The sequence below is a fragment of the Oryctolagus cuniculus genome, chromosome 4, assembly GCF_964237555.1.
Source record: "Oryctolagus cuniculus chromosome 4, mOryCun1.1, whole genome shotgun sequence".
Taxonomy (NCBI): domain Eukaryota; kingdom Metazoa; phylum Chordata; class Mammalia; order Lagomorpha; family Leporidae; genus Oryctolagus; species Oryctolagus cuniculus.
The window spans coordinates 129,586,357-129,730,535 of NC_091435.1; the positions used below are offsets into that span (position 1 = coordinate 129,586,357).

At 39.3% G+C, this 144,179-nt stretch overlaps 2 pseudogenes; one reads left to right on the forward strand and one right to left on the reverse strand.

Annotated features, from left to right (window-relative positions):
- Positions 1 to 7,886: 7,886 nt before the first annotated feature.
- LOC100340676 (pepsin F pseudogene) lies at positions 7,887 to 35,975 on the reverse strand (annotated as a pseudogene).
- A 3,831-nt stretch (positions 35,976 to 39,806) lies between these two features.
- On the forward strand, positions 39,807 to 41,775 carry LOC100340418 (Y-box-binding protein 1 pseudogene; annotated as a pseudogene).
- The last annotated feature ends 102,404 nt before the right edge of the window (positions 41,776 to 144,179 follow it).

Genomic DNA, 144,179 nt, shown 5'->3' on the forward strand with positions numbered 1-144,179 from the left:
TTGGCCCATCTCTTAAGTGGGCTGTTGGTTTTGTTTTTGTGGAGTTTCTTGATCTCTTTGTAGATTCTGGTTATTAACCCTTTATCTGTTGCATAGTTTGCAAATATTTTTTCCCATTCTGTCGGTTGTCTCTTCACTCTCCTGACTGTTTCATTGCAGTACAGAAACTTCTCAATTTGATGCAATCCCAATAGTTAATTTTGGCTTTGACTGCCTGTGCCTCCCGGGTCTTTTCCAGAAATTCTTTGCCTGTGCCAATATCTTGAAGGGTTTCTCCAATGTTCTCTAGTAACTTGATGGTGTCAGGTCGTAGATTTAGGTCTTTAATCCATGTTGAGTGGATTTTTGTGTAAGGTGTAAGGTAGGGGTCTTGCTTCATGATTCTGCACGAGGAAATCCAATTTTCCCAGCACCATTTATTGAATAGACTGTCCTTGCTCCAGAAATTAGTTTTAGATCCTTGATCAAATATAAGTTGGCTGTAGATGTTTGGGTTGATTTCTGGTGTTTCAATTCTGTTCCATTGGTCTATCCATCTGTTTCTGTACCAGTACCATGCTGTTTTGATTACAACTGCCCTGTAGTATGTCCTGAAATCTGGTATTGTGATGCCTCCAGCTTTGTTTTTGTTGTACAAGATTGCTTTAGCTATTCGAGGTCTCTTGTGCCTCCATATAAATTTCAGCACCATTTTTTTCCAGATCTGAGAAGAATGTCTTTGGTATCTTGATTGGTATTGCATTGAATTTATAAATTGCTTTTGGGAGAATGGACATTTTGATGATATTGATTCTTCCAATCCATGAGCATGGAAGATTTTTAAAACTTATTCTTATACTCTATTATGTATACCCCTGTGGATCTGATTATGGGCTACATTTTATTTAGAATTTTACTGTGTTGTGTCTTACCATCTCATGTGCAGGATAGTTCCCATCTCTGTGCCCAACACCAGAAAAAATTTGAAACTTAGGGTCATGTTTTCTTTGTCTTTATTTTCATATTGACATTCACTTCTCGGCCTTTTGGCTAAGATCAAGTGTATTTTCATATTGACAAATTTTCAATAAGTTTAACACAATTATAGGGACTGAGAATAAATTGAATATGGGTGTTAGTGACTGTTAGTGTGGGTTTCATTGCAGCTCATATTTATCCCTGAGGTTTGGCCCCTTAGAATTCCAAGTCAAATTTTGGAGGTGCCCATCAGGGCTGAACCTCCTTGGCAGAAAATGATCTTTGGTTTTTGTCTTTCTCCTCCCATGAGTAACATGGAAGATATTCTAACTCTACCAGTCTTTCAGAATGAAGTCTTGTGGGACGAAATCTATGAAAATAAATAAATAATACAAGTTCTAGGTTGCTACTGGTTTACTTCTTTATCTGGATAGTCCCTTTGAAATTTTTCTCAACAAAAATTGATGCTTTCAACTAAGTATTTTAAATATTGTTAAATATTATGTATAATTTTGATAATTATTTACAGCAGAAGTGTAGGATTTTCTATTTAGTTTACTATTAGTAGAAGCAAAATCATCACCTATTTAGTTAGAGAAGCAAATTACTGTACACAAATTCTCACTGCTTCAGTGAAATCCACCAACATGTCATAAAAATAGAAAGTTGTAACTTTCACACATATGAAATAAATCATCTAAAAATGGGGCCTAATATATGTTGAGTCCCAATTTATTTGAGATAGACATTCTACTGACTCTGTACTATTAAATCATTTTACCATTTATTTGTTATGCCCACACTGTCCTGTATTTCATGTATTAATGACAATTATTTTGTTCTTTCAATTCTTTTCTATGTATCATATGTCTATCTTGATCCACTGGTAGGCAATTTTAATTAATATACCTTTATTTTATTTTAGCTCTGGAAATTTTCCTAACCTTATTCTTAAATGTATAGCATTATTTTGCCCAAACTTAACAATCTGTCTCCCAGCTAAATTCAAAACAAGATTCTTAAGTTTTAGGACCACTGTTGTTACTCATCATGTTAAGCCTCTGCTTGGCATGCCATTATCCTTATTCAGCTTTCTACTAATGAACCTTGGAAAGCAACAGAAGATGGTTCAAGTACTTGGGTCTCTGCCACCTGTATGGAATATCAACATGAAGTTCTTGGCTCCTGGCTTTGACCTGGCCCAGCCCTGACTGTTGTGAACCAATGAATGGAAGATCTTTTTCCCTTTTTCCCTCTCTCTTTCTGTCCCTTTGCCTTTATTATAAAATTTGTTTAGATGTTTCCTGAAATTTTCTGAAATTATAAATTATGTTGTGTTTTATTGACAACTCTATGATATTGTCTCCCAATCAATGAAAATGGCCTAATTCTCCAAACAAAATTTGATGTATTTCTGTAAGATATGATTTTTCCTGTAGAGTTTTATGTTTATTTCTGAATGCTAATTTATATTTCTTGTTTTCTTGTAGCTATTAAAATCATAGTTTTATCTTTATTACTACTAAATTAACATTATTGTAGTATGACTTCAAATGATTCTTTTGAATTTTTTATTTTTTATTTATTCATGAGGTAGAGTGAGACATACAGACAGAGAGGAAGAGAAAGGGGGAGATATTGCAATTCCATCTATTGACTCACTCTAATGTCTGCACTGGAGTGTGGCCAGGTCAAAGCTGAGAACTGAAACCAGGTCCTCCATGTGAGACACATGGACCCAACTACCTGGGCAGCACCTGCTTCTCCTCCAGGATCTTTCCTGGTAGGAAGGTGGAATTGGGAGCCAGAGCTGGGAATTTAACCCAGACACTCTGATATAGGATGTCAGAATCTCACCTGGTATCTTAACCCCTAGGCCAAACACTGACCTTGATTCATTTGAAACTTTATACAAATTTATATATCTTTTTTAAAAAATAGTAGAATAAGTAAAATAAATAGAATAAGTAAAAAGCAGTAAAAGAATGCTTTAGTTTGGTAGGACAACTTTAGCAAATTACCATAATCTGGGTTGCTTAGCAAAAATGTGTTGTCTCACTTTTCTGGAGGATAGAAGTCAGAAATCAAGGGGTTAGATGAATTGGTTCAGAGGGCAGTGAGGGGAGGACCTATTCTAGCTCTCTCTCTTCACGTTCACATGGTTTCCTCCCTTTGTCTTCAAATTGTCTTGTCTTTATATTCCTGTGTCCAAATTCATTCACCCTTTTCAAAAGGACACCAGTCACAGTGGATTAGGACACACTTAATGAATTTAGTTTAACTTGATTACCTTTATAAAGAGCCTATCTCCAAATAAGATCACATTCTGAGATACTGGAGATTACTAATACATGAATGTCCTCCAACAGCTTCTCCTTGCTGTCCTTGTGGTATGTAAACCAAGGAAGCTGCTTTTTGGGGTCCCTAGAGTGCAGGGCAAGTGGTATAACAAGACTCCATTACCCCAGGCAGATTTCTTGAGCCTTAGGAGACCACCCCCCCATTTCAAAATGAATCCTGGACTTCTGTTGTCCCTTTGTGTGTGTGTTGTGCAACAGTCCCAATTCACATAACCTATTGTGTGCATCAATGTTATGTCTCACCAGACTCAACCAAGCCAGTAGCCAGTACACAGTGAACCTATTTCATAAAATTGGTATAGTAATCAGGGTCCAGTCTGATAAAACCACAAGAGTGGTGAAATCTTCCAGTGCCTGGCCCCAAACAGGGGCTAAACATGCAAATTGATCTTTTTTGGGGAAAGAGATTTGAGAAGTGGGACGTGTGCTCACCTCCTCAGTGATATAAAGGAGCTGGCTCTAGAGAAAGAAATGTGGAATCAAGGGAGCCCAGAACATGATGACCTTACTCACGGCCACTCATGTGACAGTTTCTGTCTGGAGACAAAGACGAATCTCAGAACCCAGATATATAAATGCAGAGGCATCTGAGAGGGCTCCAACACACACAATGCAGGCCTTAGCAGGAATGGAGACTTATTATCTAAAGCACAAATACGGGGAAAGGCCAGAGAGGTATTCTGTAGCCTGATTCATGGGTCAAAAAGGCTTTGGGGACATGGAGACTAACAGTGGAGCCTCACATGCTAAATTAAAAGGCTGCTTGAGCACCAAATAAGAGAAATAGATCAGATATAGTCAAGAAAAATGAATGACCCTAGTAGCACCCACCAATGGAATGGAGGCTCAATAGCTGGTAGGCCTCTGGGGACTGAAAATGGTATGTGCTCCACCTGGCTGGTTTTTGCTCCTTCAGCCAAGGTGACCACTGAAACCACCAACTTTGAGCAGTCACCTTTGAAGCAGAAGGATCTGAAAGCCGTCAGTAAACCCGGGTCCAGACACGGCTTTTAAAACCTTTAGTCCGCTATCCTGATGAAATAACGCATGTCCAAAATCTCCATGCATGTTGATTATACTCATAGGAGTATACCAGCATTTCTGATTTTTTGACATTTAAGTTGTTTGAGACTGGTACTAGATAGACCCTATTTGAATGGCAACTCCATACTTGCTATCATACCTGGTAGAGACAGTATCTTATGCCTAGAGTGCTCATGTGACACTGTGACTTGATGTGACCATTCTCAGACCATTGCTTACAAACCCTGCCAATACAATTGGACAGGCTGAGTAGACATCAATTATCTAGTGCAAGGGAGTACATCCAAGATCTGGCTTATCTGGGGCTGCAATGAGCAACCGATAAGCTTACCCAAGAGACTAAGCTCTATTAAGGGCATCTTGTGGCTACCTGAAGCCCAAGGTTTGAAGACGTATCTATGGATGATATGATGGAATTTAGGGACCACTCTGTGAAACAACAAGCAAATGGGGTTAAGTGGGCAGAAATTGCTATCCAGTCAGTGAATGTTTTGGATAAAACTAAGCATGAACATTCTGCCCAATGAATCAAAGTACATGCAGTGTTGATGGCCATTCAGGCTACACCTACTATCATATTTTATTACATTTTCATAAGCTCATAGGCTGCTGCCAAAAAGCTATCTGGTAAGGAAAATAGTGACAAAGTAAATAGCCTTTTAAAGGATATCTTGTGGGATAGCAGTCAATTTCTTCTTGCAAGAAACAAATATTTGTCACTCATGTATATGGTAGGACTACGAAGACACCCTGTAGAAGAACTTTTCTCACATTTTTGGATACCTTGTTTACTGACACTGAAAGACATCCTTCACTGACCAAGCAACATAACAATGGCCACACTCTCATGGAATATGATGGACTTTCCATGTATCCTGTCATCCACAGCCAGTGGAGCCATAAAACAATGAAATATTCAATTCACACAGAAGCTGAAGAAAGGACAATAAGACAACATGCTATTTGTATGACAGAGAGTGAGCTCATAAAAATATATCATCAACAAAGTTTGGCTGGCAAACCCCAATGCCTCACGTCCCACTGAACACTTGGATCACCAAACAATAAACAGGAGGAGTGCTATGTGTACTCTAAGGTCACATCTTATTCTAAAGACTCAAATATGGGATGAACAACAGTATGCCTGGAAACTGGTGGGCATGTGAATCCTGTATATAAGATGTGCTGGAGGTATACCTAAATCTCGGTGTTGTACCTTCCGTGGGACCTTTGGTAACATATGCAAGAAACCTGTTCCTGCCACTGCAGATACTATTTTCTTTACTGCTGCTACCATGGCAACCTGGAGCACATCTGTCCACTTCTTTAAGAAGGTTGTTTTGGATAAAAAATATTGTAGATCTTTTACCTCAACTTGTAGGGGTGTGTGCAATTTCCAAAACCTCCTGCTGTATCTAGGTAAATACTTCAGATACTGTAGAAACACAAGTATAGAATATTTGAAAGCAAATCCTTTGGCTGCAGACCATGGAGTCATTTTACCAATCCTTCTTTGAATTATTTAGCAATTTCTTACTGGGATTACTGGGATCCTAGGCTAGACGGTTGCTCCTGGAAAGATTGGTCATGCTGCTTGTAGTAGTGGCCCTTCCGAACCTAGTGAAACATATTTTGGCTAGGGGATGTTTCACTGAGATTGTGTCAGTCAAAGTGTTACATCAGTCTAACAAGACAAACCTCTACCTTCAGAACTGGAGAGGCGTATGGTGTGTAAAATAGACTAGCTTTTCTAAGGGGGCATCTGGGTTGTGTGCTGGACAGCCAGACTGGCTGCTTGGGACCAACCCAGTTCTCTCCACTTTCTTTTTTGCAGTTATCATCAATAATGGTATAATGTGTTGCAAATGCAACATTTATCCTGTGATAAAAGGCAGGGGCCAGAGTATCCCAGACTCTGTACTTCTACTCTCTAGAAATAGGATGCTTTTTAATGAGTTAGCCCAGTGTATTCTCTCACTTCTGAGGTTCATAACCTAGGATGAACTATCTTTCAAGGGGCCTTCAGTAGTGATGCCAGTGACACATGTGAAAAGGAGACTCCATCCACCCCAGGTAGCTTTCTGGAGCTCTGGGAGACCAGCTCACAATGAAGCCTAGTCTTCTGTTGCCCTTGCTGCCTAAATGTAGTAATAAACCTGCTTCTTGGATTTTGTGCTAAGTTCTGTCTCACCAGCCTCAGACATGGCAAAAAATTCATTTTGAACTGGCTCCCCAGTAGCAGAAATCAAATATTTCAGTGTAAATCTAATAAAACATGTTCAGAGGTCCTTATAAAGTTCACAAAAAATATATATTATGAAAAAACTATGTAGGAATTAATTTTAGTTTCACTGAAATAAATTTTTCTTTTAATGCCATTTTTATGAACATTTTGAAGAGCACATATATGCATATACAAGTAGACTTCAAAATATTCATGGAAAGTGGAATTAAGAATAAAATATAAACTTTATATCTGAAAATAATTTCCATCAACTTTGAAACAGTTCTGTAAACTACATCAGCTTTCCATAAATTTTTTGAGCTTTATTTATTTATTTGAAAAGTTAGTTAGAGAGGAATGACAGAGAGAGAGACAAATCTCCCATCTGCTGGTTCTCTTTTCAAGTGACTGGAATGATGGGGGATAAGTCAAGCCAAAGTCAGGGGCCAGGAACTTCATCTAGGTCTTCCATATGGGTGACCTTGGGAGCACTTGGGCAGTCTTCTGCTGCTTTCCCAGGCACATTAGCAGGATCTGGATCAGAAGTGGAGCAGTTGGGCATCAAAAACTGACACTCATATGGGATGCTGGCTTCACAAGCAGCTCCTTAACCACTGGACTAGCACCGGCCTCTACTTTTTTTTTTCTTTTTAATTTAGAGATAAAAAGAAGTCAAGAATCAAATAGGGACTATAAGGAGATAGATGCCTATTAAGTTTCCATTGAAACTCTCATAAGGCTGTATTTCACCAATGAACAGGATCGTTGTGGTGGAGAAAGACTCTCTGGTGAAACTTTCCCAGGCAGTTTTTCCTGAAATAATACTAATCTTCTCAAAACATTCTCATAATACGCAGATATTATCATTCTTTAGCCCTCTAGAAAGTCAGTAAACAAAATGCCTTGAGCAAACCAAAGCACATTGCCATGACCTTTTCTTTCACAATCTGCTTTGACTGGACCATTTCCATCTCTTAATAGTCATTGCTTTGATAGTGCTCTATCTTTAAGATCATACTGAAAAGGTTATGGTTCATCTTCTGTTGCTATTGAAAAAATAAATACTTTTGGATCTTGATCCCACTTGTTAAAAATGTCCATTGAGGGGCAGGCGCTGTGGCACAGTGGGTTAAAGCCCTGTCCTGAAGTGCCAGCATGCCATATGGGCACCGGTTCTAGTCCCAGCTGCTCCCCTTCTGGTCTAGCTCCCTACTGTGGCCTGGGATAGTAGCAGAAGATGGCCCAAGTCCTGACTTTTTTTTTTTTTTTTTTTGAAAATGAGATCCTTTATTCTTGCCTGGGGAGTAGGGCTTGGCAGAGGTGCCAGACACAGCTGGGGGCAGCCCCCTGGGCAGGAGCCCCCACCCACTGGCTGGCATCTGGGTTTGGGGTGGGCCTCACTGTCTGTTGGCAGAGTCCGGCATTCACACTGTAGGGGCCAGGCCGATCCTGTTTTTGGCCCCGTCGAACATGGAGAAGTAGAGCTGCAGGAAGACGTCTCCCAGCACCCACACCTCATAGGGCTCAGACTCATGGGTGGTGCTCTCATCAAAGTTGCGAGGCATGAGTAGCAGCCGAGCTCTTGCGGATGTGGGCACTGGCTGGCATGGGATAGTCATGCCATCGATGGTGAAGATGTCAGGCAGGGTGCTGATGGCATCATGGTCGATGACATACTCGCCGGAATGGGGGTGCTGGGCGTTGATGATCTTCTGAATGTTGAGGACAGGGTTCCACGAGCCAATCAGCAAAGAGGTCCCCATGTCGATGATGCCCTGGCAGCTGCCGTCACAAGCAATGGCCTCCCCATTCATGGAGATTCTGTCCATGGCCAGCTGCCAGTAGAGAGGTTTGGACATGAACACCCAGTGAAGGTCCCCGCTGTAGTAGGAGGGGTCCACACCGCCGAGCATCATCATGCTGCCTTTCTCTTCCTTGCTGTTCAAGTAGAAGGCAAAGAGGTTCTGAGGAATGAGGGCCTGCACCCACAGGTTGTCTAAGACAGCAGTGATGCCCTCAAAGCTAAGGCTAAGGTAGCTCAGACCCAAGACACCATAGAAGACTGCATACTCCATGAACTTGCCAGGCTCCTGCAGGCTCAGGCCAAAGGCCTGGGCTAGTCCACAAGGCCCGCAATCTGAACGGTGTGGTAGGCAAGAAATCCTAACATCCTCCCAGAGCCATAGACGATGTTAATGGGCCGGCCCGAGACCAGGAAGGTGGAGGACAGCACAGGGTTGAAGGTGCTGTGTTTACTGTAGGCCGGGCTACTGCAGTAGATGGAGGGCACCCACAAGTCAGCAACTTGGGCCAGGCACAAGAAGAAGCCCCTGGCTCCTGGCTTCAGATTGGCAAAGCTCCAGCCGTTGCTGCCATCTGGGGAGTGAACTAGCAGATGGAAGACCTCTCTGTCTCTACCTCTCTCTGTGACTGTCTTTCAAATAAACAATATAAATCTTTAAAAAAATTTCCATTGAAAACTCCTGTCTCATCTACTGCTAATCTGAACTTAGCAGTTATAAAACTCATCCAGTAGAAAGCTTGCTGACACTATGTAAACTGAAGTAACTAGGATGTCTATGCTGTTGACTGTTGTTTCTGCTGTTAATCATTGGCTCTCTTTGATTAGGCCAACCACAGATAAACATTTTCCTTACAAATTGATGTGGTCCAGTGTCTGCCACTGTGAACTTTATCTTTGACATTGTCTTGTCCCTTCTTAAAAGGAGCCATCTACTTACGAACTATTGATTTCTTTGGGATGTTATTCCCATAAACTTTATGTAAAGCATCAATGATTTCACCATTCTTCCCCCTAACCTTCATCACTAATTAGATGTTTGATCTTGCTTCAATTCTGGCAAAATTCATGTTGTCTGATGGAGACTTTGTCAAGTTGATGTCCTATCCTTCTCAGCGCCTCATAGCAGATCCTGTTCAAGTGTGTTACAACAAGCTGTTGGTACAAGTTTATTTGGGTAAAAAGTTTGAAATCCATGCATAGATTTTTCATAATATATATTTTCCATCAATATTTTGAAGAGCTCTCATATATGTTGCTATACTTTATACTGAAAATAGTTTTCTCTCTGCTTATACTTATTTTGTTCCATTAGAATAATGGAAAAACACAAATAAGCAAATAAGTACCAAACTTTTAATCTATAGTTTCACAGAGGGTTTCAAACATGAAACCAGATACCACAAAATGTATTCATTTTATTTATTTACAAAATATTTAATTAATTAGTTAATTAACTGATCTGAAAGGCAGAGAGAACGTCAGGGAATTTCCATCCACTAGTTGACTCCTTAAATGACCACAACAGCTAGGTCTGAGCCAGGCTGATGCCTGGAGCCCAGAACTTCAACTGGGTCTCACATGGATGACAGGGTCCCAAGTACTTGTATCATCTTCTGCTGCCTTCCCAGGCACATTAGTAGGAAGCTGGACCAAAAACAGAGAAATTAGAACTTGAACCAGCTATCTGATATGAGATACCAGAATCGCAAGCACTGACTTAACCCACTGTACCACCATGTAAGTCCCTCTACTCATTTTAAAATAATATATACCAAAATAGCACATTGTTACAGAGTTTCAACATATTATTCACAATAATTCTAAAACATGTGCAGGAATCATAATTTACCTAACAGTAATAGGTCCACATAAAAAAATGGCAATCGCTAGATCTTGTTCCATTTCTCTCACATATATTTGCAAAGGAAATACAAGAAGTCAAAGATATTGGAAGATTTTGAAGCCTGCACATTTTCCAAAATGCTCAAAAAAAAAAACATGAAGAACAAACAGAAAACTTTCTTCATAATAAAAGAAAGAAAGGCAAAATATCACAATTTTCTGTTAGTAGAAAAGAAAAGAAATACCACATTTGAGATCATTGTTTTTCACTTTGACGCCATCAGCCTTGCAACAACAAAATCATCTTGAAGAACAAGCTTCTAGGACAAGGCTTCAGAAAAGATGACAGACTACTTTTCTTCTATTTCTTCCTTTTAAATATGACTACTGTCTGTCATGGAGACTAGTTGGAGGCCTCAGGTTTGGATGAATGGCATTACAGTGAGTTTCCTGGTATCTGTTTTGTCTCCTCTATGTCACAGGAGGGGTTGCAAACCAGAAATGCAAAACTATCTTTCTCCTCCTCCACACCAGGCAGCAACAACTGGCATCTTCTCAGCTGGTCCTGGCAGTACTAGCAGGCTTATTGTTTCCCAATCCTCTACCCAGGAGGACAAATTCCAAGACCAGGAGGCACCTTGCCCTTCATTTACCAGAAGAAAGGGAACAAGGACTGGCACCCTCCATCCATCATTGCAACTATGGCAGCAGTCCAGATGTTACAGGCTGGGCAGATCTTACAGGGCAACTGCCTGCTGAAACAGAAAAGTTAGGAATGGAACTGGCAATAAAGATGCCAGTTCCAATGCCCTTGTCCCATATCGGAGGCTCTGGTTTTGAATCACAGTTCTTCTCCTGATTCCTGCTTTCTGATAATGTATACCGGGGGAGCAGTGGGTGATGGCACAATGGTTGTATTCCTGCCACATCTATGGCAGACCTGATTGAGGAAAAATAAGTAAAGGAATTAAATAAAGAAATGGGTTGTATCAAAGGTAATTCCCAAAAGAAGTTCATTTAACTTATTGCATAAAATATTGTGTTATTGATGTTTTTGGAGAAATCTCAAGGATTTTCTGTTTCAGTATGCAAATAATCATTTAAAAACCATCATTATATTTGCTTCTCCTTTTATGCCTGATATAATTTTTTGACAGGCAGTGTTAGTGAGAGATATATTGATCTTCTAGCTCTAATCAACATGCATGATCTAGATTAGATCTTCTAATCTTCTAGCTCATATTTTTTTAATTCTACTTAAGATATTTTTTTTCTGTAATGTGATGTCTACTTCTATCTGTCATTATAATTATTATTCATCTTGAATGCTTTTTCCAAAATAAGAAATTTAACATGATATTTCTGAAATAGGTATTTGGTAAAGATACATCAAAATGCTAAAGCCAAAATAGAAACTTAAATAAGTCTAAGTAATGTAGATGACAGTAACTTGAACTCTTAAAACATTCTGAAACCTAAATGTATTCCTTAGTCACTCGTCTGAAAGTATTGCTAAGAGACCTCAGAAACATGCCATCTAGGCACACCTGCCTAAAGGAACATTTGCCTCTCTGTTGAGTGGACAGGCTGGAAGGGCAGAGCCAAACCTCTGACCCAGCGATTGTGGGAGCCTTGTGTGCTGAGACTGTGGGGACTCGGTGGCTACATGAGAGTGTGCAGGTGTAGCTGGATCTCTGGGTGTGCTTCCATATGCTCAGAGCACGTTGGTTGCCTCTGGAGGGTCATTGCAGCTGGAACAGTGCTCAGGGTGAGAGCTGCAAAGATCATTTGTGTGGTTTACATGGTGGCACTGATGAGTGTTGAACCTACTTTGGGCTAATTCCAGTCATTACTCAACTTGGAGGAGAGGAGGTTAGCAGGTGATCACATCAACAAAGGTGACCATCCCCACCCCCTTCTGTTAACAAGAGCTCTACAATGCCAGACTTGGGGGTTTCCATGAATATTCACCCCACCATGGAGCACTGATAAAATACAACATCCTTCATGATGAAAATCTTAAGCAAATTGGTTATAGATGGAACATTCCACAACATAATCAAGGCAATTTATGACAAAACCAGGGCCAGAATCCTATTGAATGGAGTAAACTAGAAGCATTTCCCCTTAGATTCCAAATGAGACAAAGATGCCCACTCTCACCATTGCTATTTAATATAATCCTTGAAGTTTTAGCCAGATACATTAGGCAAGAAAATGAAATCAAAGAGATACAAATTAGAAAGGAGGACATCAAACTATCTCTATTTGCAGATGACATGATTCCATACATAGGGGATTGAAAAGATTCCACTAAGAGACTATTGGAAATTAAAAAGATTGTGGTAAATTGGCAGGATATAAAATCAACACAGAAAAATCAATGGCCTTTGTATACACAGACAATGCCATGGCTGAGAAAAAACTTTTAAGATCAATCCCATTCACAAGCGCTCCAAAAAGAATTAAATGCCTTGGAATAAATTTAACCAAGGATGTCAAATATCTCTGCAATGAAAATTACAAAACATTAAAGATAGAAATTGAAGAAGACAAAAAATGAAAATTTTCCAGTTCATGGATTGGAAGTATCAATATCATCAAAATGTACATAATACCAAAAGCAATTTACAGATTCAATTCAAACCCAATCAAAATACCAATGACATTCTTATATCTAGAAAAACTGATGCTAAATTCTTATGGAAACACAAGAGAACCTAAATAGCTAAAGCAATCTTATACAAAAACAAAGCTGGAGGCATCACAACACCAGATTTCATGACATACTACAGGGTAGTTATCAAAACTGTACAGTAGCGGCACAAAAACACATGTGTAGCCCAAAGGAACAGAATAGAAACTCCAGAAATCAATCCAAGCATCTACAACCAACTTATATTTGACAAACAAGCTAAAATGATCCTTGGAGCAAGGGTAATCTCTTTACAAATGGTGCTGGGAAAACTGGATCTCCACATACAGAAGTATGAAGCAAGTCCCCTACCTTACACAAAAATCCACTCAAAATGGATCAAAGACCTAAATCTATGACCCAATACCACCAAATTACCAAAGAACATTGGGGAAACTGCAAGACAGTAGTATAGGCAGACTTCTTGGAAAAGACTCCAGAAGCACTGGCAATCAAAACCAAAATTGACAAATAGGATTCATCAAGCTGAGAAGCTTATGTATTGCAAAAGAAACACTCAGCAAAATGAAGAAACAACCAACAGAATGGGAGACAATATTTGCAAGCTACGCAATTGTTTAAGGATTAATATCCAGAATCTATAAAGAGCTCAAGAAATTCAACAACAACAAAACAAACAATCTCGTTAAGAAGTGGGCAAAGGACTTGAATAGGCATTTTTCAAGAAAGGAAATTCAGATTACCAACAGACACTTGAAAAAATGCTCAGGATCTTTAGCCATCAGGGAAATGGAAAATTTCATTTTGTTGCCCATCCAAAACTGTGGAGCTACTTCATTGTGAATTATAAGAAATGCAGCAGAAGGAGCTATCATGAAAAATAATTTATTTGCAGCAAATAAGGAAACCACAGGAAATGATTTCAAGTTGTAAAGAAGCAAGGAAAATGGATATCTCTAATTTTAGGGGAAAATAATATGTCAGGGGGAGTTCTTGCCATCACAAGTGGGGTGCATGTCAGAAACACGCTACAACATAGATTGTATATTATGGAAACAAGGTTTAATTTCCTCCTGGAGTGGAGATATTAGTATTAAAATGAAGCAATGTGTGAACTTTGAATGCACTGTCACATCTGAATCGGCATTACATTTACAGTAGGGTTTAGAAAAGACCAGGCATCTCTTCCTTTTATGTGACTGAAAACCAGAAAGACAACTTTGGAGAATAGCAGATGCTTTTAGGCTCTTTAAAATAAAAATGAGGCAAAATAAAGATTTGTGAACTGCTCCAGGCATTTGTTGTTGACAAATCCCTCCTCTAGTTTTACCCTGCTCCTCATTCTTGAGGGGCAGAGAATAAAGTTCCATCTTCTGTATTTATACTTCCTGCTGAGTGTAAGCACCATCCTAGGAACCAATAGAGGAGCCAATATTTTTCCAGGTAATCTAAGATAGGTTCATGGGTCAAGATATTGCCCTAAATTGATGTTGATGTCATTTTATAGTGATCACAACATTTACTACTGCTCCTTTGGATTCATTTCATCTTAGGCCACCACTTCACTTGATGAACTCTGCTGGCCTGAGATTTGACTTCGAGTTTATTGATGATAATACAGTTGATAAAAAGGGTAATAATGCTAAGAAAGATGATATAGTAAAGGATGCTCCACAATAATGAGAACATGGCCAGTTGGATTGGCAAATGACTCCCATTCTCTCCTTAGGCCCTGTCCTCACTTCATCAACCATGCAATAACTTGACCTTGAATTTTAAAAGTATAAATATTTTTGAGTTTTCACAGCATTATATATTAAAAATGATAATGCTGCCATAACTCTGGGTGTTCACTCTGTGCACATTATGGTGATCATTTCATGCACACTATCTTGTTCAACTTTCACAGCCACCAGTGTTAAGCCATCTAATGCCTTTGTATTATATTTAAAATAAAAGCCATGCAGTTTGAGCTATAAAAAATAGATATTGCCCCTGAACTACTTCTATCCTTGTATAACAACCATCTGAAACTTCATAGCCTAGATGGGTTTTGTCACAAACTGTACCAGACAATTCAATATGCATGGCCCAAAGACCAACAGAAGAAGGAAAGTAATCAGGGGTCCAAGAATGGAAGAAACCAAGTCATACTGGGTAGGGTTTATTTGATTCCATTCAAGTTTGTTCTGTGAGATTTGTCCAGCTCTTTTCTATTAGTCAGGTGTCTCTATAGAGCTGATTGTACATTGTTTCATTGTCCCTTTTGATCTACAAAGAAAGGTTTGTAATACAGACAGTGGATATAGGCATAACCATCAAGAGGTACTTTTATCCCTTAGGAGCTGTGGGCATAACAGTAAAAAAATCAACGTGCCAATTTTTTCCCAGTAAAGTCACCCAGATTTAAGTTGCTCTGGCCAGATACCAGTAGGGAATACAGGAGGCCTAGTGTGTACATTGTTTCTTTGGCAACAAACACACTGTTCAGTTATTTTTTCATGTTTTGTTTGGTTTTGTTTTAATGCATGAGGTGCTTAGGACCTTGGTCAACATAAATACATTGGCCGGCGCTATGGCTCATTAGGCTAATCCTCCACCTGTGGCACCGGCACCCTAGGTTCTAGTCCCGGTTGGGGTGCCGGGTACTAGTCCTGGTTGTTCCTCTTCCAGCTCAGCTCTCTGCTGTGGCCCGGGAGGGCAGTGGAGGATGGCCCAAGTGCTTGGGCCTCTGCACCCACATGGGAGACCAGGAAGAAGTACCTGGCTCCTGGCTTCTGATCGGTGCAGCGCCGGCCGTGGTGGCTATTAGGGGAGTGAACCAATGGAAGGAAGACCTTTCTCCCTGTCTCTCTCTCACTCTCTCACTGTCTAACTCTGCCTGTCAAAAAAAAAAAAAAAAAAAAAAAAAACACCATAAATATATGTGTAATGGGTAGAATCATGAACACTCTTAAGGAGTGTCCATACTGTTTGGGGAATAAAATTCCCATTTTTGGTTAATCATTTAACTCTTAACCACTGGAGAACACTTATAACCCTTAGTAGTGGCAAGGTAAGGGTGAGGGTATGCTGGTGTAAACTTACAGGTGGCTGCACTCATTATATTGGGGGGAGGGGCAGGTTATGCTGGTAGGGAGGAAAATATTGGCAATAGAGGAAACTCTCCTGACACAGCAGTCACCTTGCAGCTGTGTCTGAGAGGTTAGTTCCTCTTGTCGTCTCTGATTCTCCTCTTTGATGACCTCTACATGCACCACAGCTAGTTCCTTGGGGGAAGTGCTTCACTTCCGGCCATTTAAGAATCTCTGGCTCATGTTTAATATATTTACTGTTGCTGTTTAAAGTCTTTTTTTTAATGGCTTCATGTGTGTACATAGCAGAAAAAGCATACCTAAAATCAGTGCACAGTTTAATATTTTTCCTTTTTGCATTTCTAACCCTCTGCTTAATGCAATTATTTTTGTCTTTTGATCTGAGGTAGCCAATGCTAGTCTATGGCTTCTGTGAATGCAGGACCACTACTGCATAGCCTGTGTTCTTCTGTCTGAATATAAACACAAACCATATTTCTTTTTCTGTATTGGGTAATGATTTAATCTGGGGCATTATCTAGCTAGAGTAAACTTATTCAATCACTTCTGGGTAAGCAAAGGTAATGGGACAAATGGGTTCAGGGAGTAGGGTAGCTGGCTTTAAGATAAGACAGGAGTTTAAGGAGATCTGAGGGCAGTCTAGCAACATAGCTTAGTGTTGTAGTATTTTCTTCGGGGACAACCAAATATGTCTTTTAATTCTTAGAAGAGTATAGACCTGCTGGAGAGGGATTCACAGTGTCATGTTGGCTAACTCTCAGCTTCTTTGCTTCCTAGACTGAGATAAAAGGTAGTTACAGTCCTCAAACACAGGGAGTCATCCTTTTGCCATAGTCTTCAACTTCTCTGAGAAGTAGGCTATCATTCTTTTTAAAGGCCCTAACGTCTAGATCAATATCCCCTACAATTATTCTCTGTCTTTCATGAACACAAAGGTCCACTGATTTAGTTAAAGTCTGACAAATCTAGGAAAGATGCTTCCATAAGCAAACTTTTAAGCTTATTGAAAATTTGGTCACTTCGCTCGTCCATGTCCATTTAAGAGATCCAGTTCTGGACCCTAAAGTCTATTATAGAGTGGTTTAGTGTTCAGTCCATAACTAGGGATCCCGATGTGGTAAAAGCCAGCCATCCCCAAGAATCCTCTCCCTTGAGGAAGACTGTGCTGTTCTTGTGCAATAATGAAAACCAAGTATTTTAGAGTTTTCCAGGTATTTGTGCCTCACTTTAGATACTTTATGCCCCTTGTTGGCTAGGAAGCTTAACATTGGCTACAGTTTCTTATCAGGGACTTTTTTTTAAAGACCTTCTATCTCCAAACTCTTATTTTTTTTAAATTTTTTTTAAACTTTTATTTAATGCATATAAATTTCCAAAGTACGACTTATGGATTACAATGGCTTCCCCCCCATACCGTCCCTCCCACCCACAACCCTCCCCTTTCCCACTCCCTCTCCCCTTCCATTCACATCAAGATTCATTTTCGATTATCTTAATATACAGAAGATCAGCTTAGTATACATTAAGTATGGATTTCAACAGTTTGCTCCCACACAGAAACATAAAGTGAAAAATAATAGATGATTTTTTTTAAATGATGATGAAATCAGAGCAGACCTATTGTCATGTTTAATCCCAGTGAGAGTCAAGTTGGGAATTGATAATTTCTTTTTTTTTTTTTTTTACAGAGGATCAGTTTAGTATGCATTAAGTAAGGATTTCAACAGTTTGCACCCCCATAGAAACACAAAGTGAAATATATTGTTTGAGTACTCGTTATAGCATTAAATCTCAATGTACAGCACATTAAGGATAGAGATCCTACATGAGGAGTAAGTGCACAGTGACTCCTGTTGTTGACTTTACCAATTGACACTCCTGTCTATGGCATCAGTAATCTCCCTATGCTCCAGTCATGAGTTTCCAAGGCTATGGAAGCCCTCTGAGTTCTCCGACTCTTATCTTGTTTAGACAAGGTCATAGTCAAAGTGGAGGTTCTCTCCTCCCTTCAGAGAAAGGTACCTCCTTCTTTGATGACCTGTTCTTTCCACTGGGATCTCACTCGCAGAGATCTTTTGCCAGAGTGTCTTGGCTTTCCATGCCTGAAATACTCTCATGAGCTTTTCAGCCAGCTCCGAATGCCTTTAGGGCTGATTCTGAGGCCAGAGTGCTATTTAGGACATCTGCCATTCTATGAGTCTGCTGAGTATCTCACTTCCCATGTTGGATCACTCTCCCCTTTATTTACTCCATCAGTTAGCGTTAGCAGGTACTAGACTTGTCTATGTGCTCCCTTTGACTCCCAGTCCCTCCACCATGACCAACTGTGAACTGAAACTGATCACCTGGAACAGTGAGATGGCATTGGTACATGCCACCTCGATGGGATTGAATTGGAATCCCCTGGTATGCTTCCAACTCCACCACTTGGGGCAAGTCAGCCTGAGCATGTCCCAAATTATACATCTCTTCCCTCTCCCATTCCCACCACCATGTTCAACAGGGATCACATTTCAGTTAATTTTCAACACTTAAGAATAACTGTGCATCAATTACAGATCTAAACCAGTCATATTAAGTAGAACAGATAAAAAAACTACTAAGAGGGATAATGTATTAAGTTGTTCATTAACAGTCAGGGCTATGCTGATCAAGCCACCGTTTCCCATAGTGTCCACCTCACTCCAACAGGTTTCCCTCTTGGTGTTCAGTCAGTCGTCACCAATCAGGGAGAACATATGGTATTTGTCCCTTTGGGACTGGCTTATTTCACTCAGCATGATGTGTTTGAGATTCCTCCATTTTGTTGCAAATGACTGGATTTCATTGTTTCTTACTGCGGTATAGTATTCTAAAGAGTACATATCCCATAATTTCTTTATCCAGTCTATCGTTGATGGGCATTTAGGTTGGTTCCAGGTCTTAGCTATTGTGAATTGAGCTGCAATAAACATTAGGCTGCAGACCTCTTTTTTGTTTGCCAATTTAAATTCCTTTGGGTAAATTCCAAGGAGTGGGATGGCTGGGTCGAACGGTAGGGTTATCTTCAGGTTTCTGAGGAATCTCCAGACTGACTTCCATAGTGGCTTCACCAGTTTGCATTCCCACCAACAGTGGGTTAGTGTCCCTTTTTCCCCACATCCTCGCCAGCATCTGTTGTTGGTAGATTTCTGTATGTGAGCCATTCTAACCGGGGTGAGGTGAAACCTCATTGTGGTTTTGATTTGCATTTCCCTGATTGCTAATGACCTTGAACATTTTTTCATGTGCCTGTTGGCCATTTGGATTTCCTCTTTTGAAAAATGTCTATTGAGGTCCTTGGCCCATCTCTTAAGTGGGTTGTTGGTTTTGTTTTTGTGGAGTTTCTTGATCTCTTTGTAGATTCTGGTTATTAACCCTTTATCTGTTGCATAGTTTGCAAATATTTTTTCCCATTCTGTCAGTTGTCTTTTCACTCTCCTGACTGTTTCTTTTGCAGTACAGAAACTTCTCAATTTGATGCAATCCCAATAGTTGATTTTGGCTTTGACTGCCTGTGCCTCCCGGGTCTTTTCCAGAAATTCTTTGCCTGTGCCAATATCTTGAAGGGTTTCTCCAATGTTCTCTAGTAACTTGATGGTGTCAGGTCGTAGATTTAGGTCTTTAATCCATGTTGAGTGGATTTTTGTGTAAGGTGTAAGGTAGGGGTCTTGCTTCATGATTCTGCACGTGGAAATCCAATTTTCCCAGCACCATTTATTGAATAGACTGTCCTTGCTCCAGGAATTGGTTTTAGATCCTTGATCAAATATAAGTTGGCTGTAGATGTTTGGGTTGATTTCTGGTGTTTCAATTCTGTTCCATTGGTCTATCCATCTGTTTCTGTACCAGTACCATGCTGTTGTAATTACAACTGCCCTGTAGTATGTCCTGAAATCTGGTATTGTGATGCCTCCGGCTTTGTTTTTGTTGTACAAGATTGCTTTAGCTATTTGAGGTCTCTTGTGCCTCCATATAAATTTCAGCACCATTTTTTCCAGATCTGAGAAGAAGGTCTTCGGTATCTTGATTGGTATTGCATTGAATCTGTAAATTGCTTTTGGGAGAATGGACATTTTGATGATATTGATTCTTCCAATCCATGAGCATGGAAGATTTTTCCATTTCTTGGTATCCTCTTCTATTTCTTTCTTTAAGGTTTTGTAATTTTCATCGTAGAGATCTTTAACGTCTTTGGTTAAGTTTATTCCAAGGTATTTGATTGTTTTTGTAGCTATTGTGAATGGGATTGATCTTAGAAGTTCTTCCTCAGCCATGGCATTGTCTGTGTATACAAAGGCTGTTGATTTTTGTGCATTGATTTTATACCCTGCTACTTTGCCAAACTCTTCTATGAATTCCAATAGTCTCTTAGTAGAGTTCTTTGGGTCCCCTAAATACAGAATCATGTCATCTGCAAAGAGGGATAGTTTGAGTTCTTCCTTCCCAATTTGTATCCCTTTAATTTCTTTTTCTTTCCTAATAGCTCTGGCTAGAACCTCCAGAACTATATTGAATAGCAGTGGTGAGAGTGGGCATCCCTGTCTGGTACCAGATCTCAGTGGAAATGCTTCCAACTTTTCCCCATTCAATAGGATGTTGGCTGTGGGTTTTTCATAGATTGCTTTGATTGTATTGAGGAATGTTCCTTCCAAACCCAGTTTGCTTAGAGTTTTCATCATGAACGGGTGTTGTATTTTATCAAATGCTTTCTCGGCATCTATTGAGATAATCATATGGTTTTTCTTCTGCAGTCTGTTAATGTGGTGTATCACATTGATTGTCTTGCGCACATTAAACCATCCCTGCATACCAGGGATAAATCCCACTTGGTCTGGGTGGATGATCTTTCTGATGTGTTGTTGCATTCTATTGGCCAGAATTTTATTGAGGATTTTTGCGTCTATGTTCATCAGGGATATTGGTCTGTAATTCTCTTTCAGTGCTGCATCTTTCTCTGGCTTAGGAATTAAGGTGATGCTGGCTTCATAGAAAGAATTTGGGAGGACTCCCTCTTCTTTGATTGTTCTGAATAGTTTGAGAAGAATTGGAGTTAGTTCTTCTTAAAACGTCTGGTAGAATTCAGCAGTGAATCCATCTGGTCCTGGGCTTTTCTTTGTTGGGAGGGCCTTTATTACTGTTTCAATTTCTGTCTCAGTTATGGGTCTGTTTAGGTTTTCGATGTCTTCCTGGTTCAATTTAGGCAGGTTGCATGTGTCCAGGAATCTATCCATTTCTGATAGGTTTCCCTGTTTGCTGGCATACAAGTCCTTGTAGTAATTTCTGATGATTCTTTTTATTTCTGTGGTGTCTGTTGTTACATTTCCTTTTTCATCTCTGATTTTATTGATTTGGGTCTTTTCTCTTCTTTTTTTAGTTAGTTGGGCCAATGGGGTGTCAATTTTGTTTATTTTTTCAAAAAACCAGCTCTTCGTTTGGCTGATTTTTTGTAATGTTTTTCTTGATTCAATCCTGTTGATTTCTTCTCTGATTTTAATTATTTCTCTTCTCCTACTAGAATTGGGTCTGATTTGCTGTAGGTTTTCTAGATCCTTGAGGTGAATTTAGAGCTCATCTATTTGGTGCCTTTCCAATTTCTTGATGTAGGCACCTATTGATATAAACTTTCCTCTTAACACTGCTTTTGCTGCGTCCCATAAGTTTTGGTATGTTGTGCTGTTATCCTCATTTACTTCCAGAAAGTTTTTGATTTCTCTTTTGATTTCTTCTATGACCCATTGTTCATTCAGGAGCATGTTGTTCAATCTCCATGTGTTTTTGTATGCTCTAGGGATTCCTGAGTTGCTAATTTCCAACTTTATTCCTTTATGGTCTGAGAAGCTGCATGGTATGATTCTAATCATTAGTCACTTTGAACGTGAATGGCCTGAACTGTCCAGTTAAAAGACACCGATTGGCTGATTGGGTTAAGGAACAAAACCCATCTATTTGCTGTTTACAAGAAACACATCTTTCCAACAAAGATCCATACAGACTGAAAGTGAAAGGCTGGAAAAAGATATACCATGCCAACAGAAATGAAAAAAGAGCGGGCGTAGCCATCTTAATATCGGACAACATAAACTTTACCACAAAAACTGTTAAGAGAGACAAAGAGGGACACTATATCATGATTAAGGGATCAATTCAACAGGAAGATATAACAATTATCAATGTATATGCACCTAACTACAGGGCACCAGTTTATCTAAAAGATTTATTAACGGACTTAAAGGGAGACTTAGACCCCAATACAGTAGTACTGGGGGACTTCAATACTCCACTCTCAGAAATAGACAGATCATCCGGTCAGAAGATCAACAAGGATACAGTAGATTTAAACGACACTATAGCCCAAATGGATCTAACAGATATATACAGAACTTTCAATCCTACAGCTAAAGATTTTACATTCTTCTCAGCAGTACATGGAACCTTCTCTAGGATTGACCACATACTAGGCCATAAAGCAAGTCTCAGCAAATTCAAAAGAATTAATTTTTTTATTTATTTGACAGGTAGAGTTATAGACTGTGAGAGACAGAGGCAGAGAGAAAGGTCTTCCTTCCATTGGTTTACTCCCGAAATGGCCACTATGACCGGCGCTGCGCCGATCTGAAGCCGGGAGCCAGGTGCTTCCTCCTGGTCTTCCATGTGGGTGCAGGGGCCCAAGTACTTGGGTCATCCTCCACTGCCCTCCTGGGGCAAAGCAGAGAGCTGGACTGGAAGAGGAACAACCAGAATTAGAACCCGGTGCCCATATGGGATGCTGGCGCTGCAGGCGGAGGATCAACCAAGTGAGCCATGGCACCGGCCCCATATCAGGGACTTTTTTAGTAGGGCTGGGTATGAGGATGTCATCCACATCTTATAATACAATGCTCTGTTTCAGTCTTAATTTTCTTAAAACTTTATTCAGAATTTCCCTGAAAATAGTGTGTGGAGTGGTGTTCTTTAATGCTTTGGGTAAGATAATCAAGCAATACTATTGCTTTTGGTTGAGTATGGGTCCTCTAATTCAAAAGAAAATATATCCTAGGATTCAGAATCCAAGAGTATGCAGAGCAAACAATGCATCTTTTAAATACCACACTGTATAAAATTTGTTCTCCCAGGAGATATTAACTAATAGGATGGAAGGATTAGGTACTACAGGATGTATGTCTCAGACTGGGTTGCTGAAAGCCATAAGATTTTGTACAAACGTGCATTTTCCTATTCTTTGCTTTTTGACAGGTGGCATGGTAATATTACACAGGGATCTGCATGGCTTGATCAATCCCTGGTCTAAGTGCCTATTTATTAAAGGAACGATTCCTCGCATGGCTTCAAGGGTTGCTGCTTTACCTGTGGTCAAAATTCTGTTTCAATTTTGCTTTTACCTGCATGGCATGGCTATTTATCCTACTTGGCCACATGCCCACATTTCTTGGTTAACTTGGTTTCCAACACCTGGATGAATCTCTTCTTTCTTAGGCACTGGTATATTTTGCAATAATTCCTTGGATTCAAACCTTCAACTTCTAGGGACTTGGAGCTCTCTCAGTTTTTTTCCTAGTTTACTGAGATTCCAAACTTAGATAATATGACTCTCCTTAGAAGGGGAACAGGGCATTCTGGTATACACAGAAAGCACCATTTCAGCATTTTTGACCCTGTGTTACAGACCAAAGTTTAGAAACCTCTTAGTCTATCCTTATTTTTTTTTTGAGATACTGCTTTTATATTACATTCTCTATAAGAAAGATCTCCCTTTACAGTGTTTAGCCCAAGTGTATGGGTCCAATATCCAGCAGCAGCTAAGGTTACCTGGGGATCCTCAGAGGAGACAAGAATCTGGTAGCCTGGTGCCACCAAGGAAGCCTCATACCCATCACATATTATCTTTAGTTGAAGAGAGCTATCTTGACTTTATCTTGCCTGATTCCATTTGTCGAGTGGGGGATAATCTGGGCAGTCTCCTTTCGAAGGACCTTCTGGTGTACAACAAAAGCATTGATTAACCCCCACTTTTACTGGAGGTCTGGGGGCCCTTGGTGGGGGCTGGGGTCACTCACCTTAGTCTTCTTGTTCCTCTGGTTACCTCAAGCTGACTAGAGTGCCACAGGTAACAGGTGGCTTATCTCTATATTTTTGGCATTTAATTATGATTTTTTATTTACTTATTTATTTTAAAGTCAGAGAATGAGAAAGAGAGAGAGAGAAATAGAGAACTTCATCTTCTGATTCACTCTCCCAAATGGTCAAAAGAGAAAGATCTGGCCAAAACTGGGAACTAGGAACTCCATCTGGGTCTCCTATATGGTTGGCAGGAACCTTAGAACTTGGGCCAATATCCACTGCCTTCTCAAGCACATTAGCAGGAAGCTGGACCAGAAGTAGAGCACCTAAGACTCAAAATGTCACTCCAACATGGGATACTGGCACTCCAAGCAGTGGCTTAACCATCTCCATCTATCCTTTTGTCTTTTCCCCCCTTCCTCTTCCATATCTTAGCTGTTAGTCTAAAGAAAGCCTGCACTAACAAAGAAGAGTTAGTGTCAGGGCCTACTGACAATTTTTGAAACTTTCTATGAATTCCTGGGGCACTTTAAGCTATGAAATAAGTATTACGAATCACTATATGGCCCTGGGTCTTGGAGTTTCAATCAGTATATCTCCTAAGAGAGTCTCACAATCTTTGGAAGAAGGCAGAGGGATTTCTATCAAGTCCCTTTAGATCTTTCTTAAATTAGACCAATTAATAGATAGCTAACTCATTAGTTGCATAGCTCTCAAGAGGATACTCCCAAAATATCCTGACTTTTCATGGTAACTTAGGTCACTGAGAACCCACTTTAGATTCTGTCCCCAGCATTGCTCACTCAGTTGTGTGTTTCATTCTGGATCATACTGATAACCCTATAGCTGTAAACAGAACTACTGCCTTCTTCAGCAGTAGGTAGGGTGTTGGCAAGTTTTGGAAATCTGCTCAAGTGAAGTTCTGAGTGGGAAAAATTCCCTTGAGAGCAAGTTGATAACTGTCTCCAGGTTTGCTCTCAGTCTTCCAGTGTGTGCCTTCCATTAGCATAAGTCAGAAGTGAAATAGGAAACATGTACATTTATGAGCACACATTCTCCATCACGTACTTGGCCTAAAGGATAAATCATGGTGCTGGCACTGTGCCTGCAGTGCCAGCATCCCCTGTGGGTGCCGGTTAGAGTCCTGGCTGCTCCACTTCTGATTCAGCTCTCAGCTGTGGCCTGGGAAAGCAGTAGAATATGGTCCAAGTCCTGTATCCATGTGGAGGACCCAGAGGAGGCTCCTGGCTCCTGGCTTCTGATCTGCCCAGCTCCAGCCTTAGCTGCCATTTGGGTAATGAATCAGTGGGTGGAAGACCATTCTCTTTCTGCCTCTCCTTCTCTCTGTGTGTAACTCTGACTTTCAAATAAATAAATAAAGCTTTAAAAAAAAAAGTATGAGTCCTAGGTTTATGGCAGGTTATTAGTCTAGCCAAGCTATGTTTTGTTTAAAAAAATTCTAACTGTGTTGTGGTGTTGAAAATTCATGTTCCTTCCCTTTTTTGTGACTCCACAAGGACTGTACAACCTTCCTCTTCACGTTTCATTTCCTCTGTGACTGAACAATCCTAAAAGAGAGAGAGAGCTAGGGACAGGCTCCAAATTACTCTTACTGGGCCTGGCAAGATTTTCTTGAACTCCTTTCAGCAGAATGAGGATAAGGTCAGAGGCCAAATCCACTCATGGGTTGGGCAGAGGCCAAGAAGAGAGTTCCTCATGTCAGAAACTCAAGTCCTGGATTTACAGAGTGAAAGAGATGAGATTGAACAAGGAGACTGGGGGGTGTGCTGAAAGAGAGGAGCAGCAGACTGAAGTAAACCTCTGAAAAAAAATGCATGGGAATGTGAATCCCATAAGGAAGGTCCAGGGTCCCATCAAAGGGCAATAGTAGAAAAGGCAAAGAAGCAAGGACAGTTAGGTGCCAGAAAGCCAGTCTGACAGTAAGGGCTCTGAAGTGGAAGTTGGGCATCTTTGACAAGATTTGTAACCATCTAGTTACTCTGGGGGGACTCAAATGTCATGCAACTTTTATTTACAAACTGACTGCAGAGGGGACTCAAACACATCTCTCTCTCTCTCTCTCTCTCTCTCTCTCTCTCTCCTTCTCTCTCTGTATCTCTGCCTTTCAAATAAATACATAAAAATCTTTTAAAAAAGCAGTTAGAACTAACAGAAATTAGGGATAAAGAACACTGGGAAAATTAATAATAAAGAAGAATATAAATGGAGAACATTCCAAACAAATAGGAATACACACGTAAACCAAACTGTAACATATTGAACCATGGATGCTCTTTTAGAGGAAACTAAGATAATGATAAAGCTTCAGGAATCATGGTTCAAGCACTGTAAATTAAAAATTTATGGCAGAATGGGGCCAGCGCTGTAGTACAGTGGGTTCATGCCCTGGCCTGAAGTGCCAGCATCCCATATGGGTGCCATTTCAAGACCTGGCTGATCCACTTCTGATACAGCTCTCTGCATTGGCCTGGGAAAGTAGTAGAAGATGGCCCAAGTCCTTGGGCCCCTGCACCTGTGTGGGAGACCCAGAAGAAGCTCCTGGCTCCTGGCTTTGGATCAGTGCAGCTCCAACTATTGCAGCCATCTGGGGAGTGAACCAGTGGATGGAAGACCTCTCTCTCTCTCTCTCTGCCTCTCCTCTCTTTGTGTAACTCTGACTTTCAAATAAATAAATAAATCTTTCAAAAAAAAGACCTATGGGGATATTTTTAAAAGCATGATATACTATGGTTACAGTTTGCTTCATCTTGCAATTTAAAGGAGGAGGAAAGACTGTGCAATAATGACTGTAATGACAATAATTTAATCAAATAACAATGGATTGGTTAATATATGATGAGCATTGATATGCAAACCATCATCTAAATTGATGCTAATACCGACTACTCTGAAAGACTTTGTCTATAGCAGGAGAGATAATTGAGAATATTGAACACTTCTAAAAGGAACAGGTCTGAGTTGAGCAATTAGCAGGAAATTCACAAAAGCAGCTTGAAGGCTCCAGCATTAGGGAGGCAGAAAGAAGAGTACAGTCATGGAAGTCACCCACAGCATCTGACCTACTTTGTGCTTTTGTCCTGGGCTCAGTCGTGGTGCCTTTGAAGATCTTTGTTGCTTATCATGACACATGCCCTTAGGTTACCCAAAGGAAAAAAAAAAAACTTGGATGCACAAAATGCAGAAGTAATAATGCTGAGCCTAACTTTCCCCATTCCCCATACATATGACCATTTTTCCCAGTATCGGGAATTGAAACAGGTTTGTTCTATGGCTGAATTTCACCAGCATTTTCTTTTTTGTAATATTTATTGTATTTATTTGAAAGACAGAGTGGCACAAAGAAGGGGCAGGAAAGAGAGAGCAAGAGATATATCTGCTGGTTCACTTCCCAAATATCTATGGTGGCCATGGCTGGGCCAGGATGAAGCCAGAAGCCAGGAACTCCAACTGGGTCTCCCAAGTGGATAGCTGAGGCCCAAGTACCTGGACCACCCTCAACTGCTTTCTCAGGCTTATTAGCAGGGAACTTGATCAGACAGTACACAGAAGGCAGCTTAGCACACTGCGCATGATGATGGCCACTCAGCACCATTTTCATTCACTCATTGAGAGGGAAAAATATTGCTGTACCATCCAAGGGAGATCTTGGGCTTTGTGGGAGTGGTGAGCTCTCTACGACCATTTTTTTCCTTTTTTGATATTATGAAACAATATAAAAACAGTGCAGGGAGGAGTGCAGACATTCTTTACACAGAGTCTGTTTGTAACACTCATTGAAGTGGAGGCCTGAGTGCCCTTCCCATATCTCAACCAGTCAATACTCCCTGTGAATGCACTGGCCCTGCCCCAGTCGACTCTATCTCAAGCATTTCATAGTAAGCAACACGTCAGTCCTTGTCCTCTGAGATGAAGTCTGGACACCTAAGTACATCATGGAATGCCCCCTGTTCGTCTCCAAGTGTCAGGATTTCTACTGCTGTAGCTTTTTTCTCATTCACTCTTAGACTTCTCTCTTTCAAGTGCCATAGCCAAGAAAGTCACTATCTAGGAGAGCACTGACCTGAGGGCAGTGGGACATAGTTTTGTGTATGTGTGTCAGGTTAAACACAATAAGGAAATGAAACAGAAGATACTCATTGCTCACAGGTTCCAGAGAGATTAGATGTGCTAACAGGAGGCTGATGGGAAGTCTGGAGGTGGCAGGGAGCTCCCCCAGCAGGTGCAGTGGAGGTAAGGATTAGAGAAAAAGAATCTAGGAGACTGAATTTTTAATAAGGTCTATGGGCATTCACCCTTGGCTTTCCCAGAGTTTGGAGTGGCTAACTGAAAGAAGACATGCACAAAGGGGGAACTTACTTACAGGATTCTCATGCTGACCATTAGGTTTTATCGTGGTCATTGGCTATGGGGTGTATAGGGTTTGGGGTCAGTGAGATGCAGGTCAAGCCAGTTATATTACAAACAACCACACAAGTAGGGGATGTTTCAACTAGGCCAAAGGTTATGGGGCACATCTCAGTTTCCAAAAATTATATCAGGCTTAAAAATGAATGCTGAGGCAACAACTATGCTAAAAAAAATATGTACTTATCTGCTGTTACTCAATAGCACCAAACAACGGCATGCTCCCTGCTTCTTGCCACACTTCCCTGCCTGCAATGTGCTGCTTCTCATCTTCTTTACATCATGCCTTTGTGGAGTGCCTAACCAGCTTTTATTTTTCTGTGTAATGGTTGCTTATTTTTTTAATAACAGGTAAGATTAATTATTTCCTTCTTTTTGCAACCACACAAACTGGCATAAACTTCTATCATTGTAAATAACATTTTATCATATTTATTTACACATAAGGCACACATTTTAGCCTCATTGACTCAGACAAGCTAGAAACCAAAGTCTTCATTTTGTTTGAATCAAGATAAATAGTCCCTGGCACTACCCTTTTAAGGGATTTAATATACTCATCATCATCAGAGTTGTTAAACCACTCTTATTCTTGCTGAAATGTTAGTTTATTCACATCATCATAGTTGATCCAAGTACACTAATGCTGCTGCTTTTTTTTACACATTTCAGATAAAACTATATGGATAAAGTTTCTTAGTATGAGTGGGAACCAAGGGTCTAATACTGAGTTCCAGTGGAAGCATCACATGTTCATGGAGAGTCTCATTTGTCTCGGAGATCACCACCACCTGAGCTCCTCTCTACTCAAAGGCACATTTCATTTAAGCTTTTGTTTGGGGCTTCACGAAAAAAGAGAATGCTGTCTTTTATATCCAGTACAGAATTTTCTGAGATAACATAAATAAATAAAGATAATAGAGATGGATGAGGTCAGATAGATGACAAACAGATAGATAGATGATAAAAGGGCCCTGCAACCTGGTTGGAAAAGTGCAAAAGGAAAAGAACATAAAAGTCACATACAGTTAATATCCTAATAAATTGATCCCCAGTCTCTGTGACAGCACAACTGAGTTTTTCTTCATCACTTTATCTCAGAGGCCAGAACACTCCCTGGATTGGCAGGTCCTTCTTAGATATTGGGTAAGTACATTAAAATTATGATCTCCAGGCTCAAATGTAGGCCCCTTGAAGACAGCAGCCATGTATGCTAATGTATCATGAGGGCTTAGTTCATGCATGTTAATTGGATGAAGGAGATGCCCACATAAGCCCCTTGAAGACAGCAGCTATCTATATATGCTAATGTCATAAGGGTGTGTGTGTGTGTATGTGTGCATGACCATATTTTCTGGATAAAAGAACATTTATGGAACATGTAAGTGTATGTACAAAAACAACATCCTATTGTTAACAATAAGTTTGTCTATATAGTACCTAAAAATAGTTTCTACATTTGCACAAGAGAAAAAAACTACAAACAAAAGGAGACAGAATGGACTGTAAAAACTTCCTGGTTCTTGTTCAATCATATAATGTCTCAGACAAACTATTTGCCCTCCATGTATATTCATTCTTTATCTACAAAATGAGAATATCCATAAGCTTCATCCAATCACATAAGTAAAGATCCAACTAGGTATAATGTATATGAAAGAGCATCTAGAAACCATGTAAAACCATGTAAATGTAAAACTAGTATTTTAAGCTCACTGTCAAAGTAACATTCACTTGACCCATAAGAAGTACTTTGTGGGAGTATGATTTCAAAGGCCCTGTATTATCACTATGAAGAATTTGGTATTATTTAATGATGCAAAGTTAAGAGAAATAGGCTGAAAAAGAAAATCCATGGGCTCAATCCAAACACTACATGAAGGCAGTTGCAAAGCTGGAGAAGAGAGGGCAGGGATTTGTTTTAATGTTTCCCTTCTTGAAAATCAGAACTTTACATAGACCTATTAAAGGAGGAATATAAGGAAGAGAGATGTGAACAGATACTATGTAACTGGAAATAGACAGATTTGAATTAATGTTTCCAAGAGGGTAATGCCATTACCACAAAAACGAGGTTGAACTACTCACCATTCAAAAGCTGATATTTGAGATACTAATGCAAAAAAAAAAAATAGGTTTACTCAAGAGGATAGAAACCTGGGGAGATAGAAGACATAATTTTTACCAAGATCATTTCAAATTCTCAGGAAAGCTTTTAAAAGAAAAAAGAAAGGGGACATGGAGGTGAAGTCATGAGTAGGGGAATCAAAGATAGGGCCAGCTGCGTGTTGGCCTCTGGCCAGGTGTTAAGGTGCTGGTTGGTGTCACAGGGATTCTTCAAGCCTACAGTCACAAATTCAGTCCTCTGATCATGCTTTTTGGGGAAGGCCAGTTTACTATGTAACTTGAGTTGGATTTCTCAAGGCCTCTTTCTGGAATTCTCAAGTAAGCATTATTTATCAGTTAGGTTAAACACACTCTGGTTGCAAAAACTACAGTTAACTCTTGTTCAGCAAAATGGAGTCACTTGAGCTACTGTTACAAATTCCCCACTGTGAATCCTTCATCCCATTTCTATGAACTATGGGGTACAGATTTCATTCTGCTTACTTCCTGCTGAATGCAATCAAAGAGAAGAGGATCTGGGAATGAAAGGCACTGCCATGGTGACGTGATTGATTAGTTCCTTTTATAGGAGAGAGATGTTCAAACACATTTATTTGGCTGCTAGTTTAGATGTTTGTCTGTAAAATTTTTTGCAGACACAGTAGAATAGCCTTAAATCCTAAATAAGTTCCAATTACTTACTAGGAGTGTTAATCTTATTTTTACTAACACTTGTTTTTACCCAGAATGAGGTATACTGATATAAGTGCAGGAGAAAGAACTGGCCACTATATAGACATCATCTTCGTTTACTATAATGTAGTCTAAGGCTTCACTGTTATCTAAACACAAATATTGAGTCAATATCCCCAATCTTAACCATTTTCTTCCATGTACAAAGAGGTCAGAGGACCATTTTAGCCCTCCACTGTGGATGCTATGTACAGATTCCAGCTTTGGATGTGAAAATACCAAGCTTTGTATCTAGTAATTATCTCTCTTTTGAAATGTCAGCCCTCTGTAAGGTTTGTAACTCTGAAAGAGTTCTTTGAGAAAGTTACTATCATGCAATCATGTATATGAACTCTTCCTTCATAATCCCTTAGCTTTATCTGTTTTTGTTTAGGGCTGACATTAGTGACTCCATCTTAATTATGGTATGGTAACTTTCATATTCCTCTGTTGTAATCAAGACTTTTTGCTGAAGACATCACTGATAAATGATCATCTTGGAATGATGATGATCAACCTGTTCTGGTTATTGTCCTGATCTAGTTCTACTTCTGGCCAGATATGAGTAATAACTAGGAGTCAGTGTCAAAAACTCCTTTGGCCATAGTTGAGTAACAAAAAGATTTTAGAAGAAATGGTTCTTAGGCATTTCCACCTGGAGTCCATGGTTAAATTTAATTTTGTCTTACAGGCAAGAGTCATCTCAAAGGACTAGGTCAGCATTATTTTGCTGGAAGTTTTACTTCTGTAGAACTCTGAGAGACAAAAGGCTTAAAACTCAAAAAGTAGAAAATAAAACCAACAAGAATATAATAAACCAAGTTTGCATCTTGAAAACAATTAACACAGGTATTATCTAACAGCAGGAATTTTATAGTTTGAGATTTGACTATCTGTATAAATGAAGACATTTACCATTTAGTAATCTCAGATTTAGAAAATTCTCAATGTTAGGAATCCCAGTTTTAAATGTTTTTCAACTACAGTATTTAATCTATTGAATTTTATGGCTTACTAAGAAGTAACAATTTCATTTATTTACTGTAAGATGGGGAACCTTCACACCAGGAATTCAGTGATTATGTTTAGATATGCCCTGTTTCTGATCCAGCGTCCTGCTAATACATAGCCTGGGAGGCAGCAGAAGATAACCCAAGTGCTTTAGTCTCTGCCTTTTGCTCAGCATAATGGAGTCAATTGAGTTACTATTTCAATGAGACAATAATTGGTTCATCTTTTAACAACTTTGTGATTTTAAAAATAACAACTATATGTCATTTCAGTGAGGAATTCTTTAGAAAGATTTTGTTGTTTTTATTTCTCTGAATATCCACACTATGCTCACTATCCTCGCTATCTTAGTAGTATTCAATGTATTAAAAGTATCAGCTAATTTACAAAAAAAAATCATTGCAGACATAAAAATTGGTGAAGTCTAAGTGAAATCAGTGATATTTATAGAAGATATGAAAACTTCAATATGCTCATGGAAAAATGTCTTCAAAAATAAGTCTATTTTGGTTTAAAAATGTTTTTAAATTCACGTATATTGCCTTTTTTTTTTTTTTTTGATGGGCAGAGTGGACAGTGAGAGAGAGAGACAGAGAGAAAGGGCTTCCTTTGCTGTTGGTTCACCCTCCAAAGGCCGCCGCGGCCAGCGCGCTGTGGTCGGCACACCGTGCTGATCCGAAGCCAGGAGCCAGGTGCTTCTCCTGGTCTCCCATGGGGTGCAGGGCCCAAGCACTTGGGCCATCCTCCACTGGCCTGGAAGAGGAGCAACCAGGACAGAATCCAGCACCCCAACCGGGACTAGAACCCAGTGTGCCGGCGCCGCAGGCAGAGGATTACCAATTGAGCCGCGGCGCCGGCGTATATTGCTTTAATAATAAGCATTTTTCATGAATGTTTTTGAAGAACCCTTGTGTGTATATATTTCATCTTTTTGCACCAAAATAACCTTATCTTTTAATTTCATTTTCCAAAGTCTTCTTAAAGTACCCTGTGTAACTAGAAACTTCTAAGATTTAACACTGAAACCAACAAACAATAAAACAATCCAAGAAAGAATTATTTTTGCTATAAATGCAAATAACTAGGCTTAAGATATTTTAAGGTTTGAAGAAGTACAATACAAAGAGGAGCCAGAAGATGCACTCAAAGCCAGAACAGGTTTATTTAGATATAGCCCTGAGAGGGGCTCCCTACCACAGTGCTCATGGCAGGGAGGAGCTCCAACAGGCTGAGGTTTATCTAGTTAGGGCAGTCAGGGGTCCTGAGCCAGTTTGCCAGAGCTTTTCAGACTCATGGCTGTGGGCTAATGGCTGAGATGTGTTGTGAGGAGGAATGCAGGGGATTGGAAGTTTCTCAGCAGAGCAGGAATGGGGACTCACTCTCAATCATGCCAACAAGGAACCGGACAGTGGTGGGAATCTGCCTTTCATTCTTGCTCCATCAAATGCAGCAGTAGAGGATAACCCATTTACCATGGTATCAAAGAAAATTAAATATATACAAATAAAATTAACAAGAAATATGGAAAATCATTATGAAGAAACTTTAGAACACCTTGGAACATATCAAAGTGGGCCTGAACAAAAGGAAACACTTTACTGGCTAGGATGACTGCCTGTTATGAATTTTTATTTCTCCTAAAGTTAATTTAAAAATGCCATGTCTCACTTCGTTAATCCTCTGCCAGCACTTCTGGCATCCAATATTGGTGCCTGATTCTAGTCCCAGTTGCTCCTCTTCCAGTCCAGCTCTCTGCTATGGAGGATGGCCCAGGTACTTGGGTGCCTACACCTGCATGGGAGACCAGGAAGAAGCACCTGGCTCCTGGCTTCGGATCAGCATACCTCTGGCCGTGGCAGCCATTTGGGGGGTAAACCAATAGAAGGAAGACCTTTCTCTCTGTCTCTCTCTCTCATTGTCTAACTCTATCTGTCAAATAAAAAAAAAAAGTAACACAATTCTAACACTTTCCATTCTCTTAATGAAGCAAAATATTTTTATTCTACACTTAACATAGAAAATGAAACATTTAAATATAGTCAGGAAGACACAGGGGGAAAATGGAATTATAGGAAAAGCAGGGCCATAGAGGAGATCAAAACACAAAATACATGGTACGTTAGCATGAATAGATAAACAGGTCAGCAAATGGAAGTGAGGACATAGAAACAGTACCAAATACATACGGAAGTTTAGTATATAATAAAGAATTTCATCATTGGAACAATGGTAGAATTTTTAATAATATTATAAAAACTGGGTAGAAATTTGGCAGTTTGGAATGCCCATACAAACATTAAATATAAGAATAAACCTCAAATGGATCTGGAATCCAAATGTAAAAAATGAAGTTACATAGATATTAGAATAAAACATGGTGAATTTTTTATCTCAGTTTAGGGAAAGGTTTTCTATGACTAAAAATCAGGCAATGAAAGAAAATATTATAAATTTAACTTCAGAAAAACAAAACTTCTTTGCAGACTAAAATTCCAATATCAAAGTCAAAAGATAACTAACAAGCTGGCAGAAAATACTTATAATGTGTAGCATGGGAAAAGAGATAATATTCCTAATATACAAATAACCAAAAACCTAATAGAAAAATTTATCAAAAAAGACAACTCACACTCAAAATATTTAAAACTGGCTCATAAATATATAAAATATGCTCAATCTCATATATATAGAAATTGGCATCAAGACAATTTTAGTTTATCATTTTTCATGATTCAAATTTGATTGTGATAATACATTCTGTAGACAAAGAACATAGGAAAATCCTTAGTTCTGTATATTACTGGTGAAAATGAAAACACATATAACTTTGTTGAAGGAGAATTTGGCACAATTTTATGAAACTACACATGTACCTACATTTGATTCTGCAGTTCCACATGTAAGGATGTAAGGATTCATCTGTATAACGGTCTTCATTACACCATTGTCTGTAATTTCAAAATGTAGAAACAAACTGAATGTCCAAAGTAGAACACCTGAATAAATAACGCTAAATACATACAGAGGACTATTAATAGTCCTCCCCCTCCCCCTCCCCCTCTCCCTCTCTCCCTCCTTCCCTCTATTTCTATCTCTATAACTCTGCCTAAAAGAAAGAAATACCCAAAGTGGTTGCCAGCTGAGCACATCCACTCCCCACATGCACCTGAGCTTCACTCCCCTGCATGCACCAAGCACCAGGACACTCCTAGATTTTACTATGTGCAACACCACATGCAGCAGATGCCATGACATTGCCAAGATTTACATAAAAGGGCCATGGAAATGGACAGTACTAAAACTCTGTCCCAAAATTTGCTGCCTCTGAATATTCAGTCAAACACCATTCTATATACCATCCTCTATCCTATACAAGGATGACCCCAACTTCCACTGGGGCAGCTCTCCCTCATGGGGTTTCCCACACCCTGAATACATTTTTCTTTGCCTTTAAATAAATTTTGCTTCTCTGCTCACCTGTCTCCGCCTCCTCCTTAAATTCTTTCATGTGTGGAGACAGGACCATGAAGGAAGCCAAGCTGGGGGTCTCTCCCACAACAGACAGAGCCAAACAAACAGCACGCTTAGTCATCCCAGGTAAACGCAGGCCAAAACGATGTGTAACAAATGATCTTATCATCGGCTTGAGATATCACCCCATGACAGCAGAGTACCTCATTGCCCCATATCAGCAGGAAGTAGCTCTAAAGACAGATCATCCTCCCCTTACCCCTCCTGGACTTTTGGGGCTAATGTAATCCCATACAACTCTTGCTTTATTAAAACCAAAAGGGGAGAGTGTTAGTAAAATGGCGCAGTCTTATTTGTGGTGCAATCTAGGATCTAGCCCCAGCCGCCATTGCTGGAATCCAGGTGACCCCATGGCCCAGCCACTGGTATTAGTTCCACCTGCATCCTAATGGGATTCCCTGCTCCTACTTCCTTGCTCACCCCCCACCCACAGCAAAGTTTTAAGAGGACCTGTTCTTCAACACATGGTTCCCTCTCCCTCCCTCTCCCCCCTCCCCCTCAACCCCTCCCCCTCAACCCCTCCCCCTTTTCCTCCCCCTCATGCTTTCCTTCTCCCTCTTTTCCTTTTTCATTCCTTCCCTCCAGTCTGTCCGGTTTCCCCACCAATAAGCCCTTTCCCTTAAAAAAAAAAAAAAATGGTGCTATCAAGTCCTCTTATTGGAGTACCAGGTACGATTTGCCTTGAGATAAATTATATTTGAGTGAGAATTCTTTTTGCTTTTGCAGTTCCTTGGTCAGATGGCCTATAATGCACACCACATTCTAATTTAATACTTACTCAATGTATTAGTACTTATTCAATAATGATAAATATTTCATACTTATTCAATAGTTTCCTTTCTCTTCTGTCATTGTGGAGAGGCTTTTGGGGTTGGAAGGAGTTTTTGCTTTGAATTTGATTCCTTAAAAATTCTAGCTACAAGGGCACAACTCTGGTAGTTCCTGTATTGTGCAAATGAGCTGGAAGGTTTGCGGTTACACAAAAGTCAAGTCAGAGAGCATGAATTATATAATCTCCATTCTCACCCTCTGCTTTTTTGGGTTTACCAGTCAGATGGAGCACACTCCCAAATTCAAGATTTTAATATTGCATAAGCATGCATAGGTAAAACCATTTCTAAAATCCCATCAAGATCACCTGGAGGGTCGGATGACAAGAGAAGCTGTGGGATGATGGCTGCAGGGCTGCCCTTAAGAGCGAACACCTTTCTGTACATTTGAAATGAGTATGTAAGAATCCAGATTAGCAGGCTGAAAATAGTCCTTTTGATTTGGACAAATTAATATATTTTCTAAAGGGGGGAGGGTTCTTAGGCTTCATTCCAAGCAAATAAACTATGGGTATTTATAAGATGAAAATCATTCCATGAAAGCAAGAATCTTTAATGAGAGATAAACAGAGGACTGAAAAGACAGAAAATATATGAGGATTAAAGCCAATTCTCCTTTTTCAGAACACGCCTCCTCTCTGCTCCGCTCTTCCTGAGCTCTCTGCTCCCCCGGGGTCTCTCTGAGGAAGGGAATGGGCAGGGTGGGATGATTTATCAGACAGGTGACTCCCTTCTTTCGTGATTTCCCGTAAAGAGGAGGGAGGGTACAGCTGCTTCCACTGATAATAAATTACAGGCTCTGTGGAGGACTCTGTGTAGGCAGCGGCCTGGCTCAGTTTTCAATCTACAAGAGTCCCTCCTTGTCACACTCCAAGAAGCTAGGAAAGCAGACTTGATAAATAGACTTGATCAGGAAATAACGGAGAACGTGGATAAAAGATTGTGCTCCCAAGTGAAGGCAACCAATGTAGATGCTCCAGTCACCCAGAAAAAGGTAAATATATGGTGTATTAAGGTGGTAAATATCAACAAAGGAAAGGAAATCCTGTAACTTACACCTTCCTTGTCTCATTGCAAAGAAACTCAGCATTTCTATTTGGATTTCCAGCAAAGCTGATATTGAGAACCTACCCAAGATTCGCAGGATTCCACATGCCTTTCTCACCAGCTGATTTTATTCATCCAAAGGCTTCTTTTCCCTGGGCCCTGAAGTTTTCAGAAGTATTCTGCAGTGTTTTCAGTCTACAGCATGGAGAGGAACAGTGGCCACTGCATGGAGTTCTGCAACCAGTAGACTTTGCTTTCCTGACAAGCACATTCAGACGGTCGCCACATTGAGGAGTACAGTGGCGGCCAGGGAAGCTGGCTCTCTACCAGCTGCCATGGCTATGGAAATCCAAAAGCACCAGAGGACCATCAGGGGGGATCGCTAAGGATCCTACCTGAAGCCTTCCTGCTAAAGGTAAGTTGGAGAAAACTGAGATGTATACAGAAGATGGGCAAATAACCCATTGGTTTCCATAAATGGTTTCTTGAGACCTTCTAGAACTTCCTGACAGATCTAAGGGCATATCAAAAGTACTCTCTATTCCTTATTACCTTTTTCTGGGCTCTCACTGATTTTCCAAACTCAAGTTAAGAAAAAGTTAATAAACTGTCTAGGACTCTCTACTACTCAAATCCTTTTTTTTAAAAAAGATTTATTTATTTATCTGAAAGAGTTACATAGAGACAGGCAGAGAGAGAGAGAGAGAGAGAGAGAGAGAGAGGTCTTCCATCCACTGGTTCACTCCCCAATTGGCCACAATGGCCAGAGCTGTGCAGATCTGAAGCCAGGAGCCAGGAGCTTCTTCCAGGTCTCCCATGTGGATGCAGGGGCCCAAGGACTTGGGCCATCTTCCACTGCTATCCCAGGCCATAGCAGAGTGTTGGATCAGAAGAGGAGCAGCCGGGACTAGAACTGGTGCCCATATGGGATGCCGGCACTTCAGGCCAGGGCTTTAACCCACTGTGCCACAGCACCGGCCCTATTACTCAAATCTTAACAGCTACTTAGTTTGGAGGACAAGTTAGAGAAAAGAAAAGAAGAAAAGGATGAATTAAGAACAGCCATGTTAGCTGCTCGGTTATAAATCGTTTCTAAAGGGAATGACTTCTCTACTTGGCCAACTATGAAGGAAAGGTAGGCAGATGAGAAACAAAAGTCATTATTGCAAGGAGCCAAGGTGTCAGAAAAAAGAGAAATTGCAGAAAGAGGTTCTCAAGGATACAGAAATTTGGGAACATGGGAATCAAGAAAGACCAGAGGTTATGGAGTAAGTAGCAAAAGGCTTAAAACGGACAGATTTAGAGAATCTTGAAAGTGGGAACTGATGCTACTTATTCAGCAATTTTCTTAGGAATTTCTGACTCTCACTGTGTGATAGACTAAGCACAGGATGTTGGTATTTGGGACTCGCCTTGTTCCTATTCTCAGCATTTCCATAGGCATAGGTCTTCTAAATGAAGAACATGTTTTCTTACTTCCTCCTGAGCTCCTGTATCCACTGGGAGAGACATACTTTAAGACAGCTGTTCTGACTTTGGGACTGTTGTCTGAGAAATTTTCTTCTGTAGTTTATCTGTCCCCACCCTCCACCTTTTCTTCTTTTTTCCCTCTCTCTCTCTCTCTCTCTCTCAGATGAGTCCAAAAATCTCTGAGCCCAAGTTGCTTATTGGAGAAATCCTGCATTCTCAAGGATTGAGACAATAGTGCTCTTCCCACTATGCTTAGAGAACAGCCACCAAGAACTGTGGCCATAATGTGAATGTGGTAGATTCACAGGGACAGCTGCCTTGGCTGCCTCTGAGGTCTGCGCGATACATTTTTATGGATGACATTTAATAAGGTACCACTCAACAGTAGAGTGAACCTCTAATACAACCACAAGGATGGATCTCAGGAACATTAGGTTAGGTTAAAGAGTAAAACCCACATCTTTCCATTTATATGAAATTCTAGATAATTCTTAGAGTGACAGCAGATCAATGGTTGGCAAGAAGTACACCTGGTGAATAAATTTGCATTTCCTCTTTCCTTCTCCTTTCCTACTCCTTTCCTTCATAGCCTCCTATTGCTTGAAACCAAGTTTAATGAAAGTGAAATTGCAAATCAATAAGATTATCTTGAGTTTGATCGGGAGCAGGAGCGGAGAGTGGACCCCAGGGAGCTCTGAACAGCCCCACCGCAGCCGGCCTAGTTACCATCACACCCCGGGAATAGCCGGGCCCAGTCACCATCACCGAAACCAGGAGCAGCGAGGCCTAGAAGCAGCAGCCAACTGCACCACCCCCCCAGCCACCCCAGCCCTCAGCACTGCTGAAACAAAGCCCCAAAGCCGGGCACCACAGCAGGGAGCGGTGGCCGCCGGCGGGGACAAGAAGGTCATCACAACGAAGGCTTTGGGAACAGTAAAATGGTTCAATGTAAGGAACGGATATGGTTTCATCAACAGGAATGACACCCAGGAAGACGTATTCGTACACCAGTCTGCCATAAAGAAGAATAACCCCAGGAAGTACCCGCACAGTGTAGGAGATGGAGAGACTGTGGAGTTTGTTGTTGAAGGAGAAAAGGGTGTGGAGGCAGCAAATGTCACAGGTCCTGGTGGAGTTCCAGTGCAAGGCAGTAAACATGCAGCAGACCGTAACCATTGTAGATGCTATCCGCGTCGTGGGGGTCCTCCATGCAATTACCAGAACTACCAGAACAGTGAGAGTGGGGAAAAGAATGAGGAATCGGAGAGCGCTCCCGAAGGCCAGGCCCAACAACGCCGGCCCTACCGCAGGCGAAGGTTCCCACCTTACTACATGCAGGAGACCCTATGGGCGTCGACCACAGTATTCCAACCCTCCTGTGCAGGGAGAAGTGATGGAACGTGCTGACAACCAGGGTGCAGGAGAACAAGGTAGACCAGTGAGACAGAATTTGTATCGGGGTTATAGACCACGATTCCGCAGAGGTCCTCCTCGCCAAAGAGCCTAGAGAGGACGGCAATGAAGATAAGGAAAACCAAGGAGACGAGACCCAGGGTCAGCAGCCACCTCAGTGTCAGTACCACCGCAACTTCAATTACCAACACAGACGCCCAGAAAACCCTAAACCACAAGGTGGCAGACAAAAGCAGATGATCCACCAGCTGAGAATTCGCCTGCTCCTGAGGCTGAGCAGGGCGGGGCTGAGTAAATGCCCCCTTAACATCTCTACCATCATCCGGTTTAGTCATCCAACAAGAAGAAATGAATATGAAATTCCGGCAATAAGAAATGAACAAAAGATTGGAGCTGAAGACCTTAAGTGCTTGCTTTTTACCCATTGACCAGATTACTAAAACTATCTGCATTATCTATGCAGCATGGGGTTTTTTATTATTTTTACCTAAAGATATCTTTTGGGTAACGACAAACGTGTTTTTAAAAAAAGCCTGGTTTTCCTCAATACAGTTTTAAAGGTTTTAAATTGTTTCATATCTGGTCAAGTTGAGATTTTTAAGAACTTCATTTTTAATTTGTAATAAAAGTTTACAACTTGATTTTTTCAAAAAAGTCAACAAACTGCAAGCACCTGTTAATAAAGGTCTTAAATAATAAAAAAAAATTATATTTTTTTAATTGGACTGCAAGATTCCAGTTGATTTATGTTTTCTTTTGGAACTTCTAAGCATGGATAATCTTCAATTGCCTACAAGATTATAAATCAATTATGTGTGTAGATCATAAATCAATTTAAGCACTCACTGAGGCATTTCTGAAAAATATTTTTGGAAGATTTATTTATTTGAAAGGCAGCGTTACAGAGAGGCAGAGACAGAGAGAGGTCATCTATAAATTGTTTCACTCCCCAGATAACCACAATGGCAGCCTAAAGCCAAGAGCCAGGAACTTCTTTCAGGTCTCCCATGCAGGTGCAGGGACCTAAGCACTTAGACCATCTTCCACTGCTTTCCCAGGCCATAGCAGAGAGCTCCATCAGAAGTGAAGTAGCTGGGACTTGAACCAGTGCCCATATGGGATGCCAGTGATGCATACCTCTGTCCCACAATGCCAGCCACCTGAAAATTTTTTTTTTCATTTTTTTTTTTTTTTGACAGAGTGGACAGTGAGAGAGACAGAGAGAAAGGTCTTCCTTTGCGGTTGGTTCACCCTCCAATGGCCGCCGCAGCCAGCGGGCTGTGGCCGGCGCACTGCGCTGATCCAATGGCAGGAGCCAGATACTTATCCTGGTCTCCCATGGGGTGCAGGACCCAAGGACTTGGGCCATCCTCCACTGCACTCCCTGGCCACAGCAGAGAGCTGGCCTGGAAGAGGGGCAACCGGGACAGAATCCGGCATCCCGACCGGGACTAGAACCCGGTGTGCCGGCGCCACAAGGCGGAGGATTAGCCTAGTGAGCTGCGGCGCCGGCACCTGAAAATTTTCAATGAGAAATCCCACCGTGGGTCTTTACCCTAAATAGTGCAATCCCATGGGTTTTAGAAACCTGTTTTCCCACTTTTGATGACTACTTTTGACATAACTACTTTCAACAATTTGTAAAGATCACACTATTAAAGGGAGATATAATTGACTATTTTGATTATTCAGTTCATCAACAAATGCTGAGTAATGTCAAGCAGACAGAAGTAAGTGTTCCCTCCTACAAAATTAATGATGAACTCCATGATCTCTGCACCAGGTTTTACTCAGCTCTATGTTCCTAGAAGTTATCTAATTTATGAGATTTATTCTAAGGACACCAACATACAGATCAAAATACCTGGGCTCAGAACAACTAGTGTTCACAGAGATGAGATTCTCCCAAGTTAATCATGCCCTCTACTGAGCCTGGCTTTGCAACTTCTGTTTCAGATTATGTCATTGTCTCTTTTTCATATAGATTCACTCATTCCTGATTCAGAGAAAGCTTATCGTAGAGCTCTTTATAATACATCATGATTTATGGGTGTACATCCTTAACCAGTAAGGATATACAAATATATAATACAAGAAAATTCACATTATTGTTAACCTTAGGAACTTACTGAAGAAAAACACTGTAAAACATCTGTAACTGACAATCTTAGTTTTTCTTTTTTACTTTTATGATACATTTTGCAATTGAAGTAAGTATTAAATGAACCACGGAGAGGCAGTGTAGTCCCAGAAACTATCCTTTAACTATCCTTTTTTTCCTATGAAAAGACAGGAATCCTTTGAATCCAGAGCATTCTAATGTTATTCTCAAAGATTTTAGCATACATAGGGATGAGAAACTGATCTGCCACATCTCACTCTTATTATTTGCTCTAATTCCTTACAAGTAGAAAACTATCCGTTTTTGAAACATCCTCAAAAATTGTGCAAAACAAAAAAATGGTTTCACATCAAGGTCATAAATTGAAAAGTTTTATGGGGTAGCAAAGGAAGGGATCTAACATTCGCTAAGGATCTTATTTGAGCCAAACAACTGTTAGTAATTTTACTAAAAAAAAAAAAAAACTTCCATGGCAAAAATCTAGAAGCAAGAATCAAATGATATACTGTAAAAGTATAAGAAAGATTTGTAAAACTAAGCAAAAATCAAACTCATAGTAAAACACTTTAGTTGGAATGACAGAAATTTTTTGATTCCTGCTCCAACTGCAGGTGATACTAACCCCTAATTTTGCCATCTACTAAGTGATCTCTATTAAAGGAAAACTCAGGAGACAGGTAATTATTAAAAGAAGAAAGAATTTTTAAAAAGTCATCTTGCAATGTTTTGCTAAAAATGACCAGATTTCAAAATAACTGGCTATAAAAAAAAACTAATAGAAGATATTTATAGTAAAAACAATAAAAAATGTTACCAAAATTAGCATTAGTCTGTTCCAGGTGAGAAAAATCATAGTTTATGGATTTGATTTTCATATCTATGAAGGTCAAAGTTCATCTATCTCCAGTCATCATTAGTATTTCAAAAGTCAGAGAGGGCTCAAGACTTCACTTATTTGGTAAATAGTGATCCACAGAATGCTTTAGATTTTTAAAGTTTATTTTAGGATAAAAAATGCCTTTTTCTTGCAGCTATAAACTGCAACGCTTAGTAGAAATGACAGCAGGACAAGGTGTACATCGATGCTCTTTCCATCTGTGCTGAAGGGTTCTATTTCTTTTAACTTTTATTTAATAAATATAGATTTCCAAAGTACAGCTTTGGGATTATGGCAGCTTTTCTCCCCATAACCACCCTCCCACCCACAACCATCCCATCTCCCACTACCTCTCCCATCCCATTGTTCGTCAAGATTTATTTTCAATTATCTTTATATACAGAAGATCAATTTAATATATACTAAGTAAAGATTTCATCAGTTTGCACCCACACAGAAACACAAAGTATAAAGTACTGTTTGAGTACTAGTTATACCATTAATTCGCATAGTACAACACATTAAGGACAGAGATTCTAAATGGGGATTAAGTGCACAGTGACTCCTGTTGTTGATTTAACAATGGACACTCTTATTGATGACATCAGTAATAACCCTAGGCTCTTGTCACCAGCTGCCAAGGCTATGGAAGCCTCTTGAGTTTGCCAACTCTGATCTTATTTAGACAAGGCCATAGTCAAAGTGGAAGTTCTCTCCTCTGAAGGGTTGTATTTCATCCCCAAGATGAAGACTGGAATGCATTCATTTATTCAGCTATTCTATAATTCAGAATCAATAGTTTGAAATTTTGTTTAGTTGCTAGTTTTGTTTTATTTAAAATGTCCTGTTTGATACGCTTAGCAAAACTAGACCATAGGAAATGACAGCTCAGAATTTTATTTCTCTCTTGGGGTACTGTGAAGCCCCCAGGGCCAGAGTTCATCACTTTTATTTGCTATAAGCACTTTTATAAGCTTCTGTATTCCAAAGCTTGGAGCCAGAAACCATCCAATGCACAACCTCTAAATCCTACCTGAAGCACTCATAAATATAAAGCTATTTCTCTTTTTCTCCAAGATCCCCTGACTTACCAGTGACCCTGTCCTGCCAGTAAATGACATGTTTTCTGAACTGGTAAGTCTGATAATCCATAAATTTTAGTAGGCACCAGGGAGTACCTTGTAGCATCATTTCCATGTGAAAGAAGTGGACTTGCCATACCTCATTAATTAAGCCCGCATTGTGGCACAGCAGGTTAAGCCCCACTGTCTGTGATGCCAGCATCCCATGTGAGCACTGGTGCCAGTCTCAGCTGCTCTACTTGTGATCCAACTTCCTGCTAAAGCACCTGGTCATGGGAGATCGTGATGGAGTTCCAGGCTCCTGGGTTCAGCCTGGCCATTGCAAGCATTCGGGGAGTGAACCAGCAAAGGAAGAGAACTCTTTGTTTCTCTCACTTTCCTTTTCTCTCTCCCTTCCTTTCAAATAAATAAAATAGATCTTGCAAAAAAATTATCTTTACCAATTGTGTCTCAGGCATGGTCAGAGTAACCAACTTTATTTGTATTTGTCCAATTATATCTTGAAAAGAAAGATATATTTCTATTGAAATTATTTATATAATGCAAATAAGCATATTGTTATAAAAAGCGACAGGATTTAGTAAAGGCATTTTGCCTAATAAATAATCATTTGTTCTGAATAGTTTTGCTACCAAAACAAATAAGGTAGTTTTGACTTTTTTCTGATATCATCTTCCTTACTTTTTTTTACAGATTAGTTTCTTTCTTTAAACAATTTTTAATTATATAAAAAACATAGGAACATAGTGATACTTCCCATCTCCCACTCTCCTGCCCATATTCCAACCTTTGCCCATTTCTTAATTGGGTTGTTTGTTTTGTTGTTGAGTTTCTTAAGCTCTTTGTAGATTCTGGATGTTAATCCTTTATCAGTTTCATAGTTTGCAAACATTTTCCCCCGTCCTCTTGGTTGTTAAGTGTTTCCTTTGCAGAAGCTTCTAAGCTTGATTCAATCCCATCTGTCAATTTTGTCTTTGCTTGCCTGTGCCTCCGGGATCATTTCCAAGAAGACTGCCTATGCCAATGTCTTCCAGGATTTCTTCAATTTTTTTAATAACTTGATGACATTGGGGCATAGATTTATGTTCTTGCTCCATTTTGAGTGGATGTCTGAATAAGGTATAAGGTATGGATCTTGTTTCATACTTCTGCATGCAGAGATACAGATAAAGATTTCCCAGCACCAGTTGTTGAAGAGGTGGTCCTTGCTTCAGGGATTGATTTTAAATCCTTTGTCAAAGATAAAGTGGATGCATGGAACGATTTCTGGAGTTCCTATTCTGTTCTATTGGTCTGCACATGTTTTTGTGACAGTACCAAGCTGTTTGATTAAAATGGCCCTCTAGTAGGTCTTGAAATCTCGTATTGTGCAGCCTACAGCTTTGTTTTTGTTGTTTTTTTATTTTTATTTTTAATTAGTTGTTAGATTCATTGTGTTTTGTAGATACAGTTACAAGAACAGAATGGTATTCCCTTGCTTCCTCCCTCCCTTCTTCCTCCTTTCTCCTCCCACACCTCTTCTTTCTTCTTTTCTTTTTCTTTTTTTGAGATAACATATTTTAAATTTACATTACACTAAAACAGATTAATGCTTCACCAAATAAGAGTCTTGACAAGTAAAAAAAAAATTAAAAAGACCCTAAGTTAGTGGGAAGATAGACTACAGCTATAAACAATAATTGAACAGAAAAAAAAATCTCACCCATATACAATAAATTCTAATAATAATCATATATCATTAAAAATATGGTAATATAACATTCTTAAGCATTGATTTCACAGATATAAAACAAAGTTTTTACAAAATTGTATTTGTAGCAATACTGATACACATAGAAATTTCTTCTTTTTTTAATTTAAGCTCCCAAATATAATGGAGAAAATGAGGTATTTCTGGGACTGGCTTATTTCATTCACCATGATGTCCTCAAGAAGTTAACCATTTTGCTAAAAATGGTAGAATTTGATTCTCTTTATCACTGAGTAATATTCCATTGTTTATATATGTCACATTTTCTTTAATCATTTTTTTAAATTTCAAGGTAAACAAATTTCATGTATCTCATATATACAGATTTAGGAACACCATGAAACTTCAGACCCTACCAACCCTCCAGTCCATGCTCCCACCCCTTCTTTTTTTCCTAAAGATTTTTATCTACTTATTTGACAGGTAGAGTTACAGAGAATAAAAGCCAGAAACAGAGAGAAAGGTCTTCATTCCATTGGTTCACTCCCCAAATGTCCACAATGGAGCTACGCTAATCCAAAGCCAGGAACCAGGTGCTTCCTCCTGGTCTCCCATGCAGGGGCAGGGGCCCAAGCACTTGGGCCTTCCTTCACTGCCTTCCTAGGCCACAGCAGAGAGCTGGACTGGAAGAAGAACAACTGGGAACCCACCCCCATATGGAGTGCCAGTACCACAGGTGGAGGATTAACCTAGTGTGCCATGGCGCCACCCCCCCTTCTTCTTATTTCTCCTTATTGCCTCTCCTAATTTTTACAATGATCTAATTTAATTTTACTTTAAACTCATAAGATTAACCTTATACCAAGTAAAGAGTTTAACAAATAATGATAGGAAAAAAAAAAAAAACCATTCCTCTACAATAGAGACATGAGTTATAAACAATAATCAAATCCCAAAATGTCAATTTTTGGTACTCTTTTCACAGGTCAGGGAAAAAATATGGTATTTGCCTTTTTGGGACTGGCTAATTTCACTAAGCATAATGGTTTCCAATTGCATCATTTTGTTGCAAAAGACAGGATGTAATTCTTTTTCATAGCTTAGTAGTATTCCATACTATCATATACATATCACAATTTCTTTATCCAGTCAGTTGATGGACACCTGCATTGATTCCATATATTAGCTATTGTGAATTGAGCTGCAATAAACATGCAGTACAGAGAACTCTTTCATATGCTGCTTTCATTTTGTTTGGGTAAATTTCCAGGAATTGGATTCCTGGATCGTATGGTAGACCTATATTCAGTATTATGAGGCATCCCATACTGACTTCCACAAGGGCTGTAGTGGTTTGCAACCCCAGCAACAGTGGATTAGGGAACCTTTTCCCCAACCTCCTCGCCAATATTTATTTTTTGTTGATTTCAGTATATAAGAGCCATTCTAACTAGAGTGAGAAAAAATATCATCATGGTTTTGATTTGCATTTCCCTGATGGCTAGTGTTCCTGAGCATTTTTTCATGTGTCAGCTGGCCATTTGAATTTCTTCTTTTGAAAACTGCCTGTTGAGGTCCTTTGCCCACTTCTTAACAGGATTGTTTGTTTTATTGTTGAGTTTCTTGAGCTCTTCATAGATTCTGGATAGTAATCCTTTATCAGTTACATAGTTTGCAAACATTTTCCCCCATTCTATTGGTTATCTGTTCAGTTTGTTAAGTGTTTCCTTTGAAGAGCAGAAACTTCTTAACTTGATTTAATCCCCTTTGTCAATTTTGGCCTTGATTGCCTGTGCCTCTGGGATCTTTTCCAAGAAGTCTTCCTATGCCATTGTCTTGCAGAGTTTCCCCAATGTTCTCTAATAATTTGATGGTATTGGATCATAGATTTATGTCTTTGACCCATTTTGGGTGAATTTTTGTGTAAGATGTAAGGTAGATGTCTTGTTTCATACTTCTTCATGCTGAGATCCAGTTCTCCCAGCACATTTTGTTGAAGAAACTGTCCTTTATCCAGGTATTGATTTTGGCTGCTTCATCAAACATTGCAAATGCATGGATTAATTTCTAGGGTTTCTATTCTATTCCATTGGTCTACATGTCTATTTTTTTGCCAGTAAAAGGCTGTTTTGATTATAACTGCCTTGTAGTGGGTCTTGAAATCAGGTATTGTGCTGCCTATGACTGTTTTTATTGTTTAAGATTGCTTTAAGTAATCAAGATCTCTTGTGTTTCCACATGAACTTTGGCATTTTTTTCAAGATCTGAGAAGAATGTCATTTTATTTTAATTGGGATCACAATGAATCTGTAAACTGCTTTCAGTAGAATGGACATTTTGATGATATTAATTCTAATCTAAGAACATGGAAAATTTTTCAAATTTTTTGTGTCTTCTTTTTTAATATTTTCCAATTTTCATTGTAGAGATTTTTCATCTCCTTTGTCAAAATTATTCTAAGGTATTTAACTTTTTTGTGGCTATAGTAAATGGGATTGCTCTTAAATGTTCTTTCTCAGACATGTTTTGCAACCATCTGGAGGGTGAGCCCCAGATAGAAGGTCTACCTCCCTCTCTCATTCTATCACCCACCCCATTTCTCCGTCTGTCTCTGTAACTCTGTCTTTCAAATAATTAATGATTTTATTTTCAAAATGACATCAGAATTTAAACATCTGCATTAATTGAAAAGAGACAAGTCCTACTGAGCCCATAGCAGCTACTACCAAAAAGACAAAAGATAATAGTGTTGCCAAGGATGTGGAGTTGGCAAGGATGTAAATTAATACAGCCACTGTGGAAGGCATTGCAAGGTCCCTTTAAAAAGTGAAAATAGAGCTACCATATGATCCAGCAATCATATGATATATATACAAGGGAAATTAAATCCATTTATCAAAGAGATATTTGCATTTCCATATGTATTGCAGCACAATTCACAATAGCCAAGAAGTGGAAACTGCCTAAGTGACCATCCATTGATGAATGCATAAAGAAAATGTGGTACATTTACACAATGGAATATTACTCAGTCATTAAAAATTATGAAATTTTACCATTTTCAATAACAGGGATAGAACTGCAGGTTGTTCTAATAAGTGAAATATGTCAAATACAGATAAGTATCATGTGATAATATCACTCACATGTTGAATCCTTTCTTTTTTATTTTTAGTAATACAAAGAGAATATATTTCATGTATTTTATAGGCACAGTTCTAAGAAGATAACCATACTTCCCTCCTCCCCTCCCCTACTCTCCCTTCTTCCATCCCTTTTTTTCTTTTCATTAATTTTTGCAAAGACATAATTTCAGTTTATAATAACAGGCTTAAATTCAACACTAATCATAATATTCAACAAGAGAAAAGTAGGAAGACCACAGATCCACAATATTATAAACAAGAGCTAAAAATGACAATCATATCACAAGCTGTCTGTTTCATTCCTATACATTTTTACATTATTAACTGCCACTTATCAGAGAAAACAAAGTTATTTGTCTTTTTGGGATTTATTTATTTCACTAAGCATAATGATTTCCAGTTGCACTCATTTTGTTGCAAAAGGAAAGATTTCATTCTTTTTTATGGCTGAGTAGTATTCCATAGTGTATAGATACCACATTTTCTTTATCCAGTCAATAATTGATAGACATCTGGGTTGATTCCCTATCTTAGCTATTGTGAATTGAGCTGCAATAAACATACTATGTGTGTATAGAATGGGTACAGATAACTCATTCATATGCTGATTTCATTTTGTTTTGGTAAATTACCAGAGTGGAATGGCTAAGTCATATGGTATATCCATTCAGATCCAGAAGGAATCTCCGTGCTGTCTTTCATGATAGTTGTAACAGATTATATTCCCATCAACATTGTGTTAGGATGCCTTTTTCCCCACATCCTCAACAGCATTTGTTATGTTTTTGGTTTTTGGATGATAGCCATTTCAAAAGGGGGAGAGGAAAATTCATTGTGGTTTTTAGTTGCATTTCCCTGGTGGCTAGTGATCTTGAGCATTTTTTCATGTATGTTGGCCATTTGAATTTCATCCTTTGAAAAAGGCCTGTTAATGTCCTTTGTCCATTTCTTAATTGGATTGTTTGTTGTGTTGTTGTTGAGTTTCTTTATAGATTCTGGATGTTAGCTCTTTTTCAGTTGCATAGTTTGCAAATATTTTCTCCCATTCTATTGGTTGCCTCTTCTTTGTTGAGTGTCTCCTTTGCAGATCAAAAGCTTCTTAACTTGACATAATCCCATCTGTTTACTTTGGCTTTAATTGTGTATGCTTTTGGGGTCTTTTCCAAGAAGTCTTAGCCTATGCCAAAATTTCCCTGAAATTTTACTCTAGTAATTTGATTGTATCAGCCCATAGATTGAAATCTTTGGTTTGTCATGAATTGATTTTTTTAATCTTAATAAAAGTATGATCTTATAGGTAAAAAAGTATAATGATGATTACCAGAGTCTGAGGGAAGTAGGGAGTTAAGGATGTGGAAGGTTGATTAATGGATACTAGATTATATCTAGATAGAAATAAGTTCTGGGGTTCCATCACACTTTAGACTGACTATATATAATGTGAATGCACTGTATATTTCTCTAAAGAAAATAGAAGGACGTGTTTTGGATGTTCTTACCATAAAGAAATGCTAAATATTTGAAGAAATAAATACATTTACCCTGATTGGACATTATAAGCTATATACATTTACCAAAACATCACATAGTAAACCATAAATGTATATAATTTTTATGTCTGCCAAAGATAGATAAATTAATAAGCAAATATTTTTTTCACTTTATAAAAGTACAGTCTGTTAAAGTTGATAGATCAAGAAGATGCACATTATCATATTTTCATTTAAAAGTGAGGCATTAACTACAACTAAATGTTCTCATCAGTACCATTCAGTCTGAGGTAAAGACCTGCTGCTCATTCAATCAGGAGTCATTTCACAAAGTTGTCTATGTCTGTGCTGAGTGCTTGTAACCTCAGTCAGATGCGAGTCTGCTCATAGGACAAGGAAGCCCATATGCCTAAGGTACTTACTTCCATACAGAACTGATAGTAAAGAGAACCAGATAAAGGCCTTCATGGAAATCATCATTATTATGTTTCTTCTACAATAGTATGAACTTGTAGCTGGGGACTTTAAACAAATGTTAAGGAAAAAGCAGAAACTACCTGTTAGTCACAGGAATGAAATACTATATATTTTTGTTTATTTGAGAACCAGACAGAGGGTTTCCATTCACTAGTTCGTGCTCCAAATTAATGTAATGGCCAGGAAAGGAACCAGCAAATGGAGAATCTGTCTCTCTGGCTCTGGCTCTCTCTCTCTCTCTCTTTCTCACTCTCTCTCTTTCCATCTCTCCATCTCTCAATTTCTCCATTTCTCTGCCTCACAAAAAATATTTTTATAGATCATAGCTACTTTCAGTTCATTTTTTAATCATAAGATTAACCCTCTACTAAGTAAAGAATTCAATGAAAAGTAAGGAAAAAAACACTGTATAGTTTTATTATCCTGGTATTGATCACTGAATCTGTCACTCAAAAAGAGATAATATAGAAATCATAAGTTTTTAAAGCTAATACTTGGTAATAGGAAATAGTTATAATCTTGTCTTAGAATAAACACAGCAGTGAGTAGAAAGAAATATGAACTCTAGCCTTTTTTGGAGAAGAATTTTTTTAAGTTAAAGCACACAACAAGCACACACACACACACAAAACCCACGGTCTCTTGAGTAAGATGGTTTTGATATACCAATATCCTGTGCTATCCAAGAATAAAATTACATAATGCTCTTTGATGAGGCAAATTATATCTTCACAAATGTCAATTTTGTTCCCAACTATTTTTTTCTCCTCTTTATTACCTATGAGCATCCTTTGCTTAATCATTTAAAATCTTGCTGTATATTTTCAGACACTAATGTACATAAAGTTAAAATTGGTAAAGGATGCCCTTTTTTCTGTTCTTGTGGAAAGTGACATGTTTAATAAAATTGCTAAGAACAAAGGCCAGTTTTTCTTCTTATCTTAGAAAGGAAAGGGCTGTCTAATATGGTTTCTTGCCCTGGATATTTCAAACACTTAAGTTCTGGGTGAAATGTAACTTCCCTATCATTAACATATGGCAAGCTTACATTCCTTTAATTAAGCAGATGAAAAAAACTCTGAGAAATACCACTTAGGACAAATACCTTCAACATTCATCCTGTTTTAGAATGGAGAGAGGCAGAGGTTACACACAAGTGTCTAGTAATAATCCATTGTTTAATTAGCTAATAGTTGAGGAGTTAATGATCTACTATGTATCTTCAGAAAAAGATCAAGAGCACTCATTTGATAGATTCATTTTAACCAGTCGCATAAGTTTTGGGTCCCTTGAAATCATAATAGACAAAATAGACAAAAATGACACACACACACACACACACACAAAGTTAATAAAGAGTTGAGAGAACTTTGAGTTTATAAATAAGTATAAATTTTACTGCTTAAAAAAAAAGTCTGGAAGCTTCAACAAATCACTCAAGGTAGCCAAGGTTGTGTCAGAAATCAAAATATACACATCATCAGTATATGGTAATTTTCAGAATCTTAACATTCCATTACCAGATGGGGTGGAGGGGAAGGGGAACAAAGAAGAAATGGGGTTACCCATCATTGAAAGGAAATTTATTCCACAGAGATGTCTATTTAAACTAGAGATTCTTTTTTAAACTTGAGATTCTATAAACCAGAAAATTTTTAAATGAGACCAACATATTTAAAAGTCTGCTTAAAAGTTTTCATGCAGAAGAGAACGATTTCCATTCTCTTTTGAAAAGATCTGTTATTAATTACTAGATTGGGACTTGCACAAAGAGAAGCATAGCTTCATTTCGTAAGTCCTCTTTTGAATAAACACACAACTCCTGAAAAGGAAACTAAAGCCAGATGAAACGTCTCATGTATTTGAGCCAAGCCACAACCAAAGTATTTCCATCTAGAGAAGAACTTCACATACAAAGGCAGAAACAATATACCAGGTAGAAGAGAAGAATCTATGACCAAAAAAATACATATATGCAGTTTCTTTGTTAAAATGTTATACAATTGTAAAGTAGTATTTATGAAGATTACACAGCTATTTTGAAATATCTCCAGATACATTATATAGCATATACATAAAGCTCTAATCATTTTAACAATTAAATATTCAATAATCAAATGAGTTTATCTCAATGTATCTGAATCCAAGCAGTTGTAACTACGTGTGGTGTTTTACCTTCCAAGTTAGGTAAAAACAATTTATGCTGTTAAAAAATTTGTTGAAAAATTTCTTTGAATTTTCAAATCAGGCTAATTGGGAGACAGAAAAAAAACAAAATATGACAATTTGAAAGATCATGAATGAAAATAGGAGCCTGGATAATGCTGAGAGTTTTTTTTATATAAAATTTATTTATTTATTTATTTTCCTTTTTTCTTTTTTTCTTTTTTTATAAAGCATTTATTTAATAAATATAAATTTCATAGGTACAGCTTTTGGATTATAGTGGTTCTTGCCTCCATACCAGCCATCCCACCTCCAAACTGCCCCACCTTCTACTCCCTCACCGATCCCATTCTTCATTAAGATTCATTTATAATTATCTTCATGTACAGAAGATCAACTCTATACTAAGTAAATATTTCAACAATTTGCACCCACACAGACATTCAAAGTATAAAGTACTGTTTGAAGACTAATTTTACCATTAATTGTCATAGTAAGACTTATTAAGGACAGAGATCCTACATGAGGAGCAAGTGCATAGTGACTCCTGTTGTTGATTGAACAATTGCCACTCTTATTTATGATGTCAGTGATTATCCAAGGATCTTGTCATGAGCTGCCAAGGCTATGGAAGCCTTGTGAGTCCAAAAACTCTGACATTATTTAGGCAGGGTCATAATCAAAGTGGAAGTTTCTCCTCGCTTCAGAGAAAGGTATCTCCTTTGATGGCCCCTTCTTTCTACTTGGATCTCACTTACAGAAGTCTTTCATGTAAGTAATTTTTTACCACAGTGTCTTGGCTTTCCATGGCTGAAATGCTCTCATGGGCTTTTTAGCCAGATCCGAATGCCTTAAGGGCTGATACTGGGGCCAGAGTTCTGTTTAGAACATTTGTAATTCTATGAGTCTGCTGTGTGGCCTGCTTCCCATGTTGGATCATTCTCTCCTTTTTAATTCTATCTATTATTATTAACAGACACTTGGCCTTATTTATGTGATCACTCATTTTTTCCTTTCTTTATAATCAGTTATGAACTTAAACTGACCACCTTAACTAGTAAGATGGCATTGGTACCTGCAAACTTAGTGGGATTTGGAGTCCCATACCAAGTTTTCAGGTATACGCTTAGGGGTAAGTCTGAGGAAACATGTACCGAACTGTACATCACTTCCCTCTCTTATTCCCACTCTAATTTTTAACAGGGATCAATTTTCAATTTGAGGGGCCACCACTATGGCTCACTTGGTTAATCCTCCACCTGCGGCGCCAGCATCCCATATGGGCACTGGTTCTAATTCCAGTTGCTCCTCTTCCAGTCCAGCTCTCTGCTGTGACCCGGGAGGGCACTGGAGGATGGCCCAAGAGCTTGGGCCCTGCACCCTCAAAGGAGACCAGGAGGAAGCACCTGGCTCCTGGCTTTGGACTGGCACAGCACTGGCCTTTGCAGCCATTTGGGGAGTGAACCAACAGAAGTAAGACCTGTCTCTTTCTCTCACTGTCTATAATTCTCCCTGTCAAAAAAATGTTTTTTCAATTGGATTTAAATACCTAAGAATATTTTTTTAATTAAAGAGTTCACACATTGGTATTAAGTATTAAGAGAAAATACTAAAAGGAATGAAGTAGTAAGCTGTTCCATGACAGTTGGGACAAGGGATGATCAAGTCATTGCTTCTCATAATGTCAGTTTCACTTCTACAGGTTTCCTTTTAGGTGCTCAGTTAGTTGTCACAAATCAGGGACAACCTATGATATTTTCCCTTTTGGAAAATATCACTCAGGGTGATGTTTTCTAGATTCTTCCATTTTGTTGCAAATGACCGGATTTCATTATTTTTTTCCATTGCTGTGTAGTATTCCTTAGAGAACATATCCCATAATTTCTTTATCCAGTCTTCTATTGAAGGGCATTTAGATTGACTGGATGTCCTAGCTATTGTGAATTGAGCTGCGATAAACATGGAGGTGCAGATAGCTCTTTTATTTGCTGATTTCATTTCCCTAGGGTAAATCTCAAGGAATGGGATGGCTGATTCGTATGGTAGGATTTTATTCAGATTTCTGAGGTATCTCCAAACTGTCTTGCATGGTGGCTTTACAAGTTTGCATTCCCACCAACAGTGGATTAGTGTGCTTTATTCCTCACATCCTCTCCAGCATTTGTTGTTTGTTGATTTCTGTGGTTTTGTGATAAATTGCCTTGATTGTGTTGAGGAATGATCCTTCTATACCCTTTTGCTTAGAGTTTTCATCATGAAAGGGTGTTGTATTTTATCAAATGCTTTCTCTGCATTCATTGAGATAATCATACGGTTGTTGTTCAGCAGTTTGTTAATGTGATGTATCACATTGATTTGTGAATGTTGAACCATCCCTTCATACCAGGGATAAATCTCACTTTGGATGGATGATCTCTCTGATGTGTTGTTGGATTATACTGGCTAAATTTTGTTGAGGATTTTGGCATCTATGTTCATCGGGGAAGTTGATCTGTAATTCTCTTCCTCTGCTACCTCTTTTTCAAGTTTAGGAAATAAGATGATGCTGGATTTGTAGAAAGAATTTGGGAGGATTCCCTCCCTTTCAATCATTTTGAATAGCTTTAGAAGAATTGGAGTTAGTTCTTTAAATATCTGATAGAATTCAGCAATGAATCCATCCAGTCTTGGGCTTTTCTTTGTTCTGAGGTCCTTTATTACCGATTAAATTTCTGTTTCAGGTATGGGTCTGTTCAGTTTTTCTATGACTTCATGGCTCAATTTAGGTAGGTTGTATGTGTCCAGGAATCTATCCTTTTCTCCTCTATTTCCCAGTTTGTTGTCATAGAGATCTTTGTAGTAATTCTTGATGATTCTCTTTATTTCTGTGGTATATGTTGTTACATTCCTTTTTTCATCTCTAATTTTATTGATTTAAGTCTTCTCTCTCATTTTTTTTTGGTTAGTTTTCAAGAAAACAGCTGTTCATTTTGCTCATCTTTTGTATTGTTTGTTGGATTCAATATTGTTGATTTATCTTTAATTTTAATTATTTCTTTTCTCCTATTAGTTTTGGGTTTGGTTTGATTTTGTTTTTCTAGATCCTTCAGATGCACTGACAGTTCATTTATTTGGTTCCTTTCCAATTTCTTGAGTTAGGCAGCTATTGCTATAAACTTTCCTCTTAACACTGCTTTTGCTGCATCCCATAAGTTTTGATATGTTCTGTTGTCATCTTCATTTGTTTCCAGAAAGTTTTTGATTTCTCTTTTGATTTCTTCTATGACACACTGTTCATTCAGGAGCATGTTGTTCAGTCTCCATGTGTTTGAATATGCTCTAGATTCCTGAGTTGCTGATTTCCAGCTTCATTCCATTGTGATCCAAGAAGATGCATGATATGATTTTGATGTTTTGAATTTTCTGAGAATTGCTTTATTGCCTAGTATGTGGTCAGTCCTAGAAAAGGTCCATGCACTGCTGAGAATTATGTGTATTCTACAACTGTAGGATGAAAACTTATGTAGATATCCGTTAGGTCTATTTGGTCCATAGTGTTGATTAAATCTGCTATTTGTTGATTTTCTGTTTGCTTGATCTGTACATTGCTGAAAGTGGAGTATTGAAGTTCTCCAATATTATTGTATTGGAGTCTAAGTCTCACTTTAAATCCCTTAACATTTCTTTTAAATAGCCAGGTGCCCTGTAATTAGGTCCATATATGTTTATAATAGTTACATCTTCCTATAGAATTGATCACTTAATCATTATATATTGCCATTCTTTGTCTCTTTTAGCAGTTTTTGTGTTACATTCTATTTTGTCTGATATTACACCATCTGTTATTTTGGTTTCTGTTGGCATGGAATATCTTTTCCCATCCTTTCACTTTCAGTCTCTGTGCATCTTTGTTGGTGACATTTGTTTCTTGTAGGCAGCAAATAGCTGGGTTTTGTTTTTGAATCCATTCAGCCAGTCTGTATCTTTTAACTGGGAAATTGAGGCCATTTACATTCAAGGTGACTATTGATACCTAATGACTTTGTCCTGCCATTTTTTTGAAAAATATTCCTGTATTATACTTTGAATTTCCTTTGAACTTTTACTGAGAGATTTTCTACCTTTACCTTCTTTTGTAGTGATGACCATGTTTATGTGTTTCTGTGTGTAACACATCCTTAAGCATGTTTTGTAGGGCTGGATGAGTGGTGACAAATTCTTTCAATTTCTGTTTGTTCTGGAAGGTCTTTATTTCACCTTCCCTTACAAATGAGAGCTTTGCAGGGTATAATATTCTGGGATGACAGTATTTTCCTCTTAGGACTTAGATTTTATCTTGCCATTCTCTCCTAGCCTGTAGGGTTTCTGATGAGCAATCCACTATCAATCTAATTGTAGATCATCTGAAAATAATCTGGCGTTTCTCTCATGCACATTTTTGGAATCTTCTCTTTATGTTTCACCGTGGTGGGTTTAATTACACTGCGTTGTGGTGAGGATCTTTTCTGATCATGTCTACTGGGAGTTATGTGTGCTTCCTGTACTTGGACATCCCTTTCTTTCTCCAAACCTAGGAAGTTTTCTGCTATTATTTCACTAAAAAGACTTTCTAATCCTTTCTCTCTCCAGGCCTTCAGGAACTCCTAGAACACATATGTTGTATCTTTTTATAGTATCCTGTAGATTCCCAACAGTGTTTTTTAGTTTTCTAATTTCCTCTCCTTGTCTTTGGTTTAACTGTATACTTTCCTGTGCTTTGTCTTCTAAGTCTGCTATTCTCTCTTCTGCTTTGCTGATTTTGTTTTTAAGTCTCTCCACTGCATTTTTTTGTTGTATTGAATTCTTCATTTCATTTTGATTTACCTTAAGATCTCAATTCCACGTTCTATTGAAATCTTCATTTCATTTTGATTCCTCTTGAAGATCTCTATTTCATGGGAGAAATTTTCTTTCATGTCCTGCATGGATTTCAATAGTTTGTGCATTTGCTTTTGATTACTTCTATTTAATCTTATCATCAATTTTTGAGTTTCATTTCTTGCATTTCTTCTATCTCATTGTTTTCACAATCTAGTATTAAAGTGTCATGTTCTTTTGGGAGCATCATGCTGTCTTTCTTATTCTTGTTTCTTGGATTGTTACATTTGTTGTTTGGCATTTGTGGAGATACTCATTGGTTTCCACTTTTTTCCCCACTGCGGCAGTTTTTATCAATGTACTATGACTCTGTAGATAAATAGACTGCCTGCTTTCAGCGAATCTCTAGAAGCTTGTAATAGGTGTGTCCAGAGAGTTCTGTTCAATTCTTCAGGGCTAATGGCATGCCTAAGGTGACACACCCAGGTTTGGTATGGTAAGTCTTCTCTTTTTTTAATCTGAAGGGAAGTATATTCTGCTCATCTGAGCTCTTCTCCTCAATGGATACCAGTGCCTGAGTGCTAGCCCAAGTGAGTATAGTAAATCATCCACTCTATCCCAAGGACCTCACAAAAGATCTGTGCAGTCCTCTGTGAAAGTTCAGATTCCCCATCAATGGCTCTCACCAGGTAACCAGGAATACCCAAGCTATGGCATCTCCCACTAAGACTGCTCAAAGTCCCAGCCATATCATGATTCCTCCCACACAACCTCATTTTTTTTCACATTCCCAGTTCAGAAGCTTTAAACAGTCACAAGCTCCTAGCCCCCTGTTATTTCTCCCCACCATAGTCTGGACTCTCTGCTTGGATGTTTGCCGGGCACAAACACCAGCTGGCACAGCTGTTACGTATCTCCAAAATGGTGCCTGCTCTATCAGCTTGTCACAGCTTTGTAAATTAATCAGTGAGAAATAAATGTGTCCATCCTGTCTTTTTTTTTTTTAAGTATATGTGCTGCCGAAGTGAGCACCTTGTCTTTTTTTTCCTTAGTTTGGCTGATGCACTTTCCCGCCATGGGGCTTCAAGCCTCGTTCCCCCTTGGCTCTTCCTGCTGCTTTTTCATCAGTGGCTTGGGCTGCTGTGGTCTGGTCTCACCTCACTTGCCAGCACTGGTGCATAGGCTCATGGCTGTTGGAGTCCCAAGCCATGGGCACCCATGCCCTCCACATAAGTCCACTGTGTCTCTCTTATTTTGGTAGAGTTTTGGCCATTTTTTCCCTAACTCTTCCCTGAGACTACACTATCTCCACTTTTTTTAAACTAATTTCTCCTGGGATACAGCAGCAAGCGCCCTCTCTACTCTGCCATCTTGGAACCTCACCACCAAGAAGATTTGAAAGAAAGAAAAAGATATGTTTAATGTCTCAGGTTTTTTTTCTCATTTTATTTGTTTGAGAGGCAGAAAAAGAGAGAGCTAGCTAGCTCTCACTGCTGTTTCACTCTCCAAATGCCTGAAAACCTCCTGCAATGACCTGACTGATATCAGAACTCGGAGCCAGGAACTCAATGTGTGTCCCTCACAGGGGTAATAAGGACCCAACTGCTTTAATTATCACTGCTGCTTCTCAAGGTGCACGTTAGCAGTATTTTGGGCTTCTTTAATGGAACTGGGACTCAAACCAGGCACTCTAATATGGAGTTCATGCATTCCAAGTATGGTTTGAACTGCTGTGTCAAATACCTGCCCCTTACCTACTCTTAAAGCACTTGTGACAGCATAGAATATGGATATGTCATTATATTGCAGTGTACTTAGATATAACTCACTGTGTGCATACACACATAAAATTTTCTTGCTTTGTCAACTAAAAATGCCTAGAAATGATCTGGACTATAATCAAGAATTGTTATTTCAAAGTGAAAGAAACCCAGATTTCTTGGGATCAGCAAAAAAAAAAAAAAAAATGCTAGTAGTCTAGAGCATCTTGTCTTACCAGATAGTAAAGAAGACATCAAATACCACAAGAGCTATGTCAGAAGGACTGAAGAGTCCATATAAAGCAGCTCTCACTTGGCCAAATATGGAACAGTCAAAGCCTTAAGACAGTAAAAAATTGCGAATGGATCAAAGCCTATCAAAAATTTTCAAATTCATTCATAATAGTGCTTAAAAAATCAACTAATATACTTGTCACCTTCAAACCAGTGGTTTATTATAATTAAAGCTGTTTAAAAGAAAGGACTCAAGAATTTCTTCTAGTTTTCCCATATGAACTGTTCCACTGGATAACATAAGAGTAGATGAGAAGGGGTTCTTCATAAAGTCAATTCAGTTAACAAATAGTAAAGAAATGATGCAACTAGAATATCACCATTTTCAACTCCAATTGATGTGATGGATCTAGAAGACGCTTGGTGAAAACTAGCAATGAAAAAGGGTATGAACCAGTTTGGTCTTCTGATGAAAGAGCACGACCTCACATACAGTCTGAGCAGAGACAATGTGAAGCTTTCAATTTACAGAAAATCCAGAGGATGCTCAGATCACATTAAACTACATTATGGTTGTGCATGTGTAAGAATCACACTTGCATGGAGTCACTTGTAGCTCCATACACTAGCAAATTTCAATTTTAGTAGCATAAAAATGATGAATCACTGAAGATAAAATGTAACAAAATATATACCTATTCTCTGAAAACTGCAAAATATTGTTGAAAACAAGAAAAGGGGGCAACATAAATGGAAATAAAGGAATCCTCACTGATCCCTCCACAACCTACCTATGAAAGTGTAAAATTCCAGGGCAGATGCTGTGGCATAGAGAGCTGGGCCTCTGCTTACTGTACCACATAGGCACCAGTTTGTGTCCCAGCTGCTCATCTTCCAATCCAGCTCTCTGCTATGGTCTGGGAAAGCAATGGAAGGTGGCCCAAGTGCTTTAGCCCCTACACCCACATGGGAGACCCAGAGGAAGCTCCTAGCTCCTGGTTTTAGATTGGCCCAGCTCCAGCCATTGTGGCCATTTGGGAAGTGAACCGGCAGATGGAAGACTTTTCTGTCTCTCCCTCTATCTATAACTCTACTTCTCAAATAAATAAATAAATATAATCTTTTTTAAAATGCGTTAAGTTCCATTCTCTGAGAATTTTTTAGAATAGTAGAGAGAAAAATTACCTAGTGTTCATTTATTATAAGAATTCTTGAAAATAAAAATTAAAACACTAAGATTTTAATAGATTTATAAGCAAATACATAAAATTAAAATCAGACAAAATATTTTACCTGTGACTGAAAGATATGTTCTGTTTTTATTCAAGAATTTCCACTGATAATAAGAACATAAATTGATACCATATTTTTTGGAAAAAATGATTCCTGTTATCAAGATACTGAAAAATACCTATATTTTTAATCCAAAAATTTCCATGCTATTTTATGTCTGGGAAACACAGAGATGGATATTATATGCAGAGAAAATTGTTTGGAACAAACAATTGTTGTATAGCAAAAGACAAATCAACTATCTTAAGTGATTATAAATATGAAAAATAAATAGCTATAAAGCTAAATCAAGATAATCTGAATAAAGCTATCTTTACAGAATCTCAGTGATATAAGTGTATATGGGAAATATAGAAGAAACTTTTTTTAAGATTTATTTACTTATTTGAAAGTCACAGTTACACAGAGCAGGAGAGGCAGAGAGAGAGAGAGAGGTCTTCCAGCCGCTGGTTCACTCCCCAGATGGCCACAATGGCCAGGGCTGCACTGATCCAAAGCCAGCCAGGAACTTCTTCCAAGGTCTCCCATACCAGTGCAGGGGCCCAAGGACTTGGGTCATCTTCTACTGCTTTCCCAGGACATAGCAGAGAGCTGATCAGAAGTGGAGCAGCAGGACTAAAACCAGCACCCATATGGGATGCCGGTGCTGCAGGAGGCAGCTTTACTCACTATGCCACAGTGCTGGCTCCAAGAAGGTGTTTTTAATCAAAGTACAAATAACAGTTGTCTGAATTAATGGAAGAAAGGTGACCTTGTTTTTTTCTTAACACATTTATATAATGAATATACACTAAAGTTAAGGATTTAAAAATCTGACTTTAAGAAACCAAATGACTCATGAAAAATAACCTGCTTAAAAAAAAGGTACAGTATTTTTTTCACAAAATTTGCTTAACCTTTATTTGTTCTGCTGCTTGATTAATATACAAACATTTCTTTCAAGTTAATTTCTTCAAACTTATGGCCCATATGACATTAAGTTTATAATTTTGGAATCACCAGGCAGTAAATTTCTTTTTCACGTGGGATCATTAAAGGAAATGCCTAATTCTTAGGCACAGTTCCAAAAATTATTATTAAAATTCTAAATGCATTATTCTAGGCAGGATTCCATTTTGTGTCAACTGCATTCAATTTAGGAGAAATCAAATCCAACTGCTGCTGACTCATTCACACTTATCTCAGCAAATTAATGAATCTAATTTTCAAAGAGATTTGGTAATTTAGAAGCATTTAAGTCTATTTTATGAGTTTGTATTTTCTATCAGAATTATTATATTATCTCAAAGTAACACTTCACTTGCTATCTTCTAGTTACAAAGAATTTGATTTCTGGAAGGGAAAGCATAGTTTTCATTATTTTTGCTTATCTCAGGGGATGATTAAAATGAAAAATAAAATAGTAGAACTGTTGTTATCTACATAGTAAATGTGTGTCATAGAAGATAAATACACAGCAGCAGCATTTTAGACTTAGTATCTCAGAATTACTGCCTTTTTTCTTTTTTGAGATTACAATCTTTGAAAATGGAATACATGTCCCAAAATTCTATAAAAATAGAATTATTTGTTCAATGTTTACATTTGAAAAAATTTTACATATTGTGCTAGTTGCAAAATTTATAAATTAGGAGGTTTATATAATATTAATACTAGAAGTGTGGTATGCTCCATTATGTATACAAGGATGACAAAGGCTGCCTTATTTTATACTTTTGGAATACTCCAGAATTAGTTGTCAAATTTTATTATGTGTAAAATTGAATTTTACATGCTAATTTACAGATATAGCACCAGATTTCCATCAGATGACTAGGTCCAAGGCCATTACGCTTTTCACTTGTGGAGGGTGCAAAAGACTTTCAGGCATTAAAATCCTCTGACAAACATTTGTATGGAAAGTGCTTCTAATATTTTCTAAATCTACTATTTTGGTAACTGAAAGGGTTATGGAAACCACAAAGTACCAATTCACAACAAGACAGAAAGTGAAGAGTTTGAAAATGATGTGAAAATCTGAACTGAAATGGAAGTCCTGGAATATGCTGAGCCCATGGGAAATACAATGAGAAATATCATTCATTCAGGAAGAACCACAGGACAACTGTGCACACCAAGGCCATGGCCAGGTTTCGTAAACATATCAACAAGAAGGAAAAACACATGAAGAGATAGAAAATGTAGTAGAGTTCTCACCTTTCAGCTCATATATATCCCATCAAAAAGAACTTCCTTTATGGAAAACACAGAGGCACAAAAATATGATTCATTATTTTGACATTAAATAAATTACATTTAGTTGCTCAATAGAAGCCTGGAGCATATAGCATCTAGGTTTTGCTACTCAAAGCATGGTCCTCAAACTAGCAGTATACTTTTTTTTGGAAGAAATATCTTTACAAGTATTTTTAATAGTATTAAAAAGGGAAAAACATATTGCATGAGACAGGCAGATTAATTTTTTTTAACATTTTATTTCAAAATACTTCCAAGTTAGCAAAAAAGAACTGTGAGGTAGTAAGACAGAGTTCCCAAGAACCACTTCCCCTTTTCCCCCTATTGACATTTCATATTAGTATCTTTGTAATAATTAATGGGCCACACCCAGCTTACCAAATGTTTTTATAATATCTCATTTTAAATTAAATGTTTTATTTATATAAATAAAACAAATTTCATGTATCTCATACATACAGTTTTAAGAACATAATGACCCTTCCTACTCCATTCTCCCTCCCTCCCCTGTTCCCATCCTTCCTCTTTCTTCCTTTCTTATTTTTCTTTTAATTATTGCAATAATATACTTTTTTTCTTTGAGAATAAATTTTATCATTAATTAAAGATGCACTTAAGGGAGCAAGTAGTGGAGTTGGGCACTTAGGCTTATATAAAACTTGTGAGATGTAAGAATATCCTCCACTTAACACACTAAAATGAAATAAATCTTTGAGAATAAGTTTTAATATTAACTTTCATAATACAACTCTTTGAGAACAGAGCTCCTGTGTGTGAAGTTAGTGCAAAGTGACTCCTATTGTTAATTTAACAATTAATACTCTTATGTATGATGTCAGTGATCACCTGAGGCTCTTGACATGAGTTGACTAGGCTATGGAAGCCTTTTGAATACACCAACTCCTTGTATTTAGACAAGGCCATAAGTAAAGTGGAGGTTCTCTCCTCCCTTCAGAGAAAAGTACATCCTTTTTTGATGACCACTCCTTTCCACTGGGGTCTCACCCACAGAGATCCTTCATGTAGGACATTTTTTTTTTTTTTTTTTGCCACACTGTCTTGTCTTTCCATGCCTGAAATGCTCTTATGGGTTTTTCAACTGGACCAGAGTGCCTTAAGGGCTGATTCTGAGGTCAGAGTGCTATTTAGAGTGATTGTCATCTTATGGCTCTGCTGTATGGACTGCTTCTCATGTTGGAGAATTTGCTCTTCTTTAATTTGATCTATTATTCCAAATACTTAACCCTATTTATTTGATCACTTTAACACTTAATCCTATCCATATGATCACTTCCACACTTAAAATGCTATTTTTACCACCCAGCTTAAGGGGATTTGGGGTCCCATGGCAAGTTTTTAAACTATACCATTAGAAGTAAGTCCATAGGAATGTATGCAAAACTATGTAGCTTTACAGTTACAAGCTTCATACATTTCATAATTATAATTTTAAGAACATAGTGATTCTTCTCACTGTGCCCACCCTCCTGCTCATGCCTCCACCCCTCTTTCTCCTCCCTCTCTTATGCCTACTCTTATTTTTAACCAAGATCTATTTTAAGATAAATTTATGCACATATGATTAACTGTATGTTAAGTGTAGTTCAACAAATAGTATGAAAGAAAAAAGAAAACTGTTCCTCAATAGTCAATACAAGGGCTGTCTCATTGCTTCTCAAAATGTCAATTTCTCTCCTACAGATTGCCTTGTAGGTGCTCAATAAGTTATCACAGGTCAGGGAGAACATATGGTATTTGTCTCTTTGGGACTGGCTTATTTCACTAAGTATGACTTTTCCAATTTTGTCCATATCCAGTCTTCAGTTGACTGCCATTTGGGTTGATTCCTTGTCTTAGCTATTGTGAATTGAGCTGCAATAAACTTGGAATATAGATAACTCTATCATATGCTGTTTCATTTCCCTTGGGTAAATTCCCAGGAATGGGATGGCTGGGTCACATGGTAGGTCTATGTTCAATCTGCATACTGACTTCCATAATGGCTTTACCAGTTTACATTCTCATCAACAGTGGATTAGGGTACCTTTCCCCACATCCTTACCAGCATTTGTTGTTTGTTGATTTCTATATGAAAGCCATTCTAATGGGGGTGAGGTGAAATCTCATTATGCTTTTTATTTGCATTTCTCTGACAGCTAGTGATGCTGAGCATTTTTTCATGTGTCTGTTGGCCATTTGAATTTCCTCTTATGAAAATGCCTGTTGAAGTCCTCTGCCCAATTATTAACTGGATTGTTTGACTTCCTTCTTCCCAATTTATATCTCTTTGATTTCTTTTTCTTGCCTAATAGCTCTAGCTTAAAGTTCTAGGACTATATTGAATAGCAATGGTGAGAGTGGGCATCCTTGTCAGGTTTTGGATATCAGGGAAATTGCCTCCCACTTTTCCCTATTCAATAGCATACTGCCTGTGGGTTTGTTGTAAATGCCTTGATTGTATTGTGGAATTTTCCTTCTATACTCAATTTGCTTAGAGTTTTCAGTATAAAATGGTGTTTTTTTTTATCAAATCCTTTCTCTGTATCTATTGAGTTAATCATATGGTTTTTGAAGAAAAACGGTGATTCATTACTGTGATGTATCTTATTTATTTGCAAATGTTCAACCATCCCTGCATACCAGAGAGAAATCCCACTTGGTCCAGGTGAATGATCTTTCTGATGTGTTGTTGGATTCAACTGGATTTTTGTGTCTATATTCATCAGGGAAATTGGTCTGTAGTTCTGTTTCTCTGTTATATCTTTTTCAGGTTTAGTATTTATGGTGATGCTGGCTTCATAGAAAGAATTTTGGAGGATTTCTCCCTTTCAATTGTTTTGAATAGCTTGAGAAGAATTGGAGTTAGTTCTTTAAATGTCTGATAGATTTAAGCAGTGGAGCCATCTGGTCCTGGGCTTTTTTTGTTGGAAATGTCTTTATTACTGATTTAATTTCCATTTTGGTTAAGGATTTGTTTAAGTTTGCTATGTCTTCATGGCTCAATTTAGGTAGGTTGTATGTGTCCAGCAATCTATCCATTTCTTCTAGGTTTCCTGGTTTGTTGACATACAGCTCTTTGTAGTAATTTTTGATGATTCTTTTTATTTCTGTGGTATCTGTTGTTGCATTTGCTTTTTCATTTCTAATTTTATTGATTTGGGTCTTCTCCCTCTTTTTTTGGTTAGTTGCACTAATGGTGTATCAATTTTATTTTATTTTATTTTTTTTCAGAAAACCAGCTTTTTATTTCACTGATTTTTTAGTATTTTTTGGGGGGGGTTCAATTTTGTTTCTATCTTCTCAAATTTTAATTATTTCTTTCTTCCCACTACTTTTAGATTTGAATTGTTTTTGATATTCTAGGTCCTTGAGAGGCATTGATAGCTCATTCACTTGGCACCTTTCCAGTTTCTTCATGTGAGCACTGATTGCTATGAGCTTCCCTCTTAAAACTGCTTTTGCTGTATCCCATAGGTTTTGTTATGATGTATTGTCATCTTCATTTGTTTCCAGAAATCCTTTGGTTTCTCCTTTGTTCCATTGTTCATTCAGGTGCATGTTGTTCAGGCTCCATGTGTTTATATATGTTCTAGAGATTTTTAGGTGTTGATTACTAACTTTTTATACTTATTGTCAGAGAAGGTGCATGGAATGAATTTGGTTTTTTTGAATTTGCTGAGACCTGCTTTGTGGCCAAGAATATGATCTATCATAGAAAAAGCTCTATGCATTTATGAGAAGAATGTGTATTCTGCTCTGTGGTGTAAATGGTTCTGTAGATATCCATTAGCTCTATTTGGTCTATAGTGTCAATTAACTCTGTTGTGTCTTTGTTGTTTTTCTGTCTGGTTGATCTGTCCATTGCTGAAAGTGGGGTGTGGAAGTTCCCCTTTACTATTGTATTGGAGTCTATGTCACCCTTTAGGTCTATTAACTTTTTTTAAGATACTAGATGTTCTATAATTGGGTGTGTATATGTTTATTATTGTCACATATTACTGTTGGATCATTCTCTTAATCATTATATAGTGCCCTTTACAGTCTCTTTTAACAGTTGTTATGTTAAAGTCTTTATTTTGTCTGCTATTAGGATGGAAATACCTGCTGTTTTTTTGGTTTCTGTTAGCATGACCTATATTTTTCCAACAATTCACTTTCAGTCTGTTGTATCTTTGTTGGTGAGATGTGTTTCTTTTTTAACCAGCAGATAAATGGGTCTAGTTTTTCATCCATTCAGCAGTCTCTATCTTAACTGGAGAATTGAGGCCCATTTACATTCAAAGTGACTATTGATAAGTAACAACTTGGTCCTTTCATTTTTCTATAATTATTCCTATTGTTTAATTTGGATTTCTTTTGCACTTCTGGTAGTTGTTCTACCTTCTCATTCTTTCATAATGTGTCTTATCTTCTGTATTTCTGTGTGTAGCACATCTTTAAGCATGTTCTGTAGAGCTGGATGAGTTGTTGGCAAATTCTTTCAACTTCTGTTTGTTATGGAAGGTCTTTATTTCACCTTCATTCATAAATGCAAGCTTTGTGGGGTTTAGTATTCTGGGTTGACAATATTTTTCTCTTAACACTTGGACTATATCTTGCCATTCCCTTCTAGTCTGTAGGGTTTCTGATGAGAAGTCAACTGTGAGTCTAACTGGTGATTCTCTGAAAGTAATGGAGCATTTTTTTCATGCCCATTTTAGAATCTTTTTATTTATGTTTTATTCTGGAGAGTTTGACTACATTATATTATGGTGAAGCTTTTTCTCATCATATCTGTGAGGATTTCTATGTGCTTCCTGTATTTGGACGTCCCTTTCTTTCTCCAAATTGGAGAAGTTTTCTGTAATTATTTTGCTAAAGAGGTTTAGAGTCCCTTATCTCTTTCCACTCTTTCAAGTACTCCTAATACCTGTATGCTCAGTCATTTGATAGTATCCCATAGGTCTCCAACACTATTTTTAATTTTTCTCTTTTATTCTTTTGTTTTTGTTTTTCTGTTTTTGTTTTTCTTTATCTGACTGTAAGGTTTCCAAAGATTTGTCTTCTAGTTTGGATAGTCTTTCTTCTGCATCATCATGTCCGCTGTTAATGCTTTACACTGCATTTTTTATTTGATCCATTGATTTCTTCATTTCTAAGATTTCATTTTGATTTCTCTCTATATTCTAGATATCCTGGAAAAATTTTTCTTCATGGCTTATGTAGTTTTCTTTAACTAATGGATTTGCTTCTATTTTTTAAATAATCCTATGATTAATTTTCTAAATTCTATTTGTGGCATTTCTTTGATCTCTTCATCTTCACATTCTAATATTGAAATGTTGTGCTCCTCTGGGGGGTTCATGGTGAGTGACTTCCTTATTCTTGTTATTTTAATTTTGGTTTTTACTTTTCGGCATTTTTGGAGTTGATTTTTGATTTTTTTCTTCTGTTGACTTTTTTTGGGTGGGGGTGCTATACTTCTGCGGCTTCCTAGAATGTCTACCCTTTCAGTAAATACCAGGAGGTGTGTGGTAGGTGTGGCTTGGGGGCTCTGGTCAGTGCTCTAGAGCATAGTGAGTTTCCAGGGTAACAATTTCTAGCTATGCCCTACAGCTTTTCATGTAGCCACCTACTTCCTGAGGTCTCAGCATCTAAGGTTCCCCAAGGTGTTGCTAGCATGGGTGCCCCTCTGCTTCTGGTATTTGCCCAGCCACTTCCCAGTTGATCTGAGTCAGCAGGGGATGCAGGCCATTCCTTCCATTCCCAGCTCTGGATCACATGCTGCACTCACTGGCTTAACATCTGTCCACTGCTACTGCCAGTACCTTGTTCAAGCGCCCTGTCTCAGTGGGCTGTTATGTATGTGCCTGCAGGCTTCTCTGGTTGTAGTCCTGATTTTAAGATGGTGTCCACTCTCTCTCAGCTAGGTCATGGTTTTAGTTTTGGAGAAGTTGGTTTGGATTGGCTGCTTCTTTCCACTTCCACCTGGACCTCAGGTGACTTCCAGCAAATGCTGGCTCCCTGGGATTCTCAACCAGATCCATGTTGTGCTCTCACTGGTCCTGCACCCATGGATTGCTGCTGTCCATCCCGCTCCCTCCCCCATCTCAAAAATACTGCCAGCTCTGGCTGTCTGTGGTTCCAGCCCTCTGACCTCTCTGGGTACGTGACAATACTCACCATGCTGGTTCAAGCTGGTTCCCCTCCTCCCATGGGGCTTCCCAGGCAGTTTTCTCTCTTAAGCTCCATCAAGTGTATACCTCCTACACCTCTCCTCGCTGTCTCTCCCTAGCCCTGTGAGGCGTCCCACTCCATCCTCCATTTTCCTCAATCTCCCAAATTTTTGAAATTGAAAAATTTCTAGTGAGACACATCTGGGCAAAGAAAAGTGAAGACACAAACTACTTTGTATAAACACCAAAGATTGTATTTATCTATCTATTTATTTTAAAATTTTATTTAACGTGTACAAATTTTGCATATTATATATATACAGATCCAGGAACATAGTGATACTGCCCACTCTACCCTTCCTCCTGCCGATGCTCCCATCCTTCTTCCTCCTCCATTTCCTATTCCCATTCTTACTTCTTACAAAGATAAATTTTCAGTTAACTTTATACTCATAAGGTTAACCCTGCACTAAGTAAAATGTTCAACAAATAGTATGAAGAAAAAAAATTGTTCATCAAAGTCACATCAAAGGCTTTAAATAGTCATCAACTCTTAATGTGTTGATTTCACTCTTATAGATCCCCTTTAAGTATTATTATCACAGATCAGGGAAAATATATGGTATTTATCTTTTGGGAACTGGCTTATTTTACTAAGTATAATAGTTTCCAGTGGCATCCATTTTGTTGCAAATGACACAATTTCATTTTTTAACCACAGTTGTAGTATTCCATAGTGTCTGTGTATGTGTGTGTAATTTCTTAATCCAGTCTTCAGTTGATGAGCATCTGGGTTGATTCCATATCTTAGCTATTGTGAATTGTGTTGCAATAAATATGGGGGTACAGATCAAACTTTCATATGCTGATTTCTTTCTTTTAGGTCAATTCACAAGAGTGGGATGTCTGCCTCATATGGTAAGTCTATAAAAACATTTCTGAGGTATTTCCACACTCTCTTCCAGAGTGGCTACACAGCTTTATGTTCCCACTAACAGTGGATTAGGGTGCTTGTCAAAGATAAGTTGGTTGTAGATGTGTGGGTTAATTTCTGGAGTGTTTATTCTGTTCCATTAGTCTTCACATCTGTTTTAGTGCCAGTACCATGCTTTTTTTTATTATAACTGTCCTTTAGTATATCTTGAAATCTGGTATTGTGATGTTTCCAGCTTTGTGTTGTATAAGATTGCTTTAGCTACTCAGGATCTCTTAACATCATTTTCTTCTCGATCTGAGAAGAATGTCATTGGTATTTTAATTAAAATTTCTTGAATCTATAAATTGCTCTTGGTAGTATGGACATTTTGATAACATTGATTCTTCCAATCCGTGAACATGGAATACTCCATTATTTTGTGTCTTCTATTTCTTTCTTTAATGTTTTGTAATTTTTATCAAGAGCATCTTTGACATCCTTGGTTAAATTTTTCAAATTAATTAAAATTTTTATAACTATTTTGAATGGGACTGATCTTAGAAGTTCTTTCTTAGCCATGGCATTGTCTGTGTCTATAAAGGTTATTGATTTTTGTATGTTAATTTTATATCCTGCCACTTTATCAAATCCTTTTATGAGAGCCAATAGTCTCTCCGTGGAGTCTTTGAATAGTTTGACTACCTCCTTTCCAATTTGTACCCCTTTGATTTCTTTTTCTTGCCCAATGTCTCTGGCTAAAACTTCCAGAACTATATTGAATAGCAGTGGTGAGCAAATGTTGAACCATCCCTGCATACCTGCAATAAATCCCACTTGGTTCAGATGAATGATCTTTTTTTATAAGTTATTGGATTCAATCAGCTAGTGTTTTGTTGAGCATTTTTGCATATATGCTCATCAGGGTTATTGGTTTATAGTCTTTTTTCTTTGTTCTATCTTTTTCTGGTTTACAAATTAAGGTGATGCTGGCTTCATTGAAGGATATTGGAATTATTCCCTCCTTTTCAATTATTTTGAATAGTTTGAGAAGAATTAGAATTATTTCTTCTCTAAATGTCTTGTAGAATTCAGCAGTGAGGCTATCTGGACCTGGGCTTTTCTTTCTTGGGAGGGTCTTTATCACTGATTCAATCTCTGTCATGGTTATTGGTCTATTTAGGTTTTCTGTGTCTTCATGACTAAATTTTGGTAGATTATCTGTGTCTAGGAATCTATCCATTTCTTTTAGGTTTCCCAATTTGTTGGCATACAGCTCTTTGTAGTAATTCCTGATGGTTCTCTTTATTTCTGTGGTGTCTGTTGTTACATTTCCTATTTCATCTCTGATTTTATTGATTCGGATCTTCTCCCACATTTTTTGTTATTTGGGCCAATGGTGTATCAATTTGGTTGTTTTTCAAGATCCAGATCTTTGTTTCACTGATCTTTTATATTGTGTTGTTTCAATTTTACTTATTCTCTTGTTTTAATTATTTTTTTCCTTCTACAAATTTTTGGTTCATTTTGGTATTGTTTTTCTAGATCCTTGAAGTGCATTGATAGCTCATTTATTTGGTACCTTACCAATTTCTTGATCTAGGAACCAATTCTGATAAATTTACCTCTTAACACTCCTTTTACTGTATCTCATACATTTTGATATGATGTATTGTCATCTTCATTTGTTTCCTGAAATTTTTAATCCTCTTTTGATTTCTTCAATAAAACACTAAACATGCAGAGGCATATTGTTCAGTTTTTACATATGTTCTAGAGATTCTTGAGTTTTTGATTTCCAGGTTTAATCCATTGTGATCAGAGAATATGCACTGTATGATTTCAAGTTTTTTAATTTGCTGATACTGGCTTTGTGGCCTACCATATAGTCTATACTAGAGAAAGTTCCATACACTGATGAGAAGAATGTGTATTCTGCAACTGTGAAGTAAAAAGTTCTGTAGATATCATTTAGGTCTATGTGGTGCATAGTGTCAATTAGCTCTGTTGTTTCTTTGTTTGTTTTCTGTCTAGTTGATCTGTACATTGATGAAAGTGGGTTGTTGAAGTCCCCCATTAGTATTTTATTGGAGTTAATGTCTCCCTTTAGATCCATTAATGTTTCATTTAAATAGTCAGGCACCCTGGCATTGGGTACTTTAACCTTTATTATAGTCACATCTTCCTGTTAAATTGGCCATTACACAGGGTCCTTTTTCATCTCTTTTAATAGTTTTTGTGCTTTCTATGATATTAGGATGGTACACCTGACCTTTTTTGCTTTCCTTTAGCATAGAATATCTTTCCATCCTTCCACTTTTGGTCTGTTTGTAAGTTTGTTGGTGAGGTATATTTCTTGTATGCAGCAAACATATGGGTCTTATTTTTTAATCCATTCAGCCATTCTGTATCTTTTAACTGGAGAATTTAGATCATTTACATTCAAGTTTACTATTGATAACCAACGACTTAGCACTGCTCTTTTTCTATAAATATTTCTAGTGTTTACTTTGGATTCTCATTGTACTTTTATTGGGATTCTGCCTTCTCATTCTTTCATAATGATGCCTATCTTTCACAAAAATATTTAAAATACTATTTAGTAGTTTAATATACAGATGTTAAACTATAGAAAATTTGAGATTTTAAGGCAAGCTTAACATATGCTAATTGTGATTTTAATAAGTAAGGTGGACATAATATAGCCTGAAAAACATGACTGTATTGATCAGAAGCCTAGATATACCCAGAGAAAATTATTCAGTAAGTTTTATTTAGGTGTGTATATGTGTGTCTTTTTTCTCACAATTTTTTCCTCCTTTCTTCTGAGAATGACATCTCAGAATGGAGTTAATAGGATATCTATCTTCCACTTTGGAGCCAGGTGGAACAAGTAAGTTTCCACTTGGGGCTGCTGTCACCAAATCTAGACTGCATGCATTAAAATTTGCTACATCATCTAAATTAATTGAATCAAAGTGACCTCCAAAACTTGTTCCTAAACTACTAGAAATAAATCTCCCTTTCAGTGCTGGCATTGTGGCATACTGAGTTAAGCTGCCACCTCAAATGCCAATGTCTCATACTGAAGTACCAGTTCAAGTCCTGGTTGCTCCTCCTCTTATTCAGTTCCCTGCTAATGCATGTCAGAAGGCAGTAGATGATGGCCCAGATGCTTGGCCCCTGCTATCCTGTTTCAGAGATGAAGCTCTGCGCTCCTGAACCAACCCTGGGCCATTGTAGCTATTTGGGAATTGAACCCGCAGATGAATGATTCTCATTATTTCTCATGCTCTTGCTCTTGCTCTCCCTTTTGCTTTCTCTTCTCCCTCATTTCCTCCCTCTAAGCCCTTCTAATTATTACACAAATCTGTAGGAGGAAGGAAAGAATGAAGGCAGGGAGGGAGGGAGGAGAGTAGAAGAAGGGAGGAAGGGAGGAAAGAAGAGAGGAGGGAAGGATGAATGAAGAAAAGAAAAAAGAAAAGAAATTCTATTTGGACATAGAAGCTAGTGAGCTTTGAATGGTTGAAGACCAACACAAAGTTTGAGAATGAAGCTAATATAACCAAAAAAAATCTAGATAAATAAAACCAACCCTGAGGTCAAACTATACTTGAGGTTATTAGGCCCAAGCTCTTTTGAGTTGAATTTCCTGTCACTTTTCTTCAAAGGAGTTTTAACTCCTTTTGACATATTAACTCTTTGTAATAAAAATGTCAATGTAGCTAAGAAATTTCATAAGAGTTGAAGGTAGAAATCATTTTAAATTATTAGAGAAGGTTTTAGTTAGAAGGTATAACTTGAGTTGGGTTCTTAGTAATGGAAAAGATTTTGATGGAGCTGTCAGGCCTGAAACCATAAACCAATGGTTCATTCACAAAAGTAAGAGGATCATTGTTGCCTTAGCTCCAACAATGCTGATATGGAAGCACTATCTGAAATTCTGGAGAACACTCTGTAAATTTGTGTATCTATCAACTAATCAATGTAAGTCTCCATTTTTGCCCACACTCTAGACTAGATTTCTGCCTGGAATTCCAACCTTTCATGCCAGAAAATGCAGCAGGCAGCCTGCTTATCTGAGGCCTGCCTGAAACTTTCTTGTTCTTGAAGGCATTCCCCTTTCCCAGCCCCCATGCTTGTAAACGCTATTCATAGATCTATCTTCAATCACCCAGAAAGAGCAGGAGTACATTGCCAGCCAGAAGTGAATACAGCCTGTGCTCAGGACTCCATAATTTACATCCCACCTGCTAAAATGAAACTCCCTTAGCATTTGCCTGCCTAAATCAGTACTGAATTTTCTCTACTGCTTTGGATACTGACCAACAAATGCCTTAATTCTTCAAAGCTAGCTCCGAGCATTTATTCCATCTGTTTCATGTACCACTCTCTTCATAACCTCTTTTATGGAGTGTTCCAGTGCCAACATTTATCCACTGAATCTTTGGATAAAAAGGAGAAAAGAATTTAAAAGAAGCAGAGGAAAACAGAGAGGGAAAAATTATCTATCAAAAGACAATTTTAGGGCAGACGTATGGTACAGCAATTAAGTAGACCCTTAGTACACCTGCATCCCATGTCAGAGTGCCTGGGTTTGAGTCCTGGGCTCTACTTCCAATCCCAGCTTCCTGCCAATGTACATCTTGGGAAGCAGTAGGTGATAGCACATATATGTGGATGCCTGATATCCAAGTAGACCCAGATTGAGTTATAGCCTCTGGGCTTTGGATTGACCCAGGCTGGCTCTTGAAGGCAGATCAGCAGATATAAGATTTTTCTCTCTCTCTCTCTTGGTCTCCATCTCTGTCTCTCTACTTTTCAAATAAATAAAAATAGTATTTTAAATAAATTAAAGTTATACTTTTTATAAAAAGCCATTGCATGTATCTGGACCTAGCGTGCAGCAAGTTAAGCCACTGACTGCAGAGCTGGAATCCCATATGGGCATGAGTTTGAGTTCCGACTGCTTCACTTCCCATCCAGCTCTCTCTAATGTATCTAGGAAAGCAGTGGAGTATGCCCCAATTGCTTGGGAAGCTGTACCCATACGAGAAATCTGGATGAAGCTCCAGGCTCCTAGCTTTGGCCTGGCCCAGCCCTATTACCACCATTTGGACAATGGAAGATCTGTCTTCTCTGTCTCTCTCCCCCTCCCCCACCCCAGACCCCTCTCTCTCCCTTTCTCTCTCCCTCTCCCTTTCCCTCTCCTTCTCCCTCCCTCTCTTGCTGTAGCTCTTTCAAATAAATAAATTTTTGATGTAAAAAAGTCCATTGCAAACAATAGTGCTTTTTGAAAGGTCAAGCAGTACACTGTAACAATAATGAAAGGCTCCTTAAATCAATTTGCCTATGTGAATATTGAAGACAATGTTTTTAAAACAAAAAAACAGAACAAGAATAGTTCATCTCTTAGAAAAAAATGACATGACAGATATTCAGAAAGTACTTCCCCAAAGCAATTTGGTGAATTACTGTGTTAAATTTCAAAAAGTCCTAAACAAGTCTTTGGGCACATTTCAGGTACAGTTATTGTTTTGATCTTTGATTTACTACTATGGGAGGAGTTATAGATTATGTGTTTTAGTGGTTTTCTCATTCTCTTTTCTTTTTTTAGCTGTTATTTAATAAATACAAACTTCATAGGTACTGCTTTAGAAATATAGTGGTTCTCCCCACTATACACACCCTTCCAACCCCACTCCCATCCCACTTCCTATGCCTTCTCCCATCCCATTCTTCATTGAGTTTCATTTTTAATTATATACAGAAAACCATGTCTATACTAAGTAAACATTTCAACAGTTTGTGCCCACACAGACACACAAAATATAAGGTACCATTTGAAGACAAGTTTCACCATACATTTTCATAGTACTGCTCATTAAGGACAGAGGTCTTACCTGGGAGTAATTGCACAGTGATTCCTGTTGTTGATTGAAAAATTGCCACTCTTATTTATGATGTCAGTGATCACCCGAGGTTCTTTTTATGAGCTTCCAAGGCTCTGGAAGCCTTTTGAGTCCACAAACTACATCAGTATTTAGACAGGGCCATAAGCAAAATGGAAGTTCTCTCCTCCCTTCAGAGAAAAGTACATCATTCTTTGATGACCCCTTCTTTATACTGGGATCTCACTCACAGAGATCCTTCTTGTAGATCCTTTTTTGCCACAGTGTCTTGGCTTTCCATGCCTGAAATCCTCTTACAGGCATTTCAGCCAGAACCAAATGCCTTAAGGGCTGATTCTGAGGCCACAGTGCTGTTATGGCATTTGCCATTCTATGAGTCTGCTGTATGGCCTGCTTCCCATGTTGGATCATTCTCTCCTTTTTAATTCTATCTATTTTTATTACCAGACACTTGGTCTTATTTATGTGATACCTTTGACACTTATTCCTATCTATATGAGTTACACAGTTAAAATGATCATGTATAATTATCATGTAAGATGGCATTAGTACCACCCAGCTTAATGGAATTTGGAGTCCCATGGCAAGTTTTTAGCTTTACCCTTAAGGGTAGGTCTGTGGGAACATGTGCAGAACTGTACATCGCCTTCCTCTCTTATTCTCACGCTTATTTTTTACTGGGATATATTTTCAATTGGATTTAAACATCTATGAATTATTTGATGTTAAGTAAAGAGTTCAACAAATAGTATTAAATAAAAAAAAGAAAATCATAAAAAAATAATAAACTGTTCCTCAACAGTCAAGACAAGGGCTGATCAAATCATTGCTTCTAATAGTGCCAATTTCACTTCTACAGGTTTCCTTTTAGGTGCTCTGTTAGTTGTCACAGATCAGGGAAAACATATGGTATTTGTCTCTTTGGGACTGGCTTATTTCACTGAGTATGATGTTTTCCAGATTCCTCCATTTTTTGCAAATGATCATATTTCTTTTTTTTTTACTGCTGTGTAGTATTTCTTTATCCAGTCTTCTGTTGATGGGCATTTAGGTTGATTCCATGTCTTAGCTATTGTGAATTGAGCTGCAATAAACATGGAGGTGCAGATAGCTCTTTTATTTGCTGATTTCATTTCTCTTGGGTAAATTCCGAGGAGTGGGATGGCTGGGTCATATGGTAGGATTAAATTCAGATTTCTGAGGTATCTCCAAGCTATCTTCCATAGTGGCTTTACCAGTTTGTATTCCCACCAACAGTGGATTCGGGTACCTCTTTCCCCACATCCTCTCCAGCATTTGTTATTTGTTGACTTCTGTATAAAAGCCATTCTAACCAGGGTGAAGTAAAACCTCATTGTAGTTTTAATTTGATTTCCCTGATGGCTAGTCATCCTGAAAATTTTTTCATGTGTCTGTAGGCCATTTGGATTTCCTCTTTTGAAAAATGTCATCAAAGATCTCTACAATGAGAATTACAAAACATGAAAGAAAGAAATAGAAGATACAAAAAAATAGAAAAATCTTCCATGTTCGTGAATTGCAAGAATCAATATCATCAAAATGTCCATTCTTCCAGAAGCAATTTAGCGATTCAATGTGATACCAATCAAAATACCAAAGACATTCTTCTCAGATACAGAAAAAATAATGTTGAAATTCATATGGAGGCACTGGAAGCCTTGAATAGTTAAGCAATATTATAAACCAAAAACAAAGCTGTAGGCATCACCTTACTAGATTTCAAGATATACTACAGGGCAGTTTTAATCAAAACAGCCTGGTACTGGTACAAAAACCAATGGAAAGACAAATGTAACAGAATAGAAACACCAGAAATCAATCTGAACATCTGCAACCAACTTATATTTGATCAAGGAGCTAAAAAAATTCTTGGGACAAGGACATTCTATTCAACAAATGGTTTAGGGGAAACTGGATTTCTACATGCAGAAGTATGAAGCAAGACCCCTACTTTATGCTTTACAGAAAAATCCACTCAACAAAGATCTAAATCTGTGACCTGATACCATCAAATTATTATAGAACATTGGAGAAACCCTGTAAGACATTAGCAAATGCAAAGACTTCTTGGAAAAGACCCTCAGGGCATAGGCAGCCAAAATTAACATATGAGATTACATCATATTGAGAAGTTTCTACATGGCAAAAGAAACAGGAAATCCAACTAATAAAGGATTAAGAAGCAGAATCCACAAAGAGATCAAGAAACTCCACAACAAAACAAATAACCCAGTTAAATAATGGGCCAAGGACTTAAACAGACATTTTTTTATGACCTTGGTGAAATTTATGCCAAAGTATTTGTTTTTTTTTTGTTGTTTTTTTTTTTTTGTTTGTTTGTTTTTTTTTTTTTTGTAGCTATTGTGAATAGGATTGATCTTAGAACTCCTTTCTCAGCCATGGCATTGTCTGTGTATACAAAGGCTGTTGATTTTTGTGTGTTGAGTTTATATCCTGCTACTTTACCAAACTCTTCTATGAGTTCCAATAGTCAGTGGGGTTCTTTGGATCTCCTATAAATAAAATCATGTAGTCTGCAAATAGGGATAGTTTGACTTCCTCCTTCCCAATTTATATCCCATTGATTTCTTTTTCTTGCCTAATGGCTCTGGCTAAAACTTCAGGACTATAGTGAATAGTGATGGTGAGAGTGGGCACCCCTGTCGGGCACCAGATCTCAGTGGAAATGCTTCTAACTTTTCCCCCATTCACTAGGATGCTGCCATGGGTTTGCACTAATTGCCTTGATTGCATTGAGGAATCTTCCTTCCATACCCAATTTGCTTAGTTTTCATCATGAAAGGATGTTGTATTTTATCAAATACTTTCTCTACATCTATTGTGATAATCATGTGGTTTTTGTTCAGTGGTTTGTTAATGTGATGTATCAAATTGATTGATTTGTAAATGTTGAACCATTCCTGAATACCAGGGATAAATCCCCCTTGGCCTGGGGGGATGAACTTTCTGATATGTTGTTGGATTCAGTTGGCTAGAATTTTGTTGAGGATTTTTGTGTCTATGTTCACCAGAGAAATTTGTCTGTAGTTCTATTTCACTCTTGCATCATTTTCAGGTTTAGGAATTAAGGTGATGCTGGCTTCATAGAAAAAATTTGGGAGGATTCACTCTCAAATGCTTTGAATAACTCGAGAAGAATTGTAGCTAGTTCTTCTTTAAATGTCTTAAATGCCAGGTGGAATTCAGCAGTGAAGCCCAGTGTGATCCTGGGCTCTTCTTTGTTGGGAGGCCCTTTATTACTGATTCAATTATGTGTCTGTTTAAATTTTCTATGTCTTCATGGTTCAAATTAGGTAGGTTGTATGTGTCCAGGAATCTATCCATTTCAGCTAGGCTTCCCAATTTATTGGCATACAGCTCTTTCTAGTAATTCCTGATGATTCTTTTTATTTCTTTGGTGTTTGTTGTTACATTTGCTTTTTAATTTCTGATTTTATTGATTTGGGTCTTCTCTATCCCTTTTTTGGTTAGTTGTGCCAATGGTGTGTCAATTTTGTTTATTTTTTCAAGAAACCAGCACTTCAGGGGCTGGCACTGTGGCACAGTAGGTTAATCCTCCACCTGCAGCACTGGCATCCCATATGGGCGTCAGTTGAAGTCCCAGCTACTCCATTTCTGATCCAGCTTTCTGCTGTGGCCTGGGAAAGCAGTAGAAGATGGCCCAAGTCTTTGGGCCCCTGCACCCAAATGGGAGACTTGAAGAAGCACCTGGCCCCTGGCTTCAGATCAGTACAGCACCAGCCATTGCAGCCATTTTGGAAGTGAACCAATGGACAGAAGACCTTTCTTTCTATCTGTTTGTAACTCTACCTCTCAAGTAAATAAATAAAATCTTTTAAAAAATAGCTCTTCACATTGCTGATATTTTGTATTTTTTGTTTCAGTTTTGTTTATTCTCTAATTTTAATTATTTCTTTTCTCCTACTAATTTTGGCTTTGGTTTGATGTTGTTTTTCTAGGTCCTAGAGGTGCATTGATAGCTCATTTACTTGGTGCCTTTCCAATTTCTTGATGTAGGCACCAATTACTATAAAATTTCCTCCTAACACTGCTTTTGCTGAATTCCATAAGGTTGCATTGTCATCTTCATTTGTTTCCAGAAAGTTTTTGATTTCTGTCTTGATTTCTTCTATGACCCATTGTTCATTCAGGAGCATGTTGTTCCATCTCCATGAGTTTGCATATGCTCTAGAGATTCCTGAGTTGCTAATATCCACCTTCATTCCATTTTGGTCTGAGAAAATGCATGGTATGATTTCTATTTTTTTGAATTTTCTGAGACTTGCTTTATGGCTTAGTATGTGGTTAATCCTAGAGAAAGTTCCAGAATGTGTATTCTGCAACCATAGGATGAAAAGATCTGTAGACATCTGGTAGGTCCATTTGGGCTATATTGTCAATTAAATCTGCTGTTTCCTTATTGATTTTCTGTCTGGTTGATCTGTGCATTTCTGAAAGTGGAGTATTGGAGTCCCCCAATACTATTGTAAGGAGTCTAATTCTCCCTTTAAATCTCTTAACCTTTCTTTTAAATAGCCACGTGCCCTGTAATTAGGTGCATATATGTTTATAATAGTTACATCTTCCTATTGAATTGATTAATCTCTTAATCATTATATAGTGCCCTTTTGTGCCTCATTTAAAAATTTTTGTGTTAAAGTCTGTTTTGTCTGATATTAACATGGCTGCACCAGCTCTTTTTTGGTTTCCGTTAGCATGGAATATCTTTTCCCATCCTTTCACTTTCAGTCTGCATACATCTTTGTTAGTGAGATGTGTTTCTTGTAGGCAGCAAATAGCTAGGTTTTGTTTTAGAATCCATTCAGCTGGACTGTGTCTTTTAACTGGGGAATTGAGGCCATTTACATGCAAGGTGACTATTGATATGTAATGACTTTGCCCTGCTATTTTTCCAAAAATAGTCCTATATTATACTTTGAATTTCCTTTGAACTTTTACTGAGATATTTTCTTCCTTTACCTTCTTTTGTAGTGATGCCCATGTTTTTGTGTTTCTGTGTGCAATACATCTTTAAGCATCTTTTGCAGGGCTGAACTGGTTGTGACAAATTCTTTCAATTTCTGTTTGTTATTTCTGTATGTTATGTTCATTCACAAATGAGTGCTTTGCAGGGTATAATATTCTGAGATGACTTTTTTTTCTCTTAGGACTTGGACTATATGTTGCCATTCTCTCCTAACCTGTAGGGTTTCTGATGAGAAATCCGCTGTCAATCTAATTGTGAAATCAGACGTGACCCTCTAAAATTTACACCAAAATGTGGCCCTTTAAAGTTCCCCAGAAGTGCTATCTGGGGTGCCACATGTGCTACCGGAATTTAGGATGCCATATGATTTCACCATGGGTTTATTACTAAATCCCCAATATTAATAAGCACATGAGGGTTTTTGCCTAATATTTGGAGAAGAATTCTAAATACAGGCACAGACAAATGAGGCAGCATGGTACATTTTAAGCTTTATTTAGTGCAAAAGGTATCTAGGAAAGTGAGGGCTTTAGTTCAGGTTGGAGAGAGAGGAAAGTCTGGAAACTAGGAGCAGGCAAAATCCACGTGCAGCAAGCACCTTGAGCTGCTATCCATTTTAAGCTTTTATTTAGTGAGAAGGATGCATAGGAGAGTGAGAGCTTTATTAAGAGAGAGAGGTAAATCTGGGTTCATACTGAGCACCAGGAACCAGCCACATGGATGAGCATATAGGCCAGGAAGCCTAGAGCACATGGCCTGAAGGGCTACAGCAAGCCCCCTCCTGGCAAGAGGCCAGGGAAGAAGAAGAAGGCCGGACACACTGTCCCAGGCTTTTAACCCACTTCCAAAGGGGAGTGGTTAATTAACCTGATTGGCTGGTTGGCACACAGGTGTGGCCAGGTAGGGGGATGAGGTAACACAGGGGCATGGTGAAGGTATCAAGTAGGGGCATGAGGTCACACAGGGGCATGGCGAAGGCGTGGCCTTCCAGTTCACAAATCTAATCAATTTTAGCCTGTATGCCTGCCTACTTCAATTGTAGATGATCTGAAAGTAATTTGGTGTTTCTCTCATGCACATTTTGGAATCTTCTCTTTATGTTTCACTGTGGTGAGTTTGATTACAATGTGTCGTGGTGAGGATCTTTTCTGGTTATGTCTATTAAGAGTTCTGTGTGCTTCCTGTACTTGAATGTCCCTTTCTCCAAACTAGGTGTCGCTCCCCCTCTTCGTGGAGGAACGACACAGGACCCTGCGCTGTTCTTTCGTCTGCTCGGCCCTCCCCGGGTTTGCTGCTGGTTCTTCCCGGGTTGGCTACTATCCCTTCCACCTCCGTGGAAGGGCAGTTTCCCCTGGCCACATTCCCCACTTCCGCAGGGGAGCGGCACACCGCCGGCCGGCTCTTCTCGGGGGCTGCACGGGTTCCCTTAGATGTTCCCCATAGATGTTCCTGGTGCATGCCGTCTCTCTCCTCCTTTATAGTCCTCCTCCGCCAATCCTAACTCGGCTGCCCACACGCCGAGTACGCTGCTCTCCAATCAGGAGCAAGTCCTACAATTTATTAGTTGAACTGGAGGCAGCTGTGCGGAAGCTGTTTACTTCTCTCCCAGCGCCATATTGTGGGAGAGCAGATGCATAGAATAAGTCTTAATTCGAGTAACTTAGTCTAGTCCAGATTGCTCCCCACACTAGGGAAGTTTTCTGCTATTATTTCACTAAAAAGACTTTCTAATCTTTTCTCTCTCTCCATGCCTCCAGGAACTCCTAGAATATGTTGTATCTTTATATAATATCCTGTATATTCCCAACAGTGTTTTTTTGGTTTTCTAACTCCCTCTTCTTGTCTTTGGTTTAACTGTATATTTTTCTGTGTTTTGTCTTCTAAGTCCGATATCCTTTCTTCTGCTTCACCAATTCTGCTGTTAAGCCTCTCCACTGCATTTTTTATTTGTTCTATTGAATTCTTCATTTCATTTTGATTTCTCTTCAAGATCTCAATTTCATAGAAATTTTCTTTCATATCATGTACAGACTTCAGCAGTTCATGCATTTGTTTCTGATTACTTCTATGTAAACTTATGACCAATTTTTGAATTCCATTTCTTGCATCATCTATACAATATAGTATTGAAGTGTCAGGTTCTTTTGGGGATGTCATTCTTTCTTCCTTATTCTTGTGTCTTGAATGAATTTGTGGAAAACTTGTTGATTTGTGTTTTTTTGTTGTTGTTGTTTTTGTTTGTTTTGCTGTGGCAGCTTTTATCTTTGTTCTATGACTTTTAGATTAGTGGAATGTATGCTTTCAGTGACTCTAGAAGCTTGTTGTGGGTGTGGCTGCAGAGCTCTGTTCAGTTCTCCATGGTTAAGGGTGTGCCTAAGGTGACACACCCAGGTTTGGGATGATAAATCAATCTCTCTCTCTCTCTCTCTAATCAGAAGGTGGATTTATTCTGCTCAGCAAAGCTCCTCTCTTCAATGGAGACCCGTGCCTGAATGCTATGGCCAGTTGGTATAATATTTGTTCGCTCTGTCCAAAGGAGCACACAAAGGATCTGTGCAGTACTCATTGTAAGTTCAGATTCCTCAGCAGTGTCTCTCAACAGCTAACCAGGAAACCTTGAGCTTGTGGAGTCTTCCACTGTGACTGCTCAAAGTCCCAGCCAAATCATGAGTCCTCCCACACACCCTCAGTTTTTTTCATAGTCTTGTACAGAAGCCTCACACAGTCATAAGCTCATAGCCCCCTGTTATTTCTCCCCACCAGAGTCAGGAGTCTTCACTCTGCTGGTTGCCAGGCACAGACATGAGCTGGTGCAGCTATTACGTATGTTCCAAATGGTGCCCACTCTATTGGCTTGTTACAGAACACCATTGTAAAGGGACTGAGGAGGGAGAAACATGTCTGTGCTCTCCTTTTATTTTTCCCCTCCTCTAGTTTGGCTGGTACACCTTCCCCCATGGAGCTCCAAGCCAGATTCACTCTAAGCATTTCCTGCAGCTTTTTCACCAGTGGCTTGGGCTGCTTGGGTCTGGTCTTTTTCTTTTTTTTTTTTTCTTTTTTTTTTTTTTTTTTTTTTTTTTTTTGTGGACAGTGAAAGAGAGAGACAGAGAGAAAGGTCTTCCTTTGCCGTTGGTTCACCCTCCAATGGCCACCGCGGCCAGTGCGTGCGGCCGGCACACCGCGCTGATCCAAAGCCAGGAGCCAGGTACTTATCCTGGTCTCCCATGGGGTGCAGGGCCCAAGGACTTGGGCCATCCTCCACTGCCTTCCCGGGCCACAGCAGAGAGCTGGCCTGGAAGAGGGGCAACCGGGACAGAATCCGGCGCCCCGACCGGGACTAGAACCCAGTGTGCCGGCGCCGCAAGGTGTAGGATTAGCCTAGTGAGCCATGGCGCCGGCCTGGGTCTGGTCTTTTTCTAACACTGGTGCAACTCAGCTGTTGGAGTCCCAAGCCATGAGTGTCCATGCCCTCCACGTAGGTCCACCATGTCCCTCTAATTTCAGTAGAGTTTCCTCTGCCATTTTCCCCCTGACTCTTCCCTAAGACTACACTCTCTCCATTATTTTAAAGCTCTCTTCTGGGCTAGAGCAGTAAGCTCTCTCCCTACTCTGCCATCCTTTTTCTCTTTTCTGTTGCTAGAGTTCCAAGACCTGTTCTTTGTTCTTCACTTTATTTTATTATTTTTACTTTTTCTTTTAGTCCACATAGGAAAAAAAAAAAAGAAAAACAAGCACAGTCTCCAAAAAGAAGCTAAGAAATTTCAGGTCATGCTCTCAGTGTGAGCTTTTCAGAATATCCCAAACACTTGGACTATACAGGGAAGGAGAGGGTAGCAGCATGAGCCAAAAATAAAAAGCAGAAGTAACAGGGGACGAATTTTTTTTTTTCAAAGCACAAAGAACAAAGTATAAGTAGTTTCAGGGCTGAGATTTCTATCAACCACCAAACCTCAGTGAAGATCCATCAACCATGAAAGATCTCCTACCAGAAAAGGAAGAATAGAAGAGTATGATCAGTCTCTGGATCCTGCAAAATCTGTATTAGAATTATCCATAGAAATACAACCAGTAGAATGTGTGTGTGTGTGCATGTGTGTGCGCACAGACAGAAAGAATGAAAAACTGATTCTTTGATATTAAGGAACTGGTTCATGCAACTGTGGAGGCCAGGAAGTCCAAAATCTGCAGGTCAAGGTTGCAGGCTGAAGACCCAGAGAATACTTAGTACTGCAGTCCTCAGTCTGACGGCCATCTAGAGATAGAACTCCCTATTCTTTTTGGTCAAGTACCTCAATCATCTCTTTCTTAAGCTTTAAATTGATTCCATGAGGTCCAAATATAACACAGAAGATAATCTACTTTATTCAAAGTGTACTGATTTAAATGTTAATGTCATCTAAATATTACCTGGGACTAGTGCTACAGCACAGGAGACTGAGGCACAGCTTTTATCACACATCAGAGTGCAGGCTGGAGTCCTGGCTGCTTCGCTTTCAATAGAGCTCCCTGCTAATGCACCTGGGAAGGTAACAAAAATAATAAACAAACGCCCAAAGATTTGTACCCTTGCCACTCATGTGGGAGACTCAGATAGAGTTCTGGGCTAGAAGCTAGACTAGAAGTAGAGCAGCCAGAACTCAAACCAGCACTCTAATATGTGGTGTTAGCGTCTCAAGCAACAGCTTAACATTCAGCACCACAACATTGGCCTGTTTCCTTTGGATGTAGAATTTTTAAATCTATATAATCGCATACATATTATCTGACATATGTAAAAAAATATGGTAACATATTCAGGACAAATGGTAGCATTTCTAGAATATATTTGAGGGATTTGAGGCTCATATAATGAAGTTACTTGGTCAAGATCACAAGTAAGTAGGCAGGTCAAGAATTCACCAGTGTTTTTCTATATCTGAAGTAATTCTCCTTTAAACCATGATAATCTCAGAAAATGGGTTATCTTTAAAGAGAAAGATATGATACTAAATCAAGACTTGGCCAAAGTCCTTAGAAACTCTGCCCACCAAGATAATAAAAATAGCATCTAATTTTTGCTGTGTATCTATTTATTTTCCTAATCCTGTTCTAAGTATGTTATCTAGTTGAAGTTATCAAAATAGATAAATTTCCCTGAAAAGTATCTGTACTGTGTCCTGCTTAAAGAAGAGGGTGTAATTAAACAAAGCATGCAATAAAATGTTCTAATATCAAAAATGTAAGCAAAGTTAAGAAATTCTTGCAGATCTACTGCAAAATGTCAGAAAACAAAATTTTGAACATATCAGCAGAGGGTAATTCCCTCCCTATTGCACCTCCCCCAAATTAGGGAACAGGACAAACTTTTAGCCAAAATATTCAGAATAGGAAAGGCTGCCTTTAGTTTGGAAACTGAAATAGCACAAATGAAGAAAAAAAGGAGAAATTAAAAAGTTGATTGAGTTCAATAAATAATTAGAATAAAAGAGCAAACTTATTTCAGAAATAAAAATATTTATCCAGGACGGCGCTGTGGCGTAGCAGGTAAAGCTGTTGCCTGCAGTGCTGGCATCCGTGCGGGAGCCGGTTCATATCTCGGCTGCTCCACTTCCAATCCAGCTCTCTGCTACGGCCTGGGATAGTAGTAGAAGATGGCCCAAGTCGTTGGACCCCTGCACCCATGTGAGAGACCCAGAAGAAGCTCCTGGCTTAGGATCAGCACAGCTCCAGCAGTTGCGGCCAAATGGAGAGTGAACCAGTGAATGAAAGACACCTCTCTCTCTCTCCCTCTCTTTCCCTCTCTCTGCCTCTCCTTCTCTCTGTAACTCTGACTTTCAAATAAGTAAAAATACAAAAATTATCAGACTGCTCAAGTTATAGTAGTTTCAAGTGAAAATTTAATAAGGGGCATTGAAGGAAAACAGGAAAATGACAAAGAGAATAAAAATTACATCAGAAAAAACTAAAATGAATCAGAGAAAAAGTAGAGGAAATGAAAGATAGCAAAGCAGGAATAATATCCACATTATGAGAAACTCTGAAAAAAAAACAAAGCTATAGAACAGGGATAACATGTAAAACTATAGTCCAAGAAGAAATTGCAGGAAAAAAAAAGAATTATCTGAATCTATGCTTTAAAAGGTTCCATGGAACCTGTCAAAAATAACCCATGATTTTTAACTCTGGGACATTATCTTAGTAAAGTCACTAGATTTTGAAGATGAAGATACATCTTCAAGATCTCCAAGCAAAAATTTCACATAACTTACAAAGTAAAAAGTATTAGACTGACATCACACTTTTACAAGCCAAATTTAGAAGTTGACTGCTGGGACCAGTGCTCTGGCACAGTGGGTAAAGCTTCTGCTTTCAGTGCAGGCAACTCATATGGGCACCAGTTCTTGTCCTGGGTGCTCCACTTGTGATCCAGCTCCCTGCTTATGCTTCTGGGAAAACTGCAGAGGATGGCCTAAGTCCTTGGGCCCCTGCACCCATGTGGGAGACCTGGAAGGAGCTCCCGGCTCCTGACTCCTGAATTTGGACTGGTCCTGCTCTGGCCTTAGCCATTTGGGGAGTGAACCAGCAAATGGAAGATACATCTCTCTCTCTCTCTCTCTCTCTCTCTCTTTTTCCCTAACTCTGCCTTTCAAAATAAATAAATATGAAAAAAAGATGACTGCTATGAATCACCTGTTACAAAAATACTGGATGACAGAAAACATGAAACAAGGATTTTGTATCTACCCAAACTGTTATTTGCATATCAAGCATACTAAAAATATCTCCAAAATGTAAAAACTCAGGAGATTGTATACTCAGCAGCCCTTCTTGAGAAATTTGCTAGAGAATGAACATCATCAAACTAAGCAACAACTAGGAAACCCCCAGCAAATGGACTGATGATAAGAATCTTAAAATATGGAAAGTCTATGTGCTGTCTTGAAATGTGGGATAAAAGAAGACTAAGGGTATAAATGTTGTACACTGTGACAAAGTAGAAATTAAACAACTAAAAGCAAGTTAGAACTAATAAGGAAAGATGAATAGGAAAAACGTGTTTCTGCACTGGCAGCAGGTCACCATTTAAGGATGCCGAAACAGTGTCAACCAAAACACAGAAAGTTAGACACGAAACAAGGATTGATATAAGGGCAAGCATTTGGCCTAGTGGCTGAGACACCAGTAAAGACACCCACATCTCACGCTGGATTATGTGGGTTTGAGTCAAAAGCTTCAGCTACCAATTCCAGCTTCATGGTAATACAAATCTTGGGAGCTGTGATGACTCAAATAGTAGGGTTCCTCCATCCATATGGAAGACCTGCATTGATTTCCTGGCTCCTAGCTTCAGCCTGGAGCAGCCTCAGCCATAGAGGGCACTTGGGGAGTGAACCAGTATATGGAGGTCGGTCTCTCTCTCTCTCTCTCTCTCTCTTCTCATAATTAAAAATATGCATATAAATAAATACATAAATGCTAATGAGACCACCAGAACAAACGATAAAACTTTTTGTATACAAATATTATACAAGTAAATAAATAGGACAAAGAATATACATTTCATTTAAAAAATGTAGTAAATAAATACAAATATATTGGGGCTGGCACCATTGCTCACTTGGTTAATCCTCCACTTGCAGCACTGCCATACCATATGGGCAGCGGGTTCTAGTCCCAGTTGCTCCTCTTCCATCCCAGCTCTACTCTGTGGCCTGGGAAGGCAGTGGAGGATGGCAAAGTGCTTGGGCCCCTGCACCCGCATGGGAGGCCAGGAAGAAGCACCTGGCTCCTGGCTTTGGATCAGTGCGGCGCAGGCCATAGCAGCCATTTGGGGAGTGAACCAACGGCAGGAAGACCTTTCTTGTCTCTCTCTCACTGTCTATAACTCTACCTGTCAAATAAAAATAAATAAATAAAAATAAAAATATATCACAATAACTGAGATTATCAGTCCTACCTATGAATGGACTTAATTTACAGAGAGTTAACTCTGCCTCTCCTCCATGTTAGAAAAGAACACACAGGGAACCTGGACTTCCATCCTCATGAGACTTCATTAGAAGAAACTGAAAAAGTATTCCATGAAATTAGAGAATTAAATAAAATTACAGGGTACAAATGACATATACACAAATCAATGGACCTTATATATAAAAAATAACATTTGAAAAGGATATTTAATTAGAATATAAAATATACATAATCATATGATAAAACATCAAGGAATAAATTCAAGAAAGATTAGTAGAAAACTTTGCAGTGCTACTGAGAGACCAAAAGCAGACTTGAACAAATAGCAAGTGCAAGGAGGAACAAGAGAGACACATTCTCCAGGGCACTGAGCAAAGTCCCACAGGCACCACTTCAGAGGGCCCTAGAACTGGTCATCTTGAGCCAAGTCAGGTTTATTTCAGATCAGGAAAGTGAAAGGGAGCTTCCAGAAAATCTGAGGCTGTGAGGAATTTTACTGATGGTTAACCATAAATTCCAGAGTGCAAAATCTAAGGGTTTTTGGACTTTAGAAAACTGGGTGATCCAGAACAATAAGAGGTCTGCAAAACTTTAAGGGGTGTGTACATGAGGGAGGGGTGAGCCTGGTATCTGGATAAAACCAATAATAAAAGGCATAATGAGAGTAGTCCACATAGACTCAAAGCAGACAGTTCGAGGGAATCCATGAACTGAGGAATGATAGATGTCTTGGGCTCTGTCTTGACCTTTGACAATGGATCATTCTTTCAGAACAAAATACCATGGCATAATTTGTTTTCAGATGAATCAAAATTCCCTTATACTTTACATCAAAACCAAAATATATACCATACATGGAATATATTTCAAAAAAATTAGCCAACAAGAGAATAGTATTCGCAACACTTACAGAACTCCTAAAATTTTATAACAAGGCAATCTAAGAAAAAAAAAAAAGGAGGACTTCACATAAGTTCCTGGCTGAAAAAGCTAATAAATATACAAATACAAATATCTGCAAAGTTATTAGCAACTACATAAATAAGTAAAATAAGCAGATATTATCTCATACTCAACAAATAGGTAAAAATTTTAATTTTAATAGCAAGGGTAGGGAGGTAGCTGGGAACCAGGAACTCTCAACCACTGCTAAGACTATCCTTGTAATCTAGTACTCTTTATCCTGACTGTAGTCTGAGAGCCAGAACACCACCACAAGTCTCAGAATATAGGGGAAATTTTTTTCTTCATAGAATGAAATACATACAGGATATTTGTTTGACTAAGTTCATAATAAAGAAAAACTGATCAAAATAAATCTTAAATAATGTATGAAAGTATCAGTTGTGTAATATACCTACAACAGAATGCTAAACAACAGGGAAAATGAACTGATTCACTATTCATCAAAAGTAAGTACATTTGTGAGTGAAAATACGGGTATTAAACATTACAGACAGAGAGCTTGATACTATCTTTCTACAGCTTACAAATGCATAACAAAGAACTTTGTGCATCCTATAAGGGCACATGCTTATAACAACATAATAACATGGACTATCTGGAGTCACATCAACTTCAAGACGGTGGTAATCGCTAAGCATAGGGGAAGGAAAATATGAAAGAAGAGGTCAGTCTGAATCTTCCATTTATTTGAGTAAAGCCACTTGAAACAAATGTAATAAAATAGTGTGTTTTGTTCATTCTAAGAGATAATACTTGAGTGTTGGAAATGTTCTGGCATTCATCTTAGCATTCAAGCGCCTTTTAAATGGACAGTTCCATTAACATTAGATATGTAAGTGAATAATAAACGAAGAGACGAATGAGTGAATGAATGAGTGGGTCAAACTCCTGGGAGCCTCTGATTTTCCACACATGGTAAAGGACATCAAGATGTATTTATTAGGCTGTTATATAAAACGCAGCTCACTCGTGGCTTTTTTCCTTTCCTCAGTGCTGTTTGTTACATGACCTCTGAAGCTCTGGACCTCTAAGCTGCTGTACCTCTGCCCACCTAGTGAACTTGATCTTTACACCATATCTATGGGATGTGACAGATCCCTCTCTTTAAAAGGATGGACAGACTTGCCTTGATGCCTTCCCCATTACAAAATTACATACAAAATTATCTGAAGTCTCAAAGTTGGATTTAACTTTTTATTTCCTGTTTGTCTCTAAGGTTGTTAAAACAATACCATTTTTACTGGACTACTCATTGAAAGAGAAAAAAACAGAAAAGAAATAAAAGTTAATACTTACCACATGTTAAAAACCAATACTACTAGATTCTTGAGGGTTATTGGCTTATGTAAGAGAAATTTCACCCAAACTAAGATAATTTGCTAATTATATTATATAATAACATTATAAAAATTGGCAATTAGAGTAAAATAGTTATTTTTCTAGTCATGTGGGTCTTTCTAAGAGATGCAGACACAATGTAATTGTCTTCAGAAAAAGTTGTATTAAAAGATATAGGTCTCAAAAAATCAAAGTCACAATTTCCATCAATAAGGTAGTTGTTGAATTTGAAAAGCAATGCTGTAACTGTATTATCTACTCAATTACAAGATGAGTTTGAGATTCTATCTTTACAAAAAGAAAAAAAATAGGTTATAACATTAAATAACCTATTTTTGCCTTCACAATATTCATTAATTAGGATAGAATTTAGATACTAATCTTCTCTTGCGTCTTACATTAAGTTCTCTTTTCTCCTTACTCTGTTTTCCTCATCAATATCATTCATTCACATTGTTTAACCAGTGGCTATGTGCACAGGATTTCAGCCCCAGGATGTCCAGTCCAGTCCCTCCTCTGACAATCTGTCTTATCTAATGTCTTCCTGGATATATCACAGATACTTTTTCAGGAGGTCCTGAAGCAATTAATTTATCCTCCAACTTATTCTTACAGCTATTATCTGTCTTGGTCTTTAGTACTTCATCCATTTCTTTGTCTAAATCCAAAAAAGACCTATATCTTTTAATACAACTTTTTCTGAAGACAATTACATTGTGTCTGCATCTCTTAGAAAGACCCACATGACTAGAAAAATAACTATTTTACTCTAATTGCCAATTTTTATAATGTTATTATGTAATATAATTAGCAAATTATCTTAGTTCGGGTGAAATTTCTCTTACGTAAGCCTTTCCCTAAGTCATATCACTCTTACGATAAATTGTATAGCAAATAATATATCTTTAATTTCAGCTGTCAACTCTACCCTAATTATCTTTCCCTTGACTCCTGGAATGCTTCGTTGGTGGGTTCCAATCTTTCTCCCTCCTGCTGAACTATCCTATAAATTGCTGCCAGTAAAATCTATTGAAGATTCACTTCTGTCTGTGCTCCCCATGTAGGATGACCCTTGATCAGTATCATATTAAAAATCCAGGATTCTTAGCACAACGCTGTTTACTTTACAGATTATCTCTTGCTGCCAACCCCTGAAGACAGGAATCCTGGTTATTATCTTTACAACCCTTAGTTAATGTTATTCTGCTCTGGAAAAAGCAGACAGTTAATAAATGTTTTTAAAATAGAAAAATTAAAAAATGAATATTTCCCTGAACCAATAATATTGTTTCATGGATCTTAGTTCACATGTCTGAAAAAAACCTTTATAACCTTCAACACAGTGCTGCCTTCTACTACATTATCTGCTGAAGTTTACCCATTTGTCCTTCCATACCAGCTTGTGATACTTTCTCTAATATGGTCTCACTCACTCCTTCTGATCAGATGCAGTAAATCAATCCCTTTCTCTAGTGCCAATAAACTTCATGACAGTAATGTTATTCCACTCTGCAACAAATAAATATAATTAATTTGTCTACATTTCTTCTTTATTAATAGGTTTAAGCCATAGCCCAATCACAAGGGTCAGCTCCACCCACACCCTAATGGGATTACCTCTGCAAAGCTATATAAGACCTGCTCTCTCTGGGCACAGGGAGGCAGCCTGTCAGGTTTCCCCCACTCGATAATAAATCTTTTCCTTTAAAACAAAACAACAACAACAAAAAAGATTTAAGGGTAGGAACTGCATTTCATACAATAAATACAGTCCCAGAGCTTGGCATAGAAGTTGAAACGTAGTAACAAGGAACACATACAACAAATGATTTTTCAATGAATGAGGGAGCAAAGGGATGAATTGAAATAAAAAAATTACACAGGAGTTTTACAAAGTATATTATTGCCTAATTGTATTTTCCAACATTCTAACTATTAACATAGATGTATTTTCTTTTTTTAAGATTTATTTATTCATTTAAAAGTCAGAGTTACAAGAGAGAGGCAGAGAGAGAGAGAGATAGAAGTCTTCCATCCGATGGTTCACTGCCCAATTGGCCACAACAGCTGGAGCTGTGCCCATCTGAAGCTAGGAGCCAGGAGCTTCTTCCAGGTCTCCCACGCAGGTGCTTTCCCAGGCCAACAGCAGAGAGCTGGATTGGAAGCGGAGCAGCCGGGTCTCGAACCAGCACCCATATGGGATGCCAGCACTTCAGGCCAGGGCATTAGTCTACTGTGCCACAGCACCGGCCCCAACATAGATGTATTCTTGATTTGCCTTGTTACATTTGCAAGAACTAAAGGATAATTCCTTGATCAACAAACTTTCACTCCTGAGATTTTTTTAAATATTCTCAAGAAAACCTTAAATTAATCCAAACAAGTGGAGTGAACATCAACAGATAAAATATAAAAAATATGAATGGAAGATATTTCTTGGCCAAAATGATGACTAATTTTATCCAAACATGAATTAAAACACAAATATTTCAAATTCAAAAATCTTGTTTGGGAACTCTACTGCTCACTGATCTTTCCAAATTTCTGCTCTACTCATCCTGGAATAGAAGTCTCCATTTACTGCTTCATGATCTAAACAGTAATGTACCTTAACTTCTAAACCAATCACCCTGAATGAGCTAAACTTAACTCAGGATGCAAATGTTGCCCAAAGTAACTCTGTTTACCTGTCACAATGCAGTGGGTAATAAGTGTTAGGAATCTGGACATGCTCTTTGCCCAGAAGAGTACAAAATTTGTTTTTAAGCAGAAGTTATTATTTCAATCTGGTAATAAAATTCTTTCAAAATGCTCTTTTTTTTTTTTTTTTTTTTTTTGACAGGCAGAGTTAGACAGTGAGAGAGAGAGAGAGAGAGACAGAGAAAGGTCTTCCTTCCTTTGGTTCACCGCCCCCAAATGGCCACTACGGCTGGTGCGGTGTGCCGATCCAAAGCCAGGAGCCAGGTGCTTCCTCCTGGTCTCCCATGCGGGTGCAGGGCCCAAGGACTTGGGCCATCCTCCACTGCCTTCCCGGGCCACAGCAGAGAGCTGGCCTGGAAGAGGGGCAACCAGGACAGAATCTGGTGCCCCGACCGGGACTAGAACCCGGGGTGCCAGTGCCGCAGGTAGAGGATTAGCCTAGTGAGCCGTGGTGCCAGCCTCAAAATGCTCTTAAAACAATAGAAAGAGGCCGGCGCCGCGGCTCACTAGGCTAATCCTCCGCCTAGCGGCGCCGGCACACCGGGTTCTAGTCCCGGTCGGGGCGCCGGATTCTGTCCCGGTTGCCCCTCTTCCAGGCCAGCTCTCTGCTGTGGCCAGGGAGTGCAGTGGAGGATGGCCCAGGTGCTTGGGCCCTGCACCCCATGGGAGACCAGGAAAAGCACCTGGCTCCTGGCTCCTGCCATCGGATCAGCGCGGTGCGCCGGCCGCAGCGCGCCGGCCGCGGCGGCCACTGGAGGGTGAACCAACGGCAAAGGAAGACCTTTCTCTCTGTCTCTCTCTCTCACTGTCCACTCTGCCTGTCAAAAAAAAAAAAAAAAAAAAAAAAAAAAAAAAAAAAAAAAACAATAGAAAGAGATATATTTGTGGAGTAAGATAAAATAGTGTCTGGCACATAGTAGGTAATAGCTAAATATTTGCCAAACAGATCTGTTTGTTATTTGTGACTAAATAAAATCCACATTCTTGCCTATATACTGCTCCTTGGGCAACTGAGAGGATTTGAGAAACAATCCTTTCCTCACAGGGTATCTTGTTCCCTATACAAAGACTGTCTTAATTCCTTTTATGACAGATGAGGGCTATAAGTGTCTTCCTAGAACAAATTGTTGCATATAGAAATTATGAAGTGAAATGTTACTTGCATTATTAAAAATATCTGTGTATATACGTGTACAATATGCACACACACATGCACACCATGTAACTGATAAATCAAATCCTAAAATGTTAAAGAGAAAATGTGAGTTGAAATAATGCTCATCATAGGGTTAAAAAAAAATACATCCAGAATGAAGAGAAGAATTTTTTGGAGAGACTCCATTGACAAGGAGGGAGAAGAGGATTGCTTTTCTGGGCTACAACAGCTCTCACTACACATCTCATGAGATTGCCTAATTGAGGAAGCAAGATTTTTACCATCACCAATGCTTAACCATGCCATAGCCTTATATGAACCCCTTCCACTTCATAATGCGCTGAAGAACATCTTCTACCAAGCCAAGAAAGCTCCCCAAACCTACCTTCTCACCCTGGGTCATTCACTTCTGTCACCTAAGAGCCCCAAGCCAATAGAGGGAGTAGTTGATCTTCCATTCTACTGCCTTCTGCTCTCTTTGATTCCATGTGGGGAAGAAGGAATCAAAGACACCTTTAGAGTCTCTGCTGTAATTTTCATTTGTCTATAAATAGCTTTGGAACAAAATGATCTGCCAGGGAAAAAGTCTAAGGAAACTTCAATAGGCATTTGACATTCAAATCAAAGAAACTACTTACAGCTTTCCAGAGCTTAGGAGCCAAGCTCCAAGAAGAATCAAGACTGGCTTTCCCATAATTGTCTGTTGTCAACAGCAGAACTCCCATAACGGGCAAGTAATTCCCCCTCAGCCTCCACCTGATCACCACCCAGTTGGGAGTCATTTTCTTTGTCCTCTAATTTACTGAAGGCTTACTGAGTAAAAAGCAAGTGCCAAAACACAAGCTTTGCAGGTCACTGCTTCTGTTTAGTGAGGGAATTTTTAAATGAAGCTGTTCCATATTTGGCCAAAGTTGTTCTTAATACTTACAGTGCTACTATTCCATGAACTTGGACAAAACATTTTAGAAGCATTTATTCTGTCTCTAAGATTTAAGATACTGTTCTTTTTACCATCTAGTTTAATCCATCTTTGGATGATACACCAAAAAAAAAATCATAGAAATTATTACTGGCAAAAAAGTTTGAAAAAACCCTAAAACAGAAAACAGGGCAGGAATTAGTTGGTTAAGAAACCCGTATCTCATGTCAGAATGTTTAGGTTTGAGTACAGGCTCTACTTCCAAATCTAGTTTTCTGCTAATACACACCCTGGGAGGCAACTCAAGCACATGGGTTCCTGCCACCCATGTGGGAGACACAGGATGAGCTCTGGGATCCTGAGTTCTGTCTGGCTCTGTCTGTTGAGGGCATTTGTTGTGAATCAGTATGGATGGGGTCTCTCTCTCTCTCTCTCTCTCTGTCTCTCAACTCTGTCTCTGTGTGTCTATGTCTGTATCTCTGTGTGTCTATTTGTCATTCAAAAAATTAAATGAATACAAATAGTTTATAAAGACAGAAACCCCAAGACTTAACCTGAAGTTTTTTTTTTTTTTTTTTGATTGTTCACAGCTTGTATCTCAGTGCTAAGGAGTCTGTGGACAGTGTAGGGAAGTAAAAATAGGAGTGAATGAGCATGTATATATTTTGTTTTTGGTAATTTTTAATTCCATTGCCAACTTGCTTCAAAGTAATTTTCTTTCTCTTCCATTCTAATCATTGTCCCTCCTTGTAGCCTTCATTTACAATTGCCACCAGCAATGTTTGGATCAATGGGGACGGAAGAAAAATGGGGCTCAGAAAATCTGAATGATAAGAAATAAAAATTATTCCAGGGATAGCAAACTAGTTGAGTTTTGTCCATGAAAAGTTTAACTGCATGTTATTATTTCCACAGTGTCAGTTTCATTTAGTTAAAAGAAAGTTTTTATTAAAAAGTGTATGAACTGAATTGTTTTCCTGTACCCAAAATTCATACACTGAAGACTTAAATTTCATGTGAGCATTTTTGGAGAGAGGTAGGGAACATTGCAGTTAAATATGGTCATAAGGATGAGTTCCTAACCCAATAGGACTGTGTCCTCATAAGCACAGGAATAAATAGCAGAATTTTCTCTTTTCCACATATAGATTGGCAGAGGCACAAGCACTTTTCCCAAGGTATTAGCAAGGAGCTGAATCCGAAGCGGAGCAACTGGACATGAACTGGAGCCCAAATGGGATGCTGGCATCACAGGTAGTGGCTTACCCATTATGCTTCAATGCCGGCCCCTAGGAACTGAATTTAACAGCAGCTTGATGCTGAACTCCTAACTTCCAGAACTGTGATATAGTAAATTATGGTTGTGTAAGTCACCCAGACTATAGTATTTTAGTATAGCAGACTGAGACCAATAATACATAAAAGGAATAACATCCAAAAATTACTCAACACCACAATGAGTGCCTTTATGGTGCTTCCTTATATAAGTATATGAAATTATTCTATTGTTATTGATTTTCTTCCATTTCACTTAAGCACATTTACCATGTTGCCACATTGGATGATTATTGTCTCATTGGAAAATTAATACTCTACAAGAAAAAAAGTGAAAGGCCAATTAATAGAAAGAAGAAAGTCACACTTAGGATCAATTTAATTCTTCAAAATTTGCTTAAATAAAAAAAGGCCTTACCAGGGCTATTTTATGGAGTGGGGTTCCTGACTATCTCTTTCTATGTGATTCTATTATGAGCATTACCTGGCCTTCATGACACCAAGTGCAAGTAAATTTGGCACCAATCAGGAATGTCAGTGAGGAGTGGGCTGCACTCTCAGCAGCGTCCTTTCCATTTTTTTTCCTTTGCCCCAATCTTACAAAATTAGACAAAGGATTTGATCCCCATTTGTGTCCTAAGATAATACTTTATAGGAAATAACAAAGCTAGAGAATTCATTTTAGGAGAAAAATGCCATGAATATTAAGTTGCTTAGCAAAATATACAAAGATTATATCAGTACATTTGGTGTGTCCAACCATATAAACTCTCTGGGTCTCTGGAGTGGATTCATTTTAGGAGTCTATAGCTCCTGAGACACATCTACCATTCTCCAATTGGTAGTCTTAGAGACTGAAAAGGCTCTTGAGATTGGAGGGCAAAAATAGGGGGAAAAATACAATCAGGACAGGTCTGGAAATCATTAGTTTCCCTGGAGGTTGGTAGATTTGTTATGCCTCAAAAAGCACAAGTCAGCCTCAGCTGCCCTCAGTCTAGATACCTCTCCATCTCCCCCTCAACTTTCAAGAGGAGCTCACTGATTCTGTAACATGAAGGACTTACTCAATTTTAAGAAAATTGTTTAATGTGCCAACATTTTCCAAAACAACGTTGTAACTGGATAGCCCATGTCACAGAAGACAAAAACATTTAAGGGACTTGATTAATATTTAGAGACAGTGCTAGCCAAGAAGGGAATCTCAGGAATGCAAAACACATACTATGTGTTTAATTTCCATGGCTTCCTCTCAGTTTCACCATGCTATGGTTTTGATCATTTGTTTCTTGGGATATATGCTTAGTGGGTCAAAGATATCTCCCAAACATCTCTGCTTCTGGACTTGGCTAAAAATCCTAAACACTCCACGGTTATGTCCTTATTATCATTTTACATGCAGAATTGCTGTTATGTATTTGACAGTCTTTCCTCTCAAAAGTAAAAGTAATAAAGTTTTTTAGAATAGGGAAAATATACACAGATACTGAAACTTTTGTTGCTTTGTAAGAATCCATGCAATTGTGTAGCAGATCAAATAACTGCTAAAGGTGCAATTTGGGGGGAGGGTATTTAGCATCTTTTTATTTTTTACTTTTTTACTTTTTTACTTTTTAAAATTTTTTTAAAGGTGCAATTTTTAAAAATCCAGTCTAACACAGCAGACAAGCAAGCAGCTGAACAATGTGAATTTGTTTTCATTTTCAGATAAAATCTGCTTGCAAATAGAAAAACTACATAATTATCATTAATGTAAGGAAATATAAACAAGTTCTCCAAACATAAAACCCACACATTAATGGAACATAAACTAAGGAAGTGAGGGTGAACAGAATGTGTCACTTAGACTTTGCTTATTTCTGTATCTTTTTCAAGTACTTGGGCCATCATCCACTGCTTTTCCAGATCATTAGCAGGGAGCTGGATCAGACGTGGAGCATTCAGGACTTGAACTGGCGCCCATACGGGATGCTGGTGCCACAGGGGGTGGATTTACCCACTATGTCACAGCACCAACCCCTATTTCTGTATCTTAAGGTTGCATTACTGGTGTTACCTTTTACAAAGGAGGTACAGATGGAGGGGAGAAACAGCAGAGGAGGGAAAAATGTTATGCTTATAGTCCAGACTTTTCTGGACACATTTAATGTTCATAAAACCAGTGGTTCCCTACTTTACGGTTATCTCTGATATCAAGCAGCCATGACTTAGTAGTTTTAGCTTCTTTTTTTTTTAATGTTCAGTCATATTCCTGTATTGGATAGGTCTGAGAATCAGCTGTGAAACCATATAAAATATTCAGAATATAGTCAGGCTTAGAAGGAATCAAGTTTTTTTCTTACTTATAAATGATTCCAATATATGTACACCTTGGTTAAAAATCCTCCTGAAAAAGTAGAGAACCAAATGAAAAGGTGTAACAAGAGAATATAGCAAAGTAACTGAATTCTGTAACATATAGAAAGCAAAAGAATTCATATATAAGAACAACAATGATTTAGAAGATACAATATTAGAAAATAGCACAAATATAAGCACAAATATAAAGCATATAGTAGCAAGGTTTAATAGAGACACCCAAAATCTCTCTAGAAAGAAACTTCTATTTGTTTACTTTTATTTTATTTATTTGAAAGGCAGAGAGACAGAGAAAGGACTTCCACCTGCTGTTCTACAGAGCTGGGCTAGACCAATGCAAGGATCCCAGACTCAACAAAATTCCCCAGGTGGGTGGCCCAGGATTAGCTCCTCAAGCCATCGCCTGCTACCTCCCAAAGTGTGCATTACTAGGAAGCTGAAATCGGGAGTGGAGCCAGGACTTGAACCCAGGCACTCATAGAGGATGCAGTTGTCCCAGACAACATCTTATTCATTCTGCCAAAGGCACCACTAGAAGAAATTTTAAAATGCTCCCCCAGGACATGGAAATGATATGAACAAGTGGAACATTCATATCCTCAGGAAGGGAGATTCAACAACATAAAAAATGTCCAGCAGCATGTTTTTAAAGGAGGGGCTGACATTGTGGTGCAGCAGGTCAGGCCATCACCCTGGATGGGTGCCTATTGGAGACCCTGCTGCTCCACTTCAGATCCAGCTCCCTGCTAATGTGCCTGAGAAACTTTCGGAAGATGGCCCAAATCCTTGGGGCCCTGCCACCCACATGAGAGACCTGGATGGAGTTCCAGGCTCCTGACTGCAACCTGGTCTGGACCCAGATGTTGAGGCCATTTGGGGAGCCAACATATAGAAAATCTTCCTCCCACTTCTCCCTCTCTCTCTCACTCCTCCCTCCCTCCCTCTTTCCCTGTCTCCCTCCCTCCTCCCCTCTTTCCCTCTCTGTAACTCCACCTTTCAAATAAACAAATCTTAAAATAAATACAGTGATCTAAAATTCTTGTACAAAAATAACAACAGAAAAAAATCACTAGGAAAAAAAAGACTAACGAGGGATTCAGGTTATCAGAAGTCAAATGCATTATGAAACAATTAAGCCAGTTCATGAATATCATGAAGCTACTAAAATATTTATATTTATTCATAATAATGAAACTGGATAGAAAAAGAAGGCAAGACATGGATCAAATGGATCAGGGATTTGGTATCTAAGAAAAGTGACATTTCAAATCAAAGAAAATATGGAAGTAGGCATTTGGCCCAGTGATTAAGATGCTTGCATCTCACTCACATCAGAGGGCCTGGATTCTATTCCTGGCTCCAGTTCCAAATTCTAGCTTCCTGGCAATGAAGATCCTAGGAGGCAGAAGTGACAGATCAAGTAACTTGGTTCCTGCCACCCACATGGAAGCCTGTACTGAGTCTCTGGCATATGGCGATTGTGGGCAATTGGGCAGTGAATCAGTGGATGGGAGCTCTTTTCTTCTCTCTCTCTCTCTGTCTCTGTCTCTCTCTCTCTCTATCTCTCTCTCTCTTCCTCTCTGCTTCACAAATAAATAAGCTTTAAAATATCATTTAATAAAAGGTGGCATTAACAACATAAAAATGTAAAGGCACACATGAAAATATAGAAGAGGGAATTTTAAAAGGAATTTGGAGTGAAGAATGTTTTTCCAAGTTTCACAGAAAACCCAGAGCCAAATAAAAAAAAAGCCAAATAAAATATTCATACGTTCAGCTACTAAAAAATTCATCAAAAGCCAAGAAAAAATTTATGAAAGGCAAAATAAAACTTGGGAAAATATGCATATATATCACAGACAATGCACTAACTTTATTAATAATTAATAAATTTTACGAATAAATAGATTCATTGACCCAACTGAAATGTCAGCAAGAACTAAGAACAATATTATCAGAAACAAATAAGTAGACAGAATACTCAAATAGTTCTTTTTTTTTTTTTTTTTTTTTTTTGACAGGCAGAGTGGACAGTGAGAGAGAGAGACAGAGAGAGAAAGGTCTTCCTTTTGCCGCTGGTTCACCCTCCAATGGCCGCCGCTGCAGCCGGCGCACCGCGCTGATCCTGGCAGGAGCCAGGAGCCAGGTGCTTTTCCTGGTCTCCCATGGGGTGCAGGGCCCAAGCACCTGGGCCATCCTCCACTGCACTCCCTGGCCATAGCAGAGAGCTGGCCTGGAAGAGGGGCAACCGGGACAGAATCCGGCGCCCCAACCGGGACTAGAACCCGGTGTGCCGGCGCCGCAAGGTGGAGGATTAGCCTATTGAGCCACGGCGCCGGCTCCAAATAGTTCTTAACCACATTCAGCAAGAGATATCTTCTAGTTTTCACACTAACACTGATCACAGAGCTTTCATCATCATTTAAAAAATCATCTATTATTTTTCACTTTATGTTTCTGTGTGGGAGCAAACTGTTGAAATCTTTACTTAATGTATGCTAAACTGATCTTCTGTATATAAAGAGAATCGAAAATGAATCCTCATGTGAATGGAAGGGGAGAGGGAGTGGGAAAAGGGAGGGTTGAGGGTGGGAGGGACGTTATGGGGGGGAAGCCATTGTAATCCATAAGCCGTACTTTGGAAATTTATATTCATTAAATAAAAGTTAAAAAAAAGAGCTTTATTTAAAAATAAACAAAAACTGCTGGCTGCTGGCAAGGGTATAGAAAAGTAGGAACTTCCAGACATTCCCACTGGAAACGTAAAATTCAAGCTCTCCCTGAGGAGGGTGATTTAGCAACAGCTGCTCAAATTAAAAATGGACATAATTTTTGAAAAGAAAATCCATTTCTATAACTATAACTTCATTTATATTAGGAACTGATGTGTGTTAAAGTTACTCATTTTAGAACTGTTTGTAAGACCAAAAGATTGAATACAGCCAAAATGTCTATTGTGGAGAGTCCAGCTAAATAGTGAGCATACATCTATGTGATAGAATAGCTGTACAGGCACTGCTACATTCAAAACCCAAGGTGGAGAACAATGTGTTTATTTCTGTAATGCATTTGTATAAGAAATATATACTTGTTTGCATAAGGAATATATGCTTGTTTTCATGTGAAATAGAATGTCTCCATTACCATAAAACTAAACTGGCACTAGTGATTACCCTTGGGAAGAAAATGGGGTGTCTACAGAAAAAGAGTGAGAGGAATATTTAATTTTTTTGAAGATTTATTTATTTATTTGAAAGAGGTACACAGAGGGAGAAAGGAGAGGCAGAGAGAGAGAGAGAGGTCTTCCATCCACTTGCTGACTCCCAAACTGGCCACAAAGGCCGGAGCTGTGCCAATCCAAAGCCAGGAGCCTGGAGCTTCCTCCGGGTCTCCCACGTGGGTTCAGGGGCCCAAGGACTTGGGCCATCTTCTACTGCTGTCCCAGGCCATAGCAGAGAGCTGGAAGGGAAGTGGAGCAGCCGGCGCCCATATGGGATGCCAACACTGCTGGGGCGGCCCCACCCACCATGCCACAGTGCTGGCCCCAGATTTGCTTTTTATTGATGTGGTTTTGAAAATTTTTATTTTTATGACACTCAATTTTTAAAAATGAATCCAAACTCTAAAAATCAATAACCTACCTCCTGCCTGAGAGTTTACCATTTGTTTTCCAGACAGAGACCCTGTGAAGAGAGGAAAGAGCATCCTCAACAAAGCTGCCCGGGAGACACCAACTTGCCTTGTTTAAACAGAGGTCTTGAGTTACACACCCAGCTGCTGCTCCTGACTGGCCCAGTACTGTCTGGCTGCCTGTCAGCTCTCCTAGCAAAATAACTTCCAATGCTCTTGCCTTCCTCTGTTTTAAGCAGGCATGCTCTGTATCCCTAAGTAAGTTTGTTTGCTCATTCCAATGATGGCCTCCTTCTCTTCTGCATCTGATTGCTGATGACAGGGTCCATTCTCATTCACACAGCACCAGATAAGTTCTCACCTCCTACTCCCACCTCACCACACGTACAGATTAATTAGCTACATCTGGAAGGCATCCACTCCCACTTCACAGACATTTACTATCCTTGCCTTGGTATCCGCTTCCCTGGGGATACATATCCATTTTATACTTCAAAAAAGATTCATTTTGATGAGATTCAGAACCTTAATAATCGTGATGTTATTGAGAACTTCATTCATTCATACAAAATTATTTATTGAATGGATAGTTTACTATGCATATTGCTAAGATACTATCACAGTGAACAAAATTAATATGATTCTTGTCCTCAGGTGTCTCACATTCTAGATTAGGAGACTATATACATTAAAGTGAAATACATGGATAAAAATTCCTGGTACCAGCCTTGTGGTGTAATGGGTTAAACCACTGCCTGCAGTGCCAGCAACACATATAGGTGCCAGTTCAAGTCTTGGCTGCTCCACTTCCAATCCAGCTCCCTGTTAATGTGACTGGAAAAGCAGTGGAAGATGGCCCAAATCCTTGGATCCTTGTACCTACATGGGAGACTTGGATGAAGTTCCTGACTCCTGGCTTCAGCTTGGTCCAAGACCCAGCAATTGTAGCCATTTGGAGAATGAACCAGTGGTTGGAAGATCTCTCTCTCTCTTTCTTTTTATCTATCTATCTTCCCCCCTTCCCAAACTCTACCTTTCATATGAATAAAATAAATCTTAAAATAATAATTATTTTAAATAAAGAATTCCTGAAGGAAATGTATTGGGAGGTATGAAAGAAAATCCTGATGTCAGAATGGGTGCTATTTCTTGTGATAGGATTGTCATAAATAACCTCTAAGAGGTAACATCTAAGTTGATATGTAAAGAATGGGAGTGATAGAAATGTATGAAGAGCTAAGGGAAGATTGTATATATGAACATACACATGCACATATATATATATATGCACACACATATGTCTGTGTGCATATGCACCTGACTGGCTCTATTGAATATGTGTTCTCATATATACAAGAATACTTCAAAAAGTTCACAGAAAATTGAGTTCAGACTTAAGTCTGGGGAGAGTGTTTGGCCTAGCAGTTAAGACACCAAGTAAGATCCCTGCTTGCTATACCAGAGTACTTAGATTTCATAGCTGATTCTGGCTCATGACTCCAGCTTCCTGCTAATGTAAACCCTGGGAGGCAATGGTGATGGCTCAAATAATTGAGTTCCTGCCATTCAGGTGGAGACCTGGATTGTAGTCTGGCTTCCTGAGTTCAACTCTACCTAGCCCAGTCTATTGCAGGCATTTGGGGAGTTAACTGGCAGATAGGATTGCTTGCCCTCTCTCTCTCTCTCCCTTTCAAACAAATTTAAAAATTTCAAATAAAATGTAAGTTAATTTGATTAAAAGGAATTTTTTGAAATCCATGCATACAAAGAACATTTAAAACATTCATAAAACTTATTATGAAAAAACTACACATATTTACCACACACACACATAGATAAGAGTGATTTCAGGCCTCATAACAGCCTCATGTGTTTTTATTATTATAAACTCATTTCATCTTCATAACAAACTTACAAGTTTAGAACTATTTCAAAACGCTCTTTGCACATCAAAAAAAAAAAAAAAAAAGACATATAAAGGTTAGGGCCATAGCCATATAGCAAATGAGGGACAGAACTAGTGTTAAGATTTTGTCAATGCTTAGAAAAAAAAAGAGATTTGACACAGAAAACTATTGTGGAGGCAGCTGACAAATGGAATTTATAGCCATGGAAGTGGATGACAGGCCTTAAGGAGAGAGAAGGCACATCCAGGATGGAGTCCTGTGGAGCACTGCTATAGTGAGAGCAGTTACAGCAGAAGGAACAGAAAAGCAGAGTGGGGAAAATAGACCAAAAAGGTGGGGAGAAAACACAGAAATTTGGTGCCCAGCCACCCTCTCCAATGACATTGTATTCAGAATAGTAGCCTTGTTTTAATTTTTATTTATTTATTTATTGACAGGCAGAGTGGACAGTGAGAGAGAGAGAGACAGAGAGAAAGGTCTTCCTTTTGCCGTTGGTTCACCCCCCAATGGCCGCCGTGGCTGGCGCACCGCGCTGATCCAAAGGCAGGAGCCAGGTGCTTACCCTGGTCTCCCATGGGGTGCAGGGCCCAAGCACTTGGGCCATCCTCCACTGCACTCTCGGGCCACAGCAGAGAGCTGGCCTGGAAGAGGGGCAACCGGGACAGAATCCGGTGCCCCGACCGGGACTAGAACCCGGTGTGCCAGCGCCGCAAGGCGGAGGATTAGCCTAGTGAGCCGCGGCACCGGCCAGAATAGTAGCCTTGTTTATGGTCTCTTGGAAAATGAAAAAGAGAAAAAATAAAGGCAAAGGAAAAGCAATATATCGAAAATGTAATCAAATTAAAATGTTTGCAACATGAGGGGTAAGCAAGTGTTAGATAATGAGTTGGAATACTGCCTGTCTTTCAGATGAAATCTTCATGTTCAGAATAATCAATCTAACACTTATCTTTTTCTAAGATATTGTTGAACTTGCATGAACAACAGAATTGAAGAATATTCCCAGAATTCAAAAGGCCATTGTCACACAGGGAATGAGTGTGAGCTCCCCAAAAGCAGAGCTCTAGAGCAGGTGTTTAGGCGCATAGTTAAGACACCACATCCCACATCCAACTACCTGGTTCAATTTCCAGCTCTGGCTTCTGATTTCAGCTTCCTGCTAATACAGACCCTGGGAGGCAGAGTTGATGGTTCAAGTATTGGGTTTCTGATACTCCTGTGAGGGACCTGAATTAAGTTCTCAGATGCTGGTTCCAGACCTGGCCTGGTCTGAACCATTGCAGGCTTTTGCTCTCATTCTTGCACTCTCTTTCTCTCTCTCCCTCTCTCTCTCTTTCTCTCTCTCTCTCTCTTTCTCACACTTTTTCTTGCTCTTCCTTTCGAATTACAAATAAATAAAATATTTAAAATAGAAAAGAGAGGTTCTATTTTACCTTTTATCATAGTATGTGGAGCAGAGAACACACTTCAAAAGTGTTTGATACGTTGGACATATAATACATGTATTCCAACAATAAGTAACTTTAAGGATACACATGCTGTTTGATTTTATTTTTAATGTCATTAGATTTGCAGTTTACAGCTTTAGAATTCAACTAGTCTTACAGGTCACGAACTTGCCATTGCCTAACTAAAATAAACTTTATATTCTGCTAATGCAGATTGAGCCATTAGGTTTAGTTTCATTGTTTATAAAGCTAAGTCCAGCCTTTGAAAGAGTTTAGCTACTACATCATGCAGGAATAAATGTTTAGCAGTATTCAGTGCTTAGAAACCACTGCTACATAGAACTATAAAATTCAGACTTATAAGTGGAAAACAATCAAAACAGCTTAAATTCATAATGTTTATTTAACTGCATATAAAGAATCATCCTTTCTTATAAAGAGTTTATCTGGAAACCACAAAGAATCAAGTATAAAGTATCACTATCTTATTTAATGGAAATGTTGAGTCACTGAAAGAATGTTATCTCTCAAGCTTCTTAAATGCAGAAATTTTATTACTTTTCCACTAAGTGTTCTCACTCCAGCAAAGAAAAGCTTGGGGTCTTAATCTGGCTTGTTTTTTAAGTGATGGATAAACTCTTTAAGATACAACTAAAAATTTTACAAAAGATTCTTCACCAATACTTAAAGATTCCCATTTATATTTAAATGCAGTTTGGTACTTTTTTTCTGATGGGAAACAGGAAGCAGCAGAACAGACGAATGAGATGAAAAGAAATAGATTGAACCCATGCTCTGTTGATCTCAGGTTGTCAGCTTGAAATGTGAAATCAACAGAAAGCCCAAGAAGCTGGTTTCTCTGTGGGTCCCTCAATATACCACATGACTGGAAAGAACAAATATTCGTGAAGAAATAGAAAAATGTGACAATGATGCTTTGTTTTAGGAAATAATGATTCTAGTGAAAATGGCAAATAGCTGTGGTTTTTCTCTACTCCTCTACATGGGGTCCACTAAAAACATAAAAATAATGAAGAATTGGGGAAGAAACAGTGTCTCCAATGGATCAAGGAAATGGCCATGCTTTCAGTGCATGACGTGGGGCACACACGTGTTGACAGAGAAGGACATTCTGCCTCAAGCTCGAAGTAGGGCTCCATTGCCTCCCAAAATGTGTTTCATGGCCCCTCTGCAGTATTCAACCATTATCTGCTCAGGTCATGGAGACTGAAAGAGCCTCAGGTTGACACCACAGAGCCATGGAGCAAGGCCAGAGAAGAAACATGCTGGACACCGTGTTTTGTTTTTTGTTTTGTTTTCAAGATTTATTCATTTGAAAAGCAGAGTTACACACAGAGAGGGAGATACAGAGAGAGAGAGAGAGAGAGAGAGAGAGAGCTCTTCCTGCTGCACCAGCCAAAGCTGGGGCATCCGGAAGCCAAGAGATTCTCCCAGGTCTCTGGGGTCCAAGCACTTGGGCCATCTTGCCACTGCTTTTCCCAGACCATTAGTAGGGAGCTGGATTGGAAGTGGAGCAGCCGGACCTGATCTGGCACCCACAAGGGATGCCAGCACCACAAGCATTGGTTTTACCTGCTATGCACGGTGCCCATTTTTGTTCTTTACTTGTGAGCCTCTCTGCTGAGGAAGCCGGGTAGAGAGCAAGCAGGGTGGAGTGGAGTGGGTGGGGTAAGAGCAACATGGAGAGCATGCACCCTACAAGAGCACAGTTGTATATGCTCCACAGCCTTCTAAACAGGGCACTGTACTCCCAACTTAAAGGAAATAAGATACTCGATGAGAGAGTGATTGCATCTACACATCTCAGTAGAGGCTAAGAAATACGTTTATAAAAATACGTAGTGTTAATATTATTCCACAAGAAGACTAGCTTACTTGTGAAGGGACCTTGGCAAATTCTGCTTTTCAAGGCTGTTAACATGTTGTATCTTTCAGATATAACAAGTGTGGGGTTAGGTAGACATTAAGTATGGTGACCAACTCATCGTGGTTTTCCCAGGATTATCCAGGTCTCAGCACAAAAAGTCCTTCATGCTGAGGAACTCCTCTCAGTCCTGGGCAAATGAGGGTGGGGGTCACCCCAGGAAGGACACAAAGTCCCTCCACCATTCCTCAGTGAAGGGGATCCTGGATAAGCATTCAGACTTTAGATTGGAATTGCACTGCGAAAGTGGAATTAATCTGGAGAGTGGGCTGGCAAGAGGTGTGACTCAGATAAATCATGAGAAACATCAAGGCTGCAGAAATCTATGACCATACTGAACCATTCCCACAAGTTTCCAGTTGAGCCCTCAGAAACCTCGTGCCTGTAGTAAAATAGTCACTTGCTTTCTTTTTTTTCCAGGAAAACTTTTATTTAAGGAATACAAACTTCATGCATTTCATAAATGTAACTTTAGGAACACAGTGATTCTTCCCACTGTACCCCTACTCTCACCCTTCTTCCTCCTCCCTCTCCTATTCCCATTCTTATCAATCCTTTATCAGTTGCATAGTTTGCAAATAATTTCTCTCCTTCTGTCATTTGCCTCTTCACTTTGCCAACCGTTTGCTTTGCATTGCATAAGTGCCTCAATTGAAAAATTGGCTTTGATTGCTTGTGCCTCTGGGGTATTTTCCAAGCGCACTTTACCTATGCCAATGTCTTCCAGGGTTTCCCAAATGTTCTCTAATAATTTGATGGTGTCAGGTCATAGACTTAGGTCTTTAGTCCATTTTGAGTGGATTATTGTATAAGGTGTAAAGTAGAGGTGAGATCCAGTTTTTGCAATGTTTCAGAAATCTGGGATGGGAAAACTCCTTCCATTCAAACAGGCACTAGAGACAGTGGAAAATCCAAGCAGTTTATTATAGCATCAGGCCCAGCTGGAATCATCTCCTAGGAATTCAGCAACAATCCCAAGTTTCTTACAATATTTATAGGTTTATCAGCATCATACCTTACCCACTACAGTATTGGGGGGTTTAAATTGCAGCCTATGTAACTTAGAACCACACATCCAATGGTCCGTGGGCCCAGTATGTTTGTAAAAGAGATACTAGTGGCAGATTTATTAGGACAGGTTTATGACTGAAGTTTACAGAAGCAGAACTTAGGACATCTTCCCTCCCTAGATAAGATAACAGTGGGCAGCTGCTTCACTAGTTAATTGCCAGCAGCCACTTTGCAAGGTTTGTGTTGGGAGGAGGGGTCTGCTTTTCTTTCTTTGTCTCTGTTTGTGGCTGTATTTCCTCTACACCAACACCATTTGTGGAAGAGATTGTCCTTGTTCCAGGGATTGGTTTTAGCTCCTTTGTCAAAAATAAATTAGTTGTAGATGCATGGGTTGATTTCTGTTGTTTCTATTCTGTTCCATTAGTCTATCCATCTGTTTTTGTACCAGTACCAGGTGGCTTTGATTATAACTGTCCTGTAGTATGTCTTGCAATCTGGGGTTGTGATGCCTCCAGCTTTGTCTTTGTTGTATAAGATTACTTTAGCTATTCAAAGTCTCTTGTGTTTCCATATGAATTTCAGCATCATTTTTTCTATATCTGAGAAGAATGTCCTTGGTATTTTGATTGGTGTCACATTCAATCTGTAAATTACTTTCAGTAGTATGGACATTTTGATGATATTGATTATTCCTACTCATTAACATGGATGATTTTTCCACTTTTTTCTATCTTCTTTTTACTTTTTTAATATTTTATAATTCTAATAATAGAGATCTTTGACATCCTTGGTGAAATTTATTCCAAGGTATTTGAATTTTTTGTAGCTATTGTAAACGGGATTGATCTTAGAAGTTCTTTCTCAGCTGTGGCATTGTCTGTGTATACAAAGGCTATTGATTTTTGTGTGTTGACTTTATTTCCTGCTACTTCACCAAACTTTTCTGTGAGTTCCAATAGTCTCTAAGAGGAGTTCTTTGGATCCCCTATATATAGAATCATGTCATTGGCAAACAGGGATAGTTTGACTTCCTCCTTCCCAATTTGTATTCCTTTGATTTATTTTCCTTGCCTAATAGCTCTGGCTAAAACTTCTAATACTATATTGAATAGCAGTAGTGAGAGTGAGCATCCTTGTCTGGTTCCAGATCTCAATGGGAATGCTTCCAACTTTTCTCCATACAGTAGGATGCTGGCCATGGTTTTGTAGTAAATTGCCTTGATTGTGTTGAGGAATGTTCCTTCTATATCTATTTTCCTTACAGTTTCCATCATGAAACGATGTTGTATTTTATTTATTTATTTATTTTTTTTGACAAGGCAGAGTTAGTGAGAGAGAGAGAGAGAGACAGAGAGAAAGGTCTTCCTTTTCCGTTGGTTCACCCCCAAATGGCCACTGCGCCTAGCGTGCTGTGCCGATCCAAAGCCAGGAGCCAGATGCTTCCTCCTGGTCTCCCATTCGGGTACAGGGCCCAAGCTTTTGGGCCATCCTCCACTGCCTTCCTGGGCCACAGCAGACAGCTGGACTGGAAGAAGAGCAACCAGGACAGAATCCGGTGCCCCAATCTGGACTAGAACCTAGGGTGCCGGTGCTGCAGGCAGAGCATTAGCCAAGTGAGCCGCGGCACTGGCTGATAGCCCAATCCTTACACCCTTGTTACCCATGTGGGAGACCCAGATGGAGTTCCTGGCTCCTGACTTCAGCCTATCCTACTCCCAGCCATAACTGCCATTTTGGGAGTGAACCAGAGGATGGAAGAAATCTTCCTCTTTTTCTATCACTCTGCCTTTCAAATAAATGAAAAATTCATTTAAAATAAATAAACAAATAATAAAATATGACCCTGTGCTGAAAAGAAGCAACAAATATTGAAAAAAACAAAGACAGTCACAGTTCTCAAATCAGTGTCTAAAGTGACAGCTGCTAAGGTTTCTGCATGGTTACAGGGAAAGTCTACCAGTGAAATGGTGAGTTTTTATTAAAATTCCAGACCTTGTGTGACTAATTCCATTGTCACATCAGCTACCTCCCTAGAATGGTCCTCTGGAGAAGTTATTTATCATTGTTGATCAAGGAAGTCATGCTGCCACTCCCCTGTAGCACATAGTCGGGGGCAGTTCATATGACTGACCACCAAGGGCACCATCAAGGGCTCTGCCATGACAGTGAGCCACATATTTGTCATGATATCAATTAGCCCCATTAGTGAACTTTCTTCAGTCCAAGGAGAAGGGATTGTTCAGTCAGCCCTGGTTTGAGAATTGACAGAGGTTGTGAAGAAAGTTTGAAGATGAGTTGAGAGGTTAAAAGTTTTAATTAGAGAAGGGCAAGTATTGTGGCATAGCAGGTTAAGCTGCAGCTTGCAACATGTATATCCCACATAAGAATGCCAGTCCAAACCCTGGTTACTCCACTTCCAATCCAGGTGCCTGCTAAGGTACCTAGGAAGCAATTGGTTTTGGCCCACATGCTTGGGTTAATGACACCATGAAGGAGACCAAAATGGAGTTCCTGGCTCCTGTCTTCAGCCTGACCTAGCCCCAGCTGTTACACACATTTGTGTAGCGAACCAGGAAATAGAACATCTATATCTATCTCTCCCTTTTTTTTCGTCACTTTGCCTTTCAAATAAATTAATAAATCCTTCTTAAAAGTAAAACTGTATGTATCTAGTGGGCTCAGGCAAAAAAAGGGAAGGAAATGAAGGAGAGAAGAAAATGAGAGTTCTAGGGCAGGCATTGAGGCATAGCAGGTTAAACAACAACTTGGGAAACCTGAATCTTGTATTGGAGTGCCTGGGATCAAGACTACCTCTGCTTCCAATCCAAATCCCTGCTAATGTACCAGGGAGGCAATGGACGTATGCAGGTCCCTGCCACCCACGTAGAAGACCTGGATGTAGTTCCTGGTTCCTGGCTTTGGCTTGGCCCAGCCTGGGCTGTTGGTGGCAGCTGGGGAGGGAACAAAGGGATAGAAAAACTCTACACTATTTCTATCTCTCTGTCACTCTGCCTTCCAAATCACTAAACAAAACTTTGAATAAAGGAAAACGGGAGTCCAAGTAACAATCAAAGCCACAACAAAATGGAAGAACAAGTTAGTAGAACAAAGGTTATATTCAAAGGATGGAATGTCAAGTTCAGGATTTCAGAGATGAAACAATTAAATTAATCAAAGACCAGAGCTTTCTCCTAAAAGTGAGTTGCTAAAATATAGTGAAAAAATGTCATTGAAGTAGATGACTGAAAAATTCTTTACAGTTCTGGTGAGATCAAGGTGGACACTGAATTTTGCCCTGATTTCTGTCAAAGGCACCGTGAGCAATGGGAAACCCCATGGGGTTCGGGGAATCCATCAAACAGAACTATTTTTTTTTTTTTTTTATAAATCCACACTGTAGTTCACAATTCTTACCAGAGCAATCCTTAGTCTTATATTAGGGGAAGAAAAGACATACACATTTGAAAGCTATTTTGATACAATAATATTGCTATAGGCAGACCTTGGAAAACAGTATTAGTATAATAAATACTGAAATAATTACCCCAATGCAATGTGAAAGACTTCCTCCTGGCTTTGCAATGATTGAGAAAAGGCCTTGGGGATAGGACAGCCAACAATTACCTAATTGCTTAAAAATCAACAAATCTAATCTTGAAGTGAAGCCAGTCACTCTAACCCACAGGATAATTGGCAAGTTTGTGAGAGAAAATATGAAATGATCACCATATGACCATAATAGAAGCAAAAGGCAGAAGGTTTTTTGTATGCGTGAGTGTGCACGTCCATGTGTGTGTGCATGCTGCTGCTGTTCTACATTTGTAAACATGAGTAAACACTGAAAGGAGAAGCAAACTGATTTCACTTAGATGAGCCTTTCTTAACTTTTCAGCCTGGTTGTGAGTGGAGGTCTACGTAGCTGACTTCTCAAGTTGCAAGCCACTTATTTTGTTTCAGGCAATTTGCTTGTCATGTCCACAGTGTAAATATCAATCAAAAATTGCTAGCATTAAATGGGGATTTTTTGCAGACACTTGTAAAATTCGCAAATATTTTCAAGAAGGCTGCCTGGGGAACAGTAAATCTCTATTTACTATGGGTCAACTTCCATTCTAAGTACTTTGTATTTGCCCATCTATCAGATCCTCACAATAAACTCAAGAAGTAGCTGCTATCATTATCCTCATTATTTCAATATGGAAGCCAGGCACAGGGAGGTTAAGTAACTTTCCTGAGATGAAGCCTTGATTTGAACCCAGTCTGGCTCCTGAGCTAAACCAGTGGTTTGCAAAGGACCAGAAGAAGCAGCATCACCTGGAAACTTGTAAGTGCAAGTTGCTGGGCCCAAACCAAACCTCATGAATCAGAAACTTTGGAGGGGAGATTTAGGAAAGAGACTTTATCCTAGGGAACTGAACTCTACAAAAAGGAATTCACTTAAGAACCCACAAGATAAGGTTCATGACACAAGACATCAGTATGTAGATTAGGGGAAATGAAAGGCACTTCCTCTTCATCCAACATTGTTTTCACACCCACCCAGTTTCAGTCTCACTTGTAAGGGATGTGGCCAGCAGTGTGTTTTAAATTGCAATCTGATCCAGGTCAAAAGTCACCCAGCGTCTTTGGCGTAGCAACCACCAAACGTGGCCAAATCCACCTGGCAGAGCATCTGTAGGAGTATCCCATGAGGCACTCTGCCAGAAAATTTCAAAGTTGTGCTTGTTGATCCTTATAAGAAGGTGGCTCTCCATCGTTCTCAGAGTTTCAGCAATGTCTTTCCAAATGAAATTAAAAGATTAGATGTTATTGCCTCTAGCCAGGGCCACTTTTATTTATTTGTTCTTTTAGCTCAAATAGCAAACCTGCAGAAAAAACCTGGGAGGAAGCGAACCAACATATTAACAGAGTCATCTCTGAACACTGGAAAATAGATTATGGGAGTATCTTTTTTCCTTTCTTAATTAATTGACATTTATTTGAAAGACAGAAGGGCAATGACAGAAAGAGAGATCTTTAATCTGCTGATTCATTGACCAAATGCCTGAAACAGCCATGGCTGATCCAGGAGCCTGCAACTAAATCTGGGACTCCCTACGTAGCAGGCCCCTAAGTACTGGAGCCATCACCTGCTGCCTCCTGGAGTTATCAGGAAGCTGCAATTAGAAATAGATTCAGGTCTCAAATCATAGCACTTTGACGGGAATATGAACATTCCAACCAACATCAAATGCCTGCCAGCTTTCCAAAAAATGAATATAGTTATATGCATTTAATTTACCTAATAGATATATGTATGAATTTAATTTACCTAAAAGACAAAAAAGTCAGAGAAAGAGAGAATTGTTCCATCTACTGATTCCCTCAAATGACTCTAACAACTAGAGTTGGCCAGGCCAAAGCCAGGGTCTCCCATGTGGACAGCAAGAACTCAACTAGTTGAAACATTACTCATTGGCCCTCAGGATAAACACAAAACTGCAATGAAGAGCACAGCCAGGACTCAAATGAAGGTACTCCAACATGGGATTCAGGCATCCCAAGTGGCATCTTAAAAACTGCACAGAAAGCTTCCCCCCAGGAGTAATTATTTTATCTTACCCTTTTATAACTCATGTCTTAACCTCTGTTCTGAACTCCAAACTACCTGGCACTGACTACCCCGCTTTCATTTAAATTTCTGATATGCAACTCCAACTCAGCATGTAAAGAAAGAAAGACCCACTTCATTCCTACTCTTCCCCCACCAAGTCCTTCCCCCATTTTTCCATCCCAATTAAAAAAAAAAATGGCTTATAACTGCTTGGGCCAAATCCAACTCATGCATTGTTTTCTTCTTTCACAAACTATACACACTTTTTTCAGGCCAAATATATCAAGAATGGGATCACTTTTTTTTACCAATGCCATAAATATCCCCCTAATCCAAACCTCCACCATCTCTCACCTGGAGTTTTGTGGGTATCTCCTTGCTTGTCTCTGTTTCTGCCCTTGCCCTCTAAGTCTATTTTGCAGAATAACTAGAGAGCTCCAGTTAAAACATGAGTCATATGTCACTCTTGATCAAAATTTTATGATGACTGCAAAGAAATGTTAAGAGTCTGAGATTTGATTTTACTCTATGTATAAGTTAATTAGCCTACTAACGTGTCATAGATGATGGGAAAAGTGTCCACAGAAGTATTCTGTGGCCAGTGCTGCAGCTCAATAGGCTAATCCTCCACCTGTGGCGCCGGCACACCAGGTTCTAGTCCCGGTCAAAGCACCAGATTCTGTCCCGGTTGCCCCTCTTCCAGGCCAGCTCTCTGCTGTGGCCCGGGAAGGCAGTGGAGGATGGCCCGAGTGCTTGGGCCCTGCACCCACATGGGAGACCAGGAGGAAGCACCTGGCTCCTGGCTTTGGATCAGCGTGGTGCGCTGGCCGCAGCGGCCATTGTGGGGTGAACCAATGGAAAAGGAAGACCTTTCTCTCTGTCTCTCTCTCTCACTGTCCACTTTGCCTGTCAAAAAAAAAAAAAAAAAGTATTTTGTTACTCATAGTCCAGAAGGCAGCGTGGTTACATCAATTCTCTGTGCCATCCACGTCACATGAGGGCAAGGCAATGAGACTAAATAAATATGCATATTACAGTAGATTACTACAGGGGAGGAACACTGAGCTCAGGAAACCTATCATGTTATAGCAAGCACTTTGCAGGTCTGCTCTTCTTTATGGAGAAAGACCCCCTGGAGGTTGTTCATTACAAGTATGACCCTGAGAAATAGCCTTGGTAACAAGTTATCAAAGCCTTGCATTTATGGCATACTCAGCAAGAATGTAGGAGTGTAAGAAATCAGTAGAGGACAAAATCTCCCAACAATGGCTCCTGATTTTGATCCGAACAAAAGCCAATGTCTCTGTGATGTCTATAAGGCCTTACATTGTTAGCATTCCCAGAACAATGTCTTTCTGTTTTATTTATCCCTTATCACTCTCCTGATCACCACTCCAGATTCATTTGGCTAAATTCTACTTTGCTAAATATATATCCAGATTTGGACCACTTTTTACCAATATCACAAACCTACCCTAATCCAAAGCACCACTGCCTCTTGCCTGAATTATGGTTGTTTCTGCTGTTTCCATGGCTTCCATACCATTCCTCACACATGACAAGCATGATCTATCCTCAGGACTCTTGCTGTTACTGTTATGTTGCCTGGAACTCTCTCCATGTATTCTCTTGGTGCTACTAATTGAATATTCATGTCATCTCATAATTCCTGCTTAAATACCAACCACTACAGTGATGTTATTAGAAGATGAGGGCTGTGGGGCAATGATTAGGTTAAGACAACAGATCCCTCAGGATTGGCATTAATGACCTTCTAAAAGAGGTCCTAAAGAGCCAGCTCATTCTTCCTACCAGGCAAGAACACAGCAAGAAGGCGCCATCCATGAGGAAGTAGGGTCTCACCAGACACTGAATATGCTGCCATCATGATCTTGGATTTCTCCGTTTCCCAAATGGTGAGAAATAAACAGTTCTCATTTGTAAGCAACCCAGGTCATTGAATTTTTGTTTTAGCAGCTCAAATGAATTAAGACATGTGATGTGTTCCCTGATTTTCGTCAAGACCTTTTTCAAAAGTCACCTTCTCAGTGAGGTTTCTTCTGACCACTGATCTTAAAACTCTTACCTCCAAACCTCCTGGCAACCAATTTACCCCTTCTCAGATGTATTTATTTTTATTTTGTATGCATCATTATCTAGAATGCTATGGAAATCTTTCTATATATTGCATATATGCACAAAATATTATGTGCATTTATTATATATTTATATACTTATTTATATTATTTATTCTTTATATTTATTATATATATGACATACTACATTTTATATGTAATATATATGTATATTTCATTGTTGTCTGTCTCCCAAGAAGACAAGTATTTCATAGTTTTGTTCATTGCTGGATCACCAGTGTCCAAAACCAGCACTATAGCACATAGTAGGCACTCAATCAACATTTATTGATTAAATCAATGCTTAATGTATTTTTGGATTTTTTAAAATGCACAATATTTTTATAATCATATTCATTTCTATATGCCAACATTTTCCTGAATGCATCATTGTGTTTGTAGCCCAGACAACTCCATTAGACCCCACCCACACCCCTGCCTAGGTTGAGAAAAGCTAGGAAGAACTAACCATGCCAGCAGTGTACAACAGGCTCGGCACTGTATAAACTAGCACCTGTAATTTTCCCCTTCGTAAGGTAGTATCCGCATTTTATCTATTAGAGAACTGACAATAAGTTAAGTAACTTGCCTGTGAACACAGCACTTATAACTGGAATTGGAGTTATGAACCCAGGCAGCAGTACAGCTCAGAGATCTGGGTAAGGAGTTCCCATAAGTCCTCACACTTTGGCCTGCCTCCCTCAACATTCCCTGAGCCTCCCTCAGTTCCATGAGACCAGTGAGGTCTAGTATTGCTATCTGAGGAAGATGCCCTAGGCCTGGGCCCCATTGCTTCTCTTCCAAATGCTTTCCCACTCTATCCCCCTCACTGGACCAATTGTAGATACTGAAGAGCTCTGAACTCACCCTTGTGGGATCCAGGATGATGGCCTAGACACAAGCTCCAGAACACTCTCCTAAACAGTGGATCCCTCCTGCTGACTGGCACAGCATTTCTTTCTCAGGATCATGAGACTGAGTAACAAGAATAGCTGTGGCCATTCTCAGGGCAAGTTTTGGGTCAGGACCATGACTGACAACTGGGCTTGAGCAAGTTGTGTAGACTGTTATATCAGGTCATGTCTATCTGGGACTCGACCTCAATGTCAACTGGTGCATGCTGCACCCGAGGACAAGGGGGCAGTCACTGCTCACCCTGTGTGCCCCACCAGCGCCACTCACAGCGCTAACACACCCCTTTCTGCATCTGCACCTTGCTCCTGCAGTGCTGTGGGATCCTGAGACTGGTGTTCTGCATGGCCATGATGCTCTCTTATCACTGTCCTCTCTCGCTCTCATTGCTGTGGTGGTAGGGTCCCCATGGGAGATCCCAAGCAAGATGATAAATGGACATTTCTTACACAACTGGAACTGCTTTCTTCACCCTGCCCTTAGACCTCTCACCTCCTCTCTCTGATAGAAACGGCACAAGGAAGGCACAGGTGGAGTCCACAGGGAAAGGGATCATATCCTTAGAGTATGATAGTCAGTTTAATCTATCAAGTTAAAGAGGAAAAAAAGTGTCAGTTGATGCATTGCTCTAATATATGCTATAAAATTCCAATCAGTAAATTTAACAAGAGCAACAACTGTGTGCTCTGTTCGTACACTTTGCATGAGACTGGTATTTATAAACATTATGAATACAAACATGGTACTTAACACAGCGAAGTAATAATCTTTTGAGTGTCACTGGAAGCCAGTATTCAAGGTTGTCACATTGAATAGCGCAGCATCATGAACAATGAAGGAACCAGCAATCCACTAAGTAGTGTTAAAGAATATCAGCAATTGGTCATCTGCAGGAAGACCATCCGCAAAAGCAAGATGACCTTGTCGCTCCCCCTCTTCGTGGAGGAACGACACAGGACCCTGCGCTGTTCTTTTGTCTGCTCGGCCCTCCCCGGGTTTGCTGCTGGTTCTTCCCGGGTTGGCTACTGTCCCTTCCACCTCCGTGGAAGGGCGGTTCCCCCTGGCCACATTCCCCACTTCCGCGGGGGAGCAGCACGGCCGGGTCTCTCGGGAGCTGCACAGGTGTTCCTCAGGTAGATGTTCCCTTTAGATGTTCCTTGGTGAATGCCGTCTCTCTCCTCCTTTATAGTCCTCCTCCGCCAATCCTAACTCGGCTGCCCACACGCCGAGTACGCTGCTCTCCTCCAATCAGGAGTAGGTCCTACAGTTTATTGGTTGAACTGGAGGCAGCTGCGTAGAAGCTGTTTTCTCCTCTCCCAGCGCCATATTGTGGGAGAGCAGATGCATAGAATAAGTCTTAATTCCAGTAACTCAGTCTAGTCCGGTTTGCTCCCCACAGATCCCCCTTTCTTTTTATTTTTGGCGTTGATACGCGCCTGTCTTCGGTGTCCCGCGGCACACACTCTGCTCTACTTGCTAGAGTTGCCACAGGCTCTTACAAGTCCTATCAATCAGGAAAACCGAATCCGGGTCCTCTCTTCGCCATTGTGAGGAGGTTTTTAGGCGCTGATGCGTGCCTGTGTTCGGTGCCCTGCAGCGCATGCTCTGCTCTGCCCGCAGGGGCTTACAAAACCTATCAGGCAAACCGAATCCAAGCCTTCTCATTGCCGTATTGTGGGGGAGACTTATTAGTGTTGGTTTGTGCCTATCTTCGGTGACCTGCAGCTCATGCTTTGGTCGAGCTGCTTGCTGGTGCTTACCGCCTTAAATCAGGCAGACCGAATCCAAGCCTCCTAATTGTTGCATTGTGGGGAAGCCTTACTGATGTTAATTCGTGCCTGTCTTCGGTGACCTGCGGCGCATAAGCTGCTAGCCGCCCAGGTGCTCATCGCCTCACTTAATCAGGCAGACCGAATCCAAGCTCTCTCATTGCCATGCTGTGGGGAGGCCTTGCTTCTCTATTTCTCTATCTCCGGGCATTCCTATTTCTCCCATTCCACTTCTATCTTCCAGCATTCCTATTTCTCTCACTTTACTTCTAAACTTCTGTTTCTCTTATCCCTGCGGCTTTCCGGCACCTCGCCCCGCCGGCAGCTCCGCCCCAAGGCTGTTTCTCGGCGCCTCGCCGGATCTGAGCCGCTTCAGCCCGCGCCTCTCTCATCTGCGCGGCTTCCCGGCTTTGCGCGGCTTGGCTTCACGTGCTCCGCGGTCTCCACGCCCTTCGCGTCTGCACCACGGCCTCGCGCCAGCCCCTTCCCTATCTATTCATGCCCCGTGCTCTCTCTGCACGCGGCGGCTTCCGCGAATGTTTCCGCCACCACCGGCATTCAGTCCAAGTTCCCCGGACTAACCTGGCGAATTCCAACCTGGCGGCCCACGTCTCTGGTTCCAGATCTTCGCCTCTTGCTCCCCGGGGTGACTTGAAGAATTCCAAGGTGGCTTATATCTCCGCCTCAGCCTGCACTCGCGGCTTCATCCTCCCTAACATTTTTCTCTACCCGGTATGTTTCTCTAAGTTTTCTTCCAACAATATTCCTCTCATTTCTCCTGGCTTCTCCCCACAGTCCGTATCCGAGTCCAAGCCTCCTCCAGGTTTCACTTTCGCTTTCAGTCTCCTAGCTTCCCCGCCATAGTCCGCATCCGAGTCTATGAAAGCTTTCACTTTCACTTTCAAATCCTAACTTCTTTCCCACAGTCCATATCCAAGTCTATGCCTAGGCTTTCAATAGCTTCTTCCGGCACCTTTCTCGTTCGGCTTTCCCCTAGGCTCTTCGCTAGTCTCTCTCTCCGGTATTTTCCTGCTTCTTCCCTCCTAGGTTTCCTATCCGTCCTAGGTTTCCTATCCGAGTCACGGCACCATTATGTCGCTCCCCCTCTTCATGGAGGAACGACACTAAACCCTGCCTAGGCTTCATATCTGAGTCACGGCACCATTATGTCGCTCCCCCTCTTCGTGGAGGAACGACACAGGACCCTGCGCTGTTCTTTTGTCTGCTCGGCCCTCCCCGGGTTTGCTGCTGGTTCTTCCCGGGTTGGCTACTGTCCCTTCCACCTCCGTGGAAGGGCGGTTCCCCCTGGCCACATTCCCCACTTCCGCGGGGGAGCAGCACGGCCGGGTCTCTCGGGAGCTGCACAGGTGTTCCTCAGGTAGATGTTCCCTTTAGATGTTCCTTGTGCATGCCGTCTCTCTCCTCCTTTATAGTCCTCCTCCGCCAATCCCAACTCGGCTGCCCACACGCCGAGCACGCTGCTCTCCTCCAATCAGGAGCAAGTCCTACAGTTTATTGGCTGAACTGGAGGCAGCTGTGCGGAAGCTGTTTACTTCTCTCCCAGCGCCATATTGTGGGAGAGCAGATGCATAGAATAAGTCTTAATTCCAGTAACTTAGTCCAGTCCGGATTGCTCCCCACAGACCTGTGTTGTTTCCACACACAGGTCCCCGTGAGCCATCGCATTGTGAACGACACCATTGCTCTCTTTTTTCCTCATAGTGAGACAGTAAACATCAAGAGGTGGTTTCCAGAGGGAATCGGGCAGGGATGGAGCCCTAACAGAATAAAAACCCTTCTGAGGCCAAACTTTTATTTAATATCCAAAAACATGGCATCACAATGTGGTCATTCGTCTTGTCAACATTCACCTTCTCTGCTGTATGTGTAAATCTGATGTTTTACTTGGTGTAGCTGCATCCTGTTTCTACGTTAAGATTTTCCCATTAAACAGTCCTAATGCCATTCTCATCCACTATGTACCTACCTTCCTCTGCAAACCTCACTTACTGATCCCTGAATTCCTGCTCACCAACACTGTCAATTTCTCTGCCAAATAATTCTGTTTTCCTTCTTTCTACCCTGTTTATCAACATTTTTCCTTCATCAATTTTTATGGAAACTAAACACTAAAGCAAGAACAGAAATTTCATGACTTCCAAGCCTCCTTTAGTCTAGTTTTTCTACATGTGTAGTCTTCTGACAGCTTTTATCACATTAGTAATTTTTTTAAACAGGTTTGTAGGCCCTGGCTAGAGCCTCCAAATCAGCCCCCTTGGGAATATGGTCCTTATCACACATATTTAACCAACTCAGGTTCATTCTTTCACAGGCTATGACTTGAGACTGTCAAATTAGCCACAAGGAAAAAACAAAATCAAAAGAAAATATCCTACCAATGTGAAATCTTAGGAAATATGGAGTAAAATATAAAAGCCACCACAACCATCCTGTGTTGCTCCATCTGACACAAAGTCAAATGTTAAATCAATACAAGTGTGCTAGAAACAATTGTGCACATAAGCTGCAATGCTAAAATGTCAAATGCAGGCTTGTCAGTGTCCCATACCTGTGTGCACGTTGCCCTTCCATCCAGAATGTCTTTTTCTCACTTGCACTTGTCTAAATTCTATGCTCCTTGTAACCAGACTCCTCAGTGAATGCTTCCTCAGCTCCCCTGGGTCTCCCTTCTGAGGTCTGGTCCCTGTCACATTCACACTTTGTTTATACCTTTTTATAGTAGTGATCTCCTTGTATTTCTCATTGTTTCCTCCTGAAACTCTCTCCTTCTCCAAATTATGAGCTTCCTCAGAGCTATCTTCTAACTTCAACCATTTATTACTGAACTTGGCTCCTAATAAATGCTCAGTATATGAACAATAAAAAACCAAGAACAGATCCAAAGAATTTGCTAAGTTTTAAATGAAGCACTTTATATCATCTAAGGGGTGCCTTGGAAATGAAATATGTTGTTTCAATCTATTCTCAAATTTAATTGATTTCCTTCTGGAAAACATGTGCTGTGTTCAAAGTCAAAGAGTTTTAATGCAGATCAGGTCTTGTTTCGTAATCCTTTGGAAGTAGCATGGACAATGAGGAGGTGTTGAAATGTCTTACACTATGAATAAGACTAAAAATACTTTTGATGTCATTTATTGTTCAGTCTTCAAAGAACCAAAACTAGCCATATGTAATATTTAAACAACAGCTGCTCTTTCAAACTCTTCAGCTGGGTTTCTTGTGAACATTTTCAGCTTAATCTCTTTCAAAATAATGTGAGCAGGATTAGAATCCCTTTGTGGAGAACAGGTTAGACCTCACGGGGGACAGTTATCTGTGGAAATCAGATGGCTTGATGGGGTGGTGGGGGGTGAGCAGCTGGTGGAGCTAGAGATAGATGAAGAGAACAACCATGTGACTTGTCTACTCACCTTCTGTCACCCTGGTTGAGAACTCCAGGGACAGCCACCAGCCTCCATGACTCCTGCTGGCTCCTTCCTTCCTTCCTGTCCCGGGTCTTCCCAAGTCCCTCCACAACAGCCATCTTTGACTAAAGGGAATTTCAGTTTTAGGAATTCTAAAGACAATGATGCTCTTTGAAATGAAATATTCTGTAACTCACTGGCAAGAATAAAACATGCAACTAAATCCAAAATTTAAGTAGCTGGAATCTTCCATGTAGAGTTGCTGCCCTCTGAACTATAATCTAGATTACACTCCTACAAGTTGAATGCTCCAAAATGCTTGGGGCCAGAAGTGTTTTAATTTCAGATGTTTTTTGATTTTCGAGTATTTGCATAAATGTCATGAAATATCTTAGGTCTAGAATCCAAGTCTAAACATGAAATTTATTTGTTTCTTATATGCCCTACACAAAGAGCCAGAAGGGAATTCTACACAATATTTTTTTGCACCTGCATTCTGACTGTGACCTGTGAATCTTCCATTTGTGGTACCAGGCTAGAGCTCAAAATATTTCAGATTTTAGAGGATTTAAGGTTTTGAATTCAGGGATTAGGAATGCTCAACCCTACTTCCTTCAGAGAATATCAGATTACTATCCTCCAGGATCAGAGCAGGCTTTAGTGGGAGGGCCTGATACTGTCCTAAGCAATTCTCCCTCTACTGTCTCATCCAGGGCCCACGTTCCACAATTAGATGTTTATTGTTGATTTCACAGTTGACAACCATTTTATGCAAAAACCCAAAATAGCATTAATACACCATGAACTGACAAGAATATCTCTGAATGAAGAAATCTGTCAGTTATATGTCTGAGACCAATAGACATTGGTGATGACGAACTGGGGTGGATGTGGGAGTAGGGGCTTGGAGAATGGAAAGGAGAGGTGTCTGGGTTGCCTGGAGGAATGGAATCAACGGAAGTCTTGGGGCTTTCAGGCCATTTTCCCATGTTCAGCACTACTCAGAGTTTGTGTGAAAAGCACAGCTTTTCACCATATGTTCTTCCATTCTCTTGGCTAGCAATAGCTCCCAAATATCAAAATACTTTTGGTATTTAAACCTTAATTCTTCTTACAGACACTTTTTATTAACTTTAGCACATGAGTCCAATTTGAGACCAGAGACATAAAGCCATTCTGGGTATTGCCAATGAATTAAAAAATGATGACAAATGCAGTAAAAAAAAAATGCTGATGCACCACTGTTGTGAGAATTGGGCATTCCATGGCACAAGCTATGTGCATGCAGGTACGAGGTTCTTCACAGAAACAAATTCTACCAATTGTGTGTTCCCGAGCACAGAAGGAAGGTATGGCTCAGAGATTCACTTCTACCACATTGTCAGCAGTTCCATCAAAGACCCAGTGGAAGTGTTTCTATTATGCACACTTCTGTGTTTCTTATATCTGAGATAAAGTCAGCCAACTGGGATCTTGAAAATGTACCTGGCTGCCCCTCTACAGCTTTTCCATAGCTTCTCTTCTCTCTTCCAATCCTAGGCCCAGCACCAAGCTCCTCCCTCTGCCTCTTCATTACCATGGCCAATGCTATAGTAGCTCTTATTATCCATGAATTATCTGATTAAAAAAAAAAAACTAGAAAATCACACTGAGAATAGTTAAAGCCCCCTGAAATATAGAACGTAACTAGGCTAATAGATACTTGTATGACAGTAAATACTTGTATTACCTACCACCTTCAAAAATTACAAATGAAGAAAACAGGAATTTGTGGTCTATTGAGAAATTCAGTCTACATGGAAACCACAGCCTGCACTGTTAAAAATATGTGTGAATTAGATAGTTCCCTAGACAGATGTTCAAAAATATTAAATGTTGAGGGATGCGGGAGTGATCTGAACTACTAAATAAGGATCATTTAATTTTGCTTTGCCCTCACGTCTTTTCATAACACACAACACTTCTCTGAAATGCAGGGTTCAAGTTAAGTGCCAGCCAGAGGGTGAGTCAAGGCAATACATAAACCTGGATACTTATAGGAGAGCATCTTTGAAAAGATCTTCCAAAATCAAAGTATAGTGCCTAGGTGAAGCGGGTCAGCCTGGTGTCCAGGAAAGGGTGTGTGTGGGCCTCACCAGTGGGTGGGTCTGCATTCGCATCCCAGCTCGGCCACGTGCCAGCTCTGTGCTCCTTGACTCATGCTCTATCTTTATCTCAAACTTATTTGTTGTTGTTGTGTTTTTTTTTTTTTTTTTTTTGACAGGCTGAGTGGACAGTGAGAGAGAGAGATAGAGAAAAAGGTCATCCTTTTGCCATTGGTTTTCCCTCCAATGGCCGCTGTGGCCGGCGCATCGCACTAATCCGAAGCCAGGAGCCAGGTGCTTCTCCTGATCTCCCAAGTGGGTGCAGGGCCCAAGCACTTGGGCCATCCTCCACTGTACTCCCTGGCCACAGCAGAGAGCTGGCCTGGAAGAGGGGCAACCGGGACAGAATCTGGCGCCCCGACTGGGACTAGAACCCGGTGTGCCAGTGCTGCAAGGCGGAGGATTAGCCTATTGAGCCATGGTGCCGGACCTTCAAACTTATTTGTTGTTTTCCCCTAATAGAGAAAAATTATCTGTAGCTAGTACAATGTCACCCACCTTGTCCTGGATAAAATGCCAAGTGTTTTGCATGCAGTTCTTGAACACCTATCACCTCACTGTACATGAGGAAAGAGCAGTTCACCTTGCAAATGAAGAAATAATGAGGTTGAGTGAAATTAAGAAACTTACCTAACTTAATAAATATTTAAATACAGTTTCTGAAAAAAAAAAAAAAACACTGTTCCATCCACTAATTTGGTTAATTTATAAAATTTTCTCTTACTATGAGAGCAATTTCTGTCCTTATCTCTTTCCTTCTCTCCCTGGCTCTCCCACCCAAACTTTCCTTGCTAGCTCTCTCACTGCCTTGTATAAAATGCAGTACACCCACAGGAAGACTGACTTGTAGTCTCAGTGAGTGAAAATGCTATAGTAAGTTTCTTGTATGATTCGTGAATAATAAACAACACCAAAGGACCAGGCTTGATGATGAAGAGGCAGAAGGAAGGAACCAGCACCTGCTCCGAGCATTCTAGAAGAGAAGGGGAGACTGGGAAGTTTGCAGGGGGCAGTGAGGTGAGCTTTTCACAGGCTCTCTCAACTGCTCGAATAACCTGCATTTTTTTCTTGAGATTTCACATGACACACTTGCCAAACAGAAACGTAAAGCTGCCCTTCATATCCAGTGTTCTTGATTTGTGTGCCTGATATTTGCCTCTTCAAGGCAAATTAAAGATCATACCTTACCCTCTTGATACCCCAGCCAACCTGGAACAATGATAATTATTGCCCCATGTAGCATTCTCTCAGCAGTGAAGTCTGACCCAGGCAGATCCCTGTTTTAACTTAAATCTCCTAATTCCAGTGGCTGGGCACTCCCATCTCAAGCTCCCTCATGACTTCTCTGAATAAAGGCACTGTCGCCCACCTTGTCCTGGGCAAAATGTCAAGGTTTTGCATGCAGTCCCTTGAATATCTATAGCCTTGCTGCTAGTTAGGAAAGAGCATGCTTACTCTACAAATGAGGAAATAATGAGATTCAGAGCCAAGATGCAAATGTGGGGAAAATCTCCAACACACTTCTTGAACATCTTTTCCAAGTCAGTGTCACGGCAGCTTTCCTTTCAGTTGAGCTTCCATAATTTCTGTCTGTTTCTCTTATTTAGTATGAAGTCTACAAACTCCCCCTCTTCTCAACCCACCGTTTCACTATAAGATCCTTGTAAAATCAGTGATTGACTGGGTGAGCATTTGGCACAGCAACTTAAGCCAACACTTTAGAGACCCGATTCCTGTATCAGAGTTTTTTGGTTTGAGTGCTGGCTCCTCTCTCCATCCTCTCTCCATTGTAGTTTCTTGCTAATGAGTACCCTGAGAAGCAGCAGCTGATGGCTCAAGTCCTTGTGTTCTTGCCACCCACATAGGAAACCTGGGTTCTAGGCTCCTGGTTGCATCCTGGCCCAGCTCTGGCTGTTGTGAGCATTTAGCCAGTGCATCAGCAGATGGGTGACCTTTCTCTCTCTCTCTCTCTCTCAATCTCTCTCTCTCTTTCAAATAAATAAAACTTTTAAAAATGTAAAAGAAAATGTGTTTTTCCCACCATGCTTACCACTATAAGACCTTGGAAATATTTAATTATTAACACCACCCTCAAAAAGCAACCCAGAGAAACCAAAGCCAGGCTTTTGAGTCCAGGCATTTCAGTCCTCTTGAAAAGTAGTAAACAACAGGAAGAAAGCACATTAGTAAGATACTCAGACTTCCATAGGAAACAAATAACCCCCCTTTTAATTGCCAGTAAAGTGAAAAAAGAAATGACTTCTCTCCCCTTTGATGCTCACTCACCAAAGTCTTTAAGGGCGGCCCCATTGTAAGGAGTCAAAGCCTAATGTGACTGGGCATCTGCAAAAACTTCTAGACGGGAATATTTTCCAATCCTAATTATTTGATTATGAAGATTAAAGCAACTCATAGCTTAAACATCTCTTGTATGGCCTTCAGACCCTCTCAGACTTTGCCACATCACTTGAGTCTCTACTGCAGCTTCCAGGAGAAACGTTGGTTAGGGCAGGCTTCTCTCTGGTGTAGCCGCCCTATACTCTTCCTCCTTTGATGGTCTCAGGAGGAAGTTCAGAGCAGGAACACAGAAGGCCTTGGGTTGGTGGAAGTTCATTATTTGGACACCCTTTTTCAAAGCAGGAAACAGACTCAGGCTGACAGACAGAATCCTTTGTCATCCAGTTCCAAATGATAAGCTTCAAAACCACGTGAGGAGTTGTCATTGTTCACGAAAGAAATACATGAGATTAGAGAACAGACTGATCCGTCACTGGCCATATATATGTGCACATATTTAAGGTAGCATATAAATTGGTCACAAATGCATAAGGATCCTTAGATACAAGAAGCAGAGTACTCTCTTTGGATGGGCAGGGCTGACCCTTAGGTTTTGATTCATTATCTCAGACCACAGACCACTAAAATGAATTTCTAATCTATGTTAAATGAAGATGCCGGGTTAACAAACTCTGGAGAAACATTTTCTGCTGTTATTCCTTCAGTGTGGAAATTTCCAGATGAAAATTCCATGAAGTGTTTATTCATGGCCTCAGTGCCAGGAACATATAAGCTCTTGCTTACTGGGGCAGTCCTTTTGGAGAAAGGACACGAATGGTTTCCAGGGTTTGGTAATCATCTCAAAAGCACATGTGGGAAAGAGAATGAGCCTGACGATTCAGAAAAGTATTTATGTTGCTGCTGCTTTATCTCAATGAACCCTCTTCGCCCCTGAAATCTGAGCAGGTGGCTTCCTCAGATCCTTCAAGGCTTTTCTATAGGCCAGCTTCTCAACAAGGCCTGCCTGCATCAGGCTTCCTAAAGCAGTGGTTCTTCCTCCAACAACTTTCTGCCTTACTTCCCTGTTCTTCACCAAACCACTAATTATCACATAACAAACTATACGTTTTTCGGTTCTAAGCTCCGGCCAGCGCCACAGCTCACTAGGCTAATCATCTGCCTGGGGCACTGATACCCCAGTTTCTAGTCCCGGTTGGGGTGCGGGATTCTGTCCTGGTTGCTCCTCTTCCAGGCCAGCTCTCTGCTGTGGCCCGGGAGTGCAGTGGAGGATGGCCCAAGTGCTTGGGCCCTGCACCCGCATGGGAGACCAGGAGAAGCATCTGGCTCCTGGCTTCGGATCGGCGCAGCGTGCCAGCCGTAGTGGCCATTTTGGGGGTGAACCAATGGAAGGAAGACCTTTCTCTCTGTCTCTCTGTCTCTCACTGTCTAACTCTGCCTGTCAAAAAAAAAAAAAAAAAAAAAAGGTAAGCTGCATGAGGGTAGAATTCTTTTTCTAGAAAATCATGCCATTTCCTAGAATAGGAGGATATAGGTACTCAGTGGCTATTGAAATAATTAATTAACAGATACTCTGGGACCTGCAGCGCTGGCATCCCATGAGTGCCAGTTCAAGTTGTGGTGGCCCCACTTTGGATCCAGCTCACTGCTGATGTACCTGAGAAAATAGTAAATGATGGCCCAAGTACTTGGGGCCCTGACACCCACATGAAAGAGCTGGATGGAGTTCCAGGCTCTTGGCTTCAGCATGACCCAGTCTTGGCTGTTACAGCCATTTGGGAAATGAACCAGTGAATGGAAGATATTCTCTCTCTCTCCCCCTCCCTCCCTCCCTCTTCCCCTCCCTCCATCCCTCTCTCTGCCTTTCAAATAAATAAATAAGTCTTCAAATACTTAATAGATAATCTAAGGTAGCTCTCTTATTGAAATGAAAGCCATAAATCCAAAGGTATCAAGTGATAGTAGTGTTTTCTGTCACTTTTATGTACAAGAATTTTTTTTCAGTAAAACCACTGATTCCTTTTCAACATATGTATGTGCCATAACCCACACACTTGGAGCTACACATTGTTTCAGGAGTGAAAAAAAAATGGTTCTTGAAATAACATATTATTATTATTAACTCTCAGTTGCTAAAAGAGAATGACTTGAAAATGCAAATACCTGGTGCAGTATGTGCTGGAGCTTCAGGGGAGAAGCACCCAGCTAAGAACCGGGAATAAGAAGTGTTTTGTAGAACTATAGAGAAAAAAATTGGGGGATGGAGAAAAAGCCACTCCAAAGTTCTATGCCCCAGTTTCCCAGTCTATAAAGTCTGTTCCAAGAAAAAGAATGTACTATGAGAGTAAAAATGATAAAATAAAATCAAATTTAAAAAACACAAATACTATAGCTAAGTCTTATTGACAACACTTGTTGATAACTGATATATTTATTGATAAAAATAAGATGTACATTGTATCAAAACATTGCATCTAATTTTGAATTTAAGAAAATGTCATACCATATTGAGCACAAAATATCTGAAAATATATTGTATATAGATATGACTCCACTGACTTTTTCTTCAAAAGAAGTTGGAAAAAAGGAAATCTTGTCTGTCCCGTGGATGGATTTTAAGAAAACAAATTATATAGTCTACAAATGTGAAAAGAACATATCTTACCATTAAAATGAATAGTAAATAAACCTATATATTAGTTCAAGATTTATTTAACTATTTTAATTTGATAATAATCAAATTATATAATACAGATCTTCCTATGAAAATTCCAAAATCAAGGAGATGGCTGTAAATCCATATCTATCTATAATTCCCTGAATATCAATAACTTTAGAATTATGAATTGTAGCATATCCATGTCAAGAAATAAGAGAATGGACCACCCTACCAAGCAGGGTAATTGGTGCCATGCTATGGTGCAATGTTTGGCCAACGCTTTGGTCGATAAATATTCTGAGATTCCTATTTTCAGGATATGGCTGACTGTAAGAAACTCAAAAAAACATGCCATGTATAAAAAGTCCTGACTTCCCAGCTGATTCTGCCGCATATGGTCTGGGTCAACCAGCATTTCCTAGAATTCAGTTTTCTTTTCTGTAAAAAGAAGTGATTGAGTTAGATTATCAGAGTCTACCAGAATGTTTGAGCTAAGGAGGTCAGGGATCATTTAGCCTAACATCTCTGTGTTATAAAAGAGATAAATTCTAAAATGTCTATATTGGTTAGATATACAGATTGTATTACTAATCTTTCCAGTCAGATACTACACTAACTTCCTCACCCCCCACAAATAAATTGTCTTCTTTTTACAAAGAATGACAAAGGGTATAATCTACATGAGTAAACTTCTGATCTATGACCAGCAATGTTATTCTTAAATATTTCCCCAACTTGAAGCAGATCTAACCACTGTGACAGAGCTGAACCAGGGATGTTCCATTTGTCTGAACACAGATGTGCACAAGGTCTCAATACCTGTTGATACATAACTGTCCCAGTGGCTGAAACATTTGGTAAAATGTAATATCCATTATGGATTAAAACCACCCGTCAATAGCAATAAATGTGTATTTTCTGGTTATTCATTAATAGAAACATGAAATCTAGAATCAAACTTAATAGGAATGCAGCTTGGCCAACAAGAGGATTGCCAACTTCTGGTTAACTTCTGGTTCTCATTCTTAGCAAAACGAAGGATGGACTGGTGTTGTGGCACAGTAGACTAAGCTGCTGTCTGTGATTCTGGCATCCCATATGGGTACAGGTGTCTTAGCTGCTCCATTTCTGATCTAGCTCCCTGCTCAAGTGCCTAGGAGAGCAGCAGCAGATGACACAAGTGCCTGGGCCCCTGTCACCCACATGGGAGACCTGGAAGAAGCTCCTGGCTTCAGCCTGCCTCAACCCTGGCTAATGCAGCCATCTGGGGAGTGAACCAGTGGATAGAAGCCCTCTCTCCATATATCTCTCCCCTTCTCTCCATAACTCTGCTTTTCAAATAAATCATAACAAAAAAAAAAAGGCCGGCACCATGGCTCAATAGGCTGATCCTCCACCCAGCGGCGCCGGCACACCGGGTTCTAGTCCCGGTCGGGGCGCCGGATTCTTTCCCGGTTGCCCCTCTTCCAGGCCAGCTCTCTGCTGTGGCCAGGGAAGGCAGTGGAGGATGGCCCAAGTGCTTGGGCCCTGCACCCCATGGGAGACCAGGAGAAGCACCTGGCTCCTGGCTTCGGATCAGTGCGGTGCGCCGGCTGCAGTGTGCCAGCCATGGCGGCCATTGGAGGGTGAACCAACAGCAAAAAAGGAAGACCTTTCTCTCTGTCTCTCTCTCTCACTGTCCACTCTGCCTGTCAAAAAAAAAAAAAAAAAAAAAAAAAGAAGAAGAAGAAGAAGAAGGGCTACAAAGACGTGGGCTGAACAGGCCAAAGTCAGGAGTCAGGAGCTTCCTCCAGGTCTCCCACATGGGTGCAAGGGCCCAAGCACTTGGACCATCCTCTACTGCTTTCCCAGGCCATTAGCAGGGAGATGGAAAGAAGTGGATGCCCGTGCTGCAGGCTGGGGCTTAATCCTCTGTGCCTCAGCACCAGCCCCGATCATGAAATAAATATAAATATATTAAAGTTTAAAATAAGAATGATAAAGATTTTAAAGATTTATTTTAAAACTCTACCATTTTAGATGATACAGCTGTAACAATAGTTTAACATCCAATGTTCTAAGTAAAGTAGTTTACAGGTATAAAATATACTTTAATCAAATGCAAATTTAGAGGGGAGAATACTCTGTGACCCATGGTAGAGGCTTTGGGTGTACATTTTCACACATACACACACACATACACAGAGAGAGAGAGAGAGAGAGAGAGAGCGCACACACATGGAAGTATAGGGCAGAATAGCGGTCACTGGAAGCTAGGGAGGGGGCTAGAGAGACTGAACAATGCACACAAAAACAGAGAGGGGAAGTAGTTCTAATGATCTGTAGCACAATTGGGTAATTACAGTCTACAGCAATTGATTATGCATTTCAAAATAACTGGAGAGGAGTTGGAAGGTTCTCAAAGCACAGAAATGATAATACTTGTGGAGACAGAAATGTCATTTACCTTGATTTGATCATTATAGGCTGTACCTATATGTAATTGAAGGGCTGAGAAGCAGAGAGAGAGAGAGATCTTCCATTTGCTGATTCACTCCACCCCAAATTCCCTTAAGAGCCAGGAATGAGCCAGGCTAAAGCCAGGTGGCCAGAACTCCAGACCCAGCAGGGACCTAAGCACTTGAGCCTGCTGCCTCCAGGATATGCTTTAGCAGTAAGCTGGATCAGAAGCTTAGAGGACACCCAAACCTAGGCGCTCCAATATGGCTTTGCAGCCCTCCAAAGCGGTGTTTTAACAACTGCACCAAACACACTCCTCTCTTTCTCTGTATTAAGTTACAATACTCTTCCTTGTATATAAGTACAAGTAGTATATGTCAAAATGTAAGACTTATCAGTTTGTGATGTTAAGTTTTTAAGACCTCAGCTAACACATGTAAGCGTATTTCATAAGGTCATAGGATTCTCGAGTAATTTAGCATTAAAAGACTAGCTATCACTTTTATCAAGAGGCTCCATTTGCAATCATGTTACCATTATTATTATACCATGGGCTTCTAATGCAGATGTCAGCCTGATCATTTTCAATGATGCAGCAGACTGTTAAACGTCCCTTTCCTCTGGAAGCACCAGTAATCCCACGGATTTAGAGTCTACCCCAACATTAAGGCCATTTGGAAAGTCCCAGTGCCCCAGGGGAATAGCCCCATAATAGCAGACTTTAATGAAAGAAGTCTTGTTTCATTCAACCCAGTAAATTATGTCCATTCTTGCCCCTGTTTGGAAGGTCACTGATAGCTAAGGAAAAGTAACACAGAGCACTAATAAGAAAAGCCACAGGAGAGCTGTGAAAAGGAATTCAATTGAAATGAACAATTTAAGAAGTTCTCTTCCTATTTGTTAATGAAGTATCATTTTTGATGCTAAACATAACAGAACCAAGCAAGGAATTCTAGTCCCCAGAACAAATCTAGCCCGCTGAGCCCCTTGGAGAGAAAAGAGCAAAATGTTCGTTTCAGAAGCCTTACCATTATAAGTTAATTCTAAAAATCTCGTAGTTGTGTACAAGTTTCAGTGGGTAACTGAAAAAAATTTTAAGAGCCAGGAAAGAAAATCATGTAATAATTTTGTACTTGAGAGAAGAAAGTTTGTTTGTTCTAGGCACTTTCCCAGCTCTTGATAGCATAACTCTCAAGAGAGCACAGAAATACATGAAGGCTTTAAATGATCAAAGAGAAGTGAATAAGAAGAGGAAAATACACTACAGATAAGCTATTATTATTTGGAGATAGATAAAAGTGATTTTTCTCCTGAATGATAACATGAGCTAAAATAACTTTAATGGTCCTTTCAGGAAATATGATTGAGCTAACCAGAGTTAAACATGCTCTGTAGAAATTAAATATGCCTTAGGAACTCAGTAAATAATATTAGAGAGTGATGATGATGGTAGCTCATGTATACTTTTTCAACTTAAGGATCCACTAAGGAAAATAGAGGCATTCTCTCATAGGAAATGGAATTTGTTGCAAAAAAATTATTTGGCATAGAGTAGGTAAACATTTACAATTTATAAGCATGTATGTTTTACCAAATATTAGCAGGAAAGTGCAAGTAAAATAATTTTATGAAGCTTCTTATTCTACCTTATTTATATAGTTATCACTCCTGAGTATATAATGTCATGTTTCTAGTACTATGACTAACAATTTTAACAAAAATAAAGATAATACAGTCAGAAAAAATATTGTTTTGCAACATGAACTTATAAAAAGAAGCAATAATATTCCTTTCATTTAGTTAGAATTTTCTAGCCTTACATTTTTTCTGCCTTTATTTCTTCCCTCAATCTCTTTGCTCTCATTCATGCAGTATCACAGGATAAGGACAGACACTAACATATGAATATCACAGATACAATTGGAACTCCAGAATTGCATCTCCATTATGGTATTAGGCACTTTATATATGAACTCATGAAGTTCCAGGTTTTCAATTATGTGACTATTTTGACAAAATTGACACAGATACATTAAAATAAGTTGAAAAACAATAATCTAGAGCTTATGTATCCTTTATTATCACTCAGAATAAAAATACAGATGGTCCTATAGTGAGACGCTGAGACAATATAGTATAATTTACATACATTTAAGCAATAAATAGGACATTGTGTAATGTTCCTTCATACATTCCACAATATACAAACAAGTGACTTTCATGACTTGTTCCACAATTGGTTTTGGTGGAAAGAAGCAAAAAACACTTCAAACATAGGGTTACATTACATTTTTGATGATATCTTGTCAGTTTCACGTGACTTGGCTTGTTTGGACGCAATCAGTGTTCTTGCTGTTTGAGAATAACGTGGTTTCTCAGTTAAAACCTGATATCATCTTGGATAGTAGTAGGCCTAGGAGTATTATGCTTTCTTCCACCTGCTGGATTCTCATTGCATAGTTTTAGATATGCAAAGCAGATGTCTCTAGAAATTCAACAAGTATATGAGGTCATTATTGTCTTTGTATACAAATTTGTGAATAACCATGCATTTATGACACACACACCAATTATTTCAGTGAACAAAAGCCAATGCTTTTTTTTGCCTTTAATAGAAGTGGAATATTTGAAAATCAGTCAATCCTGTTTATTCACACCACCACCAGACTGTTGTAGGTACCCAATACCTTTGGATGAGGTACATTGACTCTATTCTTTAATTATTTTTTCCATATTTGAACTTTGCCAATCTAACCATTTTACAATGAAAATTTCATTATTTGTATAAAATCTGAAATCATATAACCCTTTTGCTTGTTTTCTCATCAATGCTGATTTCAGAGGACATTTGTTTTGTCTGATTTCCCTCATGATGCCTGTAGCTTAGAATCCAGTATTTCAAAGGTATACTAACAAGTCATATCCAACAAAAATAGATTGCTCAAGAAAAACAGTGTGGTTGTGGATGCTCTACCACTTCAAGCATTTGCAGAACTACCCAAGCATACAGGTTACCACTTGTCAGCAAAGAACCACAAGTAGCAATACGTTAGATTTTATCAGGCAGCACTGCAGTACACTGTACGTAAATATACAGTACACATTGTCTCAGTGTCCTATTTATGGGCAGCTATCTTAAAATGTTGATTCTTTGGAATACAGTGGATTCTTCTAAGTAAAATCACAGCCTGTTTCTAGAAAATATTTACATGAGGGCCGGCACTGCAGCTCGGGTTCTAGTCCCGGTGGGGACGCCGGGTTCTGTCCCAGTTGCTCCTCTTCCAGTCCAGCTCTCTGCTGTGGCCTGGGAGGGCAGTGGAGGATGGCCCAAGTGCTTGGGTCCCTGCACCCGCATGGGAGACTGGGAGGAACACCTGGCTCCTGGCTTCGGATCGGTGTAGCACCGGCTGTAGTGGCCATTAGGGTAGTGAACCAACAGAAGAAAGACCTTTCTGTCTCTCTCTCACTGTCTGTAACTCTCTGTTTCTCTCTCTCTCACTGTCTAACTCTGCCTGGCAAAAAATAAAAGAAAGAAAATATTTACATGAATGCACTTCTTATATATATCAGTTATGTCAGTAATCTTTAGTTCAGTTGAACATTAAAAACAACTTTTGCAGTAAAGTTTATACCATTTTCACAATTAAAAATGTTCCAAATGCTCTAATCATTAGAAATTTCCACTAGAAATCATTTCCATTAGAAATCTAAAGCTTTAATATTTATTTCAAAATTACCATAAGTTGTAGATTTATTGTTCAATTTGTATTTACAAGTGTCCTATATATAGGAAAATGGGACACAATGACACAATCCTCATTTATTCATCCTTCCAGCCTCTAAAGAAAATGAATGATCTACTTTATTGTGTTATCAACAACTCATCTCCTCATGTATAAAACATTGTACTGAACTGACATTTTATGTCTCTTTATCAGAATAAACTCCTTGAGATTCAGATCCTGATGTTCCACTGTAACTCCAGGGACCAGCTCAATGCTGTCAACACCAAGTGTTAACATGTATTGGTGGTACTACCAAACTTTTTCTGAAAGGGCCAGTGGTAGATGTTTCAGACTTCAGGGTCATCTAATCTCTGTTGCAACCACCCAGCTTTGCTGTTATGCATAGCATGAGGGCAGCCATATAGGCTTGGATCTTCTCCAGTGAAACTTGATTATAAATAGGTAGGGAATTTGAAGGGCCATAATTTCCCAAATGCTACTATCAAAGGCTATACTCATGTTTTTGAGTGAAAGGCTAACTGGTAACTCTAAAGAGATTTTAACTTACATGAAGAATATTTACACCTCATTCAGGGACTCCATAAATAAAACATGTCTGCGGGTTTTAAGATTTTATGAAAATGTACCATAGGTAAATATCTTCATGGAACATGTTGTTAATGAGTAATATCTGTATTGATACCTGCAGTCTTTACTTGGTTATTTTTAATTACTATGTAATATTTTAATATTATATATATCCAACTCCATCCACTTAGACACAGTGGCCTCCAAAATCATCTATCATCTTAATGACATCAAGAAAATTTCTTGTTCTTTTTTTAAAGATTTTTTTATTATTTATTTATTTTTTATAGTTTTCAGTTTTTATTTGTGTATCTGGTGAGAACACTTAAGATATACTGTCTTAGCAGTATATAGATACACAATACAATAATCATTGTGCTGTGCATTAGCTCTCCAGAACTTATTCATACATAACTGGAAACTTGTCCATTTTGACCAATATCAGCTTTCTTTGAAAGTAATTTACACATAATATAATTTAGTCTTGGGACTGGTTTTATGGTATAGTGGGTGAACGCCAGCATTCCATATTGGCATGGGTTAGAGTTCTGGCTTGCTCCACTTTCTTTTTTTAACTTTTATTTAATAAATATAAATTTCCAAAGTACAGCTTTTAGATTACTGTGGCTTTTTCCCCCCATAACCTCCCTCCCACCTACAACCATATCATTTCCCACTCCCTCTCCCATTCCATTTACATCAAGATTCATTTTCAATTATCTTTATATACAGAAGATCAACTTAGTATATACTAAGTAAAGATTTCATCAGTTTGCACCCACACAGAAACACAAAGTGTGAAGTACTGTTTGAGTATTAGCTATACCGTTAATTCACATTGTACAACACATTAAGGGCAGAGATCCCACATGGGGAGTAAGTGCACAGTGACTCCAGTCGTTGACTTAACAAATTGACACTCTTGTTTATGGCGTCAGTAATCACCCTAGGCTCTTGTCATGAGTTGCCTTTTGAGTTGGAAGACTTTTGAGTTCGCCGAATCTGATCTTATTTAGACAAAGTCATAGTCAAAGTGGAAGTTCTCTTCTCCCTTCAGAGAAAGGTGCCTCTTTATTTGATGGGCCGTCTTTCCACTGGGATCTCTATCACAGAGATATTTCATTTAGGTCACTTTTTTTTATTGCCAGAGTGTCTTGGCTTTCCATGCCTGTAATACTCTCATGGGCTTTTCAGCCAGATCTGAATGCCTTAAGGGCTGATTCTGAGGCCAGAGAGCTGTTTAGGACATCTGCCATTCTATGAGTCTGCCATGTATCTCACTTCCCATGTTGGATCACTCTCCCCTTTATTTATTCCATCGGTTAGTGTTAGCAGGTACTAGACTTGTTTATGTGATCCCTTTGACTCTTAATCCTTTCATTATGATCAATTGTGAACTGAAGTTGATCACTTTGACTAGTGAGATGGCACTGGTGCATACCACCTTGATGGGATTGAATTGGAACCCCCTGGCATATTTCTAACTCTACCATTTGGGGGTAAGTCCGATTGAGCAAGTCCCAATTTGTACATCTCCTCCCTCTCTTATTCCCACTCTGATATTTAACAGGGATCACTTTTCAGTTAAATTTAAACACCTAAGAATAATTGTGTGTTAATTAAAGAGTTAAACCAAAAGTATTAAGTAAAACAAAAAAAAATACTAAAAGGGATAAGTGTTAAGTTGTTCCTCGACAGTAAGGACAAGGGCTGATCAAGTCACTGTTTCTCATAGTGTCCATTTCACTTCAACAGGTTTCCTTTTTGGTGCTCTGTTAGTTGTCACTAATCAGGGTGAACATATGATATTTGTCCCTTTGGGACTGGCTTATTTCACTCAGCATGATGTTTTCCAGATTCCTCCATTTTGTTGAAAATGACCAGATTTCACTTTTTTTTTTACTGCTGTATAGTAGTCAGTAGAGTACATATCCCATAATTTCTTTATCCAGTATTCTGTTGATGGGCATTTAGTTTGATTCCATGTCTTAGCTATTGTGAATTGAGCTGCAATAAACATTAAGGTACAGACAGCTCTTTTATTTGCTACTTTAATTTCCTTTGGGTAAATTCCAAGGAGTGGGATGGCTGGGTTGTATGGTAGGGTTATATTCCAGTTTCTGAGAAATCTCCAAACTGATTTCCATAGTGGCTTCTTCCTTCCCAATTTGCATCCCTTTAATTTCTTTTTCTTGCCTAATAGCTTTGACTAAAACTTCCAGAACTATGTTGAATAGCAGTGGTGAGAGTGGGCACCCCTGTCTGGTATCATATCTCAGTGGAAATGCTTCCAACTTTTCCTCATTCAATAGGATGCTGGCCGTGGGTTTTTCATAAATTGCTTTGAATATATTGAGGAATGTTCCTCCTATACCCAATTTGCTTAGAGTTTTCATCATGAAAGGGTATTGTGTTTTATCAAATGCTTTCTATGTATCTATTGAGATAATCATATGGTTTTTCCTCTACAGTTTGTTAATATGGTGTATCACATTGATTGATTTATGAACATTGAACTATCCCTGCATACCAGGGATAAATCCCACTTGGTCTGGGTGGAATAGCTTTCTGATGTGTGTTGCATTCTATTGGCCAGAATTTAATTGAGGATTTTTGCATCTATGTTCATCAGGGATATTGGTCTGTAATTCTCTTTCAATGCTGCATCTATTTCAGGCTTAGGGATTAAGGTGATTCTGACTTCATAGAAAGAATTTGGGAGGATTCCCTCTTTTTCAATTGTCCTGAATAGTTTGAGAATAATTGGAGTTAGTTCTTCTTTAATTGTCTGGTAAAATTCATTAGCAAATCCATCCAGTCCTGGGCTTTTCTTTGTTGGGAGGGACTTTATTACTGATTCTATTTCTGTCTCAGTATGGGTCAGTTTTTATTATTTATTTGAAAGTCAGAGTTACAGAGAGAGAGAAAGGAAGAGACACAGAAAGAGATCTTCCATCTATTGGTTCACTACTCAAGATGGCTGCAATGGCTAGGGCAAGGAGCTTCTTTCAAGTCTCCCACATGGATAGCAGGGGCCCAAGTACTTGGACCATCCTTTGCAGCTTTTCTGATGCCATTATCAGGTAGCTGGATCAGAAGTGGAGCAGCCAGGACTCTTATTGGATGCCAGCATCACAGGTGGCAGCTTTACCAGCTATACCAAAACATTGGCCCCGATTTCTGGTTCTTCAACAGCCAAGTTGAATGTCTAGAAAAGGTTTTCCTTGACATTGCAGAAGAATAATAATAGAAAAGAATGCACAGCCAGAATTCCTTAACTATACAATTTTCTAACAATTTCTGTAGTGGTTCTCTTAGAAATTGAGCCAAGGAACTTGACCAAAACAAACACATCACCTCCCATATGATGAGCTGTTTCCTACACCAAGATTTCATACATATTTTAAGAAGCATTCAGGATATATTCAAGTCCTAGGATGAGCTCCTCCTTCCATGGATGCCCAAGGACACATTATGAACTAAACAAAAGTTTTTTGGCATCTATTTCACCTCAATACTTCTCCTTTCCTCTATTTGGATAATCCATATTCTCCAATCCATATATCAATTATCTTTTTGAAGATGTCATGCCCCCTCTGTGTTCCAAAAGAATTCTCTTTCACTGCTCCAAATTTGTTGTTTCTGCCTTCTCTACATTCAGATCCTTACAGTAACTACATTGAAAAATAGTTACAATCTAATAAGCTAATTCACAAAGGATATGATCTAGCATTAGCACAAACATAATAAGCCACTTTTCTAATGTATAATAAATGACAAAATTTGGAAAAAATGACTCAACGCAAAGGAGTAGAACAGTGGAGTATCTAACAGTATTATAGATGCTACATGATAAAATCATTTTCTCACCATATTCAGGATCATGTAAAATTTAACCTCATTCTTATGAGCATATGGAACTCTTACATGCAAATTAAGTAGAGTTTTACGGAGAAGAATATCTTAAGTTGAATAAATACATGGATACAACATTTGAAATTACATACAGAGCAGTAAAATCAACTAAGGAATATCTGTGCTCATAGCAAGTAAACTGACACAATTGTTACTGTGTCATGACGCTTTTGAGCCATTGATTTCATGTATAACTCACCCAAACAGGAGTAAGAGATATAAGATGCTGTCTATTGAGATTATTCAACTTCAGTATCAACATCAAAATGTATCAGCAAAATCAATTGGGATTTCTATGATATAATTGTTTCCAGCAATATGAGTGGATTATAAAATTTAGGATTTATAGATTACAAACAAAACAGTTAGCTTGGGATGCCTAAATGCAAACTCATGAGTGGATTCTACACACATAACCCAAATTTCTCCAGTATCTGATCACAATAGTTACTACTGCCTGTGCTTTTCAAAATAAGACATTTAGTGCCCTGCTGAGTAACATGCAGGCATCACTTGGAAAATCCAAGAGATGGTTTTCATATCTCACCTATGAACCGTTTGATAATTTCTTTTTTTAAAAGATTTTTTATTTATTTATTTGAGAGGTAGAGTTACAGACTGAGAGAGAGAGACAAAGATCTTCCATCCGCTGGTTCACTCCCCAAATGGCCGCAATGGCCTGACCTGTGCTGATCCGAAGCCAGGAGTCAGGAGCTTCTTCTGGGTCTCCCACATGGGTCCAGAGGCCCAAGGACCTGGGCCATCTTCTTCTGCTTTCCCAGGCCATAGCAGAGACCTGGATGGGGAGAGGAGCAGCCGGGACTAGAACCACCGCCCATATCATATGGGACGCCGGCGCCACAGGTGGAGGATTAACCTATTTGTCACAGCACCAGCCCCAACCATTTGATAATTTCTAGAAGTGCCTCCAGTAACTCTTGCTTCCCCAAAAATCATCAGACCCTGAAGTCACTGTGCTGTAGCCATGGTATAAAACAAAAAAAGGTAGTCACCAAGAGATTTCAAAAAGTGAAACTGCTTATCCACAAATATTTTACAAGGCTTAAGGAACATCCTTTTCTGGTTTTTATTCATTCTTCTCTCTGGCTAAATACAGACATTTTTCTCTAGTCATAGGGTGGAAAGGAATCAGTATTCTTCAAAGAAGACCAAACTTTTCTTCCATGTTGTCCAAAATCATCATATTTGGGTCCTTCCTCCCTCATTATTTCCTCCAACAGATGTATCATTTCTTAAGCCAGTGATTGTCAAACTTCAGCATGGGTCAGATTTCCTGCGGGAGTTTTTTGCATAAATGTTGCTGTCCTTAATACAGTTACTGATTCACTGAACCTGGGATGAGGTTCAAGAATTTGAACCCAGATCATGCCCTGACATTTCTATATCACATGTAAGTTTGAGCTATGACCACGATTGCAAACATTTTATTTTACAGGTAATTGCAACATGACTATATCAATTGCAATTAATATATTATGTGGCCCAAGGTTAATTTTGCAATCTGCTCATAAGGACTTGGTGACACTATGTACTAAGTGTGATAGTTAGAGTGATGGTATCAAAGATATCTAATGTCTAATCTTTGGAGCCAATAAATATGTTATTTTACATAGCAAAAGAAATTTGGCAGATATGAATCAATTAGGGTATCTGGAGATGGGGAGATTATTCAGGATTATCCAGCTGGGCTCAATATAATCACAAGGGCCTGTCTAAGTAAAAGAGGAAGTCAGGATAGGCAGAGTCAGAAAGGGTGGAAGCCTAGGAAAAATTTTTTTTTTTACTTTTATTTAATGAATATAAATTTCCAAAGTACAGCTTATGGATTACAATGGCTTCCCCCCCCATAACATCCCTCCCACCCGCAACCCTCCCCTTTCCCACTCACTCTCCCCTTCCATTCACATCAAGATTCA